At 36.9% G+C, this 144,179-nt stretch overlaps 1 protein-coding gene across 3 annotated transcripts; it reads left to right on the forward strand.

Moving 5' to 3' along the window:
* Positions 1 to 6,761: 6,761 nt before the first annotated feature.
* Positions 6,762 to 94,579, forward strand: LOC131072610 (TIP41-like protein). 3 transcript variants are annotated; one of them, XM_058008843.2, is made up of 9 exons: positions 6,762 to 7,062; positions 10,633 to 10,851; positions 55,790 to 55,975; positions 56,338 to 56,428; positions 92,203 to 92,319; positions 92,526 to 92,585; positions 92,743 to 92,784; positions 92,910 to 93,044; positions 93,291 to 94,579. In XM_058008843.2, exons 2-9 carry the CDS (start codon positions 10,784 to 10,786, stop codon positions 93,387 to 93,389), a joined length of 798 nt encoding a protein of 265 aa, XP_057864826.1. In that variant the 5' UTR covers positions 6,762 to 7,062; positions 10,633 to 10,783; the 3' UTR covers positions 93,390 to 94,579. The 3 variants fall into 3 exon arrangements, with proteins under 3 accessions (XP_057864826.1, XP_057864817.1, XP_057864834.1); XM_058008834.1 differs by lacking the exon at positions 10,633 to 10,851 and having other exon boundaries at positions 6,764 to 7,062; XM_058008851.1 differs by lacking the exons at positions 10,633 to 10,851; positions 92,910 to 93,044 and having other exon boundaries at positions 6,764 to 7,062.
* Positions 94,580 to 144,179: the final 49,600 nt, after the last annotated feature.

A 144,179-nucleotide genomic window follows, 5' to 3' on the forward strand; every position in this document is an offset into this window, starting at 1 on the left:
TATTAGTCCATTGATTTTTTTTTTTTTTTTCATTTATCATGGATCCAAATCATATTTCTCCCCTTACTCCTTTCAACTACTATAGTTAGAAAAAATAAATGGAGATTCATCTAAAGTACCAAGGGTCGTGCAAAGTGACCATGGGTACACAAGGTGAGCCTACAACTAATGCTGAGAAGATAAAGTGGTTCAATAGGTGTGATGAGGATTTTGGGACATTATGCATGTCTATTTCTCCATATCTTCGCTTTTATATTGAGTCTTGCATCACACCCAATCAAATTTGGACTACATTAGAGTCCCTGTTTGGGAAGCAAGATGCATTGTGAGGTTTTTAGTTGGAGAATGAGCTTATTGGATTGAATCCTAATGATTTTGATAGCATCCAAGACTTATTCACCAAACTCAAGTCTCTTGGATTATAGTTGAAGGAATGCAACCTTGAGAAGGAAGATTCTTAGTTGATTCTCTCCATCCTTGCCAAGCTTGGTCCCAATTATATAGTTTTGGTTTCTACATTTTAGGCAACCAAAGTTTCTCTTGGTACTCTTTACACCATGCCTTCACCTAATGAGTTTGTTTCTCAACTCACACAAGAGAAAACCATGTTGGTTCAAATGGGTTGATTGAAGTCTTTAAAATCACATGCTCTTGTTGCTTCATAGGGCCCTACATATTAGAAGGCTTCACATGGAAAATGAAAGAAACAAAAACACAAGGATTCGAAGTTACATGAGTAGCCCAAGGACACACAATCACACGATTCTTCAGATTCTTCTTCCTCTTCTAAGAGGTCATCAAAGAAGAAGGATAGCCTAAAGTGTGCATATGGCACTAAGCCAAGACCTGATGAGAATTGATGTTATGCAAAGAAGATTGATGAGATTACACATCTTCTCCAAAAACACAATATTCAACTACCTTCATGTAATACATATTCTTCTACCACCTCAAGACCTAAGAATTTTGAGTCATCTTCAATGAAATGTGGTGAAGATAAGATGAAGGGCCATGCTTTCTTTGAATTGACACATTCTCAGTCCTCTAGGTGACTCCTTGATTTGCGAGCCTCACATAATATGGCATAATCAATTTGCATGCTCTCTTCTTTTGAGCATTGTGCATTTCCACATATTTTAACGGGTAATTACACTTACATGAGTGCTGATGGGAGTGGTTTTATAGAGGTTGATGGTGACACATTCAATAATGATCTTTGTGTCCTTGCATTATCTCCCAATATCCTTTTAATTCACTAGATTACTCTCAGTGGTATAGGCAAGATAGTTAAGTTCATCCTGAATTCAGTGCTTATCAAAGATCGACATAGTAGCTCTTGTTGTAGTTGGTGGTGTACATCATGCATCTTGATTGTATGATTTATCTCATTTTTCTCCCATTGAGCATGACGTTCTATTAACTGGTCCTATCTCTCATGCATCAAAAGTGGATCAGAAATCTGAGGAGAGTTTTGGTCACTTGAACCTATATTTTCTCCAGTCATCAACAATGGTACCTGAGACTTGTGTTGCTCCTCCCCCATCTTCTGCTTATTTAGAGATCAATTTAGTTCAATAGGTTGATTGTTCCCTTCCAGTTTTAAGCAAGTTGGATGAGTGCTTTCCAGCTATTGCAAGGTTGTTTGATACATCACATACTCTAGACATTGGAAACATGATTAAGGATATTCTAGTCATCCTTGAAGGCAGTTTGAGCATTCAGGTCGTCCCATTTTCAATGCCTTCAAAGGTTGTTCATTACGTATCTTCACAGTTGTTTGGATTTGCATTAGTTGATATGGTACATCATTATTCAGATAGTTGGATAGTTGAGCCTAGTCTTCTATGGTACACATCATGAGACAATTCCTTCCACCTTCTTTTATGGAGTTGCTTGTGCATTAACCACTAATTTATTTCTTCCTTAGGGGAGGAACATGTATTGCCTCTCTTGGATCTTCATCAACATTAATCCCCAAGCCTTCATCTCCGACATTGGAGTTTCTTCATCATGGGGGGATACATCATCTCTTCTTTTCTCTCTTATGGCAAGAATCTCGATTGTACTTATGTGACCAAATTCAATACTTAGAGAGACATCTTGAGTCCTTCATGCTTGTCACATGTACTTTCTTTTTCATTTCTTTTTCTCTCTTTTTGGGAGGAGTTATTTTCCATGTGTTTTTCTCCTTTTCTCTGTTTGTGAGAGTTGCATTGGTTTGTACATGAGTACTCGATTAGGCCTTTGTTGTGTTGTCCCAATTTTTGGATTTTCAAAAATTTGACAACCCCTATGAATTTATGCTCAAAATGTGTCATTTTTGTCTTTAAATCATGTTTTACGAGGTGCAAAAACTCATATTTGTTAATGTTCGAACATGTGGGGGTGTTTTTGCCATTGTTGCCCAAGTTTTGGTTGATTTTTGCCTTCATTTTCCTAGCTTTATGTGCAATTTCGGGTTTCAGAGCAGTCACTGCATGTAGGAACTTTTTGCTTGAAATTTGTGATTTTAAGGCTCCAAGGCACACTTTCCAAGGTGTAAAGTCTATATTTCATGATGTTAAATCAATCACGAGCTTATCTTCCATCTCTATAAAAATTTTGGTCAGTTTTGGGCTTCATTTTGGCCATTTTCTATGCAATTTCGGGTTTTAGAGCAATCACTGCAAGTGGGGGTCTTGTTGATGTCATTGCAAGTAAAGTCACTGCAAGTGGGGGTCTTTTAGATGTCATTTCAAGTAAAGTCACCGAAGGTAGGGACTTTTTGATGCAATTACAAGTTTTAAATTTCACTTCATGTTTCTTTTTCCACTTTAAGTGTAAGTGGGGGTCCTTTTGAGGTGATTGCAAGTAATTGAAATTGGCCTTTAAGTCATTTTTTTCAAACTTGTAAAGTGACTTTTAAGACCTGAATTTGCCTTTAAGTCATATTTCAAACTTGAAAGTGATTTTAAAAGCTTTCATAACAAGTTATTTTCAAAAAGCAACTTGTAATGAACCAAAAATAATCCGATTTGCTTCAAGTAAAGGATTACAAGACATTTTAACTTGTAATGGGTAATGAAAAACCCGAAATGCTTGCAATGAGGAATTACAAGTTATTTTAAACTTGTAAAGAGTCTTTGCAAACCCGAAATCAGTTTTGCAACTGATTTTTACTTGCTCTTGCTCATTCAAATCCCCATTAGAGAGATTTTTGGCATGAAGAACACTTGGCAAGGTCTGCAACTTTATTGAATGCCCCATTTTTTCTCTACCATTGCCACATTTTTGCAGATTTGAGTTTGATGATGCGCTTCCTTCCTTGGTCAGATTTTTATGTTGCTGTAAGAACTTTTCACATAAAAGAACATTGCCTCCATTACAAGCAATTACCAATAATGCCTATTGTTGTTGCTTCCTCTTTATTATGCCCACATGTTTCATTTCGGGTCTCGAAAGGGTGATTGCAAGTTCATTATCCATGACTTTCATTACTTGTAGTCGGGTCTCTAAGACTCGATTACAAGTGATTTCAAAAGTTTTAAAAGATTGCTTGCCTCCATAAAATTCCCATAGATAGATTACGAAGGCTTTCCCACAAGATTGCAAGCTTATACCCAATCAAAATGCTTACTTGCAATTGGGTCTTCAAGACCCGATTACAAGTGTAAGTGCCAAGGTTTTTCCCTACATTGCACTTGCAGTCAACCTTTCAAAACTCTAAATTGGTCGAAAATGCTCTCAAAAAATACTTGTAAATGAGTCTCTAGGATCCAATTACAAGTGCAAACTTGTATTTTCCCATTGCACTAATGAAGTTGCATGTTTGTTCTCCACAATTGCAAGTCAATGCTCTTGTTTTTCCATACTTGTAGTCAACCTTCCAAGACCCAAAATTGAGCTTTGACCTCACTTTTGTAGCCCCTTTGTCTCATTCATGTCAGTCCTATTTGCACACATGACCTACCAAATCAACAAATTAAGGCATGGGCATTATTTTGCAAGTAGATTCTAAGATTGGAGTATGATACAAAGGAAGAACAACAACATGACGAAGCCATGTAAGGAGATGAATAAGTGATACGAATGATTGAGAGCGTAGAATGCTTTCAAGACACAGATAGGCTTCTTATCTCAGCCTTGCAAAGAACTTCCCTCCTGAAAAGCCAGTACTACCCCAAGCAAGAAGATAAGATTGAAGTTCGCTGGCGAAGAACATAAAGGCTATCAAGGGTGCAAATTCCCATTCCGGTTCGAGATGTCTTCACTAATCCTAAATAATTAAAGTTTTAGCCTCCTGAATCAACATGAAGATCATCATAGACAAAGGATGATGTAGTTAGAGTAGTGTATTCAGACACATAGAATAGTTTCAATTGTGTATTTGTAATTTTGTTTTGACAAGTTACATGTTAAAACAAGTTTTGTAATTTCATGTGTCACTTTTACTTGCATTTTTGTAAAATGCAATGACATGTAAAGCAACTACAAGTTGAGTTAAATTAGGACTGTAGTTAGAATAAGTCATGGTGGCTGAGAGAATTTCTCAAGTTAGTTGGGATCCTCTCACCTTTTTCTCAAGGCACCTCTCCTATAGATACTTAAGGGGGTCTATTGTAATCTATATCTTTTGGCAATACAACAAAATTATGTCAGTTTGTATGTACACTCTAAGACTTTGAGCTTAGTTGTAAATCAGATTGCAGTCAATTAAAATAGGCAAATTGCTTTCAAACTTTGTGTTGATTCAAGGTGTTATGTGACGACATTTTCTGAAAATTGATTGTGAATTTTGAGGTGTTATACAAGAGGAATTCAAGCTTAATCTTGCAGACTTTGAGCTGCTTGAGTTTTAGATTGGTTTTAAAATTTGATACTACAGACTTTGAGCCGCTTGTCACTTTAAAGCTAGTGTAGAAAGCTCTAGCAAAGGGGGTAACTTGCAGACTTTGTGCTTCTTTTATTTTCTATGTTTGTGCATAAGAGGTGCATCATGTAGTTAGACTTTGAGTTGCTGCATACTGTGCTTGGTTACCAGAAAATCATCTAGAAAGGTTGATAGGAGAGTAGATAGCTGAAGACTTTGAGCTTTCTTTTTGTTTTCCTGTCCCGGAGAAGCAACAGGGGACTTTGTGCCTTTATGGAAACTTTGCTTCTTTATTTGGTTTACTTCGTTAATCATTTATGCTTTCAGTTGTGATTCTTTTATGAAAGAAGAGAAAAGAATAAGCGTCTTTTATGAAAAAAGATAATAGGACAAAGTTTCACCCAGATTTAGAATAGTTTTAGAGTTAGATTTATTTCTGAATTGTTAAATCAGAAAGCAAAGGTGGAGCCTTCCCTAAATTAGGAGAGTTTTATACTCACACACTGTGGTTGAAACCACAATTTTGCACATCTTCCCAGGTGTACAAAATTTTCAATCAACATGTTACCAAGACTTAGTTTAGCTCTTTAGCTTATCCATAAGCTAATCTTAAGGGAGGGTATTGGAGTAATTAGGACACCTTATCTATTTATTAATTAGGTCCTTTAATTACTTTTTCACTTAAGCTAAACTTAGGTCCTTTTTGTTTTCTAGAGTTTGCTTTACTAGCTTTAGTTAGATTGTACTTGAGCTTAATTTAGCTCCTACTTTGCAATGCTTTAGTTTTCCTAATTTTAGCATTAGAGTTTTGCATTCATCCTTTATAAGTATTCATTCATTCATTTTAATTATATCTCCAATCTTGTGTGCAGTAATACAAATTCTTAGGTTGTTATAGAGCATACAATCTTTGCTTGATCTCTTTTGTGTTATAGGTATTTTGTTTGCAGATGATTCTTGGCTCCCGTGGTTGTATCATCGACTTCTACAATTATAATACTATTTCCCTAGGTACATAACAAACCTCAAGATTCAATTACAATGAATTTACAAGAACAATCAATGATTGGATCTTCAATTTCAATCTTTTGAGCTAATAGGTAACATATATTATAGTTGAATCTTTAATACATTTTATCTATTATCAAAATTTCATTAGTTAGCGATAGGATCCATCTCCTCTTCTCATATTTTAATAGCAAGGGCATGCAAGTGAGGTGTTATGCATTGACCAACAAAGTGGTACAATGCTCAATACATATGAAAACATGTAGAAGGGTCCATCTTGGATAAATATTTTAAGATGTAAGCATGGTAACTCAATGTGTTCCTATTCACGAACCTCCTTGGGACTAATCATCTTATGAATATATTGTCAAAAATTGATGCATGATCAAAATAGTTGTCAAACAACTTAATTAATCCCTCCTTAAGAAATTTGACAAGCCACATGACATTAAACAATGACAAAAACACTTAGAAATGATGTGTGCATGCTAGAATATGGTGTGTTGAATCTCTAATATCAAATGGGAGGCTCTAGGAAATGTGCTATCAAACCTATCTTTCTCGTCACATTTGCCAACAAGAATAAGATGACTATGAATTTATTTAAAAAATCATAAAACAATGATGAAATTAAATATTAAATTAGATGATACAATATTACTCTTACACACTAGATTCTCTTACATCATTTACTTCAATAATTTTATTTTACATCTAACAACACACATTCAACACACATTCATTAGTAACTATAACTTAATTATTGATTAAGTAGGTAGAAGATTGTTGAGTTTTTAATTTCTATAAACATAAGATAGGGAAATCATGGATCATTGTTTTGAAATAAAACTGCATCCTTAACTTGTAAAGAGTAAGAGTTTAATATATATGTTTCAAATAATTTTTTTTGCTATCCTCGTCTAAAATGACATTAAAAATCCTCATATGTTGGCAATTGTGAAGAGAAAGATAGGTTGGAAAAGGTTCATGACTGACAATTTGTGACTCTGTATGTGGGTTTGATTGTAAGTAGAAAGACACAGAAAATACACGATAAAGACGAGGGTTGGAGAGCAGGAGATGGAGGAGCATTTAGCAATTGCAAAAAGTGCAGGTGCGGAGCTTCTTCCTCACGGCCTGCGCATTTCTGGCTGGCAGATTCAGTCCAACAAGCATCCCATCCTCCAATCCCATGCCCGTGAACAGTATTTTATTTATAACCATTCTTTTTTTCCGATTTTAAATATCTCAAAGTGTAGTTGGGCAGAAAGTCAACTTTGTCTATTGATTTTTTAACTAACTGGCGGAATGTAAATTATTGTAATATTCTATGTACACTATCTAATTACTGTTGGTTATTGAAATGTTTCATGTAATTGAGTGGTTATATGTTTATTGTTTTCGCAGAGGGATGTTCTTGGGAAAATGATAGTTGGGGTATTTGTGCCTTTGGATTTAATAAGGGTTTTGTGGAAAATGTAACAAATTGTAGAAAAAAATTGCATTGTTTTGTAAGAGAACTTTTTGGCTTTTGTGTATTGCTCCATTGGCATCCTGGCAAATAGAGGCCAGCCTTCTTGTTTATTGTATTATGATTAATACTAAAGGAGATGTTGTCTTTTGGCTGCAACTACCTGCGGTTGTCTTCATTCCTTTTTGTTAGGATAATCAGGATACATAAATGAGGTTTCGATAGTTGCTTTTACCAGGAAAGTGTTTCGCATTGTTGCACCTTATATGGGTGATGAGCCAGCCCCCCCGGGTTCCTATTGAAAGGAAGCCTAAGCCTTGCAACCCCAGAATGCACAGAAGAAGCAATAGAGTGGAAAACAGTTTAGAGTAACGCATATATTTTCTTATTAATCTCAGATCAATCTAATATATTCGATTACAACGATTTTGACTTGGGAATATATGCACATGCAGACTGTTCCTTGCTCGCAGGATCCAATCAAAAGTCCTAATTATATTTTTTTTTTGCTCTTATTTATCCAATTTGCTTTGGGTGCGAAGATTGCATCTACTGCATTGAATGCAGCCCGATCCTAATTCAAGATCATCTACCTAGTAATCCTCAATGTCTCATTAAATGCTTGGATTGAAAATATTTTGCCAACTTTCCCAATGGCTAGCTCATTGACCTTTGATTTGTCCTTGCATTCATTTCGCACCACATTTAGTTGAGATTCATCCTCTTTGCTATGATGCTCCAACATCATTCTCCTTGGGTAAGAAAAACTGACCATGCTTCCTTGCTTATGCTCCAATTCCAACTGATCCTTTATTATTTTGCTGTACTAAGCAAACACTGGTGCACTTAGCCAGGCCATGTCTTACGTTTTTCTCCTTTTCCACTTAGATACTCCCTGTACTCCTTTTTGCGTGTCTTCTTAATTCTGGTCTCTAACACCTGCCATGTCTTTGCCCTTCAACATAAGGATACAAGTCAGCATTGTTGAAAATTGGTGATGAAATTTGCACAAAACTTTGTAGGGTGCCATCTTTTTCCACTTAACTTATTGTATGTGCCCCAAGGATTTCTATCCCTACATAGATGTGCCAAAACTAGGTCTCCGACTTCAACCTCTCATGTCCCTTTGCTTGTTCACTCCTTTATTGCATATTGGTGCTCACCAACTATTCCCATGGTTACTCATGGATGTTGCGACACATAATATGACCATTGCAATTATGTCACATTATGACATAATCCAAGGGGTGCAAATGTGTGTACATTTGCAACATTTGCAACACATAATGTTACCATTGTGATTGGTCTTCATGTTCAGGTCCTTCACGTCCTTCATATGGCCTAGAAATCCTCATCTTGTGCATACTACATTAAATCAAAATCTCTGACCCCTATGATCATTTCTTTAGTCAAAGCATATCTTCAACTTTGTTTGATTTATTGCTCATATGCTTGAGCACAAACAAATAATTCTACAAGCATTCAACCCACTTCATGTGCTGCTGGTTTAGTTTACCATGGCTGTTGATGAATTGTAGTACCTGATGGTCTGTGTACAATAGGAACTCCTCGGGTAATAGATAACACCTCCATTTCCTCAATGCTTGCAATATTGCATAGAACTTTGGGTTTGGGTTATAGATCTTTTCACTAAATTTTGTAGTTGGCCTTCCATCTTGATTTATTGTTGTGTCGGTGGCATCGAAATCCACTTGGAGAACTTTATTAAATTTTGGTAGTGCTAATATTGGTTGCTTCATTGCCTTTCTCTTTAGTGCCTAGAATTCTCGCTTTGAACCTTCCATCCAAACGAATTCCTTTTTGCCCCTCTTATAGTTTCTGTGGTTGATGCATATATTCCACCAAAGCACCAAGTAAAATTCCTTTAGAAGCTCAATAGCAATGGAGTTTTGGTGCTTTCGACATACTCTTTGGCATTGGTCACTCCATGATTGCCTTCACTTTTTTGGGATCCATTTCCAAACCCTGGCAATATAACTGGCATGTTACGTATAGAATTGGGGTAGGGAAGAGGGCCAATTATAGTTGCCACTTAGCGGCAAATGGTGGCCCAGAATTAGAGTTCCCGGGTTGGGTGGGCCCCTACTATTTTATGGGCTGTTGAATTGCCCCTGCATGCAGGTGGGGTCCTCCATTTTGTTACTGCGAACAAACCGGGATAATCGACTGGACCTATCGTGGTATGACCACATCAGTAAGTCACCCACGAGAGACCGGTCCTTAGGATTAGGAGGGCACTAGACTCCTCGAATTGAGGGTACTGACTAATGCGGGACGGATGAGCACGTAATAGTCGACGGAGCCGCAACCTCTAGCCGGTCTGTCTCTTCGCTTGTCAACCCCTTCCGCCAGAGATCTAGAACTGAGTGGAGTGGATGTGGCCTATTGATTAGCCACCTGTGTGTCCCAACTATGTGTTGATCCAAGAGAGGATAACAAAAACCCTAAGTATATGAGTATTGTCCTCATGAAACTAACTTCTTGGGGGTCACTAGTAGCTTCTCTTCATGCAACCATTGCAACACTTGTCTTATATGTGGTGGGTGTTCATCCTTGTTTTCTTTTTAAAGACCATAATATCTTCTAAATACACAATTACAAATCTTCTCATAAATGGTTTGAGTACCTCATTCATCAACCTTGAAGGTTGTTGGTGCATTTGTCAGTCCAAATGGCATTACTAACCACTCATATAACCCATCTTTTGTCTTGAAGGTTATATTCCTCTCATTGCCTTCCCAAATTCTAATTTGATGCTAGCTACTCTTCAAGTTAATCTTTGTGATATGAGAGATTTTTCTTTGGCCGAATAAGTGTTGGAATGTCAATTGGTCTTTCTCTAAATTGTCCAATTGTCTTAATTGTATTTGGACTAAGCCTAGGGACCCAAGAAGGCATGTTTTAGATGGCTTTTTACTTTGAAAAAACTTGCTGTTCATGTTGAACTGCAATCATTGGGAATTCCTGTTAAAACCTGCTGGTTATGTGGTTAGTCTGAATCTTTTGAGCATCTTTTTCTTGACAATCAGTTTGCATTTGCTATTTGGTTTTTATTTTTGGGAAACAAATTGGGGTGGGACATCAGAGATTGCCTTTCTTGGTTTGAATACTTTATGGTTATGTGCATTCTTTTAATGCCAAGCTTAAATTATTTTGGATGATATTGAATAATGAGATTTTATGGTTTATCTGGAAATAGAGGAATGAAGAGGTCTTCCAAGGAAAAAGAAGGAACCTTATTGAGTTTTCTAGTGAACTTACCTTTATCTATATTGTTTTGCAGGTCTCTGCTATCATGGAAATCCCTAATGACAGGTTTATGATTTAGCTTAATGAGGGCTTAATGGTGGTTTACAAGACAGATATAAAATGCTCATTTCTTCCCTAATGGAAGAGACAATCTCAACAAGGAGTTGAAGATATTGAAAGAATATATGGAGAAAAAGAATATTTCTAAGCCTATTGATCATGACAGTTTTGTACCTACTACCAAGAGATACAAGTACGAACCAGTTGTGAAAGATGTGGATACCGAGAATGAAATTTTTACATTTATTGGAACATGTGTGTAATTAGTGTGAGTCCAGCACCACTGTCAAAGGTTGCTGGGAGTAGTTGGTTTTATCTCTTGGCTTTTTGATGTCATTTTGATTTTCTATTTTATGTGTTATCCAATCAATAGTTGTTGGTGATGTATTGATGAACTTATTGGATCTCCAGCTCCTTATATTGTAAGTCTCTTTTTTGTAAACTATATGTAATATAAAAAAATTGATCTTTGTGAACTACTTTGTCCCACTTGAGCTGTTCATCAAGTCATCCTTGTGTGGTAATGGGAACTTGTATTTGATTGTTATCTTATTAGCTGCTTTGGAGTTGATGCACATTCTCCACTTCAGACCTTTCTTTTGTGCCAATGCTATAGTTATCATGCATGGGCTCATACTTTCTTGGATTAGCCCCTTCTCAAGCAATTCTTCCGTAGTTCCCACTTGCACCTTATCTCCTCTCCTACTATGTCATTCTATAGGCTGCCTCATCGGGTATACTTGATGTTGATATCAAGTCTATTACACAACTAATGCTGCAAATGGGTGGTTGGCCATTTGGTATATAATTCGACATGATGTCCTTATACTCTATCCTTATCTCCTGTATATTTTGTAGTTCCTCTTCTTTTGTGCCACCCACACCCTCTTTGCCTATAGCACTAATTTCTTGTGTGTGTTTTGGCATGAATACCATAAATATGTTGGAAGGTGTGCGCCCTTCGTCCCCTTGGTTGTTCAGCGCCGCCCTTGGGGATTTGTGACATGGCTTAACCGCCTCCTGTGGTTTGTTTATCTCTGGTGTTTGTATCGGATGTTTACAAGTCGATCTTTTGGCACAATGACAAACCTTGGCTTACAAATGGTATCAGAGCTCAGGTTATGGGTTTGAATTCTTTGATCGCACTAGGGGAGATTGTTGGAAGGTGTGCGCCCTTGGTTGTTCAACGCCGTCCTTGGGGATTCGTGACATGGTTTAACCACCTCCCATGGTTTGTTTATCTCTAGTGTTTGTATCGGACGTTAATGGGTCGATCTTTTGGCGCAACGACAAACCTTGGCTAACAAAATGTGTTCTTCACTGTTTTCAAAAATTGTGTACCAGACACCAACAACACCCTTGGATTGTTTTCTACTTTTTCACCTTAATATGAATGACACCAACTTATATTTCCTCTATCCTTTCTTTAGAGTATATGCGTTTGTGTGCCTATTATGTTGCGCCCTCTTATCATATTGCCATGGTTGTCCCATTAGGATGTGGTAGCAATCCATTTGCACGATGTTGCATGTGACTTTATCTTCATACTTGATTTTGAACTTGACCTTGCACTATTCATTTACCAATATTTGGTGCCCCTTCAACAACTATGACACCTTGTAAATTTTAGGATGTAGAGTCCTCTTCAATCCCAACTTTCCCTACCATTATGACCAGAATGAGATTGTTGATTTTGCTCTATCTATTATTATTTTTCAACACTTGTCTCTTGATTCACAAATGGCCCTTAAAAGGCTCATTCTTTGCATTGAGGTTGTCCTCATCTATATCTATAGTTTTAACAAGACTCATTGCATGACTTGTGCTTCTCCTCCTTTCAGAGTTTTTTGTGCCATTAAATGATGCATTACTTTTTGAACCTTAAGTCTTTCCTCCTATGCTACTTTGCCATGCTTGTCTACATTCAAATGTTTGATGACCCTTTTTTTCGGCATAAAAAGCATTCTTCGAAGAAACTTCTTCCTCATCCATTGCCTCTCCCTTGGAGGTATCCTTTTCTTCATGGTGCATTTTTGCCTCCCTATGATATGCTTGGATTGCTTGTGTGTGTTTGCATTGACTCTTCTTTGTCATTGCGCACTGTATGTTACTTGTGTGCATGAGATTCCCTCTACTTTTTGCGTTGCATCATTGCCTCCTAAACAACCTTTCTTTGGCATGTAAAGCATGTTGGGAAGGATCTTGCACAAACTTGGGCATTACCATGCTAAATTCATCTTGAATGCTAAGCATCAACCTTTTCATGTAATTGGTGACCTATTTTGCACCCTCTTCCATGTGTTCTACTCTAATCATTAGTTAGTAAAAACTCTTCTGTGCAATCCTTGACATTCATCTCCTTCTGCTTTAGGTTCTACAACTTTTTGAATAGGCTCATTTGATAATTTATTGGTAGGAATTCTGCCTTCAACATGGCAACCATCTTCTTTCATGTGTGGATCTTTTCCTTTCCCATTTGCTGCCCCATCCTTCTAGACATGATCGCACCATAATGATGCTTGTCCTTTAGTTAGTATAACTATAGGCAAATCTCACTCATCTTGGGTCATTGAGGGCTTCATATTCGAATTTTTTTTCCAATCATGCAATTGAGTCAACTTGCTCCTATAGACATAAGCGTTCAACATAACTTAGAGTATCTGCTTGTGAGCCACCAATCACTCTAGAGATAGCCCTAAACTATCTTCTCTTTGCCATATTCACATCACCCTCATCCATAAGTCTTCAAGTGCTTTATCGACATGCAAGTTTGCATCGAACTCTCTTTGTCGACATTTTCCATCTCCATCATTCTTGCCTAGAGGTACCTTATAAAATTTTCTAGTTTCACCACCAATCCAAACTCCAATCCAATAATTTATATTATTTCTTTCCAATGGTGATGGCAAGTGATAAGAACCCAGAACTGATTTACCTTCTAGTGATCTTCAGAACAGCAGCTAGGAGATAATAATGAGATCGCCCAGGTTTGCAACTGCACACAATGGTTTGAACTGGCCAATATAAGTGCCCAACAGGTGACCTAGGGGTCAGCTGCTAGGTAGACTTGATCAAATCCTTCAATCCAGCAACAACACTCACCTTGGTAGCTGCAACTAGGTTAAATCTGCAATTTTTATGATCATAAACAGCAAGGAAAAGAGAAGATTTAGCAAGAATCCAGGTTTTGTGTCCCAACAGACCGGCTGGTATAACCTCAAAATTCATGCCAAAATCTCCCTGTTCCTGGCACCTAGCAATCAAAATGAAATATATAGCTGTTTGGGGTTGGGTGCTAGGATCCAAAATGGACCGACTTGCAATTTAAACTTTTTTTTTTTTTTAATTTATTTATTAAAATATTGGTTGACCCAAAACTAGGTGCCAGATTCAAATTTGAAACATTTTAGTTTTTATTTATTTTTATTTTTTAGTGTTAAAAAACACCTTTTATAGTTGCTGGCCAACTAGCTAAGGGACATGAGTCATGACACTAAAGGGGAGGTAGGGTGGGGGGAAGTGTGTCAAACTGTGAGGGAAATGCCTTGCAAGGATGAGATGTCATAGAATGAGTAGCATAGCATGAGGGATCAAGATGCCTGTGAAAAGTGGTCATATTTATGAGTTTAGCATATGGAGAGTTTTAGTTTGATGTCATGGGTAAAAAATAATTTTACAAGGTGTAACAAGAAGACTTGAGGATGATGCAAATATTTGAGAATTAAATGCAAGATCGCATGATCAGTAGAAAAAAAAGATTGCATATACAGTCAATGGACCATACATTGAACGGTAGATATATTGGTTGGGTTCCAATAAGGATCTGCAAAACACAATATACTCAATAAAATTAGAAAATTGAATGTGATAATGGATTGATATTCCTAATCCTAATAACATGTAGGGTGAGTAAGCACTCAAGAGCCAACTATATTGATGCCAATCTTAAAGCAATTCTATTAGATTTCCACAATCCTTGATCATGATAAACAGCTTCTGGATTTGATTGTGTACAAGTTTTTTAATCATCAACGTTTCAGATCATGCTCCGTGATCCATCATCAGGATGAATGAGAGATCAAGGAGATGAAAAACTTGATCTCTCATTCATCTTGATGATGGATCACGGAGTGTGATCCGAAACGTTGATGATTAAAAAACTTGTACACAATCAAATCCAGAAGCTGTTTATCTCAATCTTAAAGCATTTTAAATATATTGGAAGTTTTATGGATCAGTTAGAATGTTTGCAACGCTAACTTCTGTCTCAAAAACATAGCTTAGAAGATCATAGTTTTGCAACTCTAAAACCTTTCCCTAAAACACAACTCTGAGGGCTTGAAGGAAGGTGGCATTTTCTTGGCATATGTTACCTTCAACATCTCCATGTGAAGAGGAATCATGGAATTTTTTATTTCAATTCTGTGTAAATGAAAGATGCCTAGTGCCCAGATTACAGTTCAACAGCAAATATGATAACAGCAAAATACTAATTTTCAGATATTAATTAAGAGTTTCTATTGACAGTTAGATTTCACAGAGAATTCTTACAGGAAACCATTAAACATTTGTCACGGAATGTTCACATGAAATATCTAAACTCAGAAATAATCTCTGATATTGACAGCACTTGCCAGGGAGCCATACTGGTATTGTTCTTTGATTGTTACAGCTTCCATCTGGTAACTACCACTTGCAAATGTGAACAGACTGTCTCCTTGTGCGTTTCTATGAAGGATAGCTTAATTTTGTCAGCAATACCTAAGCTCTCCAACCTGTATTGGTCAATGGATTTTGCACTCCTGACCCAGACTTGTTGTAGACTGGAGAAATCAATTAAGAATATATCAGCGTTGGGAGTCGCTGATAAATATATCTTCCACAATCGAATTTCTCAGTCAATGAGAGCTGCTGGAATGCAACAGTAATTTTCTGTATTATCTGTTATGAATGCTGTATCAATGAATAAAGGCTATCAATAAACCTCCTACAAGCACTCCTTCCCTTAGCCACGGTCTGAAGAATACCCTGTGCTGGGATCGATATAAGTCTCTGGATGAATCCTGTGATACTTTAACTGTTCAAACTCAATAATTTTCTGTTCACAGAGAGCCAAAACCACCGCAAATTCCGAAATCTCTGATTTGCTAAGAGTCACACCAAAATTGCACTAAGAGTTTTATGTCCCATGGATTCAGAAGGAACATACGCAAGGAAGAAGATCTCCGTGCCAGTGATGAAGTGCCGCTTCAATATTTGAAGGCCCTCACCAAAATTTGTGGTCCGCTGATACATACAGGCTTCCACAATTTATTTCAAATATTCAAATTAAATACTTTAGAATAGTCTCAAATGATTGTATTGCCGAAATAAGCCTATGCCCCCGTCTTATAACATTAGAATGATAGTCTAATTATTAAGTCGTGTGCTAGAATATAGTTCCCATCCCAAATATGTATAGTCTTTGGCAAAGATAATTTATCGCTTGACACAATAGAAGAAGAGGTCAAAGTTCACTTATCGCGTCTCCAGATATTAAAACATATTTGTGACTCACCACCGGAATAGCATTCACGACAAAGGTATATGGAAAGAGCACATTTTTTACGAACTACTAATACTCAGGATTCTTATTTTCCCAAATAAATATAAAAATACTTTAGATTTGCAAATACCATATTATTGCAAATTTGCTTTCTAAAGAAGACTTCTCAAATTTGGCGTAGCTGTGAACTGCATCTTGTATCCACTCCTAGGAAGTGTTGGGTTTTTGTCCAACCCTTCTATCAACTCCTGAAAGATTTTTCGTCTCTAGAAATCATAAATTGTTTATCAAATCCATAAATATGATCTACAACAACCCCAGTAACCTCCTTATAAAGACCTCCAGGAACTTTCTAGAAGATTAGGCCGACTTTATTATTTGTCATGATTGGAGAACTTTATTTAATAAAGTAACTTATCTTATAGTTTTATTATTTTCACTTTATTTTAATATTAAATTAATTACTTAAAGTCATCCGTTAGAAATAAAACGAATTTTTGGACAACTTAACCAATTAATTTAATTAAGCCACAATATAAAAAGTTTAGGGACATTAGACTAAGCAAAATAGTGGAAGGTGGCATCTACTTGTCAAAGCTTCCCACTAATGTTCCCTTTGAAAGAGGAGCTGTAACAAAAAATGTTGTAAAAAAGGTGATGTTTCACTAAATTCCTATTTGAGTAACGAATTTTTGAATCTAAAAGATGTTGATGAACTAAAATGTTGAAGTCAACTTTGATTGAAGCACATGTTAATCACAAAAGATTCTCATCTACAAGATGTCATCGAACCATTTTAACGATGAGGCCCAAACCTTACGTCCTCAAACTATCCATTCAAATATTTTTTGAGAGAATGATGGTAAAATGCTGAAGCTGAACTGACCACCAATTGACCATCAAATGCTCAGAGCCATTTGCATGAGTTACCAAACTTGCACAATTTGAAGATGCATGCCAAAAACCTGAAGCAAAGCACAAAATGTGCCATCCGTAAAATGATAATGATGGTCAAATTGCTGAAGCCAATGGTGAACCGATCATTGAGTCGATCACCAAATGCTGACAGCCATGTGCATAAGCTCCTAAGGCTTGCACAATCTATTCATCCATGCAAAGGAATTGAAGGAAAACACCAAGAAATGTTATCTGTAGGAGCCATACACATATAGAAATGGGTCTTTACAACCTTCAAAGCTTAACTAAGCGAACAAGCCATGATCCTATCCATAACTCACAAGGCCGCAAAAAGCCTCAAACGACAAATGGCAAACTGCAATAGCAATCACAAACTTTCAATGAACTAGTCCTCTCATACACAACTTGCAACAAAATATTGAAGTGATGTTCTTCTTTTCAGCAACATGATCTCCAACATTCTCCCAAACTATTTGTAGAAAGCAGAGATGAAATCAACTTTAATAATGTTGACTCAATGAGATGGCATATGCTCACAATGCCACCTATCTACAAAATGCAATAGAGAATCCAATGATGATGAGAGCCAAATGCAACCACATGGCACAAATACTATTGCAAAAGTAACTTTTTTTGTATTTTAAATTGTTTAATGTTAATAGTGGAATAAATTTTGGCAAGCAAAAGTGGACTATGCAGCATGATAGCGAGAGATTGCACATGAAAACAAATTTTTTTTGCAAGTTCGTTCTGCGGCTGCCTTATAAACTAGTACATCAAATGAGCACCCATCAAGAAACATGCCAAAGAAGACCAAAACATAAAAAGCTTGCAAATGTGGGCATAAAGGGATTGCACGGGAAGGTATGTGTAAGTAGGGATGTGATAGTAAATTTGTAGTTTTAAGGGTCTATGCTCAAGTTGGTGGTGGATTGGCCAACAATTTTTTATATTAATTGGGTTTCATTGGCTGCAACCCTACCAAACATTTTTACTTTCACACATTTTCTTCAAAATATATCTTGATGCTTGTAGTTGGTGATACCTTGACACTATCGAGTCTTTTTACTTTGTGGTCAAATGAGGGTTTACCCTTCTTGTTCAGAAATATTATGTCTCGAAAGAGGTGGTGACCTGCCTAAGTGGATTTGTTATCTTAATTTGATAGTGTATTCCTGGGAAAAATTGCAAAAATGTTGCTTGATTTGCTTGTTGATATATTGGCCCTTTTCCTTCTTGCCTTTTCATCCTGATTCTTCACATATTACCTTAGCGATTTTTGGTTTGCTCGTGTTGGGTTTGTCGTGAGCATTGCACCTGTCATGCTTTATCCTCTGTTTTTCTTTTCCCCTCCAAAAATGCCATTATCTTTTATTTTCATTGACTTTTTTGTTTCATTCCACTTGGTATTTTTCTAAGTATCTTTTATTGTGTCTATTGTGCCTCTCCTCCTTTTTCTCCCTTTTGCTTTCCTTCACTAACACTTGGCCAATTCAACAAGGTATTTGTAGCATTTGTCTTGACTATTGTGTTTTTTGTTTCTAATTGCTGACTTTGTTGAAAAGTTAAAAAAGGGTAAGGAGCATGCTTTGTTTGATTTTCTAAGCATTTTTGTCGTATTTAGTGCACATGAAATCTAGATTTTATAGCATGACAAGACCCTAAAATATTTGCAAACTGCAACTTTTCCTTCTAATAACTTGCTTTTAACAAATATCTTGTGCTTGTCACGCTCAAACCTTTAGAGTGCCCAAAGGTTAAAATGGCCTAAAACATTCAATTTGTGTAAAATTTCCACTTTTTTGGATTTTTGTAGAAGGATTCATCTTTTAACTTGCATGCATTAAGCCATTAATACATTGATTGGGGCCTTTATATTTGTAACCTGCGTTGCACTTTTCACAATTCACACTTAACAAACTTTCTTTTTCCCTTTGAGTGTGTTCAAGTATGTTTAAGCACAAGTTTTCGAGGAAAGACAAATAGGTGGAATTTGTCTCAATTAGGGTTTGCAAAGAATGGAAGAATTCTTTGGGTCATGTTCAATTGCAAAGGAAAGGAAAGGAAAGGAAATGAGTGTGTTCAAGTATGTTTAAGCACAAGTTTTCGAGGAAAGACAAATAGGTGGAATTTGTCTCAATTAGGGTTTGCAAAGAATGGAAGAATTCTTTGGGTCATGTTCAATTGCAAAGGAAAGGAAATGAATTCAAGCAGTACAGCTTGTAGTGTTTGGGTTTCAAAGGGAAAGAAGTTCAATAGAGATGTGTCCCTTGGGTATTTGCACCTCTCCTTGTATTGGGGACATTTCTAGGATGTGGTGATGGCTAGGAAATATCCTTTGAGCCATCCCATACAATTTTTTCATGAAATATTTCTGGTATTCCTCAGAAATGGGACAACTAGGGGATGCCTAGACATCCCCCAATTGTCCTTGGGATGGCTAGTTGTCTTCAATGACCAAGTTTGCAGAAAGTGCAATTTAAAAGGAAAAAAAACACACAAATGAGAAAAAAAGGGGATGTGGGGCTCACAAGGACCCGCACACCCTTTACAACAACACTAAACCTAAAACAAAAAAACTCCATCATATTGCCATTTTGTATATTGTGAGAAGAAGACATAGAATAGAAGTGAGAAAGAAGACAAAAGTGCATCAAGACTACATCATTTGATGTAAGTTTCGTATCCATTGTTCATTTACACAAAACCTTTTGATTTTTTTTTTGGTTTCTTTTATTGTTTCAATCTTTTAGGGAGTAATTATTTATTTTTATGTTTGCATTTGCACTTGTGTGTTTTCAAAAATAAAAAATAAAATAAGCAGCAATTAAGGTAGTGAAGGTGAATAGGTTGGGATTCAATAAAGAAGCCACAGAGGTATCAGGCGTTTTCTTTTAGTGTGGTAGTGTTGTAGGTATTGTGAGTTCAAATTACCCATTTGAATGCCCTTCAACTCTCGTAAAACCTTATGCAAAGGGCACATTCAGTATGTTTTCTTAGAGCTATTGGTTGTTTGAGGGAGTGGAAGGATGCACACTTCCAATTTTAGATTTTTAAGGATGCCATGGAGGAAGTTGGGGCCCCACATGTTGTATAGGTGGTCACCAATTTAGAACATCTTTGTAAACCATGATTGTGGAGGGTGCTTACAAGCACAATTTCTGGACCATATGTTGTGTTAATGCATTGAAAGACACTAAGAAGATATATTGGGTGAAGAAAGTGGTAGAAGTGAGAAATATACAAATGCTCATTTGCAACCATTACAGCTCATTGTCTTTGGGACTCTTTGGAGGAAGGAATTCCTTAACAACATACCAACTACTTTATTTAGTTAGAGAGGATGGTTGAGGTGTAGCGGCCTCTATTGTTAATGATGGTTAGTATAGAGTGGGGTAAATGGCTAGAGGTGATGCTTGGTGGTCCATAGTGAGTTAAGAAATTTCTGAGATTTTTAGTAAATTATTAATTTATTAATCTTTGTAACTTGTAAATTATTTTTGTTTTTTGTAATAACATTCACTTTGTCATTTCAATCTAACCTTTTTTATTTTCGTAGAGAAGTTTGCTCCATCTTAATTGTTGTGCAAGCCAGTAGATATGCTAATAAAAACTCTCCTAGTCATGGAGAGATTTATGAGGCATTTGACAACATGCTTGGGCATATGAAGCAAGTAATTCATAGTAGGAATCCTAATTTGAGATTATATGATGAGCATATTAGGCCCATTGTGACATAGTGGTGGAACACTATGACACCCCACTTAATATTGGCAGCCTATGGGCTAAATCCAAAATGGTATGGAAGGGTGCATGAAGGTCCTTTGGAAAGATAATATAGCAATGAGGAGGCAACTTTACTTTGAACTTAGTAGCTAGCCTTTATCAATCTTTGAAGGTCAACATTTATAAAACTAGAGGTGAGGACAGATAGGGCTATATTAGCTTAAATTGATCCTATTGGATGGTGGACATGACATGGCAATGATGCAATTGGTGTGAGCATGCTAGCCTTTCACTTGCTTTCATAGGCTGCTACTTCCTTTGTTGCTGAGGGGAATTGGTCTGTCAAGGAAGAGGCTTATCTTTTGATAAATAGAGATGTTGATGGCCATGTATATAGCCTTGCGACTTCATGATCAATAGACTCCTATTGCATGGTGGGATTTTGATTCAAAAAATGCCACACAAGAAGGATTGGTTGGGGTTTTATAGGATGAGGAAATCCCTCATATAAGTAGTGACTTAGATTTGAACTTTTATTTTGATTTAGGTGAAGATGAGGTAGAGGCATAGTAGCAGTATGTCTAGTTGTTTGCATTTTGCCATTTTGTAATTGTAGCCTTTCAGCCTTCTGATTTTGTTGTATCTGCACTTTGATAATGAAACCTCAAATGATTAGATGTTCCAATGTTGGTAATTTGTATGTTGAATCATGAATTCTCGATATAGTTCAAATGTTTCATAATATGATTATATAATGATATGGTGAATGCCTTATGATTTATCATATGAATATTTGAAATTTCCTAAATATTTTATTTTTTACTATTTTTATAATTGTTGTCCCTTGCTGTGCCCCCAATATGGCCTCTTATCCCAATCATTCTATAAATGTGCCCCCTTGTCCCCTGCCTTTCCTATCTCAAAAACTTGGTGGAACACAAGAAGTGCTTACAAAGCTAGTGTTTCTCCAAAATCTTGAAGATGGAAGTCATCAATTTCTTTGTTCTTCCCTCGCAACATTAGGATTTCTGGTTAAGATTTGGTTGTGCTCAAAGAATTCAACAAATGCATGCTTCAAGTTCCATTTCATTGAATACCTGAAAATTTTTCATCAATCATTCATTCCTTATTTTCAATTATATAAGAAAAGAACTTAGGGCAAGTGTATATTGCCAAACGTCTTTTGTACTCAACAAACATGAAATATTAGTATTAGGATTTTCAGCACCGTTCTAAATAACTAAGTATCCTATAATATTGGATGCCAAAATTAGGCATGTGGACTCGCAAAAGATTGATCTTTTGGGAGGAATCAAACAGGAGAATGTGATGGCATAAAGACTCCATGATAGTGGGATAATGCAAGCTACCATATTCACAATTTCAAACCAAAGCATGGAATTGCTGTTCACTTGTGCAGGATTTTATAATCTAGATTATAGATACAAGAGAGCAAAACACCCAATGGCCAATTTGTGGCCAAATTGGATGGTGTTTTTTCAGAAGGGACTTTTGGTCTAGAATTATTTTAGGTCATTGAAATTGATTTGGAGGAATGCAAGGGGGCATGGAAGGACAACCTTGACAATTACCTTGACTAAATTCATGGTCAATGGTTGATGGAGAATAAGAGTCCAAATTTTTTTTTAATGGTCTCAAGGAAAAATATTTGATGAAGACCTTAGTGACATGATCACTTTGTCAAACTGGGCAATGAGGTAGTTATAAGCATGATCTTTCAAGCCTTGGGTGTTCCACATTGTGAACCTCATTTTTGGAGACAAACGTCATATGGATTTGGCCTCAATTATAAGCAACTACATTTGAAAGCAGTTGTGTGAGTTGAATAACACCAGTGATAGCATAATTTAATTGAAAAAAGCAGTGAGAAAAAGGAGCATGTGAGAAGGCGAGAGGCAGAGCAAGCAGGAAGGAGACATGCACAAAGCAAACCCTAGGCAATGAAGATTCAGATGATGGCAACCCAAATTCTGAAGACCCTTGTGCAGGATTTGGGGTTTCTCCTATTGGGTTTTGTTAAATTTAAGCAATCAGATGTTAATTTAAGCAATTAGATTGTAATCAGACTGTGAATAAATAGTAACAGCAATAAAACACAAGACACAAGACACCAATACCTTGGGAAAACCTCCCTCTTGGAGGTGAAAAACCCAGCCTTTAAATATGATATGTATTATCTCAAATGTAGACAATTTACAAGGTAATGAATTATCTCAGATTGCTGTTCAAGATATCGGTGATGAATGCAGCCCTTCATTAACAGCAGATGATTAGGAGGAGCAGCAGATGTCTAGATCAGATTTGCACAAGAGACCTTATGAAGATCTTTGACAACTTCGCCACAATCAACCTTGAAGAGTTTGCACAATCGCCTTATACAAGTTCGCATGAGGAAGAATCGCTGCTAGGAGAGCAGATAGTATTTGATAATGATGATTGACTAATGGCTTCATTTGCTGTTATATTTATATCTATCTTAGCACCAACTCTCAAGTTGGCTTACATTGAGTTATTGTACCCTCAAGTCGGCTTGCATTGATTATTGAATTATATTATATTGTTATTGTAATTGCCTCCCATGTTACATTTGAGTCCAGCCCAATAACATATGTAATTGCCTTCCACGTTACATTTGGGTCCAACCCAATAACATATTTAATTGCCTTCCACGTTACATTTGGGTCCAACCCAATAACATATTTAATTGCCTTCCACGTTACATTTGGGTCCAGCCCAATAACACATTTAATTGAGATAATACATATGAATTTTAATTGTCATTGACAACATTAAAATTTGATAATCAGGTATTCGAACTAGCTAATATTTTCAACACTACCTCTTAGCTAGGGAGGATATTTGCCATTTGTCATGATCCATTCATGACTTTCATCTTGCATTGCCTGCAAGGATGAATGTATAAGCTCTATAGAGTATACCTGCAATAAAACACATAAATATCATGAACTCATTTCATGATGTCCATCTTGCATTGCTCACAGAGGGTGGAACAGGTCTTACACCTCAGCCTTCTCCCAGAGAAGGATACAATGCCACCTTGCATTGCCCACAGAGGGTGACTCCACCTTGCATTGCCCGCAGAGGGTGGAAAATGCAGACTGAATTGCATCACTAAGATTGAGACTCCCTCTCAATCAATGCTGTGTTCTCCACCATTCCAAGCTTCTCTTTGAAGTACTCAAACTTCACCCGAGCTAGAGGCTTGGTGAGAACATCAAAAACCTATTCATCAGTGCTGATATATTTCAGTTGGATGGCACCTCTTTGTGTTGTATCACGAATATAGTGATAATGAGTTTTCACGTTTTTGACCTGTCATGAAACGCGAGATCATTAGACATTTTAATACAACTCTGATTATCACAATAAATAACAGTGGATTCCCAAGGTTGTCCAAACAACCCAGCAAGAAGCTTGCGAAGCCAAACTGCTTCTCTAGTTGCCACACTTGAAGCAATGTATTCAGCTTCTACAATACTTAATGCAATTGAGGACTGTTTCCTACTGGCCCAAGAGATCATAGCGGAACCCAAGCTGAAACAGATTCCTGAAGTGCTTTTCCTGTCAGTAACACTTCCAACCCAATCAGAATCAGAGTAGCCTTCCAAATTGATTACTGTGTTGATTGGATACTTCAGCCCATAGCCAATTGTTCCACACAAGTATCTCAGGATGTGCTTGGCTGCCACCAAGTGAACATGCTTTGGCTGGTTCATGAATTGGCTAAGTGCACCCACTGCATAGCAAATATCTGCTTGTACTCTGAAGGATCTGCAAAATCAGAGTTAGCTACAAAAATACTCAACTTCTTCAAGTTAGTTTTCATAGGAGTAGACATAGGTTTACAGTCCATCATACCAAATCTTTTCAATATATCAATAGTATATTTACCTTGACTTAGAATAATTTCATTAGGTCTTTGCCACACTTCTAACCCTAGAAAGTAATGCATTAGACCTAGATCCTTCATTTTAAATTCAACAACTAATTCTTTCTTACACCTAATGATGAGACTATCTTCACCAGTTAGAAATAAATCATCAACATATAGAACCAGAATTAGCATTTCACCATTAAATACTTTAAAGTAAATGTTAGGGTCAGCATCATCCTTATAAAATCCTAGACTGACTAGCTACTTATCAATTCTTTCATACCAAGCTCCCGCAGAGAGCTTTTTTCAATCTGCACACATGAGATTCTCTATTATGAATCTCATAACCTTCAGGTTGTTCAATAGAGACTTCTTCCTCAATAACACCATTAAGGAAGCCAGTCTTTACATCCATTTGATGTAATTTCCAATCTTTGGCTGCAACAAGCTATAATAGTTCTAATGGAAGTATATCTAGCAACAAGAGCAAATGTTTCTTCATAATCTATGCCTTCCTTTTGAGAAAAACCATGAGCTACAAATCTAGCTTTATATTTCTTTATACTACCATCAACAACATGTTTAATTTTAAACAACCATTTGGAAGAAACAACAGACTTACCTTTAGGTCTAGGCACAATATCCCAGACATCATTCTTGATGACGGATTCATACTCTTCGTCCATAGCTAACTTCCATGCTTGCTGGTTCATAGCTTCTTCTATGCCGGATGGTTCAGCCTCAATGATGTTGCACATCATTGCAACATAGTTGGAGAGCTTCTGAGGTCTCTTACTCTCTTTGAAAGTGCCACTAGGAGCTGCAAACTTTTCTGCATCTTGAATTGTGCTTCTAACCGAAAGTGGTCTTTTCTTGCTAACTGCAATGTCTCTAGGTCTATCAGTTGGAACCAGAGGCTCAGAAGGATCATTGTGCTCAATAGGTTCAGGAGGTTTAATAGACTCCCTCTGAATCTCAGGGTTAGTATCAATATCCATATCATTGACTTCTTTATCAATCTCAATAAGAGAACCTTTAGATTTCTTGAAAGCAAATATTTTCTTCAAAGGTGACATCCCTACTTGCCTCAATGTACCTTTGACTAGGAATATAGATGCGAAATGCCTTGGAAGATTCACTATATCCAACAAGGATACCCTTCTTCTCAGAAGGCTCTAACTTAGTCCTCTTTTCCTTTGGCACATGAACATAGACATGACTTCCAAAGATCCTTAGGTGGCTGATATCTGGTTTGACTCCTGTGAAGGCTTCTTTTGTATTTATGTTCTTCAGGGCACGGTGAGGACATCTATTCTGAATGTACACAACAGTCTTGGATGCTTCAGTCCATAAGAAGGTCTGCAAGTCCTGATCGTGAATCATAGCTTTGGCAGCTTCAACAATGGCTCTATTCTTTCGTTCAACTATACCATTTTGCTGAGGATTGTAGGGAACGCAAAACTCCCTCTTAATTCTTGTTTCTACACAAAAGTCATTGAAGCTACTTGAGGTGTATTCACCTCCATTGTTAGATCTTAACACTTTAATCCTTTTACCAGACATATTTTCAGCTAGAGCTTTAAATTCTTTAAACCTACTTAACACCTCATCAGATTCTTTAGATTTTAGAAAATAAATCCAAGTCTTTCTAGAAAAATCATCTATAAATGTAACATAGTATAGAAATCTGCTAGGTGAAGGAACAAACATGGGTCCACATAGATCAGAATGAACAAGTGCTACTTTCTCCTTAGCTCTACTTTCACTTTTATGAAATGGACTTCTAGTGTATTTACCTAATGCACAACCTTTGCAAGCATCATCATGAGATTGATTAAGTTTAGGCATACCTTTAACCATCTTTTCAAGTGAAGGAAGTGCTTGATAGTGAAGATGACCGAGCCTTCTATGCCATAGCTCGCTAGATTCAGGAGCTTCATGAATGAGTGCTTGAATGGGGTTAGCTGAAAGCTTATACAAACTATCATATCTATTTCCAATAACACGAGTAGATTTAATACTAGATTTCTTAGGCCATGCAAGTACTTTACCCTCAGAAAATGCTATTTGATAACCTTTATCTTCTAGAGCAGAAATAGAAATTAAATTCCTCTTAATTCCAGGGACAAATAAGATATCACTAAGATGCAAGGACATGCCAGATTCTAAATTTAAAGAAGTGCTACCAAAACCTCTTACTGAATACTGAGCATCATCACCAATTACCACATGAATGCTGGACTCTTTCTCCATCAAGTCTGAGAGATGCTCTCGATATCCCGTGATGTGTCTAGATGCACCACTGCTATCTGTTGGCACATTGCTGGACAAGGCAGAAATGAAGAGGTAGTCTTCATTCTCTTCTGAGTTTGCGACTTCATTCAGGTTGGCCTCTCTTTGCATGGGCGGGTTCTGACATTCTTTAGCATAATGTCCAAACTTGGCGCATATGAAACAACAGACACGTGAAAGATCCCTTGGCTTCTTCCTTGAATCGTAAGCAGGAGGTCTAAATTCTCTATCTCTTTTGAAGTTGTTCTTCTTCCAATGGCCTCCCTTTCTTCTAACATGTTGAGATGCAAGCACATGTTGATCTCCTCCATATGAGAGCCTTTATGCATTTCTTTGGCAGCAAGGCGTGACTCCTCTTGAATGCAATCTGACCGGAGGCGATCGAAGGAAGGGAATTTAACTCTTCCACTTATGCTTTGAATAAAAGGATCCCAAGAGTCAGGAAGACCATTCAAAGCAATCGTGACGATATCCTTGTCCACAACCTCGCTTCCAAGGGTGCTGAGTTGGTCCTTCAATTCTGAAATCTTCATGAAGAAGGACATGACTGAATCTCCTTTGCTCATTTTGACTTGAAGAAGTTGCTGCCTCAATGTAAGTGTCCGACTGATGTTGTTGATCTCATATATCCCTTCTAGGTGTTTAAACATCTCTCGAGCTGTCTTCAATTTGGAGATGACTGGAACAAGATGATCCTTTACGGAATCAATAAGGAACTTCTTTGCTTTGAGAGCATTCTTCTTGAATTGCTTTAGCTCTTCCGGATCCGAAGGTTTAGTCAGATCCATATCTTCCACAAACTGTAACAGCTCTAATTCTTCAAGAGCAAGGAGGACACGAACCTTCCATGATGTAAAATTGAGGGCACCTTCATGTCTATCCTCTACTTTCAGACCTGTAACCATCTTGCGAAACTAAAAACAGCAAACTGAAAGTGAAGGGCAACTAATAATCTGATTATTTGAATGAACCTAAAGCTCTGATACCATGTTAAATTTAAGCAATCAGATGTTAATTTAAGCAATTAGATTGTAATCAGACTGTGAATAAATAGTAACAGCAATAAAACACAAGACACAAGACACCAATACCTTGGGAAAACCTCTCTCTTGGAGGTGAAAAACCCAGCCTTTAAATATGATATGTATTATCTCAAATGTAGACAATTTACAAGGCAATGACTTATCTCAGATTGCTGTCCAAGATATCAGTCACGAATGCAGCCCTTCATTAACAACAGATGATTAGGAGGAGCAGCAGATGTCTAGATCAGATTCGCACAAGAGACCTTATGAAGATCTTTGACAACTTCGCCACAATCAACCTTGAAGAGTTTGCACAATCACCTTATACAAGTTCGCATGAGGAAGAATCGTTGCTAGGAGAGTAGATAGCATTTGATAATGATGATTGACTAATGGCTTCATTTGCTGTTATATTTATATCTATCTTAGCGCCAACTCTCAAGTTGGCTTACATTGATTTATTGTACCCTCAAGTCGGCTTGCATTGATTATTGAATTATATTATATTGTTATTGTAATTGCCTCCCATGTTACATTTGGGTCCAGCCCAAATGTAACATATTTAATTGCCTTCCACGTTACATTTGGGTCCAGCCCAATAACACATTTAATTGAGATAATACATATGAATTTTAATTGTCATTGACAACATTAAAATTCGATAATTAGGTATCCGAACTAGCTAATATTTTCAACAGGTCTAACAAGAAACTTTGCCGTGTTCCATTTGGATCTATTATCAATGAATGCTCATTTGGTGTTGTTTTGACAGTGTTGAAGCTTGTGAGGGTTCTGATCTTGTGGAGACTCCCCTGCTGGATTGTTCTCAAGGACCTCTCATTTTGTGGCAAGGGCTTGTTCCAGTTTTGATGGATTTGATGTTGAGGATGGGGTTTTGTGGGAAGAGGAAAATGTGTTTCCTTCTTACCCGTCATCTTTCAATTTCTCTCCTTTTGATGGAGAAGACCTAGATGATGCAGGTTTGCTCCTCATGAATATGTTTTTGAAGGCCCGTTCAAAAGCTAACAAGATGGTTGAGGTGCCGGTGATGGAGGCCAAGGATGGTGACCAGATTTTTGGTCTGAGAAGAGGGTTTCTTTCCCCTTCTCCTAGGCCTTTGTTTTCCTTGTTGAATCAAAATGTTATTGATCTACCAAAAACCTTTAATCCTTTTTAGGTTGTTAAGGGTTTTTCTCCTATTGAGATGGAGGAAAATGGTGATGAAAAGGATACGGAGGAGACTAGTGCGGATGATAAGGGTTCAGAAAATGTTCTGTCTCCTAATGAGAAGGTGGGAAATTGTATCGATAAGTCTGAGGAGGATATTCCTTTGGAGAGTTTGAAGTCTGTTTCAAGATTTGTTGTTTTAGAAGCTGCTGCTTTGGTTGCTGATTTTGAGGTTACGGTTGCTATTCTTGACCCTTCCCCTGCAAGCTCTCTTGATGAGGCTATAGTTGGTTGTTCTGATCGAGGCAACAAACCTGTGGATATGGTGGATGCTTAGTTCTACTTTGATGTTCTTGACTCCCTTCTTGCTGATTCGATTGCTTGGCTCAGGAGTTCTCTTGTTGGGAGGCTCTATGGGAATTGCCCCAATATTGATACTGTTAGAAGATGGATCCATTGAGTTCGGAATTTTTTTGGCAAGGTAAAGGTTTCTGCTATGCTAAATAGTTTTGAGGACTATTCGAGGATTCTCATTGAAGGCCCTTGGTTTTTGGGTTCAAATGGTCTTAGTCTTCAAACTTGGTCTCTTGGTTTCAACTTGTGGAAGGAAAAAATGTTGTTTCCTGTTTGGGTTCGGTCGGTTGGGCTGCCATTAGAATCTTGGAATGAAAATGTTTTCAAGATAATTGCCAATTCTTTTGGGAAGTATAGTGCTACGGATAAGATTACAAAGTTTAAGAAGCATTTATTATTTGCTAGATTTTGTGTGCTTGTGGAGAAAAATCAGGCTCTCCCTACCTAGATTACCCTATCCTCTAAATTTGGGGATTGGGTGCAGCAGTTTGAGTATGAAGACTCTCCGGTTATTTGTTGTGCATGCAATAGGGTGGGTCATGGCTACAATTCTTGCTTAAAAAATCTAAAACAATGCTTTGTTTGGAAAAAGAAGGATCAAATGCCGACAAATAAGGATGAGACATGTTAGAGAAGGTAGGGAAATTTGACATGTTAAAGTATTATTTTCAAGAATCATCCTCAACTGTAGTATTAAGCAATCATTGACAGATTTTTAAGAGAGTGAACGATTCTTTTGCATTTGATATCAATTGTTCTTTAGAAGGGAATATGCATTGAGATTTCCCAAGAAGTGATGTCCATCATTTCTGAAGGGGATGATCGGTCCATCCAATTTTCTATATATCCTATATTTGAGTGGGCAGATTCAAATGTTGGCCTTACAAGCTTCCAAGATATTATTTGATATAAATAATGTTAAGACATAATTTTACTGTTACACTACACTTTATACATAGGCATTTATTGCTTATGTTAATAATTTACTAGCACCACATTAGTTGTCTAAAAAGTAACTTTCAATGTCAGTTACAGACACCATGTAACTTCCCCATTCAATAATAAACACAAGCATACATACATTGAAGTGTGTGCCATTGAATTCTGTCAAAATCAGTGCTTTCATTTTTTCCATCATTTGGTATCAAAGTGAGTAAGCCCTAGAAATGGCATACTGATTTAGAGTGAGGAGGCCCTTGGAGAAGGCACCCTAAATTAGAGCAAGAAGTCCTAGGAGAGTGTATGGTAATCCAATTCATTTGGAAGGGGGAGATTTCACTGCAGGAGAAGAAACCATTGTGTGAGGGACTGCGAATTGCTGGAGAATGTAGAAACTGCTGTCAAGTCACTAATGGCAAAATGTTAGAATAATTGCAGGAAGAAATCAGAAATCAGTGTAGGTGCAGGCAGGCAAAAACAAGAAGACATGGCTGTATAACATTTGTACTGTAGGGATGAACATTGATTCCTGTATAGGATGGATAAACAATGAGGGTTATATGGAATTTGTAGGATACAGATGAGCAATGAGGGCTATACGGAATTTGTAGGATACAAATGAACAATGAGGGCTGTACATATATTTTTAGTTAGGATGAATTGTGATACAAAAATTGGGTGCATTTTTAATTTTTTTTTTCAAATCTATACCCAATATTCTGCAATTTTTTAATGAAAACCTGCATTATATTATTTTGCAATTGCTTATTTTTTCTCAAAGTTTGGATTTTTTTCTTGTAAGTTGTAATGTCCCCTTTTTGGGACATTAGGAAATCCATTAAATAATTAAGTTTAAGTTGTTTAACTTTAAACATATTAACTTAAAAGACAACTTATTATAATTATTTATTTAAGCAGACTAAAGTGACTTTTTATGTCAAACATCAAATTATAAAGTTAAGTCACTTTATTAATAGAAGGGAATTCCAAGAAACAGGCAGTGGGTGAACGAAGAGTCACAAGGTTGAGCTATTTAATAACTTGGAGAGGCTCATTTTGGATATGTTGGGTTTATGTTTGGAAATTGTTTCTCTTGGAGAGTTTCTGGGAAGCTCTAGTTTTTCAGCAGGTTGAGGACGCAAACCCTCGAGCTTGGAGGTAGTGGATGGAAACCCATTGGTAGTTGGAGTTATCATTCAGGTGGCTCACTTTGTGCTTCAGGTTTAATTTGCTGGTTGTCCAATCTGACTGTAAATGCTATGGCTGGGATTGGTAATATCTGCTGTTGTTTTACAGAGGATTTTAATGCAATGTTGATTTCTAGTTTCAGAACTATTATTTCAGTTTAATTGGATGGTGTATTGAAACAATTGCATGCAAATTGTTGTTTAAATTTTCTGTGGATCATTTGATAAAAATCTGGAACAAATATCCTAGGGGGATATTTCAGTGGTATTAGAGCTGGTTTTCTTGCCAAGGTTTCTTGATTGGCAGAATAGTGTATACTTTGATATGATAAACTCTTGGTGATTTTTGGAGTTGGATCAATAGCTTGTCTCAAAAAAAAGAGATTGACAAATTTTTGCTGTGCGGAAATAAAATTATTGGAATGTCATAAGATTTGCAGTTTGAGTGTATGTCGGTGAGATATAATAACCCTCTGTTTGAGTTTAGCATGAATAATCTTTGATTTTAATATTGGAGATTTATATTGTAAAGTTGGCCGTGAATGAAGTCATATGAATTATTAATTTAATCGCACTTTCCATAATAGTGATTAATATTATGCAATTTAATCAATTGGCTAGAGATACAATGGTCACAAACTTAAGTTTGGTGAAATATTTTTGAGTGGGCCTAATCCCTATTTGGGCTAATGTACTAAACTTTGCGGACATATGCTTATTAAGGCCGGGGTATAGCTGGGAAAAAAATTATCTCAAATATTTCATAGAGACTATAGTCAGGCATTGGCATTGATAATTTTTGGCTATAGTTCTGTGCGGCTCCAATCCATTAAGAGCAGAACATGAGATCTGTGAGCAAGTCGTGGTTACCTTCTGGGCATAGTGGAAGCAAATTCAGGAAAGGCATTGTTGATATCAATAAATAGTGGTGGCCCTAAGGAAGAATTGCAGGTTTTGGAGTGCAAATAATATATATTCCTACAACGCTGAAGTTGTTTTCTGGACTGTGTGTTTTGAAAGGGGTAAATCATATTCGATCCAAACACCAATAGTGCCGAGAATGCTCGTAAAACACACAGGGGGTCCTCTTTTCTGCAGTTAATGGGGTAGATGACTTGTGTTGGAAAATAAGTAACCTTGGGCGGCTGCACTTTCATCTTTAGTCATCAATTTGCTGTGACGTTTCATCTTCTGTTGGCGTGATATTAATAACATAAGGCATTCCAAATTGAGTCATTGCCGTTACAAGATTCCTCTTTCAATTGCTAATATTTGCCGTGGGTGCCTGGACGAAGCATTGAAGGAGTGGTTTGAGCTATAATTGCCTGTCCATTACCGAGCCCGTTATGAAATTATTCTGAGCCTTACTCTCTTTCCTTGGAGTGAGCTCTAAAAACGACACAATTGTCTGTTCACCAAACCATTTATCGGGGAGCAGTTCTGAAGACACCGATCAGGCTTCTATTTTTTGTAACGTAGCTCCTTCATTACGGAGGATATAGTTGCTGAGCGCTCTTTCATTAATTCATCGGGTTCTTTCTTGCCTTTCATCTGCCATCGAGCTCATTGTGTGACAAATATTTTTAAGAAGGAAACCATCATTTAGAACTCAACATTTAAGGAGGAGGTTGAATTATTCATCGTGGCACTGCTCTAAGAAAAGGATGCGCATCAAATGTAAGTGTTGATGGTTAAGTGGAACGGCTGGTTAAGGCATACGAACTTCATTATTTCTGCAACGAATTCCATCTAAACTGTGTATGCTCAGAGTATTGCATTGCTGCTGGAGATTACAGCGAACTAGTGGCAGACCGAACTGAAGCTACAGGTTATTGGGAACAACTATTTTGTTTGCTGTTGGTTGTGGCTGAAGGGAACATTGGTAATGGTGAAATTACTGCTGTTTGGTACAGTTTGTGGTGGTCTGGTAAGAGCTTAGTCCCTGCGATTGCGAATGTTAACTTAATTCAGTTGCTGAGAGTCAAAGAATCAACATTACACGAACTGTAGTATGTTGGATGAAGAACGAGCCAGGAGTGTAGCGCCTAAGTCATGTCAGTCATGCCACGAGTATTGTGTGAGCTTTGGGGTTCGTAGCTGATTGCATTCAGGGATATTTATTATCGCAGAAATCATACACGCAGGAAGGTGACTTGAGCTCCATAATCTTATTGCAACCCGTCACCTAGACTGCACGATTCATATCTTGCACTCTGTTCACAGTAGCTCTGCTTGAGGGTATATAATGTGGGCCAGCTTTCTTGCAGAATACCTGGGTGTGGTCAGTTACGCCTTGCAACAGCATTAGCAACATCTGCTGGGCAGGTTACATGAATCGTTGAAGTTGGCAAGTAGCTGTGACATTGGCAAAGAATGGCATGTTGGTTTCAAGTGTAGGCGTGTTGGCACTCTATGCTGGTAAATACTGTTACATGCTGTCATGGCAGATTAGTTGAAGCTTGGGAAAAAAACCAAGCTGTACTCCTTTCCTGGAACGTGCTTATACATAATGCAGCCAATTTGTAAAGCGTTGGAGTCTGGAATTAGCCACCGGTACCTGTGACAATTGGTGAAGGGTGAATTACTAAGTTCTTATGTTCTGAACATCATTCTGTGTTATTTATTTGGGAAGGGAAAAACGTGTATTACCTACAGGCATACATATTTGAAGTGTTATAATATAGCCAGCTGGAAATGAGTTTTCAGACATTCAATGAAGAAATTCTCAGTTTGATGTTTGCAAAAATCTGATCGTTGGATATGGTTTTTAATTGTCATTTGATGCTTTAAGTTATGAAATGCTATAAAGTTTAAAAAACTATGAACCCAAAACGCACCAGGTTTCACACAAACAGCAAACGATACTATTTTAAAAAAAAAATTTTTAGTACCCAAGTGAATCACAGGACAACTGTTTTACAAATTCCACAAGTCTGTCTTAGTGAGAGTTTGAAGGGAATAGGGACAGCTTGTTACATCAGTAATCTATTATAGTGGTGAATGCGAAACAACTGTTTGACAAAATCCCTTAAATTCATTCTGGGAAGAAAATTGCGGCAGATAGGGGCAGCCTAGTACAGCATAACACAGGGGCAGCCTATTTGGGTAGTTCAGGAAGCTTGATTTCAGTACAAACTATGGCAGTAGAGGACATTAAACAATTGGCCAGAACACTTTATATAGCAGGCAGCAAGCTCAGTGAACCTTCTCAGTCAAGGGATGATGTTTTGAACACTTTGAATAAGGTAGAGGAATGTTTAATTCATGTGGACCAGTCATCACAGGATTCTTTACAGTTGGCTATGTCTCCTGTAGTGGATGCCTTGAAGCAACACAAGTGGTTTAGACATCCAGATGAAGACATCAACTTGTTGATGGCTACCTACTTATCTGAGATTATGAGGATTACAACACCTGTAGTTCTTTATAAGGATGATACTATGAGAGGTTTTACAACTGATTGTGGATAGTTTTCATGGGTTACGTAATGTCAAAGCTCTCAATTTTGGTAAGAGGGCTAAAATTTTAGATATTACGGTGTGGACTAGATCATTTGTCCTTATGTTGGATCTCCAATGTGATGAGGTGATTCTTCAAATGTTCAATTGTTTCATTGCTGAAATCAGAAAACGCCATTCAGATAAGGTGAAGACAAATATGCACGACATATTGTCCATGATCCTAGATGAGGATGATGATATCTGCAGGCAGTTGCAATCAAATTTGTTAGCTGTTTGGATAGAGGAGCTGGTAGTTTCACCTTGTGCTTATTAGTTCTCCAAAGGGTTGATTGAGGGGAAAATCGAGAGGTTCAGGGAACAAATGACTGAAAAGGAACTAATCTCCATGGGTTTGCAGGTTTTAAGATCTCCAAAAAAGAGCAGGAACCAAATGAGAAGAGAGCAGATTTGTTTCAAATGTCAGATGGCTTGGACACTTGATCATATTTGTGAAATTAATAAGGAAGAGGATGCATTGCAGCCAAGTGTTAATAAGGGCAGAATTACAGATGAGAGTGCTTCCACGTCTCATGAGGAGCAAGCTAAAGTTACAGCCTTGAATACATCTCTTATTGGGCATGATGAAAGCAAAAAGGATAATGGTTTTCAATTAGCTAAGGTGGATAATTTGAAGGAAGAAACAATTGCTTCAGGTGAGGGGTTTTCCAAACTCTTCATTGGAGATTTACAAGTCATTATTGATAAAGGAGAAGATGAAAACTTCTTTAATAGACCCATTCATGATCACGTTGCTGCCCCAGTTGAACTTCATGAGGAGTGCATGCCATGCTCTAGTGAGCTAGCTGAATCTGAAAATGTTTCTACAATTGATAACCAATCAAAAAATTTGATATGTGACAGCTCATTTACTATAGATGAATTTGAACCAAAGTCCTTAGCATTGCAAGATTTGAAGGACAGATTACTAGTCACAGAGGAAAGGGTTATACAAGTCCTAGTTAGGGCTGATGAATCTCACAAGTACATTGCGGATCTCATTTGGGAAACACAAGTTGAGGAGAGATTATTTGCAGCTGCTTATGGACAAGGATTTTGCTATTAAGTTTGCAGAAGATAAGGAGAAGGAGGTGGATGAGCTTTGTGTATAGTTGAGTATGATGCATTATAAATTGGTAAATCAAACTTCTACTACAACAACTCTTAAGGAAGAAGCAGCTAATCTTAAGAGTATGGACATGATGCAAATCATTGAGGGGATCAATACTATTGGTAGGGACGAAACAATTCACAATGCTCCTACCATTTGTTACACAAATGATAACAATGAAGAGTAGAAGGACCAGCAAGGAAACAAACCCATAAATTTTGATGATGAAAAAACAATTTGCAGCAATGAAATCGCTGTAACAATAGGGTGTGCAAGCAGATTTCAGAGTAGTTTCAGTCATGGGACAGCAGTTACTGATGAGCTTCCAAAATTGGAAGAAGTCATGCTTCTGGGTGATAATAAACAAGACTTCACTAGCTCTGAAATTTCACTTAATGGTGATCAATCCATGGGTGAAGAAGTTGATTTTATTGATGATACTTGCATTGAATCAGACTTTCAAGGGATATCAGTGTTGGGCAGTGAAGGCATACACACCTCATTCTTGAGACTGTCATCCATTTCCCTTGATTGGGCAGCGGTATATTTGTTGCTTGGCGACTTCATACTCTTTGATTTCTTTTGGACTAGTGGCTGCCCTAGTTGGAATCATATAGCACTTCTTCATTTTACATTGAATACATTAGCGATTCAGTGGTATGGGAGTGTTGAAGGATGCTTCTCTTGGATACGTATGGAATGTGGGAAGTTTTTCTTTAATTCGCGTTGGGTTGGTGACATGTTTGAAATCATCTATGTTGCTGATCAGAGTTATGACAGCGAGTTTTGGTATTCCTTCATGTTGGTTTATTGGCATGAGGAGGTTCATCTCCATTTCTACATGCATGGTCAGTTACCTCAAGGTGATTGGTTGACAGACTCTTTCATTACTTATAGCAGGTTCTACAGATTGATTTGGGATCCAGGTAGTGATATGTTTGGTGCATTGACTCTTGTGGACCAAGTTATGTTGGTACACCGTGGGTATGCCGATGACTTAATCAGTGTGGCGCAGCGGATTTGTAGAACAATGTTCTTGAGGATGGTCTGGGATCTTGGTATTGGTATGCAAATTGATGATTGCTTGAGGACAAGCAATCTTTAAGGAGGGAGGAGTGTAATGTCCCATTTAAGGAGGGAGGATTGTAATGTCCCCTTTTTGGGACATTAGGAAATCCATTAAATAATTAAGTTTAAGTTGTCTAAACATAATAACTTAAAAGACAACTTATGATAATTATTTATTTAAGCAGACTAAAGTGACTTTTTATGCCAAATATCAAATTATAAAGTTAAATCACTTTATTAATAGAAGGGAATTCCAAGAGGTAGGCAGTGGGTGAACGAAGAGTCACAGGGTTGAGCTATTTAATAACTTGGAGAGGCTCATTTTGGATATGCTGGGTTTATGTTTGGAAATTGTTTCTCTTGGAGGGTTTCTGGGAAGCTCTAGTTTTTCAGATGAGGAGGCAAACCCTCGAGCTTGGAGGTAGTGGACGAAAACCCATTGTCAGTTGGAGTTATCATTTAGGTGGCTCACTTTGTGCTTTAGGTTTAATTTGCTGGTTGTCCAATCCGACTATAAATGCTGTGGCTGGGATTGGTAATTTCTGCTGTTGTTTTACTGAGGATTTTAATGCAATGTTGATTTCTAATTTCAAAACTAATATTTTAGTCTGAAAATTAATGAATTCCAGTTTAATTGGATGGTGTATTGAAAATAATTGCATGCAAATTGTTGTTTAAATTTTCTGTGGATCATTTGATAAAAATTTGGAACAAATATCCTAGGGGGATATTTCATAAGTTGAAACCTTATCATGATCAACATTCAAAGACTCATTCTGCTCAAAGCCAAAAAATTGACAGGTCCAAACTTTAATGTTTGGAGTCAGAAAATAGAACTAGAATGGCTTCAAATCTTGTAGATTTTGATAACCTTCATAGCAAGGCCTTGTTACAATTATCTAGTTCAGACGACTTGACCTTAGATGTTTAGAATGCCACTTCAGGTAGTGATCTATGGGAGAGTTTGAAAAACAACTATCATAATTTTGAAAAAGGTAAGAGTTCTATTTAAAAAAATTGTTGTTTTCTACATAATTAGGTCAAGGTGGGTCATTAGTAGAGCGTCTTTGAGGGGGGAAGGTCTAATTTATAGAACATCTAATCTGATCCTAAGAAATGATCCTATTGGCCGTATTATATTATTCTTGATTTTGAATGCCCAGATTACATGGTTTATTCTACTTGGCTTTCTCTAACAACTTTTTCTAATTTCGTAATAACTTAAAATAGGTTAAAAATTGCAATATTCTAACTTAAGATAAAATTCACGAAGTAAACTTCAAATAAACTAGCGTTTGCATGACAACCAACAAAAGTCTTGTAAATTGTAGAAATATGTATATCTTTTTTCAATAAAGAAAGACTCCCATAAAAATAAAGGAAATATTTGATCTCACATACTGCACTTTTATTGTTAACACGAGAAAAACGGACACCATTTGATCAATTCAGTAAGGAAATAATCAATGACCATCCACCTTGTCATCTTACCAATTTCTCCCTAGCTACCATTTTTGAGCACCCACACTATCGTCAAATTATCACTTTCATGTGCATTATTATTATCAAGAGCCAGCACTATCACTATCTAGCATCAATCCTTCATACTATCATGATGATATCAAAGTTATGCTACAAAATGTGAGAGCAAATCTACATCAATCATTCAAGCCAAAGTTTGAAAACTAGGACTCGTTGCTGTTTGGCAGCCCAAAATAGGACTTGGCAAAAAACTCAGCTAGGACTTGGCAAAGAAGAAAACCGTAGTTTTACCAAAAAGCAAAAAGAAATTAATGTATTTAGAAAACATAAGAGCCATAATTCAAACATCACACGTCTTATGATTTTCAAACACTCAATATTTTAAATTTCATCATTCATGAATCATTATTAATGATCATACTCGTAGTTTCAAACTTTCAAATGCATAACAACATCACGAGTCTATAAATGTCTACATGTAATGATATGTCAAAATGAGAAAAACAACCAAATAAAATCTACATCCTCCACTTTCCTCTCTTAATGTAATTCAATTTTTGAGGCCTCGAACTAGAAGGTGCTACGGGATGAGTTGTTTCTTGTTCTTCAAAACCAAAACTGTCTTCGTCCTCCTCCATTGCATCCAATTTTTGTTGCTCCTCTCTCCAATTCTACAAGATCTTCTTCAGTAAGGAGGACATGATCATTATTTTGTCATTGACAGTCCTTTCACCATATGGATCAATATCATCCAAGTCGATGGACTCATGTGAAACGCCCTGCATCTTTCTAGTTCAGAGGTGAAGGTTGTATCGGACGAAGACAAGATCATTGAGGTGCTGTTGGGTCAACCTATTTCTCTTCTTTATGTGAATGTTCTCAAAAAAAAATCCAATTGCATTCACACTAAGAAGCACTACATGGTTGGAACAAAATACGAATGACTATCTTTTGAAGATTAGGCGTGCCAGCATCATAATTCTCCCACCATAAATCTACAAAAAATCATTTAGAAATATAAGAATTAAGTAAAAAAATATAAGAATCAAGTTTCTAGTTTTTTCTTTGTAGTATTGAACTATATCTTTTACTTGGCTGTTTTTCTCTCCTATCAATTGCTTGAACTGAAGAAAAGAGTCTCCCTTCTACATCGTTGTAGAACTTGAATAGATAAAAATTAAAATTAAATCAAATACGGATGTTTCTAGATAGTCAACATTGCCAAATTCATAAATAAGACATAGAAATTCTCACCTCCAACTCATCAAGAACCTTGTCTAAAACTCATGATTAGGTGCCATCTTATCAATGCATGCAATAACACCTGCCATGACCTCATCAACCTTAAATGTATCAAAGAAGTAGAATTTTGGGTTCAAGAAGTAGGCCAAGACATGTATTAGCTGGTGGAGTTGGTTTGTCCATCTACAATCAATGATGCGCCAAATGGTTTCATATTTTCTCTTGTTTTCGCCATAGTAATGTGTAATGGCCTCTTTGGCCCTATCCATGGCCTCCTAAATGAAACCCATTGGCATGCCTTCTCCATCCACCATACTGTTGTGACCATTTCACACATTGACCTATCACAAATGGGGACCTGTTGTGACCTTTTCACACATCGCCCCATTGCAAATGGGAACCCCCCTCTTTCCTGCTTTCTGCGTCTTGTTAGTTTAGGGTTTTGGCAGTAACCGACAATTTTGAGCTTCCAGCGTCCGAGTCTTGAGTTTTGAAATGTTATCATGCCTAATTGCTATTAGGGTTTTGAGATTTCAATAGGATCAAGTGTGTAAAATGTTAAATGTTTAGGTGATCCTAAATTTTGTCTAAGTGTAGGCCCATTTGAGCGTGAACGAGTTTTAAATGCCCAAGTCAGTGATATTTTGGTGCCTAAGTGTTAAAAGGTCCTTCAGGGGTTGTTTTCTTGCTCCTGGGAGGCTATTCTAGTTAGATTTGCACTTTATCCCGATGGAATTTCTTTTGTTTTGCTCAAAGTTTGGTGAATTTGGCTAAGTCCCGATGCGTTTTATTGGAAATTTAAAGTGTTCAGTTGATTTTGAGTGGAAAAATCATTAAAATCCTGATGAAAATCCATGTTCTAGTGGTCAAAAAGTCAAAATTCTTGAATGGAGGTGTTTTTCCGCCCCACTCAAAATCCTGATGGGAGGTGATTTATTACCAAATTTTCGATGGACCATATTATTCCCCCATTCAAGTTCTTGATGGAGGGCTAGTTTCCATCAGAAGGGTAAATTTTGACTAAGTATTGGAAAATTGTCCTAATGACCTATGTTTTTCCCCTGGGAGTGCAGATGACTTTGATGCGGATAAAATTGATGTTCTTGATGAAGGCGATTTTCCACCATGACAATTTATGATCAAATTTAATGGAATTTTTGTGTGGATGATTGTCCTGATGATCGCTGAATTTCCCCAAGTGCGAGTTATGACAAATTTTGATTTGGATTTTTGTCTAGATAGGGGGCGATTTTCCACCAAGGTTTTTTTTTGAACTTCATGGTGAAAATGAAGTGGATTTTTGACTCCAGACAAATCGATTTTCCCTTGAGGTGTTTTTGGGCAAACTTAATAATTTTTTGATTGGGATTTTTATCCCAATAAAGGGCGATTTTCCCCCAAAGGTAATTTTTGACGTTTAAAATAAAGTTAATTTAGATTTTTTAATCCAAATATGGGGCGATTTTCCCCAGGAGCCCAAATTTGATTAAATTTTTGAAATTTTTTAAAAGTAAATGGGCCCAAATTTAATTGTTTTTGCATTTGATGACGATTATTTAATTTTCAAAAACAATTATTTAATGATTTGCAATGATCATTTAATAATTAATTATTTTCGAAGTGCAAATCGATTTTCCTAGGCAAGCTATAAAAGTGATGTTTTATCCCACATTGCTTGTGTGGTGAAACTACAAGGTGAAAACAAGTTTAAAAGTGCTTGCCCAACAATATAATATTATTATATTTGCTGATTGTGACAGCTGAGTGGAAGGTTGAAAACATTTTAATGGCTGTTTGAAGATTTTCCAGCCAGGCAATTTTAGTAAAGTGTCATATTTGACACCATTTTTGGCTGGGAGTTGTAGATTGAAGAGTATTTTCTGCCCAGTCAGACCTAGACGCCATTTTTGGAGGCCATTGGAGCAAGCTTGAGGGGCGATTTTCTAGACTTAGGCGACTTTGCTAGGTGGTGCCATCGTTGGGGTTGGGCGATTTTGTTTGGAGGTTGAATTCCTCCATTTTTGAGGTGATTTCTTCATGCTTGTTGATCGCCATTGAGTGCATAGAGGCTGCCATTATTTTTAGACATTGCTGGGCGCCATTGCTGGAGGTTACCTTGATATTTTAGTTGTCTGGAAACTCAGTTTTCAGTCCTGATGTTACACCCACACTTCACACTCGGACGATTTTGCTTGGAGGTCATTTTGGGGACATTTCAAGGTGGTTTGGAGGCATTTTCTGAGTACACCATTGCTGGTGTAAAGTCTGAAACCTCATTTTCAGGGTGTCTTCAGACTTACCCTTCATTTCCAACCACCTCTTCATTTGGAGAATTCCATTTTATGGACATTTTCTGAGCATTCGGTAGAGTTTTCATTGCTGGCCTAAGTCTGAAACCTTCATTTTCAAATTTGTCCTCAGACTTAGACATTTTACCAGCTCATTATTTGTGCTCAGATTTGACAACTTTGACTTGGGAGGTAAAATTCCATCGATTGCAAGTGTTTATACATGGCTGCAACCTTGTTATGAGACCGATTTTAAGTGTTGCAGGTGGTCTTTAGACCTATTGGCAGCCATTGTTAGATTTGGAAAGGTGTCTTTAGACATTTGAAACTGAAAATCAGAACTTTATTCACCTTTTCCAAGCAAAATTTGACCCTTGGCATAGTCCCATGACCTTAACTTTGATGAATTTTTTGAGTATACTAAGTATTTTCAGACTTAGTTAAGTCTGAAAATGATGATTTTTAAAGGTTTTATGAGGGTTTTAGACCCTATTCTTATCAATTTACATTCTATTTTCAGAATTCGTTAAGAGTATGGATTGAATTTCTGATTTCCATTCCTAAAACTAGTCTAAATCTTTAGAAATCAGAACTACTTCAATTCTGAAAATAGTTATCAGGATGATTTTTCCGAAGTTATTGACTTCCAGCTTCGTATAGGTACCATGTCTAAATCCAGAATTGGAGTTTGGAAGCAGTTGAAGATTGTTTAGGAGGGATTGTAATCGCAATCCAAATTATCATCCCGATGGTAAGATATCACTGACATGCACTTCCTGAATATGGAGTGGATGCGGCAAAGGATGTTCGGAACAAGGAACCAGATTCCCTCTCCTATCTATGCAAACATCATGACTGTATTTATCATGCCGCCGGATTTCCACAATCCATACAATGTAGCGAGTTGGTTCTGGAATGCGCAAGACGCTATGATCCTCTCTCCGGAATGATCCAGACTCCCAAAGGGGTAACCATTGCCTACCTTGCTGAGGATACGATTGCTGAAGTGTTTGGAATTCCCCCACAGTGCAGACATGAAGGATAGAACAAGGGAAGAGTATGAGGCGAAATCGAAGTCAAAGGCGAATGCATGCAAGACCATAGTGAACAAGGAGTGAATGAGTGAACCAAGGCCTCATCATTCCAAGGCTCCCAAGAGACTCATGTGCATAGATTTGAAAGAGGAATATAGCGATTTGGTATTCCTACTTAATCCAGTGATGGGGATGCCACATGGCGCATTATTTGAAGGATGGATGTTTTATTTTATCCAGGTGTAGACACCTAAAAATGGTCAACGCTTGCGAGGTCATACTTTAACATTTGCGCATTGCCTCATTTTAGGTTTTTGCGTCGCATTAACATTTCTCCTATGTCACGCACTTGGTTTTTATCATTTGCGAGCATCGAGTCATTCTTCTACATTCTTCATTCTGTCTCGCTTTCAAATTTGGTCTTGTTGACAACACTATCCAATCATGATTTTAATCGATCTTATCCTATTGCATCAATGTGTATGATTATTTGTCATCATTTTGGACATCGTCAATCCTAATTAGGGTTTTGTCCTCCTGTCAATCTTGCGATCAATTTGTCATCGATCATTGTCCTCTTATCAATCTTGTCATCTGGCGATCGATTTATCATCAATCCTTCAATCTTTGTCCTCTTATCGATTTGTCATCAATCTTTATCATTTTCAATCTTGTCATTTTGCGATCGATTTGTCATCAGTCGTTGTCATGTTCGATCTTGTCATTTTGTGATCAATTTGTCATCGATCATGGTCATTTTCAATCTTGTCATCTTGCAATCTATTTTGTCATCAATCCTTGTCCTCTTGTCAATTTTGTCATTTTGCGATCATTTCGCTATCGATCATTGTCTGTCTCAATTATGTCAATTTGGATCAATTTGTCATTGTTCCTCGTCAATTGGCGCATTTATCAATCAAATCATTTATCACATTGGTCCTTTGTTAAATCAAAATCATGATCGACATTAATTATCTTCAATCAAGACCTAATTGTCATCCTCGCATTGCTAATTCACCTTCTAGGGTTTCGTGATTTAGTCATTTAACCTTGCTTATCATTTTCTTCCTTTAGGATAAATTACTTATTTATCCTAAGTCTTCTCATTACAATTAAATCTTCATTTAATTGGCTAATTATTCCTCTTTGTGAATTAATTAATAAATGAAAGATTATTAATTAATTTACCTAATTTCAAATTCCTAATTTTCATCAATTTCAATTTTCTAATTTTCTAATTTTCTTAATTCCTAATTTCAAATTCTTCCTATTTCTCTCCTAAATTCATGGAAATGACATAGAAATTTGTCATAATTTGTCATAATTGACAATCAATCAATTTTGACATAGAAGTTGTCATAATTTGTCATAAATCATCAATCAACAAATTTTGCATAGAAGGTGCATAATTTGTCATAAAATTGTCATAATTGACATAATTGATTTGCAATTTCCATTTGAATTGAATCATGCTAATTTGATCATTTTCTCCAATTTGTCTATAAATTGGATGAATTTCTTCAATCAAACCCCTTAATTCTTAATTGGTAATCAGACTATCGAATTTCTAGTACTCTTGATCAATAATCTTGTCTACTTGCTTTCAATCATGTATGTGCACTTGTAGGTGAGATCCACAACCAAACCATTTGAAGAGGAAAGAAGAACAATGGAGCCGCATGAAGGAGCATTCAAATCACATCTTTGGTTTGCATAATCTTTGCTTTTGAATGTTTTATTTCATGTCTCTATTGAGTGTTGTTTAGGATAGATCATTGCAATGAATGCTTTTGAGCTAATGAGCTATTACGTTTATCTTGCTTGTGATGATTTCCTATTTCCTAACGTACACCAGGATTATATAAGAGGAATGACGATCAATTGGTCAAAAATCATCAGTGACAATCTGGATTTTCAGTTGAGAAATGTGGAAAGAACCAAGTCATTCACCATGACTTCTTACCTTGTGTATATACAGAGGTGAAGTTGAGAATGGACAAGGACAGTATAGAAGCTATGAGTGTTATCCACAACTAGACATGCATAGAGTTGAAAGATTACAGGAGGGTGAATGAGTCATTCACTATATATATTACGAGGATGTTGCAAGGCAAAATCCACAAGAGGTTGTCTAAGGAGGCAACGAAATTGATTGAACAATATGGATTGTGGTACATACAGTTTCCCACTTTCACATACCTATGGATTCAAGGATTCCAATCTGAACCATACAAGCTTCCTAGGTATCCTACATGCAGAATGATTCTACTTGAGGTGGTGAGATAATTTCTGGAATACGATTTCATTCAGAAGGAGAAGCATAGAACATGAATGACCTTTCCTATTGCCATAGCAAAAATGTTGGAAGTGTGCCAATCCGCTGCTGCAGCTAGTACAGTGATTGATGAGCTTGCATTCTATTGCCTTGGAACATATAAGAAAAGAGACAAATTTGATCCGCATAAAAATGTTGAAAGGACCAGAGGAGATAGATTCATACACAAGGTGGACATTGAAGATTATTAGGCTAACCTAATGGACGAGCAAGCAGTGAAGAGGAGAATGTGGTCCAGAATGTCTGTGGATTTTATGAGAAAATGTGAACTCTTTCTCATTCCTGATCAGATATTGGATGATAGTGATCATACTCATCCGCAATATGAAAGTGAAATGAAGAAGTCTATCCTATTGCCTAGTTGGTTAGAGCAGGAGGTGACAATTAAATATACTTATGAGGGACGTCATGGATTTCTCCAGAGAATGGGTAGACAAGGAAATGAATAGATTGATAGATATGGGCGTTGTCTTCACATATGAGAAAATGAAACAGGTGGAATCCTCTCTTGAGGATGATCAGAGGGTAGTTAGCGATTTGAGGATTCATGCAGATGAGGAGAGCCAAGCTCCTAAACGTAAGAAGAATACACTTGGAGAATCCAAGACGAAGGGGAAGGAGATAGTCAGGATAAGAAGAAGAAGAAGAAGCAAAAAGTTAGCGCTCCTTTGTCTCCCCTTAGTTTCTCGTCAATCAAGGAGATTGACATGCAAGAGCAGAACAAAGAATTTGAACAGTGTTCCAACATCGTGATTTTACCAGATAGTACTCAGGAGTTGCATGCCACAGCTTAATCCGCACTACCAAATGAAGATGATGAACAACCGGGATCTCCTACTGTCCTTTTGGAGGTTAGTTTGAGAAATAATGTTTATGATTTGACTAAGGACAAGGAGGATGATGATGATGTTATCTCGGCATTGAAGGAACTTAGTCAAGAAATGTGTTTTGATGATGGAATGGAAATGTCTACCATTCCTGATTAGTTGATGAAGAGCATGGAGAAGAGTAAGAGGGTAGTAGAGGCCCAACCTATTGATGATATTGATGACATTGATGATTACTTAGCCAGGAGCAATCAAGAGAAAGAACCTAAGAAGGCTAAGATATTTTTGAATATAGCTAGAGATGAGACAGGAATGCGGATTGCACAGGTGGCTGTCCCAATTGGTGATGTGACTATGGATGCGGCTACTCCTAAGGATTTCCAGATCACTTCGGTCACCCTTGGACAGACTACAAAAGAGCAAGAGTTCCAAGAACTTGGTGATACTATCAGGGTGATCAATGTGAGGTTAGACAGGGAAATTGAGAAGAAAGAGATTTACAGAGAAGAGAGTATCAAATTAAGAATATATTGCAGGGATGAGGCGTGAGAATCCCGCCTTTGTTTCCCCTATTACAGTTGATTGTGGACTACATATTGATCATGAGGCAACACGAAATACACTTGTAGAGTTGGGAAAATGGATTGAAGATGTAAAGAGGCAAGTGGATGATTTCCTTACTCAAGTTGTCTTGGAATTTGACAAGACAATGGTGCTCACATTCAGGATACAGTATTTGGAGGGAGTTTGGGATGAATTCCAGCCTATTCAGGAGAGGACTATTCCCCGTCTCAGAGTTTTGAAGAGAATTCCTATGTCCACATTGATTAAGGAGAGAGTTGTGCATGATGGAGACAAATACGATTTCCATGGTTGGTATTGTTCATTGGCCATGCGGAAATCCACTTATGAGCATGCATGAAAGGATTGTGCAGAGATGGAAGGAATGATCCAGGAGATACAATCGAGGATCCTTACATCTATTGAGGAATTATTGGGAGTAGATGTCAGTGTTGCCAGCGGTCTACACTTAGAAGAACTGAGAGATAAGATGAAGTTCATGTACTTTAGTCAGTTGGATTCTTTGAAGAAGAATCAGATAGATGATTTGGTTTCCTTGCTGATTCATGTCCATAATTCGTAGAAGCTTATGCGAAATTGGGAGAACACTTTGGATGCTTGTTCCGATGCGTTGGATGTGATTGATGTGCAACAGGATACTTTGCCCAACATTACCACTGAAGAATTAGATTCTGTATTGGCTAGATTCCTGGAATATGTTGTGAGAGAGAGGGATGCAGGCCGAAATCTTCTAGAAGATTCCCTACTTGATGATTAGGCGTCATTCCATTGGGTCATATGTTGGTGGCTCCATTTTTGATGTAAACCCTAATTAGGGCAACTTTAGGGCAGTGTTGGCATGATCTTGGCCCTTGATTCAAAATGAAGCTTGGCCATTCATTTCTTTTGAGGCTCTATATAAACCCCATCGCCTCTCATTTGTAAGAGAGATTTTTTCAAGACCAAATATGAATCTATATGGTGCATAATTGATCGGAGGTGGAACCGACAACTCCACCAATATATTCATGTTGTTGCCTACTATTTGAACCCCGAGTTTTTTTTCTCCCCTACTTTCAAAGCAGTCGTAGAGGTTCAAGTTGGCCTCGACACATGTATTTAGCAGAGTTCCCAAACTTGCTGCGAGTCAGGCGAGTTCGCCGAGTCGGCGAATCGAGCCAAGCTCGGCGAGTTTTGCTGACTCGGGACTCGGACTCGGCGAGTTTTGACCATAACTCGCTTGACTCGCGAGCCAGGCGAGTTATGGCCAAACTCGCCGAGTCCCAGCTCCAAGACTCGGCCACGACAGGGCAATGTTTTGACTTGTTTGACAAGTTAGTCTCTCCATTAGGATTCATATATGGAATATAACATTTAAGTATAAGTGACATTTCCTTATTTCTTTTCTCTTTCTTATACTTTAAGTTATATTCCATATATATTGTCAAGATGTTTGAGAGTGGTTTCGGACCTCCATGAGTTATAATGCAAAATCTAGTTTATGGAGGATCCTTCAAATTTCCAAACTTAGTCAAATTTCAGGCCATTTCAGGATCAGGATGACATTCCAGACTTTTAAGGCGAGTTCACTCTGACCTTAATGTAAGGGACGGGACCTAGGAGGACACTATGCATTCAACCAAGGTTTGATTTAGCAACTTGAAGCGTGACCAGATAGTACACAAAAACCCTAGGAATGATCTAAATAACCCCTAATCACTCAACTGACCTAACCTCCTTCACTCCACCTTGAGGAGATCCACCTGATTTGATGACCTTTGAGAAACTCAATCCCTTCAATGCAAAGGCTAAGACACTAAAACAACCAACAACAAAACTAAAAGAGCTAACCCTCGAAAGCAAAAAGTGGGGGTCTTCATTTGCAATGGGGCGATGTTTGAGTACTTCACAACAGGGATGTTTCTTAAAATTTTGAAAAAAGGGGGTGAGTTGGGGACATTTCCTACCTGTTCCCACATCCCAAAAAATCCCCCCATGGGACACAAGGTTATTTTTGGCAAGGGACATGTCTCTGAGGAGCATATTTTCAAACCCTTCTGGCCTCACAATTCCCCCTTCCATCCAACATATATATAGCCTAAAAACTAAGAGGTCCAAGAAAGAGCAAGGTCAACTATAGTCCCAAGGTAAAACCTAAGTTCAACAAGCACACTATTTAATGCTACCATACACAAGCACTCCTTATAGTTTCCAAGTGAAGATATTCATGATGTCTCATGTTGGTGCTCCCAAAATTTCAATTTGGCCAAAGAAAATACTAAACATAAGCCCCAAACAAGTAGATACTCTACCAACATGCCTTTCATGGCATAACAAGCTAGCACACATTATAATTGGGCTATATTCAATAATGGGTGCATGAAACAAGTTTTAAATTGTTAAAAATCTCTTAATTTCAAGGGTTTTTTAATTTTGCCGAGTCATTGCCGAGTCGTTGCCGAGTCATAGCCGAGTCCGAGCCGAGTCCGAGTTTGGGAACTTTGGTATTTAGAGGTTAGTTGTTGATAAAAGAATTGAAGACCTCATACTTGATGAGTTACAAAGTTATAAGAAGGAAGAAGGGTCATTGTTTTCTTCAACTATTTTTGTTCGTAAGAGAGACACCCTGCTGCCAGGTAAAATTTTTTTTCTCCTAAATTTATTTTACCATTTATTTCAATCTTTAAGTTTATAAAAATCTTTACCAAGTTAATGCCAATTTGTATCCTTGCAAATCTATGGTGGGAAAAAATTTGCTCCTAAATTTATTTTACCATTTATTTCAATCTTTACCAAGTTAATGCCAATTTGTATCCTTGCAGATCTATGGTGGGAAGATTATGTTGCCACAATGCCTAATCTTCAAAGACTAGCAATCCGCATATCATCTCAGCTTTGTAGTGCTTTTGGTTGTGAGCACAATTGGAGTCTTTGAGGCCATTAACACAAAAAGCGCAATAGGTTGACTCAAAAGCGCTTGAGTGACCTTGTATATGTGTGGTACAACCTTCGATTGTATGAAAAGAGGGTACAAGGGCACAATTCACATGAAGCACTTGACCTAGATAAGATTGATCCATATTCAACGGATTGGATTGTTGAACCTGATGGTGTTATTGCTGATGTTGATGTGGAACCATTTTTCACTAATGATCACTTAGCTAAGTTGGAGAGGGAGGCAATTGAATGGGTGGCAGAAGTGGCATAACGTGAGGAGGTAGAAGATGAGTTTGCTGATCCAGCAGAGGCAGTTTTCTCACCTGTTGAGGATATTGCAGCAGTAGCACCATCTACTTCAGCACCCACTCAACGACAACAGAGTTTTTGGAGCTTTAGTTGTAGACGAAATCTATGATTTCTAATTTTCATTGATACGAAAGCTTGAACTTTAATATGCACTGACTTCAGAGATTGTATTTGTTGTTTTGTGATTTAGACTCTACGATATGTATTTGACTTATTTAGAAGTTGCACTTGTTTTTTGGTATATGATATGTATTTGACTCAAACTATGATTTATATATGATGGAAACTAGTAATATGTTCTATAAATTTAGTGTATATATGTGTTTTTTTAAGAATATTTTAAGCAATTATATATTTTCAAATGTTCGATAAATTTGCCGATTTTTTCCCAATTTTTTTCCGAGTCTCGATTTTTTTAAATTTTGGGCCAAAAGATTTATTGCCAAGTAAGAGTTTTTCATCTTTGGCTGAGATCATACTTGAGAAGGAGATGAATGAAGGAATCCACATATATACTGATCAACTAACTGAAAGAGTGAAGATCATATTCTTTGGAACAAACGAATCACCTTCTGAGAGACAGTTGGATGATATACACACATTCATGGTACTTACCAGCAAGACTAAAGATTATGGCCCAGGATAGGAGAAAACCTTTGGTTGCCTCTGCCTTAGACGAAGTAAAGCTTCCTAGAAGAACAGCTGAAGAACCTACCTGTTGCTCCAATTATTGAGATTGAATTCATGACGTCCAGATTCGTTGAATTTGCAACAAAAGAAAAGGATAAGGGAAACAAGATTCTAGAAGATAGTTTGTTATGGTCCCATGTGGTGTCAATTTTTCTTATTGGAGGATTTTTCCTTGATGTTTGTGCCAAATGGATGTCACATTCCCATTGGCTGATATTTAATAATTTTCAACAAGGTTAGGTTTTGATGTAACAAACCCTAATTAGGGTATAGGTGGCATTATCTTGGCCCTTGATTCTGATTTAGTCTTGGCCATTCATTGTAATAGGGAGCACTATATAAGCCCCACTCATTTCATTTGTAAAGGATCAATTAGAAGAATTTTGAAGAATTGTTGCTTGATGTTGTAGAATTAATAAAATCATTGAAGTGTTGGTGACTTATTGAGTTTTGGAGCATTTGCTTGTTTCTTCATCCTTCTATGAGAGAACTTAATATTTGAAAAGAAAAAAAAATAGAATAGAATTTGCTTTAAGTATTTTAGATAAATGGAAGATGCATGTGCATGAATGATAGTGAAGCTCTCATTGTTCATACACACTAGTATTTCATTGATGGTGAAGTATCTTGCGTAGTCAACTGAACCAATTCTTAGCTAAAGCTTAACTTCAATTACGATTTTATCGTTGTTTATGCTTCATCTTGAAGGTATCTATGCTTCTTGTAGTGATTTGACAATCATCAAGCTACCCTTATAAGATTGCACTACCGTTGTGGAGATGTTCATGGCATGTCGAAGCAAAAGCCTAGTTGAGCTCACTTGAAGTTATCCATTGTCTCACATTCTTAGCTTTAGCGTAGCATTCCTAAACCTTGCTCCTTTTCCACTTTTTTTTTTTATCAAAGATCATTAGTAGTAGGAAAGAGCGATATGGCAACATCATTCGAAGAATAATATTCATTTATATTGAATTGATAAGAACAATTGTGTAAGTCCCCTTGGAGGTACAACAAACATATCACACCATTGAAGCTATCCAACACGTCAAGACGTGACATTGTGAACCTTGGAGTCATCTCAAGTGATCCTTTTCCATATTCAGCATTTGAGAAGTCTTTGTTCAAGAGAGGATAGAGTATTCAATACTTTATTCGGTGTTCAATCGTGCATAAAAACACCATCAACACATATGAAGAACCCTTACCAAAGGTTCCATCACCTAAAAAAATGAAAACAATCTTTAAATTATTACAAAATTAACCCCTAAAAAAAGCAGCAAATAGATTATCTTGTATAAAGTTCATGTTTGTGTTTGTTACATACCACGATTAACTCCTACATTTTTGCTGAATGTGTCATAAAAAACAGCACTTACAATCTTCTTTGCTTTAGTTTTTTTTGGAAAATGCAGACTCCAACCAAGCATCAGACACAAACATTTGCTTGAGATGAGGAATGGCACCAAGAATGCTTTGCAATGTGAGGATGTGGCTAGCAAATCATGCCATTTTTGGTCACACAATGTCCTTGCCATTTGTGTGTTTTCTCATCGAATAAAGGACCTAAGTATGGTTGTAGATAAATTTGGTAACACTTTTAGCATCTTCAACCACACTTTTCACCCATCCAATATTCTCAATGTCTTCCAACAACAAGTCCAAGCAATGTGCAACACAAGAACTCCATGAAATTGTAGGATGCCTCTCCATAAGCATTCTACCTGCAACTACATAAGTAGTTGCGTTGTCCGTGATAATTTGGACAACATTCTCAATGCCAACCTCTTGGATCACCCCATCTAATAAATTGCACAAATTCTCTGCATTTTTTATTTCATTGGAGACATCTATAGACTTGAGGAACACCAATGCACCATTAGAAGCCACTAAGAAGTTCAAGAGAGTTCTATTTCGTCCATTTGTCCATCCATTGGATAAAATGCTGCATCCTTTTCTCCTCCAATTTTGTTTTTGCTCATCAACCACAAGCTGTTTATTTTTTATGACTTCCTCTAGTGATGGCCCACTCAAATCTTTAGCTATTGGGGTCTTAAATCCCTTGCTTGCAATTATCAATGCCTTCACCAAACCTTCCCAATATGGGGTGTTCGCCACATTGAAAGGTAAATTATTGTAGTATCAAAAAATTGCTGGTACTTTCAAGTGAAGGTTGTGCTTCTGGAACATTGCATGGAATAAAGTAATTTGGTCTTGATGAAAAAGGAATTTGGTCAGCAGTAGAAAAAGAACCCTCAGGATTCTCACCAAAAGATGAATGTGGTTGACAGATGCTTGGACTTGGGCCACCAAGGGGATCCAATGGCGTAGGAGTGGATACATTTTGAGTCATCGCTGCTACTATGGGTTCCTTTTTTTTTTGCCTTTCTTCTTTTCTCAACTCAAAACTAGCAAGAAGGGTCTTCATCTCTCTAACCATCTCCGAAGTTGATGCAGGTAATATGTCCACATTTTGTCATGGTTTTTTTGCAATGTGGTATATTAATCTATTGATTTCCCCTGTCATCCATTTACCGCATTCAATACAAGTGACCTCACCCTTTTTATTCACTAGTATCCCATACTTCCATGTTGGGTCTTTTCTAGATGGCCTTGCCTTTGAATTTGACATTGCTGTTTTAACATGAAAATATAAAAAAATCAGCAAAAGTATGATAATCAATCATTTGAAAAAAATAAAACTCAGAAACGAGCTAAAAATACTAGGAAATAGGTTATGAAGGGAAATGATTTTTTTTTTGCCAGCATTTCCCCTTAATTTTCAATATTTTTTTGAATTTCAATTGAAGAAAACAAAAATAAAGAGAATAAAAATCACTTACCTGGCTCTATTTTGATCTCGTATGCTCGTCTTCTCCTCTTCTTCAAACCCTACTTCAGAATGCAGACCTGTTTTGGGCACCAAACAGCAGAATGAAGTGAAAAAAAAAACAAAAAAAATGTGTTTTTAAGTGGCTAGGCGTTTCTAGACAGGCACAGGAGTCTTAAGATCGGGACTTTCGAGTTTGACCATAGGATTCGCTCGAGTCACAGTCTAAAGCTCAGCCGTTTTGAGGGAGGACTCGGCTGGACGTGGCTTGTGAATCCGTGCCGAGTTGACTCAGCAAGCCAACAGACTCGTGAGTCTCACGAGTTTTCAAACTTTGATTTAAGCTAATCTAAAGTAACATTGGAGCAATCTAAGGTTTTTGCTATGGTATTATTGTTTATCATGTGATTTTATGAGTAGATCTTAGGCTTTATTGAGTGATTTTGTGAATATGGGTTTTTGGATTTTGCATTGTATTGTTTCCATCTTATTTAGATACACATTTTCATCTTTCACAGGAAGCATTTAGCAGTATCAAACTAAACTATGCATTGTTTGAAAGGGAATATTCAAGAAAAGGTCTCTACACTGTATGCATAATGACCTCTTCATGCAGCAATTCTTTCATTTACAATTCATGATGTAATGAAATAGGACATGAATAATCCAGGTTTCCTTGTTACTTTAAAATGTAGTCAATACTAGACATCATGAATGGCGTATTTCTATCTGTGGGAAGTAGAGCACTGCTACTCTTTTGCTATAATTAAATGAACAACTGAGGAGTCTATAAATATTACACTTGAATATTTTTTTGAGTAGGAATAAGAATAATTAGTAGAATATGCAACTATATATTGGGCTTATACAAATTAGAGAGCACTGCTACCCTTTTACTCTAATTAAATGAACAACCAAGGAATCTATAAATATTACACTTGAGTTTTTCTCTGAGTAGGAATAAGAATAATTAGTTATACCATTATTGCTAGTCTATAACTTATTATTAGCTTTGTCTATAACTTATGATCTGGTGCAAGAACATGCCTACTGTAGGTTTTGACTGTTATTCTTAAAGTAGGTCCAGCTGGGGAATTATGGTTACTATTTCTTAGGATATTCCTTCTCCTTGAACTAAAACTCCATGAAACTTCTTATTTGGGATAATTATGTATAATATTCATGAGATCAAAACTCGCAATCATGTATGTCTTTTGTAGAAAAGATTACAGTAAAACTCTAGCAATATTAGAAAAATAGGTCATGGCTAAAACATAAATGAACAGTATTATTTTTGAGAACATGAGAGCTATCAATGTTTACTTCTGTTTGGGTGCAATTTGTAATTTAAGTTCATAAATAATTGACTTATTGCTCTCAACTAAGCAACCAAGGTAGGTAAATATTGACCCATAGAGGCTATGATTCACGAGTTTGGACAGGTACTATTTGGTTTAATGTTAATCAGCAGATGTGCAAATGTGCAGTGGTTGCAGTAAGGGAGTGGCAATATTGTTTTCTTGATATAATGCTCTAGGGATATTTCTTTTGTAGTTACTAGTGTCATAAGTTGCTCATTTATTGCATTTTAATTTTTATAGAATACTTGATAACAAATATGTTTTACCTCTTGCAATTCATGTACTTCAGGATGGGTATATATATCCAGTGACAGGACATTCCTGTAAATTGATGTCTTTCCTCAATATTTTGACACTCATCTGTAGAATAGAATTTATCTGACATGGATTTATTAGATTGAATATTTGTTGGAAGGACAAGTCTCATTTAGAACAGATCATATTGTTACTTGACAAGACACTCTTTAGTATATATATTACCTTGATCTTGCAGATGGGAGAAAAAGATTGACACGGCACACTTACCAGAAATGGTCTTTGGAGAAAGTTGGCTTGATCTTATTCACGAGGAAACTGGAATTAGAATCCACTTTAATGCATTTGATGCACTACTTGGATGGAAGGAGGAAGCTTTACCACCTGTTGAAGTCCCAGCTGCAGCTCAATGGAAATTTAGAAGGTTTGAATTTTTACTAGCTTCACTATGGTACGGGAATAGTTATCTAGCATTATGCATACGTGTATTTGTTTCTATTTTTTCAATTTATTGTGATATGTGAGTCCCACGAGTCCCTCATCCATGGAATCAGGGACTTGGATTTTATGCCAGGTATTAAGTGAAACAAGTCAGTTTTTTCTATTTCCTTCAACTTGTTTTCCTGGTTGTATTTGAATTCTCATGGATTGGAGACATTATTTTTTATGGCAATGTTAGTAACTTAGTACATTTTTTCTTCTTTCTAAAATTTAGTTTCATGCTGAGGTGTCAAAGGCTTTTAGTTCCACCACGTGCTGTTTACTGTTGTTTATTTGGCTATACAGTAAGCCGAGTCAGCAGGTAATACTGGATTATGATTATACATTCACAACACCATATGCTGGGAGTGAAGTACTTGAACCAAGCAGAACCCAGGTTTGCATTCTTGCCCTTTTATGGATTGGCTATCCAGGGATTTTTAAAGGTACTTGTTTTTACTTTTTAATTTAAAAATAATAAGTATAGTTGTGTTGGGGAAAAGATGAAAAATATTTGGATAAAAATGTTTGATAGTAGGAATATAGAGTAAAATATTGGTTTATTGTGGGCCAACTTGGATAAATACATTCGTTAACTTTTATGTTTGATATTTTTGTGCTTGGTGATTTACATGTCCTGTAATATTCATGTTTGAGTTGATTATGATTGAATTTTTGCCTGGAGAAATTGAAATACCGATTAAAGCTTGTTTAAGTTTCTTTCAACAATCAAACATGTATCATTAAGAAATGAAGGGTGGCCGTGACATAGCCAGGGGAATATTTTTGTTATTCAGAAATTTGAATGGGAAACATAAACAGACTACATGAATATGGAACTATCCTCATAAATATGGGAATGGATGGCATAGTGAAGCCGCAGGAGAATAATTTTATCATTTACAAGCTTCTGTAATTAGTTTGACAGAAAAACATATATGATTATATCAATCAGTGAAGTCGCACTAGCAGTACATGAACAGAGTAAAGGAATGTGGGATTGTATTCATGAATAATGGAATGTGGGATTGTATTCATGAATAATGGAATGAATGGTATCATAAAATAATGGTCTTGATGCAGCTAGGCACATAATGTGGAGATTAGAATCAAGCACACATGGTTTAAGATTCGTTTTTCTTTTCAGTATATCTTCCCTCTTGTGATACTAACATTGGTTTGGCTTACCTGCAGTTTGTTATGCTAGAATAATGTTATATGAAGATCATAGTAGACTTTTTTTTTCTTGGGTTAGGCCTGGCAAATCAATAGATTAATTATAATTCAATCAATTGGGAAAAAAATGAGAATTTGAAACTGCTGAAAAATTCATAAAAATAGGGGAAAAAAATACTGTTTTTATTAATTTCAAGCCAAATAAAGGAAAAAAAAATGTTGCTTTTCCATCTGGCACAGCTCAAATCAATTTTAAGTCTTTGAGCTTTTTCAAAGCAGAGCAGGGGTCTTGTGGCTGCTGGATCATAGGACAGGGGTCTTGTGGCTGCTGGATCTTAGGACAGGGCCCTGGCCATCATGCCCAAATTAAGACCTTTGAGGCCACATGGGTCTCCATGGCATGTGCCATTTTCATAATTTTATTGCTTTTAACCAAGCTCTAAGCACTTCAAAAATTGCCCGTCAAGGCCATTAAGCAATAATTAGGCTGTAACTGAATGGGAATGGAATGGATATTTGCTGAAGAATGAGTGTGCTCAAATTTGCCCAAGGCCCAAATAGATCCAATATTTGGTTACTTAAGCAAAATTCAAATCTGCAATATAAGAATAATGTTTTGATTGAAAATCAAGAAATGTGTATTTTGTTTGCAAAATGAAAAATTCAGATGAAAATACCGCAGTTTATTTTTGCAATTAAACTGGTCTTGTGAATTGTGCCAGCATTTAGAGGAAAAACTGGCAGCCTTGGTAATTTTGCCAGTGATCCGTGAAATTTTTTAGCAATCTATAGTAATTGAATTGTTGACCTGGCTGAGCAGTGATTTACCATGATAAATTGCGATTAATTAAAGATTGTTTATGTATGCGCCAAGAATACCAATTCCAAAGGAATTGACATGATATGATAGACCAGTATTTTTCACATTCTTGCAATCACATGAAAACTGTTTGTTAACCCATAAAGCATTGCTTGCAAAGTCATTAGGAAAATGATTTGTTGCTATATCATATGTATGTTGGAAGAACTTTTCATTAGGTTTTTGCTTTAAACTGCAAGGTTCACTTTGAAATAACTTCACTGTTAGTGTTTTCATAATATACTGTGCAACTAAAAAGTAAGAACTACATTCAATGGAAGATACATAGCATTTGAAACGACCTCACTGAAAATTCCTTAGAATATGTAATGTTTTTTTCATGGATATCTCTTTTTGATGAAGAAAATATATCTTGATATCCAAAAATATTTGAAGTTAGCAAATTCCTTGAGAAACTTTCAGCTTATGAGGGAAGATATGAAGCCTGAGAACAGTGATACACCATTTTACTATAAAGTGTTAAGAACAATCACAGAAACCTAGAAATCCATGCCATTGAGATAAGGAGTACAATATATATATAGTTTCAGATTTATACAAAAGTGAGCATAGAAAACTCCTTTGATTACCCAATAGTCCCATTAACGATTCATTAACACTTATTGTTTGGGCTGCAAAGGAAGGCATCCTTTCACTTTCCATGCCCATTCCATTGCAACTTCAGTTGGGATGTACAAATGAGCATTCCACATTTTTTATTTGACTTTCACTTTCAGGCATGTTGGTGTACGTTTTATCATATACCGAACATTAGAATAAAATATCCAAGGTTACTCTATCCTCTCATGAACAAAATCACTACTTGTGCCAAGATTGCGAGAAAGACCACAAGGGGACTCCAAGGTCTATATGTGCAAACGGGCAACTTTATGTGGATAGCTTCTTGGGTAGTGTGTGCTGAAATACAAGGGGGACTTACACTTGACAACTAGTATCATTCACAAGCTGGACTTAGTCGAATTTATCAATAAATGCTCTTTGTTTTTGGATTTAAAAAAAGAATAAAAAAGATAAGGGTTTAGGGATTCTAACTACTGCTAAGAACTTAAGAGACGGTGTAGATTGGGTGAAACCGGTAACGACACTTTGTTTCCCCACACTTGGACAACTATGCAAAGCGGGTGCAATCTTCTAGGGTTGTGCTTAAGATTTCCACACTTATGAATAATACTAACAATTGAACAATATTACTCAAAGTAGAAGTTAGGCATCCACATCAAAAGCTCAGACTAACTTTACACATTGAATGAAAATCATCCATCCAACAAAAGTATGAGCAAAAGTTTCACCAATCTAAATTATCAATCCTTCATTCATCTAACAACTTCAAAGCAAATTACTTAAAGCAAATCTATTCCAAGTGTTGAAGAAAATATGCAGCCATGCAACCACTTGATAACAATAAGACTTCAAAACAATACTGATAATGAACTTTTTATTATCCAAGTAGCTCTACGCAACAATTTCATAAATCTCTCCACACTGAATGAAATGAGAATGAGTTTATATAGAGTTTCTGAAAACAAATGAATGGTTGAGATCAATCTAAGATCAACGATCGAGATTAAGACAACCTAACCCTAATTAGGGTTTCCCGAAATAAAATTAATATCCAGTGCATGTAACAAGATAAATGGCACAAGGTGCTATTTTTTAGGATTGCACCCCCTTCTCCTGCTGAGAGGCAGAAAATTCAATGAACTTGGACACAATCTGATCAACCTCTTCCATCGTGACATGTGGCAGCACACTGACTCTGAATTCTAATCCTTCCAAATCATCTGCACATACAACAAAAGTGATTTCCCAATCTAATTCCTGTTTTTGGAAAGCATCTCTAATGGACAGGAGGTTCGATGCCTTAGCCAGATTTTGCTTCAGGATTGGTCCAGTGGAGAAGATTTCTTGTGCCTTGGTCTTTAGATTTTCCAACTTCATATCCTTCTCTCAGATAGTTTCCTTTTCAAGTACCTCTGCAGCTACAAGTCAAACCTTGTCTTGAATTTCTTTTATCTGTTCCTCAGCCCTATCAACATCTGCCTTCACTTTCTCCAAGACTTCACTGCGTGCAACCAATGTCCAGTGCCAACTGTTGAAGTCATATGCAGCTCCTGCTTCTATTACATTTCCATCAAATAGTTCTTGCTTCGAAACTCCTTTCAATTCTCCAAGGCATTGAATAATTCTTTCTTGGATGTCTTGAAGGTCGGCCCATGCTTTTTCCATGCTTGCAATCCTGGAGAGTAAAGAAAAGGTTTGTCCATATGTCAATGCTAACCTTTCCACAAATATGGCTGCCTCTTTACTTCTTCATGCCTTGGTCTCTCTGGGTGTCACCGCTTCTTCCTCATAACTTCTGACTGTTTCTTGTGGATTCAAGAGTGGAGGAGCTTCTAGATTGGCTTGGTTAAGTGGCTTAGTCAAGTGCTGAATGTATTCCCTCAGGCGCTCAACTTCTTTCTTGTATCCCTTCTTCTTTTCTGCTTCCTTGTCCATTCTAGCCTTCATGGAAGCAACTGAATTATCCAAGTCTTCAGCTTCCCGCTTCTTGGTAGTTGGTCCTAAACTGATTGCATTGACTTCACATTCATCGGGACCAATATCTCCCTTTGCCTTATCCACTTTTGCTACAACAATTTGCACTATCCTGCAGCCGGCTTCATCTCTCTGGATGGTGGAAAACCTTCTGGCTAACTTTTTTGTGGCAACCTGTTCTAATTTGGCCTAGAGATCTGCCATATCATCGTCTTCTTGAACTTATATTTTTTGTGTTTTTACTTTCAATCTTTCCTTCAACCAATCAGGAACAGTGGTCTGCTCAATGCCTTCCATTTCCTGGTTGCCTTCTTCACACATGATACCTCGAAGGGTGGAAATCATTCCTTCTTGAAATTCACCTTCCCCAACATCCATTTCATTGTCCGACTCTAATACTTCTATGCCGGTAGGAGATGGAGGTTGCTCATCTTCTTGATGGATTGACTCTACATTTTTTTCATGAACTGGGGAAGGAATTTCCATCTCTGCCAATGACTTCATCAATGGCCAATATGTCTCTTATGTTTGTTGATGTGGGAGAACGAGATGGTTCTAGCCTTTGTTTCTCTGAGAAGGTCCATTCACAACTGCCTACCCTTTCCTTTTAGCACTTTCGATTGGCCTGACACTTTGAGATGCCTCAACATTTGAAGAACATTCTTCTGCTTCACCCATCAGGTCATAAGTCAAGGTTATATTTCTCCATCTTAATCTATGATTTTGTTGATCGACCCCCACCACTTGGAATATTTCACAACTGGCCGCATCAAGGTGGTCAAGTTTGCATGCTCTGGTTCTGACCATTTGATAGGAGAAAGAGGTGCATGCTCATTAAAGCTAGGCTGAGTATATTTTGCACTATCTTCCAGCTGGTCTGGCACAAGGAAAGGTTCAGTCGTTCTGATCAAGCTTACTGGCAGTCTAAAACATAGTCTTTTCCTGATGTCAAATTCATCTGCAACATTTGCCCAAAAATCCTCTATGTCCACTCTATGTCTGATCCTTTCTCCATTCCCTGATCCAATATTGTTGTAAGGATCGTAATTAGCTTTGGATTGGTAGAATGTAAAGGGATACCATTGCATTTCCAGCCTGACACTTTTTGCTGCCTGTGCTGTCGGACAAGACTCCTCCATATTTCCAATAAAGAATGGAAAGGTAATTGCTGCTTTCTGTCTTATTCTTTTGAAACTCTGATATGTTTCCAGTTGTCTGAGAACTTCAACTAGGACCATCCTCTTGGTTGGATAGATCGGAAGTCGGGAAGGACGACCTTCAAAACCTTGAATTCTTGCTGATTAGACTTTTAGCTTCAGGAGATAGCCTCTGGTGAGTTCCTCCTTTTAGTGTCCTTGTGATGTACATTAGGAATGTATCATTCACTCGCTTGAAACAGCTCTTCTCCTTAAGTTGTAGCTGAGGATAACAGTCATAAGACTTGAATTCATTTTCTCCATTGCCAACTACACCTCTGTAGATCAGTCCGGAACATCTAAATTTTTTGGCCAATGAGTAGATAATGTAGGAGCTCATGTAGAGTGACTTTGTCTTCTCCAAATTTATCAACTGTTCATGAAGATTGTTGCTGATTATGCGGGACCAATTGAACATCTTGACTCCTGAGGTAATTTCATCAATGAAATAGTACATCCATGTCTCGAATGGTGCATCTTGAGGGCTGCCCATTACTCTATTCAGTAGTAGGATGATATCACCATATTCTTCTTTGAAGTATGGGCGCAACAAATTCTTTGGCACTTTCCCTTGGGGTCTTTTCTTTTCCAACCATGACTTGTTAATATTTGCCGCACTGAGTTCAGACTGGTTATTATAGATCCTCTTGGTATCTTCTTTGGTCTTGTAGGAGGTTTTATTGTAGTTTGGAATTCCAAACGTCTCCTGAATGGCTAACTTTGAAAGATTAGCTAAAACCCTTCCATCAGGTGCAATGATCTCTCTTGATTGTGCATTGTAGTGTATAGCACACTCAACTATTAGCTCAACACATTTCTTAGCCGGAGGAAATCCAACTGCTTGGATGATGCCATTTCTTATCATCCGGCAAGCAATGGGTGTCGACAGGTATCCATCAATCCCATACATTCTCTTTTTGAATTCTTCCAAATCCACATGTCCAAGGTCAGTGTCTGTGACATTCTTCCATTTAGATTTGATCTTTGATTATGGCTGCACTCCTTTACTAGCAAACTTCATTGGTGCTTTTCTGGAAGGTGCTCCTTTGGTGGTCATTAACCTGCATAACACATGAAAAATCAAAATTATTTTCAAGACAACTTGCTGATTTTAATTCTGATTTTCAGACCCTTTTACTTGAAAATTTCACTTTCAGCTTGTCAAAAGCTAAATTTCTGCAAAAAAGCAGACTAAAAGTGAAGAATTTGATGAAAAATAAGACAAAATAATAGAAGAATTTAGTCAAATTCAGATTTTGGATAATTGAAATTGCTCTTTGTGATTGAAATTCACATTTAATTCTGAAAATTGTCTCAAAATCAGAAAAAAACACTTTATTTTTGTGTTTCAGACTTTCAACACTTAGAAAATTTTACTCCTTCAAAATTCCTCTTCAAAAATCAATTTTCACAAAAATCTGAGAGAGAAAACTTCTTCTCAATTGCTCTCCAAATTTCCAACTTGAATAATGAATTTGAAAGTGACTGGTTGAAAATATATAGAGTTTAAGGATTTTAAACTTAGAAGCTTCAGCTTTGTGGTTTTTTGTTTTTTCTAATTTTTTATTATTTTTTTGTGTTCTAATGTTTCAAATCTTTCCAAAATGGAAAATTTAATTTCTCTCAAAATTCTATCCTTAGCTAAGGAATCTTCTAGAACTTTCTTTCAATTTCTAAAATTCTTGATTTTTTTCGAAAATATTTTGAAGTGTTGAAATTATTTTCCTTCCTTTTGAAAATAATTTTTCTGGAAAATAATTAAAAATATTCACATGTCAAGTTTATTTTCCAACCCGTTTGTTGATTGACCCTTGATTTCATGTGCAGTTTTTCTTAAATTTGTATTTCTTTTAGCCATTTTTTGTCTTTCGCCATGGTAAGTTGATTGTCTTCATGTCCAGGCCATGAGCGAATTTTTTTATGCCTTGCTCAGGTATCTTCACATATTCCATTTATGCCTAGGCAAATTTGGAATGTCTAAGTCTTGCCAACTTATGTTTGATCAAATTTTGTTTTCATGTTCAAAATTTTTCACATGCCATGGTTGGACTTGAATGTTTCTTAGACATGCTGAGAAGAGGGCGGACTTCAAGTACACTTGGACATACTAACTTTCACCTTGCTTCCTTGTCAAAATTGTTATTCCTCTTATCCATTTTTCTCTTCTTCATAGCGAACTTGACCATATATATTATATTCCACCTAGGCGGACTTGGAGAGTCTTTAGACAAGGCGGACTTTAATTTGTTTGTGCCATCCTTGGGTGGGGCGGAGTTTGAAGATGCTTTGCCATCTTGTTTTGATCATGCTTTATTTTGCTTTTATCCTTCTCCTAGAGGGCGGACTTGAGTAGCTTTATGCCAAGTCTTGCTTCCTTAGCCTTATTTGTTTTCTTCCAACTTGGGCAGAGTTAGGAGTTTGTTTGCCCATCTTCACATGTGCCTATGCGGACTTTGATGAAGTCTTGCCATGGGCGGAGTTTAGACTTCTTTTGCATATATCCTTCATGCCTAGGCAGACTTTAGATAGTCTTTTTCATTCCTTATACATGCCTAGCAGGCTTTGGAGAAGTTTGGACATCCATCAAAAGGGCGGACTTGGAGAGAGTTGTGCCAAGGCGGACTTGGCATGTGCTTGGCCAAGGTAGGGTGGAGTTGGAAGCTTCTTTGCCAACTTTGTTTGTGCATGGGTGGACTTTGAAGGTCTTATGACATTCTATCTGTTGGGCGGGTTCACCTTTTATTTTTGCCATGTTCAACTTGTGCCTTGGGCAGACTTGGCACTTCATTGGCCATGTCTCGTCTTTCATGCTTGCGCGGACTTTGAAGTAGGCCAACCATCTTTCCTCTTTAGACATGGCTGACTTTGGAGAGCTTGGACATAGGTCAGCCATCTTCCAACCACGACTTGATTTCCATCTATCTTGATCTTCCATGCTGCTGTTATAACCTGCTATGTCAAACTTGGATCTGCCATATCAATGCTGGATTTTCTGGAACAAAACCCTAATTAGGGTTTCCACCTGCTTTTTGCACTTAAAAGACATAATTTTTCAATTATGAGGACATGGGCACTGACGATATGGAACAAAACCCTAATTAGGGTTTCCACTTGCTTTTTACACTTAAGAGACCAAATTTTTCGATTCTGAGAACATGGGCAGTAATGATATGCCCTGAGAATCAAAACCCTAATTCCACAATAAGCAAAAAAAGCATAACCTTGCTTTTTGTACTTAAGAGGCAAAATATTTTGAATCTGAAGACATGGGCACTGACCAAATGACCTGAGGAACAAAACCCACGTTCTACTTTCAAAAAAGCAAAAACAAGCAAAAAGTGAAAAAAGCAAAAAGCAAGCCAAAAAAGCTGCTTCTTGGATTTTGCCCAAAGTGCCAAAAACAAAACTTTCTATTTTTAGAAGAGCAAAAAGCAAAATTCCTAAAAATAGAAAGTTGTTAGAAATGACTCAAAGCAATTGCGATCCTCGTCCTTCAGACCTTCTAAGCACTTTGACAATGTTCAAACACAATTCTGAGCAAGATTTCACTACTTGGCTCAGGATGACTTCAAAACTCTAACTCGAAATTCTCAAAGAAAATGGATTTATGAATTTGCAGAGCTAGGACAACCCTAAAAAGCAAAAACAGGGGGTCCCCATCTGCGATGGGGCGATGTGTGAAATAGGTCACAACAAGGCAACATTTAAATTCCTTGAAATTTGGGACGTCTCAGGTTTATTTTGTTGCTGGAAATGTCGTGCAGGAGCATCTTCTTCTCATCAATGATTTTAGTGTTAAGAATCCTCTCTATGGCTTGTGTACTATTTAGATCACTTGGATGGCAATGTCTGAGTTTAGTGGCCCCTCTTTCTGTTTAGTAAGGCAGCCAACAATGGGCATCTGACTGTCTTTGAGAACCTACACATTGCTTAGAAGCAGTTTGAAAGCTGAAAAGTATGTGCCTACTCAGCAGTTTGGAGTTCAATAGCTTTGAGTAGGCCACTGAGAGTTTCATTGATGTTGGCTAACACTGTGGATAAAGGAGTCTGTAGTTGTAGAATGCCGAGTAGGAGGTGCTGTATTATCATCAGCAGATTGGATTGGGGTTGCCTCTTTCATTCATGTTTTGTGGTTTGTGTGTGAGAAGTGGCTGTACTCCAACACTAGGGGGTGTTGGATGGTAAAGATGGGGCATGCTGTCAAGGGACAAGGAAATACTAAATAGGGATACAGGGGGCAGTTTTGGAAGATGGGATTGGAGAAAGGTACCCAGATCATGAACAACTCAGTAGAGGAAGAGATTTTGGGAGGATAGACAGGGTTGGTGATAAGATTGGTTTCAACTGGAGAGAACGCAGAAATGGTTTGGAACATACAAGGAATAAGACTACTTTTAAATAAAGATTAAAAATAGACACCTGTGAACTTTCTTGCAATTCACTGCTTCTATGTTGTCTGAATCATGGTCTTGACTCTTTATAGGTTGAAATTGTTATCATTTGCAAGTTTAATGCCATATGACATAAGCAGTGGTTTGTTTTGGACACCTAACTATTGTTTGTAGATTTCTGGTAGATCATCTTTGAGGATGGTGTGATTAAACAAAATAAAATCAAATATGCTATGAAACTTAGGTAGATCAAGCACGGTTGATGCAGTGTCTCATCTACCACTTAAAATATTCATTCAGCGACTCTTAAATCCTTTATCCATCAATATTTTAGTAGGAAAGAAAGAATTTCTTAAGCAGCCTACATGCATTCTTGGATGAGAACCTGATTTGCTTTAATTTTCTGCTACGAGCTTAGATCTGAACTGGTGAATGACTGGTAAATGCAACAACAAACTGAGCCTTAAATACTAGTGTTATGATCTTTTTCCAAAATTCTACCAATATAAAGAATTGGCCAGCCTGAACTGGATAACCTAAAAGTGATCCAGGAGTCGGACAGAATCTTAATGAAAATTTGTAAAAGAAAAGTTGGATTTATTCTGGTCAACTGTTGATGGTGCTGAACGAAGTTATCAATTTTGGTTTGGGTTAATTGGTTTGGTTTGCAGATTTGGTGCAAAAATAATGGGGCTGGATTAGTCAATACAAAAACATGTAAAAATCATAAATATATAACATATTTGCAGCCTAAAAATAGGAATATTAAAGCAATATACATATTTCCTAATGGTTTTAATTCATGAATATTTATGAGCCTTATACAGTATTAATAAAGTTAATATAATATAATAATAAATTATGAATAAAATTAATATTATATTATATTAAGTTTAAAAAGTAATTAGCATTACTTATTCATATCATTTTCCATATTAATAATTGAAATTTTTTTGCACTAATGTTTCAGGCATAATGTTGAGAACATTACTAGTATCAAAACCTAAGATACCGGAATTGTGGCCTAGGGTTAGGGTGTGGGGCTGGGTTCAAGACGGGTTTGGGTCCGGGTCCGTTCTGGCCTTGGGTGCATCTTGGGTCCAAACTCTTTGTGCTAGTTGCTGAAAATTTTTGTGCCCTTCAATCTCCTTTTCTGGTCATGCCCTTTCCTCTTCTGTTTTTGATCGTGCCCTTTCCTCTTCCGTTTATGATATTTCCATTTCTATTTGCGATGACATTTTTCTTTGTTACGGGTTTGCGATTACATTTTCTTTGTCTTTGTTTAGGCATACGGGTTTGTTTATATTTAGAGTTTATATTCACGACTATAGTAATATAGGTTTTTTGCTTATTTATTAATTTTAATTTTTTTAATCATATATATAATATTATAATATACATTATAATATTATTACATTTTATTTATGAAAGATCCCCACTCCAAATTTTACCCAATCTGACCCAAATTAGGATGTTATGTGCAGTGTTTATTTGCTGATAAATCTTTGGTCAGTGTATATTTGGATGGGGTTTGACTGGTTTTTGTTTTTGTTTGAGTGGTTTTGAAGTTCTTTATGCAAGATTCTTGAATATAACATGAAGAGATTGCTGTTTTAAACTAATACATTGCATAACATACAAGGGAGGTAAATAAGTAACTTTCATTTGCTTAAAAGTTCAGCATACATACTGTAACTAGGAAAATTGGGGAAAATGATTCATAACATAAATTAGTTAACCACAAAACTAACAAGCTATGAGAATATTCCTAATTCAATCAATAGAAGAATGAAAGACAAAACATCAAAAGAAAGTGCAAACCAAAATGCAGATGTTGCCTCCATTGACCTCCATTGTTCTTCTTTCTCCTTCAAATGTGTTGTGGCTATCACCTACAAAGCAAGTGTATTGAAAGCAATTGATGGAAAGATGATAGAAATGATTTAGGAAGCATAAAGATACCCGAAGCGTGGTTGAAAATCAATGAGAAAAGGGTTCAATTTATAGAAAAATTGAGATTGATTGGATGGCTAAGATTGAAAAGATTTTTTGTTAGATGGACGAACTTGATTGAGTGCACGGTAGAGCTGCCATTCAGGGAAAGATGAACATAGAAGAAAGCAAATGGGAAGATATTATGAAAATAAAAAAATATCTTTAATTATCTTCTCATAAATACCAAATGTGATGTAGGAAGTAGGCATAAGCATCAAAGCACAATAGTTAGGGAACTACAAACCTAACAATGCAATGAAAATAAAGTCCTATCACACTCAATAGAAGAATTGAAGACAAGATGTAAATTAAAAATGCAAACCAACAAAAGCATCTCCTTCAATTGACCTCCAATGTTTCTCTTTCTCCTTCAAATATGTTGTGGATCTCACCTACAAAAAGCACAATTGCAAGTGAAAGCAAGATTTGCAAGCGAAATTGACAACGCAAGGATACTCGAAAAATGTGGTTCAAAGTATGAAAAAATTGATGAATTTATAGAAGATTGAAGACAAGATTGGAGAATCAAGATGGATTAAAAAAGATGGCATAAAGCGGCTTTTGACTGGTCATATCTCCTTTTTCGAATTTTAAATTGAGATTAAAGAGATTTTCCAAGAAGATAAATCAAGAAAATCAAAAGCTAACTGGTTACTTCGATTTTCAATTTTTAGGGAGATATGATAATGATTTTTGAAAATCATATAAAGAATATGATGACATACTTTCCATTTTTGAAAATTGGGAGAATATGAGAAAATAATTGATTTAAATTGGATAATGATTTATTTTAATTTTTAAAATCATTTTCTCGATTTATTGCCATTTTTGAATTTGGATGAGGATAATTAGAAATTAAATTAATTAAATAAAAACAAATAAAGATTTGTTTCCATTCTTGATTTTTGGAAGAAGATAATTAAGATTTTATTAAATAAATAAAAATTTATTTAATTATGATGAAATAATTAGCTAATTAAATAATTTAAAGAAATTATTCAATTATGAGAAAAATGAAATTGAATTTAATTAAATAATAAATTAAAGTGGGATCAAACTAATCAAATAATAAAGATTATTCAATTAATGTTAGGAAATGAATGATTGATGATGACATGATTTAAATGATTAGGAAAATATAAAATTTGAATTAGAAGAATGACACTTGATCAATTAATCGATTAAGGCATAAATGTTAGTAAGTTAGTGTGTGCAAGCATGGTGCAATTTTTGGGTGTCTACACATACCATTAACATGAAATCGTAAGTCTGACACAAGTTTCCAGCCCATAGAAAAATGGAAATCAGCTCCAAATAATGTCAAAACCCTAAGTACATGCTAGGGTTTGAAACCCTTCTACCCAAAATAGAGCGGCAAGCTGAAATAGAGCTGGGAAAAGATGGAAATGACCTCTAAAAGGTCAGCCGTGCAACTGATTGAAGAAACCCGGCCTTCTAATTGATAAATCTGCGTAAAGATTCCCAAAAGAGGCTGCCATATGCACACTCAAGCTGTATTATGATGGAAACTGACACTCGGGGAAATGGGTTTTTCGTCCAAATCCCTCAATTCTTCCAAGAGTTGGCAGTCCTGGAAGCCCAAGCTGCTGAAGTTCTCATGCAAGCTGCTGATCTGAAAAATGGAGAGGTAAGAATAAGCCCAAATGTTATGAAATTCACTTTTTATAACTCTCCAAGAAGTTTGATCCACAAGGGGTTCTTTTTGGCCTCGTAGATTCCCAAAAGAGGCTGCCATATGCACACTCAAGTTGTATTATGATGGAAACTGACACTCGGTGAAATGGGTTTTTCGTCCAAATCCCTCAATTCTTCCAAGAGTTGGCAGTCCTGGAAGCCCAAGCTGCTGAAGTTCTCATGCAAGCTGCTGATCTGAAAAATGGAGAGGTAAGAATAAGCCCAAATGTTATGAAATTCACTTTTTATAACTCTCCAAGAAGTTCGATCCACGAGGGGTTCTTTTTGGCCTTAAAAACTTAAAATTGAGTTTGAGGGTCTATTTCTCATTGACAAAATGGCCCCCTTTTAAGAACAACTTGAGTTACTAGGTAGGGGGGTCACTTTTCACTATTCGTCCTTATGTTTCTCTGATACTATTAACCTTTTACTATTCACATAATGCCAACTTTAATATTTCAATTTTAACCATAGAAATAACTCCCCACAACCAACTGGAAGACCTGCGAAGCTCCCAAACTGGATTCCACAACCCCGGGTTGGGTCCCAAACCACCCTGTTGACCTATGGGACCCCAATAGTAGGTTGACCTCCACCAAAAATCTGAGAGGACTAAAGAGGGGACATTACAGTCCTCCCTTCCCGGAATTGCTTGCCCTCAAGCAATTGCAGAGCTGGATGCTGAAGTATCCTCTCACTTTCCCATGTGGCATCCTCTAAAGTCAATTCCTTCCATCGTACTAAATATTTCATGATGACTCTGTTCCTTAGCCGCCTCTCTCTCATGTCAAGAATCTTTGTAGGAATTAGTATCAACCTTCTTCATCCAAGGGAGGCAAATCTGGTGATGAAGTAACATGCTGTCCCAGAGCCTTCTTCAAACAAGACACATGGAAAACGTTATGTATCTTGCTCTTTGAAGGTAGCTCAAGCTCATAAGCGACCTCTCCAATCCTCTAGAGAACTTTTATGGTCCATAAAATTTGGGCTTGAGCTTTTTAGCCCCACTCCTCTCAAGTGTACTTTGCCTGTAGGGTTGTAGATGCAGGAAAACCATATCTCCTACCTCAAAGGTCCTCTCTGTTCGGTGCCAATCAACATAGAGCTTCTGTTGATTCTGTGCCTGTTGAATGTTATCCTTAAGTGCCTTAAGGATATTCTGACTGTCCTGAAGCCACTCACGAGCTCTAGGCGCTCTTCTATCACCCAGTGCCAGATCCACAAATGACAGGGCATCATAATTGTATAATGCTTGGAAGGGAGTCATGCCAATAGACATATGATGCGTAGTATTATAACAAATACTCGCCCAAGAATAACCATCGCACCCATGCTCTCTGCTGGCTCGACACATAGTTATGCAAGTATCCCTCAACCCACTTGTTGACAATCTCTGTCTGCCCATCAGTCTGAGGGTGGTAACTAGCACTGGGGGTCAAGTCGGTACCTGTAAGTCGGAATAGTTCCTACCAGAATATACTCATAAATCTGCTATCCCGATCATTGACAATGGTCCTCGGAAGTCCATGGAGACGAAATACCTCACGAAAGAATAACTCTGCCACCTGTGAGGTTGTGAAGTCTGCTGCAATAGGAAAAAAGTGTGCATATTTTGTCAACCTTCCAACAACGACACATATGCAGTCCTTCCCTTGAACCCTCGGAAGACCTGTAATAAAATCCATTGATTTACCTTCTCACTTCTATTCTGGAATAGGCAATGGCTATAGAAGTCCAACTGGGAAAGTATGCTCTGACTTGTTCTGCTGACAAGTCACACACTCGCGAACATAGCGTAGGACATCATCCTTGAGTCCTTTCCATGAAAATCTCTTGTAAACCTGCCCGTAAGTTTTCAAGTACCCAAGATGTCCTGCTAGTGGAGTATCATGAATGGCACGTAGAATCTTTTCCTTCAACTTTGATCCAGGAACTAAGTAGATTCTATTCTTATAGTATATCACATCATCAATCACCGTATACCTGTCATCCTGGACCTGCCCATCTATAATCTCACATGCAAATTGATTTTTGGATTACTTAATTGAAAGTTGAGACTTCCAATCAGCTGAAATCTTACTTATGGAACAAAGGGCAGCAACTAAAGGCCCCCTGGAAAGTGCATCAGCAACAACATTTTTCTTCCCTTTGACAAACTCAATGTCGAAATCATATGCTTGAATTTTGCTGACCCATTTCTGTTGGCACTCATTGAGTTTAGTCTGTTCCAGGAAGTATTTCAAACTGTTGTGGTCGGTTCTCACCACAAACTTCCCACCCACTAAATACTGTCGAAACTTCGCCAAAGCATGCATGATGGCGAGCATCTCCTTCTCGTAGGTGGAGGACAATCTCTCATTGCCCCTCAATTTCCTGCTCTCGTATGCAATGGGATGGCGGTTTTGCTTAAGTACCACCCCTATACCACCTCCTAAAGCGTCACACTCTAGGACAAAGGGCTGAGAAAAATTTGGAAGAGCTAGGATGGGACATGTGCTCATAACCTGCTTAAGCCTGTCAAATACACTCTGAGCCTCATCTGTCCAACAAAAAGCACCCTTCCGTGTAAGATCCGTGAAAGGGGCTGCTAGCTGTGAATACCCCTTCACAAACCTCCTGTAGTATGCACATAATCCAAGGAAACCCCGCAACTCTGAAACATTCCTAGGTGGCGGCCAATCTAGCATTGCTTGTATCTTTTCTTGGTGAACCTTCACTCCATCTGCACCAATCACGTGACCCAAGTATAATATCTCTGTAAGTCCAAATTCACATTTGGACTTTTTGGCAAACAAAGACTGAGCCTCCATAATACCAAGAACCTCGTCCAAATGTCTCATGTGCTCCTCCTAGGTTCTACTGTATATCAGGATGTCATCAAAGAATACAAGCACAAACTTACGCAATTACTTATAGAATACATGATTCATGCATGACTGAAATGTAGTAGGTGCGTTATTGAGAGTCGAGACTGATTGGCATTACTATAAACTCATAATGTCCATAGTGGCATCTGAATGCGGTCTTATGGATGTCCTCCTCACAAATACGGATCTGATGGTATCCTGATCGAAGATCAATCTTCGAAAAATACATTGCCCCATAGAGCTCATCTAGTAACTTATCTATGCGCTGGATTAGATACTTGGTCTAAATTGTTTTCTTATTGAGTGCACGGTAATCAATGCACATGTGCATGGTGCCATCCTTCTTCACCAACACCACAAAATAAGCAAAGGGGATAGAACTAGGCCTGATGAATCCCATGTCCAGTAATTCCTGGATGGTCTTCTCTATTTCATCCTTAAATGCCTTAGATGACGATAAGGGACGGTAATCTCAGGCTTGGTGCCCTCCTCTAACTCTATCACATGCTCAAACCCACGGTCAGGTGGTCTACCCGAAGGAAGGTCTCCAAACACTATGCTATGTCTGTCTAATATCATCTGAAAATCCCCATGCACTGCTGGTCTATCATCTGAAGAAGGTGACTTGGACGAGATGAAACACTATGTCGCTCAAGCAACATCCCCATGCTTGAAAATAGACTCCATCCTGTGTGCTGAAACTACAATAGGTCCACCATCAGAGAGAGCCTTCAACACAACCTTCTTGCCATCCGCCACAAACTCCAACTCCATCCGCCTAAAATCCTGAACATATCTACCTAGTGACTGAAGCCACAGGATACCAAGCACTGTGTCAATCTCCCCCAACATAGAAGTCATCGGTCAAAGTGTAGTCACCCATCTGATTACAGAACTGTGGAACTCTCGTAGTAGTGCAACGCATAGAAAATCCATTTGCCATTGTCACACTAAATCCCGACAAATCCTCTGCCTGTAGCCCACGCTTAGCAACCAACCCCTCGTCAACAAAATTATGAGTGGCACCACTATCCACGAGGCAAATCACACGTTGTCCCTTAATCACTCCTTTCAAACGAAAGGGATGGATCCTAGGGACTCCTAAAAGGGTGGCAATAGTGACCTTGGATGTATCAAAGCCTCATCCTCTCCAATCTCAACCTGTGGAACCTTCTGCTCATCCTCACTATGGCTGCCCTCGGATGCTGTGTCCTATGCATGCTCATCATCCACATCTGAATAAACCTCTATGAGATGTGCTTTGCTTTTCCCAAGGTTCCTTACTAGAGAAGCAAAGCTTCTTCCTCCTCAACTCATTCCGCGTCTCCTGATCCATCCTAGGGGGAGGTGGAGCACCTCTATGCTGAGAAGAAGACTGCTGAGTAGGCTGAGAGCCTTTGGAAAACTTTCTATCCGAGTGATGAGAAGTGGGTGGTGGTGTGGTGTCTGGGTCTAGGGTGATCTGTATAGCCCCTTGAAGGGTGCTCGGCTTAAGAGCCTTGACTAATCCCCATAGTCTGTCATGTAATCCCTCCACAAATAACATCACCACACGTCTAACTGGCATCTCAGAAACCATCACTGCAATATGTTGAAACTCATTGATGTAGGTTTCAACATGGCCCGTCTGTCTCAATAGTGCTAGATTCCTGTAATATAACTCCACATCCTTGCGGTCAAATCTAGAAATCAGCCGCTCGGTAAACTTAGTATAGGAGTGTATAAGTCCATGGTTTTGGGTGACCAAACCATGGTGCCACTAATCATAGGCCACACCCTCAAGATGCAACGCTGCTAACTGTATGGCCTCGTCCTCGGGCATAGGCTTGAGTGGCAAGTATATATCCAACTTGTGCACCCAAGCTTGTGCACTCATCGTCCCACTGCCATCAAAGGTAGATAAAGAGAGCTTGTTGATAGCCCTTTGTAGGTCACCATTACCTTGTTGACGAGGACGTCTATCATCCCTCCTCATGCTGTCTCTGCACTGTGAACAATACTGGGGAAGAGGGAATGCCTCTCTCACATGAGTAGGTAGGCGGGTCCACTCATCACTGGCCGCCATCACCATATCTTGAAATGCAATGCCCTCCTGTGGGTCATCTGGAAGTGGCTCATGTCTAGGAGGGAACTGAGGTTGTAGGGATCTATCTACTGTCCGAGTGTGAGCCCTCTCATGTCTATGTGAATCACGTGCACTGTCAAATGATGATGTGGCTCTACTGCTGCCATGGTTGCTAGCCGCAGATATCGATTTGTCATGCCTGCCACGCCTATCCCTATGGTGCCCCAAGTCCAATGTGTCCAATGTGTCTTGTAACCTGTCAAGTGTTTGCACAATCCTAGGCTGAGACTTGGCAAGAGTTCTAAGCAGCGCATTGAGGTCTGGACGATTCTGTTTGTGATTAGGGCTCCTACTACCCTCCTGATGATCACCCATGTCTGTACTTGCTGGGACACTAAAATTAATGGCCAAATGACGGGGTCCTCTCTTGCGGGTGTAGTATCTGTAAGAACCAAACTGTTTATGATGCATATAAGAAGCCACAAGACCCTCAGGCTGGCAGGGTCATGGCTTTGATACCACTGAAAGATCCCCACTCCAAATTTTACCCAATCTGACCCAAATTAGGATGTTATGTGCAGTGTTTATTTGCTGATAAATCTTTGGCCAGTGTATATTCAAATGGGGTTTGATTGGTTTTTGTTTTTGTTTGAGTGGTTTTGAAGTTTTTTATGCAAGATTCTTGAATATAACATAAAGAGATTGCTGATTTAAACTAATACATTGCATAACATACAAGGGAGGTAAATAAGTAACTGTCATTTGCTTAAAAGTTCATCATACATACCATTAACATGAAATCATAAGTCTGATGCAAGTTTCCAGCCCATAGAAAAATGGAAATCAGCTCCAAATAATGTCAAAACCCTTAGTACATGCTAGGGTTTGAAACCCTTCTACCCAAAATAGAGCGGCAAGCTGAAATTGAGCTCGGAAAAGATGGAAATGACCTCTATAAGGTCAGCCGTGCAACTGATTGAAGAAACCCTGCCTTTTAACTGATAAATCTGCTTAAAGATTCCCAAAAGAGGCTGCCATATGCACACTAAAGCTGTATTATGATAGAAACCGACACCCGTAGAAATGGGTTTTCATCCATATCCCTCAATTCTTCCAAGAGTTGGCGTTCCTGGAAGCCCAAGTTGCTGAAGTTCTCATGCAAGCTGCTGATCTGAAAAATGGAGAGGTAAGAATGAGCCCAAATGTTATGAAATTCACTTTTTATAACTCTCCAAGAAGGTCGATCCATGAGAGGGGTTCTTTTTGGCCTTAAAAACTTAAAATTGAGTTTGAGGGTCTATTTTTCATTGACAAAATGGCCCCCTTTAAAAAACAACTTGAGTTACTAGGTAGGGGGGTCACTTTTCACTATTCATCCTTATGTTTCTCTGTTACTATTCACCTTTTTACTATTCACATAAGGCCAACTTTAATATTTCAATTTTAACCATAGAAATAACTCCCCACAACCAACTGGACGACCTACGAAGCTCCCAAACTAGATTCCACAACCTCGGGCTGGGTCCCAAACCACCCTGTTGACCTGGGGGACCCCAATAGTAGGTCGACCTCCACCAAAAATCTGAGAGGACTAAGGAGGGGACATTACAATTTATATATTATATTATAATGTATATATGTACAGAAGTACCCTTACTTTTAACCAAGGAAATTTGAACTTGTACGCGTACCTGTATCGGTACCCGAATAGGTAACTTAGACCAAAACTAATAATTTGTCAATACTAATATTTAAAATTTTAAACATATAAGCAAAAATCAACATTAAATTGGTTGACTCAACCCAAATCTCATTTTTTTATAAAAGTTGTGCCAAATGAGTTTCTTCCAAAGTTTTCACGATCAGTCCCAATTTTATCTCCTAAAAGTTGTAAAAATTGTTTTTTTCCAGAATATTTGAAATTCTTATCATTGTTTGGCTAATTTTACGTGGTCGTCATTTTTTTCAGTTAAATATAGTTTTGTGGTTGTTTCTATTTGCAGGCTATTCTTTGGTAGGTAAGACCTATTTTTCGAGCAGATTTTCAAAGCCATGAGGCAAATTGATAGAGAAACTCGCTATTAAAACATAAATATTCTGGATCAGACATTGCTGAAAGTCGTTTCTTTTAAAAATGGAACACTTATTTATTTGTTACTAGGTTAAACAAATTTGTAAGGCTAAGATTTGGAGATAAGCAGAATATAAATAAACTTCAAGTAAATTGTAGGCTCTGAGAAATCCCTTCAGGTTCGAAGTAGGTTTACATGGATTCATCCAGTTGAAACCCAAAGGGGAAAAGCAGGTTCCTGGTCATATCCCATGCTGCATCGAACTATGATCCAAACTGGGAGTGGATTGTACCGATATCCAGAGGTTTGAGGTGAAGAACTGGTAAAAACTTGCTGAAATCTGTCTTTGAGATAAGAAAAAATGAAATATGATTTTTTTACTAACTGCAACATGAACCAAATGCTAAACTTAGAACAATATGAGTAATTACACTAGAATTTTATTAATCTCAATAACTTTACCCATCTTTTATGTGAGTTTGCAACATTTCTTGGCAGTAGGTGTGGTAGGAGGATTCTTTCTATAGAAGGTATAGATGCCAACATAGGCTATATAATCTCCAAAGGAGCTTGATTGCTGAATTCGGTCAAGAGTTAGTCTGCCCTTGACTGCACATATAAAAGTATGCCATTGACTGCACAGTAAAATCATAAACATAACCGCTACCCTAGGACCTGAGGGCATAGTTGTTGCTACTTTCTTCCTTAGTGAATAACAATCTTGCATGCAGGATAATCAAATTTTGGTTTTTTTGTGGAGGAAAACTGAAAATCACTTCCTCCCTTACAATTAAAAACCATTAACATGAGGAGAGGTACTTAAAATAATGAACCTTTGCTTAGTCAACCAATTTTCTCTTATATCATGGTTTTTTGTTTTGTTAATGATGATCAAGGTTAAGGATTGTAGACCCAAAAAACAGGAATGTTGACAGGCTGCCAAGACATAGATGGTATTTGATTAGATCAAATCAAAAGATAGGAACCTTAAACTTTATAGTATTCACTATTTAATTTAAATACTGAACCATGATATCTAGCCAAAAAGCATGAGAGGATGTACCGTGCTAACGGACTTTTTTCTCAAACTTTTTATCATTAACGAATCGAATTTCTTTTAAAATATGTTCATCTTTTTAGTCCTTATCTATTTTTTGTATGATCCCATCCCTTAAGATCTATAATTTATATTGATCTTAAATGTCTACCTAGTCCTTGATGAATCAGAAATGGTGTAGTTACTTACTCTACAAGACGAGGATTGGAAAGGATTTCTCCCTGCATGCTAAATTGAAGAACAAACTAACTTTTGACAGTGCACACTACACATACTCTCTACCATCTTCCATCAAAAAATTTACAAGCATTGAGACAATTTCTTGGCTAACATAGAAAAGTGAGATGTAACATTTTGATTTTTCTCAAACAAGGTCATCACATAGAGATCACTTGGACATAGGAGACATCTCAAGTATGGGAGATGGGAATTGAGATGGGATACAATTTTTTTAAAAACAAGGTGTGGGGATACTCTTGTTGCTTTAGATTGGTACACCCCTTTGGAGCTTATGGATGTGCTAGAAATTAGCAAGTTCGAGGAGAAGTTCTCATGAGAATGAAATAGATTGAGAATTTTTGCTCATAGACAAGTGAGAGTTGACAATTTTCCTGGGCATGTGAATGAAATCCTCAACACCACTTACGATATCCAGTGGAAACATGTGCTTGTGGATTTGTTGGTTACAAGAAACCCCAACAATATGGAAACAAACCCACACACTTAATAGTTTTCACAAACTGTGCAGGAATCTAAGGAGAAGACTATTCCTATTCTAATCTACCGCTTATAAAGCTATCCTATTGTAGAAAAGAAGCTAGTCTAGTGGCTAATCTACTCTAAATTATCATGAAAGTGAAAAGGGCTAGAAGAAGGTAAAAGGATGGAAAGGGTTAAGGTTGCAAAGAAAATAAAAATGTGGCAATGCTCCAAAGATTAGCAATTAGTTGACTCAATCTTTACTATTCAGTCACCCTATCAAACATGAAGAGAACCAAGGTTTGTGGATTGGATTGGCTTAACTTATATTTGTGAATTCGCTTAATGCATAGAATTCCAAAGAAAATTATCATGGCTTAAGGCTTTTAGATATGTATAATCAACTCACTTCCATTTTGGGGCCATAAGAAGGAAAAATACAAAGCAGAGCACACTCTTCGGGTTGAGATATGAAGAACAAAGTGAAAACTAGGACTTTCAGTCATCTAAGAGTTAGAAGGTATTTACAAGATTCAAACACCCATATTTATACATCCCATGAGATATCGCATTTTGCAATGGCATAAAGGGAACTGTAATGTCTCCTATTTATAGACTGTAAATTCCCAAAGGTAAACATACATTACTACCTACCATGTTACAGTAATTACAATTTAATAACTAGCGTTGCTCATATTACAGTTAGCATTGTCCTTATTCAGGCCTAGTCTTAATCCCCTTCTAATTTCTAATCTTGGATGGGAGACTTGCTTGTCTAGGGCGCGATGATACCATCTCCCTAATGCAGCCCAGATTATCGGAACCTCAGTCCATTCACCCTTGGGGCCTGCAGCTCAGATTTCAGGATCTTGAGTTCTTTCACCCTTGGGGCTTATCTATCATGATATGGTTTTACTCCGCCTCTCCCTAACAGCATCACACCACTCCTCAGGAAAAATGAATTAGAACTGATTAAGAGCTTGGGACTGTAAATATGTTAATATCCTTTTGTACCATGAATTTATATGAAATTAAGTATGACTGTCATACATATTGCAGTCTATATTAATACTAGTATTAAATTCTGCATAAGAACAATATCAGGCTTCATATATTAAGCATACATTGTAAGCAAATCCCTATTCATACCATCAATAACAAGGATATTACTGCGTGTAACTTAATAACAGTTCTGATCTGGTCTGATCGATGGTTCTATCACTAGAGGCGTTTGATTCCTTTCCTTTATATCTCTCAATGTGAGGGAGAGGTCACACCTCTTCATCATGTATGCCCTTTGGCAAGAGACACACCCTTTCACCATTAGCACCCTTTGAAAGAGTGCACCTCTTCATTATTTCTGCCCTTTGAAAGGGACTCAACCTTTCATAATCAGATCTGCATTTCTTATTTAAATCAGATCTGCTCTTCTGATTCCCAAATTATCCCCCCTTCAAATGAATTCTCCTCTCCCTTTTATACCTCATATTTGGGGGAGTCACAGCGTATCATTTCATGCCTTTTGACCATTCATTAACTTTAATAAAAAATTAACTATATTTAATTATATTCTTTTATATTTTAATTTAATTTTAATTTTTATTCTTTTGTATTTTAATTTTATTATTATTATTCATTATTAAATTTTATATTTCAAGTGGGGACATTATAGGAACCTTGGAAAATTATACACAAAAGAGGAGATGATAGATGTTACAAGGTTTGGGGCTTTTGGTTGATGATTTGTTGAAGATGTTAGATTTGTGGTTGAGATGATGCACGTGGGTAGTAAGAAGTTTGGCCACTACATTCAAAAGCATGATGTTCTCTGTGATATGTTTAGGTCCATTGGTGAAGATCATGCAGGCACAAGAGGGAGTTTTTGCAATGGTAGCTGTTGGGGCTAGTAATTTGCATATTGAACATAGGTAGGGAGACTAATTGGATCTAGAGGAACTTAGTGGAGGTGGAAATGTGCTCATGTTAGAGGAAACTCAAAAACCTTCATGGACAAATACATTCTGTTGGAGAAACTAAATGTAGGCCTAGATTGATGTGTCTTGAATTTCCTAAGAGGAAGGCCATCAAATCTGCTAGATCAACAATTGGCATGAAACAAAAACGCCAGCTTGGAAAAGACTTGCGAAAACTTCCCTTGAAGGTAAAGTGGATAAGTCAAAAAGTGGGGTGGATCAAGGCATGCAACACTGCTTTGAGGGAGGATCTATTTACATTGTTAAATCTAACAATGAATGGTTGTTGGCAACATAATGTTGAGTTAGTAGGATGGCCCACAAAGTTCTTCTAAACGAAAGAAATGTTACCCACCTTTGCATTGCAAATGACAAGCAAGGAGTTTTGTGATTACTAAAAGGATTTACTGAAGCTTTGGGAGAAAAATTGTTGGAGGGAGAGAATTGGAAATTCATCAAAGGATAAAGATGGACTGTCCAAACTAATTGGAAGGAGAAAACCACCTTGGAGAAAACATGCTATATGTTTGATGGCTTGTAGGGAAATCTTGAAAGATGAAGATCTTGACAAACGCATATCCATTAGACTTAAGTCACACCTACTAAGAGAAACTTAATGTTGGAACAAGATGCACAAATGTAACCTTTGCAGTAAGCTTTCTGAAAAGTATAGGATTTAATATTTTTTGTGTAGTTTTGATAGTTATTTTTTGTTTTCTAATCAACATAGGCTTTTTACCAAACATAAAGACCTTTGTTTGACATGTGGGAAATTAGCAAACAATTCAGAAAAATATGTTTTCCTTCCATATTAATGTTTTTTTTTAAATAAATGAATTAATTTTGGTGTATATAGACAAAGTTATACCTTTGGAGAAATGTGTCTAAATTATAATCAATCTGAATTAAAAAATAGTAACTAAAATATGCAACAAAAGATTACAAATATATCCGCATGCCCTAAACTTCAATTTTGACTATGTATATTTTAAGAAACTATGAAAAGATCTTATTTCTATCTTTTCTAGATCAAGTTATGCGCTATGGAGAAAGTAACTAAAATATGCAACAAAAGATTACAAATATATCTGCATGCCCTAAACTTCAATTTTGACGATGTATATTTTAAGAAACTATGAAAAGATCTTATTTCTAGATCAAGTTATTTGCTATGGAGAAAAATTACTCATTAAAACTAATTTATTGGTTTGGGTATGGGTATCGGGAACCGTTACGGCCATAAGGAGTTTTTTTCCCTTGGGTATGGGAATATATATGACAGCTTCTCTATAAAATTATAAAGCGTTTGCAATGTTGTCCAACAGATAAGAATGATAAAGCGTTTGCAATGTTGTCCAACAGAGAAGAATGATAAAACTGAATAAGATTCAACTAAAAAACCACATGGTTTAACAGCTCAAGTTGTTTTACATTTGAGTTGGTTTCTTCTTCTTTCTTGGATATATGTAGCAATTGGATATATGTAGCAATGCAACCATGATGAAAACATATTATTAATACATTGCTCCTTTTATCCATGTTTAAGCCTTCAAGTGGTCATTGCCATTGCAGAAGGGAGTTTCATGTTTCCCTTGCAAAGCAGCTCACTATTGATGAGATCAAGGTGCTTAGCCAACACTTCATCGTTTATGTTATACATTGGCTCTTTTAACACATACGAAGCAAGGATGACTTATGCAAATGCAAGATAGTAAAATTGGACATTCACGTGACCCAAGGGTATTCACACACAAGTTTGGAAGGTGCCTCTACGGGTTAGAAATGGTATTGCATTTTATTTTCTATTTTGGTAAGAGTCTTTCTCTTGTCTTTATGCTTTGACTACTTGCTGTCCCTGCTTTATTGGATCAACACACATCTTTCTTGGACCAAAACAGTGCTCCCTTTTAATGAATTTTCACAATGGAATTCCAATTGTTTTGTCCTTAAGAACTACTGTTTGGAATTTTCACAATTAAACTCCAAATATGCTGAGAAAGAAATGAAGCCCTCACTGTTTGCTCTGTTTTTTTACTGCAAACTACCATTGTTCACAATGTAATCTCTAATGTTTGAACGATATGAATTGAATCCTTTGAAAAGATGAGACTCCCTGTTTTAAGAAGATGAAACCTGCTATGATTTTGTCACATCCCTACAAACAACGTGTAGAAGTGAATTAGGGGTTGTTGGAAATGCCATAAAGAGGCATGGTGTCCATACTTAGGAAGGAACATGAGCCTCAAAATAATTAATTTTGATTGACTTGTGTTCAGTGGAGCACGTTGAGTAAAGGCATGGTCATCCATCAAAGCATACTAAATAATAGAAAATCGTTGGGAAAAGGGATGGTGCCAGTATGGGCACCACGTCTTTGTATGGGACTCCACAACTTTTGTTAGCATTCCTCCAGCTTGTGCCATAAGGAGAGCTTTTGAACAAATTATGGATTGCCATACAAGCAAAAAAGAGGAAGGGGATGTAAAATATGGAAAAAGGTAGAACATGAGCAGTAAAGGAGATGAAGGGAGGAAAAAGGAGGAGTCATGTAGAAGAAGGAAGGAGAATCTACACAGAAGAGGGCAGATCCATTCCAAGTATGGAAGCGACAACTAGTGATGATTGTGTGAAGAAAATCATAGTCTTTTGGAGAAAGTAAAAAAAAACGTAAACAATAGAGGCCAGTGGGAGAAGACAAGTGTAGGAGAAAGAGCGAGGGCAGAGTGTGGTTGTTTGGAGACGCAAATGAGAGATTTGTGTGATAGTTGAGAAAAGTTTTTACAGGTATGATGGATGTCACTCAAAGCATAAGGAAGAGAGGGATTTTGCCAAATGTTGTAGTTACAACCATAGTTGGACTACTCGCGACTTGGCTCGAGTCGCCAAGCCCCTGAGAAAAAAACTCGGGAAAAACTCTGGAAAAACTCGGAAAAACTCGGCGAAAAACTCGGCAACGTAAAAAAACGCTTAATTTTAATAAAAAATGCATTTTTTTTGGAAAATTTAATGAGAAGATGCATCCAATGAGTCAATAAATGATAACACAAAAGAAACAAGCTGATTCTAGATATATTTAAATGCAAAGTGTCTACAAAATCGCATCCTCATGAGGAATGCTGATGGCTGGAGCAAAATAGTAAATAGTTTTTGTAAAACCAAAAGTAAATACATCATTACAAATTACAATTACAACTTCCTCTTCCCAGCTCTAGCTAAAACTAGAGGAGAGGTAAAACTAGAGGGTCTAGTCCTATAAGTCTGCAGTGGGCGTGACTGTGCCTCCTCGCTCGGTATGGCTAGCTCTTCCTCCATCCTGGATGAAGCTTGTCTCCACTTGCTTGTGGCACTGGCAATGACTCCTCATCCTCATCCTCTTCCTCAATGTCATCCAGCGTGAAACCAAACCCACCCCCCTCTTCCTCCATAGCTTGCCTCTCCAAATCAGTGTTGTCATCCTCAGAAAACAATGGAGGCTGCTCTTATGATGTTCAATCACTGTAAGGATCTATATCATCCAAGTCAAGTGGACCACCTGCTACTTCCTCTACCTTCCTTATGCGCAATCGAAGATTATATTGCACAAAGACAAGGTCATTGAGGTGTTTTTGAGCTAGCTTGCTCCTCTTCTTCGTGTCGATGGCTTCAAACACGCTCTAATTGTGCTCACAACTAGATGAACTACAAGGTTGACATAAGATTCTAAGGGCAAATTTTTTGAGATTTGGGGTATTTCCACCCCAACTTTGCCACCAAGCATCTGCAAATTAAAATTAGGTTGAAAGTAGCACCCCTCGCTGGGGTCTGAGGGTGAGAAAAAAAGGGGTAGAGAGATAGGTCTAGATCTTGGTGGAGATCTACAAACACGCAATATTTGAAATTTCATCATTCATACTCATAGTTTCAAACTTTCAACTCTAAAATGTATAATACCAAGATTTCTTCAATGCTAATTATGTTGTTATATGGAGCCTAATCAGACTTGGAGGTTAAATTTTCCCTACTTCCATCAGCACAGTTTCCCCCTATATTTTTCGACAGGGGTTTGGGGGCAGCGCCCCCAAGTTGGGGTCAAGGGGCATCGCCCCTTGCAGGGTCAAGGGGCAGCGCCAAAAATACTTATTATTTTATAAAGGTGTTGGGTGTTATAAAGTATAAGAAAGGAAAAAGACATATTGAAATGCCACTTATACTTAAATGTTATATTTCATGTGTATATTCTGATGAAGAGAATGAAACTGACCTGAAAAAACAAAAATTGATAATTTTTTGACATGTTTGGGTCTCTTTTTTAAGTCTAGCCGAGTTTTTTAAAGAAAATCGTCGAAAAAAGTCGGCGAGTTTTTGCTGCGAGTTAAAGTCATAAAAACTCGCAGAGCTCAAAAACTCGGCGAGTTTTTGAATCTCGCCAAGTACTCTGCGAGTGTCCCATCTATGGTTACAACTGTTTTGGTACACATTCATACAAAATTGCAAGCATAGACAACGCATGAGAATTGTTTGACATAATACCTGAAAGAGATTTGGTCTTACGGAATGCAATACTCTTGGGACATGTGCGACTTGGATTTGTTGAAAAGGCATATTTGGGAGGTAGATCAAATGAAGATTATGATGTGAGGAAGAGAGAGCAAAGCAGAAATTGGAGAGGACAAAATTGGAATAAAGGGCAAGATATGAAAAAAAACAGTGGCAAACAGAGATGGATAAGAGAAATCTTTGGCCTGGATGTGGTGGGCTTCATGGCACCCTGTGTGGTGGTGATAGAGACAATGTGGACAAAGTTTATGGAGGAGTATTGTCATATCAAGTGGCAGATTTAATTCTGCATTATTGAATGCAATAATTGAAATAAATTTGACATAGTTTCTGTGAGATATAAAGTTTAAAAGAAAAGCAAATTTCAACTTACAGTTCTAGTTTACAGCCAATTTCAATGCTAATTATGGACTTTTCTACAGGGAGAGGTATGAGATTTAAATGTAAATTACTAAGTTACCAGTTTGGGTTCGGGTTTAGATTTGGGTTCACAAACCTGGTTTGTTAGTACAAAAACAATGTAAAAATCATATATATATATTAAAAAATTTGCTGGGTTCACAAACCTGGTTTGCCGGTTTAGCAAATTTTTTAAAGGGTTTTGGTTTGTTAGTACAAAAACAATGTAAAAGTCATATATATATATATATTAAAATTTCTATAAAATATCTTTAACCAAAGCAAATTAATAATTATTAACCATGGAGGGAAATTTAGACAATATGAACCTGGAGATCAAATCAATACTTATTAACTAAATTATTAATAATAATTATGGTTATTTAAGTTTGTCAAATAAAAATTTCCATTGTCTCAAGGCGGCAAACCCAACCCTGGATCAGGTGCTGACTCAGACCCAAACCTGGAGCGGACCCAAACTTGCATCCGGTGTCCCAGGGCTGAACCCGGTAAAGGTAAATTACAAATGAGTAGTAATCATTTATTGAAATTTTGTTTCTAGATGGCGTTAGTAATCCATTAATGATATCATTCTTGTCAATAATGTGAATAAAGATATTATGAAGTTCTAGATTTTATCTCACGAAAGTAGCAGTAAATGTTTAGCTTATATTTTTGTAATTATCATTATATAAATATAAAAACATCAGTCATGTCCCTATCTAGGAAGCAATTGGAAGGACGTTATTCAGCATTTATGATCTCTTAATTGAATATTTGTGGTAGCAATAATGTTTTTAGGATGTTAAACTCCACACATACTTAGTCATGACTGCAAAAAAATAAAAGAATGACTCTCGTGGGTGGTTACTTTAGTGAAAATCAATATGCTTAATTTGATCTCAAATGATATTAGATCACATTTTTTGTTGTAGCTTAGATCAAGGAAAATAAAAAGAAAAGAAAGAAAGATCTTCAATATTAACATGGATTATGTGCCAGGCGAAGAAGTTGAGATTATGAAGGATTTTATAAACTAATAAATTACTATATTCAAGATATAATTATTCAAATAACTTTATGTTTGAACATTAAGGGAAATAAGTATAGTGGATGAGTTTTAAGCACGAGTTTCCCTATATTTTATAATCATACCAAAGAACACATTATGACGTGGGGGTATCTGTAATTACAAGAAGCATTTAGTTATTAAGTGTCAAGTGTAAAAGAAGTTATCTATTGCGAGAACCGAGCTTAGTACAAGAATAATGGGTTACATAATAAGGATATGAAACTAGAATGCTAAGAATATTATTGCAATTGATACTAGGAAAGATATATCTTTACATGAATATATAATGAGCATAATGTTGCTAGTTGTTGCAAGACTGTAGGACTAAAATATTGGTCATGCTTAATGAAAGTTTTTAAACATTGATAGATGTCTTTTGAGGTTTGTTGGTAAACATATTTGTCATTGCAGTTATTCCTCTAACTCAAATTTCATCTCGTGTGGGAAGATAAATAGCTAGAAAGCATGCTTGAACCCCACCCAGAGGCATGGTCCTTCATAGTAACAAAGGATGGGGTTGCCGATTGATAAAGGTAGTTGTTGAATTCCTTTCGGATAGAAATGAAGGATCTTGCCTCTCACCTTCGGGCTGATCGGATCTATGGATCGAGAAGAGCTCCAACCACCTACTGGATTGAATCCTCGCCTGGTGGGAGTTAGGCTGGATTGAATCATTTGGAATATAGATGAGAAAGGGAATCAACGTTAGACAGGTCAGTTGGGTCCTAACTAAAGCTATAAGGATGAGTGAACTATATGTGATGGCAGCTACTTCCGGGCCATCCAGATTAAGAAAGCCACTTCCGGTAGGGAGCAATAGACCTTCCAACAAGATAAATAAAGCTACTGTTGTTCCATCAATTTGTTAACTTCTGCCTCCCAACCGGGGGTGTAGGCGGTGGGATTAATTAGCGGCTGGGTAATTCTCCTCGTTGAGTTCTATCGAGCACTCCCACTGTCCATCTTGAACTTCCATCGAAATAACCATCCTCACTTTCTATTCCTCCCACCTGATCCATCCTTCACCTCCGGTTGGCTGTCCTAAATCACTTGATACCGGTTGGCCTAACTCACTATAGTGAATGGGCTGGCCGATTAGAGAAAGTAGGGCCCCCACTGGGCGGGCACTCCCTAACCTTATAGTAGGAGGATGGTAAGACCTTCCTTCCAAACAATCCATATTTCCCGGGGCTCCAACCTTTGGAGAACAATCCAATGAAGCCGGCAATGAAGGAGATGGATCGAGGTAAACAATCAATGAGGGGGTGAAGCAAGGTTGGCGATTAGAAATTAGAAATCATGCTTGCTAGTTCGGTTGAATCTTCCCTAAAACTGCAATCTGGGGGTGAACTACTTGGGGGTGAATGGATGGGCATCCTATGGTATTGAATCTCGTTCATTCTCCCATCCTTCCAACCTTCCGGGGGAGTTAACACCTTCTGGTATTGACTAGCTTCCTCCGGTTCTCCTTGCCCTCACCCACTTTCGCAACTACATTATCCATCCTTCACCCCCAACTCCACCTGCCGATCAGGATAGGGCTCTCTCTGTGTGCTCGGAGCCAACACTTTGTTCTATCCTGCCATCCTTTTTCACCCAACTATCTCTGCTCCATTGGGTGGGGGTGCCACTTGAGGGCAAGGAATCTACTTTCTTGCCAACCGGGGGTGAAGCATTAATGCAGGAAACAACCGGGGGTGCTCCAAGAAAGAATGTTAGGCCATCCAGCCACCACCTAGTTAACGAGAAAGAAGGAAGTGCTCCATCCCATCCAACCGGAGGTGAATGTCCGGGGGGGTTCAGGCTCCGGTAGCAGGTTTGGAAGAACAATCGGGTAACCGTTTGAACTAGTCACTTACAGCATATTCTATTACCTTTCTTCCAAAACTATACTTCTATTGCCTAGTTCTTTCCTGAGGAAGACCTTTCTTTATAGTATAGGCCCTTCCTTCCTTCCGACCTTCCTGCTGATTGAACAGGTTGAACAATTGGAATTGCCTATAGAATGGTAGGGGCTGGTCGGGTAACCGGTTGAACGCCCTCCTTATTCTAGTTGTTGACTTCCGTTTAGAGCATCCGATCGTGGGTGGGAGGCAAGACAAAGTTACTTTCATCCGGGGAGGCATAGGAAGGGTAGCAGTGACAATTGTTCCAACAGTTTGAGAAATAACAAAACTAAATGAAGATGAACAAAAGAAACCCCAATGGCAGACATACGAGTACCAAGTGAGAGTCCACAAATGAAGACAGATCATGAGAGGGTTTTAGGACAGAATATGGTCAAGTCTGTAATTACTAATGATTGTGAAAGAAGAATAACAAACCTTGACATACAGAGAGATAGGTTATACAAGCACATCCAAATCAAGGTACCAGGAGATGAGTGTGTTTCATCACATCAATTACACAGATAATCAATGTTTAACACATGTGCATAAAAAGGTTACCAACTTAACATACGAGAAACTAGCATTGACAACATAGGAACACATTTAGAACACATGAACTAAACTGCTTTCTTCATTATCTTTGAAATTATACAGTTCCAAAATCCTTTTTGTACATAGTGTAAACATAAAAGCTTTTCAAAATATCTCTGAAAATTTCTCCAGAGTTTCCCCCTTGCAAAAAGTCCCCCCTTTTTACAATGTGAATTCTAATATATATAGACTTCTCCTAATAGCTCCCTAATAACCAATTTGTAACTACCTTTTATAACTACTTTCTCACTTAGAGAAATTACAATGAATTTTACGTAGTTGTTTATTTTTGTAAAATAACCACTTGCTACCTAGTTACCCAAAAAGGTAGAAAAATCACAAAAGTAAAAAGTAAATATAAAAAGTAACTTTTGTGACTTCACCCAATTACATAGATAAAATGACATAGTAAAATGTGTCAGTCAAAGTCAAGTAGACTTTTCGGTGTTAGCTTCGTTGTGGCCTGAAGAAATCATTGATGTTGCACTCTGCCCTTGCTGATGTGATGATCTTGCTCTGTACGTCTAGAAGGCTTCAACAACCTGCACTATGAATTTGTTTCTCGACAGTATCATATTTGCCATTCAAGGTCGCCACATAACATAATCCTTCAGAACTCGTTCCAGAACATGCCCACAAAACACCATAGGTTTAACTGGCATCTCAAAGATAAAGTATGCAGGCAGAAATAGATGTTGGCAAAGATTTTGGAATCTTGAGTTTTGCATTGCCAATACATTTGTAGCAACATTCATTCTTCTATAATGTTATGTTAAACATCTACACCTTGTTTCCATCGCTCATCAATAAAAACATTATCTGCAATGAGATAACATCTCTTTGAGGAATTCTATTAAACAATTTGGTGCATTGGCTGTGATTCCACACTTTGCATACATGTCTGCAAGAATAATTGCAACTACAACATCAGCATATTGCATTTGTTTGAAAATTTCTAATGCCTTTTTAGTATGTCTATCCTGTGCGCACCTTGCAATCATTGCACCCTTTGAGATGATATTCCTTTGCAGCATCCTATTCAAGGGCTCACGCGTTCTGTCTTTGCTTAAAACTTCTACTCGCTGCATGAAGGCTTCCAAAACTCTTCCACAAATCTATTTGTGTATATGCTGTGATAAGACCACATTTCTTTGAGGAATTTTATCAAACAGTTCATATGCATGATCTACAATTGCACATTTTGCATGCATGTCTTTTAAGGTATTTGCGACTACGGGATTAGGTGGAAGCACTCTCTCCTTTATGCTTCAAATGGATGGCTGTATCCTGTTCTGGAGCTCCTATTTTTTCTTGCGTAGGGAAGACGGTTACGAATTCTTGAAATAATCTTGAAAAACCCAAATAAGGTTCAAAAGTTCGAAATTTGGAGCAATGGACGCAAAAGTTAGAAAGTTCAACTTTTAGATGCCTGAATGCAGAAGTTAGAAAGTCAGACTTTTCAAGCATTTGGATGTAAAAAATGTTCAACTTTTGGGGTGACTGAGCACGAAAGTATTGATTGAAAAAGATCGTAGCAAGAATAATGATTAAATAAATAAAAAGATTTTAAAATATTAAAATAATATTTAAAAAACCATTATTTCCCACTACTTCCCCTAAAGGTTCAATACACCGAAACTGCCATAACTTTTGATTGACAAAGAATTCGACCTCGAAATTTCAACCGGTGACAAATGGGGATATAATGAGCAGAACCCAAATATCTTTTCTCATGATGCAAACCCGAGAACAATATTTTGACATTTTCCAGATAGGGGGTGGCAAAAATTGAAGCATTAAAATCTGACAAATAGTGAAGTGGGTTGTCATGAAACTTTGCCACATTGCTCAGAATGGCACCAAGAACATGCTGGTAAGATGGTTCCCCTTGACGCTTTATAGTTCTCAATATTTGATTGTTTTTGCATTTTGGCCAGTACATGACAGGACTCGGAGATGATGTCCTTGAACTAAAACTACATAATTACATATCCTGAAAACTCTCGAAATTACACATCGTTTATGCTTGTGGGAAAGATTCACAAAAAATTGGGTATAATTGGATTTTTTTGAAGATTTTTGTTTGTGTGTGTCAAACATTGCATTTGCTTTATTTGTGCTTCCACACTTTGCACACTTTTGAACCAAGGCAGTTTGCACTGTCACATATGATAGAATCCTCAATCTTTTATGTTTTGATGAATGCATGTGCCATCCAAAAATGCCATTGGCATAGGCTGGAAGTATGTTGGCAATGTGAATCAAACAGATTCCTTAAGCATTCGGCATTTTGTCTTTTTTGGTTATAACTTTTAAGTTATACATTGGAACACTATGTTATAACCCATGATCATCAACAAGCAATAACTCAAGCTCCGCTTTACTTGCATCTTCTCTTTTTGTTTCACTCAGTACAGCTTTTGATTTTTAATGTTTTTTAGGAGCCTTCTTTACCTTGGACCTATAGCTCTGTTCTAGATGATGAAATTTCCGAACTGTAGTTAAGGAAGCCTTGTGAATCATTTAACAAAAAATGATATCCCCCTCCTTAGGGACAAATGGTCATTATACAGGTAAAAAAGTGATTATAACAAAAATTGCTGATTTAGATTAGTCTTCTAGTATTTACTACTCATACGATGGAGTTACATGTCACTATTGTGAACTCATAGGGTACTTTAAAACTTATACCTAGTTATTGACTTGAAGATTAATGCATACACTGGGAAGTTGTTTCTTTTTCACCTTGAGATGTTATTTTAGTTTTGAAAGTAGGAGACATAAATTTATGGACTTCTCACCTGTATGAATCCGATGCTGATCTATATTTTTTAACATTGCATTTCCCAACCTATTCATTGATAAAGAATACCTTAGTTGCTTTGCTTGCAGATGGCATCATATTCTTTTTTGTTCAATGTGAAGTATCAGACATGTAAACACACACTACACATATTGCTCATAAACTATGACTATATTTCCTTGGATCTTGTATTGCATTATTTATACTAAGCAAATATTATGTGATATTGTCTTATTAAGTAGTCTCTGTGCTAAATCTTAATAAAAATGAAAATGAACAGGTAGAGATGGAGGTAACACCAAAAGAAACAAATCAAACTCTGAGGTGGGTAGAGTGTGAAGATTGTATAAATTTGGTAGCACTACAATCAAAGGATCCAATACTGTTTTATGACGAGGTAATTGCAACTTAATGTTGCTTAAGGTCTAATAACTTCTGTGCAATGTATTATTACATGCCAATTTTGAATTTTCCTTTTGCATTGAATGATCTGGCTCTAATTTCAACTACTTAATTGTAACAGAAGGAAAGATCTTTTCAGCTATCTGATATTCATCTGAATTATCTTCACAGTGCTAATTTTTCTTATTTGTGGCATAACAGGTAGTATTGTATGAAGATGAATTGGCTGACAATGGTGTTTCACTCTTAACTGTAAAAATTGTAAGTTGGGAGTTTAGTCATTTTAAAATTACAATACATGCGAATGCTAGACAGTCTTCTTGACTATCAAAATCTTCCACTTAGAAATTTTTTCATGTTTGCTTCCTATTGCTGAAATTTAAAGGTTATGTATCTAATAAGTAACTCTTCCTTGTAGAGAGTCATGCCAACTTGCTGGTTTCTTCTTCTTCGTTTCTGGGTAAGATTACTTTTCTCACTATGTTTTAAAAGTTGCATAGCGTTGAAAGCTTAGAGCACTTTATGTGCACATGTTCTCTTTGACCATGTAAAACAATTATAAGTGGGTTTTACTTGCTTTGGCAGCTAAGAGTTGATGGTGTACTCATGAGATTAAGAGACACTCGCATGTACTGTACTTTTGAAAGTGATCCCAAAAGAATGCCTTTAGTCATTCGAGAGCGCATTCGAAGGGAAGACACATTCAAAGCTTTAGCTGCAGTAAGATGAAAAGGCCAAATAAAAACTGGATTGGAGTTTTAAGGCCTAATTATTAGCAACTAAATACTTTTTTCAGTCGAGCAAGAAAATTTGGCTGGAAGTAGCTCATAGTATTTTTGGAATTAAAAGCACACAACGTTGTTTCTTGATATCTGGCAATGATGGAGCAGCTATTCGTTATGTACTATGCTATTTTTTCCAATCCTGACCAAGACTGATATTTCCCTTTTCAATGTTCTTTTGCAGAGGGGATTCCCATCAGATTCTTCTGCTTACGGTGATCCTAACTTGATAGCTGAAAGGTTGCAAATAACTTGGAAAGTCAATGAAAAGCTTAGTTACTGAAGCTGATATCCCAATTGGTGTGAAGTGAGAAGCAGCGTTAATTCAATCCATTTACTTACAGTATGCCTAAACTGCAATATATCAATTTCGAGATTAGAGTGGATACAATGGACTGAATTGTGCCATTCTTTGTGGTACAGTTCGAGTTTTAGAGCAGGGTTCTTTTGGCATGCATTTGCCTCTTGTTTTTGAGGTAAATTTGTTGCTGGTCACTGTATGGAAAGACAGCCAAAGTGACTGGAACTCGTTCTTTAAGTACACTAAATCTGGTCAAATACATAAATGATCAATTGCTTCTCAGTTGGATTACAAAGTTTCAGAAGCCTTCATCCACTTTTCAAGGAGTATTGATTGAGATGCATATTGATTTCTGAGCATTTGGTTCTAAATATAGTTTTGCTGCTGATTGACATAAATTTTAAAGAGTGACATTTCTTTAACTGACGGTGTCACTATTACATGGGCATTGTAAATAGTTTTGGGTATAGTTACAATGGCCATATGCCTGAGTATGAGATGTGGGGAATTTGTCCACCTTTATGTTGAATAATTGAATGCATAAGGTGTGGCTCTACCACTATCGCTATTTATCATAACTGCCATTATAGAAGAGTATTAGATGCAGATTTTAGGTTTTTAAAATGTAATAGCATTAGGTTTCTGCATCATAGTTTTATTTAAGTGAACATTACATTACCGATTTTATGATAGAGACAGGAGGGACGGTGATGAAAGAGGCATTTGACCAGAAGACATAGTGCCATTTCTTTTACATTGTTTCACGTTGCAATATAGAAGTGGAAAATCCAACTTAGGTGAAAAGAATCATTAGAGTATTGCAGGTGCTATATCCAATAATGTCAATGCTTATCAATGGTGCCTCCATGAAGGAGCAATGGTAGAACTTTCACTGTTCAAGGCCACAAGCCTAATGTGTGAGTTAAAGATAAAATGTTTGAATTTGAGGACTATTGGAAGAGAGCTTTTAAAGTTTAGGGTCTGCTATTCCCATCACACAAAGAGGCATTATATCAAGGATCTTTTTTCCCTATATTTTAATGCGTGGAAAATCTCTATTATCTATAATCATTCCATCAAAGGATCAAAACTATATGTGTAAGACTTGTTGAGGAAGTCATCACTATTTTCAATGCAAATATATTCTAATAGATGAGTATTTACTTGCTATATATTGGGAGGCTTTCCATGGGTATTGGTCCATGATCCATTGGGATAGAAAAGAGGTAGATTGACTTACATCATAATGGTGAACTTTCGTTGGGTTTCATTTACCATTTAGATGTGGTTAAATGTAAATTACTTTTGGTGTAGATCCCCTTGCTTGTGAGTTGTTTATGAGCATTCATGCATTGCATGTAGGCATCCAATTTGGACTTGACGAGTGCATGTACCTAGGGATTTAGAATGCATGAGCATGTTGCTTTTGCTCTCGCTGCCCATCATTGATAACCAATTTGAGATCTTTCCCAATTGGCCCCTTTGGAAGATCATACTTTGTGTCATGTTCCATGCTCTAAGCCTTTGTCGTGTGCCTAAGTGTCAATATTTTCTAATTTGGAAGCTTTTGGGTCAAATGGGGGTATAAATAGAACTTTGGAAAATTGTGCAATTTTGCAAGCTTTGCAAATTGTGTTCTCACCCCTGTTGCTTACCAAGTTTATACTACAGACCTTACAGACTCTCACAGTAGCATGTAAATGTTGCAAAGTGCAGCCATATTCTTGTGCTCCACATTGATTGGTGAACTTTCCTTGCTCGCTTGCAATTTGCTTCTTTGCCTTGCTTTTTTATTTCCATTCCTGATAAGTTTCATCCTTCATAGACTCGTGGACTCTTTTACAGATGAGCATTTTTTGCAAATTGCTTGCCAAGCACATTCCATCTGTAACTTTTTGCAGTGTTCACAATTGCCTGTTGACCTTTGATCTATGTGCACCTTTCCTTGTGGACTTTTTCCCCATTACTATTGTATTTAGCTTTGGCTTTCTTTCTCTAATTCTTTGTCTTCATCTTGCTCTGAGATTTTAGAGTCCTCATGATCTTGCAATAATTGCACGTTGTCTTTGCTTTTGCACCTTACAGATTGCCAAAGCTTTGTTGCAGACTTTGTTGTCCAAATAGAGACTCACACTTGCTTCCATGCATGTACATGAATACCATTAATGGTTTAATTGGGATGTGATTTGATTCATGTAGACTTTGATATGTTCGTATGTATTTATGTACCCCTCTAGGGCATGGTTTTAAGTACAAGGGACATAGTTATTGATGCAAGAGGTTTGGTTTCAAGTTCAAAGTGATGTGAACATAATGCAACTTGTACGGGTCACCTACAAGCTTGTAAATCACTCCTTGGAATCTGCTCTGTTTGCCAAAAATAAGATGTGATGCTATGTATACATGTTATGAAAATAAAAAAGGTTGATGAATTACATTCATAATAGAGAGAAATGTTTTAAGGTAGAGGTGCTCTTCATTTTGTAACTGTCTTAGGGCTTGCTTGTAGTATTGTAAATTTGAGTGTCAACTCCATTTTGTAACTGCATCTTTGTAATCCATTAAAGAAATCTATTGATGTTTGATTAGGATTGTGAATGTCTTCGCAAATTTTGGATATTTTTATGTGAATGCCAACTATGTCCTGGATCACATTTGCGAATATGAATAGTGTTTGATCAGTTTATCATTATAAAATGTTAGTAATTTTTTTTTGAAGTTTTCACAAAGTCTTTTCAACAATAATACAAAAAGTTTATTAGTTTATTCATGGATCATTGAAGAATGTTATATTCTTGATGCTATAATTTCACGGTGATGTGCCTTATATGCAGAGTCTAGTTCTTGTATGTGAATCAATACTAGGTTTCTATTATAATCATTCTTTGTATGATATAGTTTTAAATTGTGCAAGCTTTATTCTTTGGTTTTGAGATTCAATTCTTACCCATATATGATCGACACACCAATATATTCATGCATTTTCATCATGAAATATATATATAAAAACAAACCATAAATCATTTAGAATCTATTTAGTATCTTGTATAACCAATAGTTTTTATCAATATTAGATCTTTGGAAAAGTATATGTGAAATCTTTAAAAGGTTATGCTTCATTGTAATGGTTGGAGTCATGCGAAAAGTATACTCTTAGATCGAATAGATTATGGGGGATACTATCTAGTATATCTTTGGACTCATACTTAACTAGTCTTTTTTGCTTAAAGTCTTAATTAAAATCTAGCACATTGAAGCTCTAGTGCATGGAAGCAACTACTCTCCACACAAATAGCACGCAGGTACAAAATATCATACATCGACATACATACGTGACTACATGTGGCATACGAAGTTTGTCTGCAACGTAAGCATTGGGGACAATGTGAGGTGATGGAGAGCAGACGAAGATCATCGTGGCAGGGCCCATTGACCATTGGGAAAAGGTAAGCCGACAACCATTTGCAAACATCGATGTGAAGCCAACGAAGCGACAAACTGTACAGCCGTCTGAAAAATGAGAATCGGTGGGAAGTTTTCATTGCCAGCAAGCTGTGGGGAAAACATCATGGGTTTTAAAGTAGGCGGGTGCGAATTTGCCTAAAACACATGGCGTTTGAAGCGCTGCAACGCTAGAAAGAAAACAAATTGGGTTTTTGTTATTTGTTGTTTGTTGGTGAACGTGTGACAGCGCGAAAGAGAAAGCATCAATTGGAGGGTGGATAATAAAGAATTGCAACTATAAAAAACAATGAGTAAATAACTTTAAAAAAAAATAAAAATTTAGTTGCAAATGGTATTTTTTTTGTTTTAAATGGGTTTTACGTTGAATCTGTTGTAGTAAGCTGCCTTTGTTAGCACTGTTGTGTCCATAACTGACAGAACTTGTTGAAAATTGCAGTGGTTCGACATTCATAGATGCAATTCAAATGGGTTTAGTACTAAACACGATGGGTTTAGTACAGATGGTTTTGGTTTTGGTATATGTCATGCCGGTTTCCACCCTTACCGGTCAGTGGTTTTTTCCCTGGGTGTTAGTAAAATGTAAAACATTGTTTTAAATGGGTAATTTTTGAGGTTATTTTTGGGCTGTTAGTAAAATGTCAAATGAGTTTATTGATATATTCTCCATAACGAGGGTTTTGTACAGAAGGGGTTTATTTCTGGGCTGTTAGGAAACTGTGGAATTAATGGAACCCAAACTAAAATAATTATCCAAAGTAGGTATTTAGAATAATATTCAGGAAATAGATCAATTATATTTTCTCTATGTCAAAATCCCTATTTTCTGAACAATCAGTAAAAACATGGTGGTTTTGTACGGATTGATTTATTTCGGGGCTGTAAGCAAACTGCAATGAATGAAACCTCGAAAATAATAAACATGGATAACAAATGGCAACATTTAATTAACCTCACAAATTTACAAATCTATAGTTTATATTGAAGTATCCAAACATGCCATTTTCACATGCCATTTTCACATTGAAGTATAAGAGTCTATGTGGGCATTGATGTTTAATATTAATACCGTCTTTTGTAACGTTGAATGAGAATAGAAGCCTCGAGGGTATGCACAAACCAAGTTTTATGTTCATATGATGTCTTGTCCATCTTTTGTATGTTATAAGACATCATTGGATTTTTATTAAATATTGAAATGGTGTATGTGGGCATTGATGCTCAATAGTCAGATTGGCTTCTTGTTAAGGTGAATGTGAATAGATGTTGTAGGTAGGAAAATACACTGTGTTTTAAAACCCATAAAGACCAAGTTTTTTAGTGTGTATGATGTCTTATTTCTTCTAATTCCACATCACTTGTTTGGATATAACAGTGTACGAAATTTTATACTCAATATTAACACACTTTCATAACGTTCAATATGAATAGAAGCCATTTTTCCTATGAAGACTTTGTTCTGTTTATCTCACATTACTCCTTGGAATATCCAATAATTTTTTCTTATCTACTATAAGAGTTTATGTAGGCATTGATGTTTAATACTCATATTGTTTGTTGGTTGAAAATTTTGCAAACTAGGTGAGTTTACAAAATTGTGGTTTCAACCACAGCGTGTGAGATTGAATCTCTCTTAATTTCTAAGGGAAGGCCCCCCCTTTAATTTACTACTCTATCTTTCTAAAATAAGACAACTTTTCAATTTCTAATCTAGACTTGGGTGGTGCATCATCCTATCCTCTTTTTAAGAATAGATGTTATTATTTCCTCTTTCTTTAGGAAAGAATTTACAATATCGAGTGGCAATAATCCATACAATTTCAATGTTACAAATTAACCCAAAATAAGGAATGATCAAAATACACATAAGTAAAGAAGCAATTCTATAAAGGCCCAAAGACCTCCATTGCTTCTTTGGGACGAGAAAGATTGCTTACGTTCAAAGCCTTAAGAATCACTAATGTCCTATCAACCTTTCTTCAAATGATTTCTTATGTAACCCACGGTATCAAATTGAGATATTCAAAGTAAAACACTGTCTTTATTTTAATATCATGTTACAAGTTTAGACAATATTTTTCAAAATGATAAAATGAAGTTCAAAGTCTTCAAATTAAGATTCATTTTCCAAGATGGCACAATAAAGCACAAAGTCTTCCAGGTGCTATCTTACTATATTTCAGCTAACTTTAATATTGAAAATACCAATTTGAAGCCCAAAGTCTTCAAATTAAGATTTCTTTTCCAAGATGGCACAATAAAGCACAGTCTTCGAGGTGCTATCTTACTGTATTTCAAATAACTTTAATCTTGAAAATACCGGTTTGGAGCTCAAAGTCTTCAAAATGATATCACATTCGCTAATTCCTAATTCTATTAACAAGAGTTGAAATGACATAAAGTCCACAAATCAAATATTGTTTCTATTCTTCAACAATGCTTCCTCAACAATGCTTTAGTTGAGCAAAATAAGTATCTACAACAAGAACGACATGAGAACACTCATCGTAAATCACAATGAATCCAACACAAAGTCTGAATGCCAAAGCTTTCTTCTTATTTGATCAAGTTTGCAAAATAACAATAGGAACACAGTTTCGCTTTTGCTCTTCACTTCGGCAAAGTTTTGTTGCATATAGATTAAAGATTCTAGATAGAAATTACAATAAGAAACCTCATATATATAGGTGAGGTGCATTGAGAAAATCTAGGAAAAACTATGACTAAATCAAAGAAAAGTATTATTTGACTTAGGACTCGTGCACTTCCTAGATGTCAAAACTTGGATGCAAAATGACACTTGAAGTGTCAAATTCTTATTCAAAAAATGCATCTACAACTTCTAAACTATAGATAATATTAAGTGTCGTCAGACACTCCATTTTGATCTTGTTTCATGAATTCCTCGAACTTCTGCAAAACTGCTTTTATCTGTTCTTGATCAGGTCCTTTGGTGTGACTTGTGATGACCTTGACCCAAATTATAGTCTTTGAGGCTTATTAAACATTTTTCATGCTTTTTCAAAAGAGAGGCTAGATTATCCAAATTTACTTGGATATCTATTAACTTGTCTATTGAAGACAATGAGAATACTTGTTTATCAACCTCTTCACCAACAAGCAGATTGAATTCCTTAATGATGACATCTTCGTGAAGGGGTTTTTGATTTTCATCTAGAAAAGTGCAAGGAAACACTAATATCTTATCAATGATGTCCTTTCCCTTATCATTGCATTCTTTGTGAGCTTTCCTCATATCTTTGACAAGTGCCTCCAAGGTGTTCATTTGGTATTCTAGTACTTCCCTTTGTTCAATATACATATCCCTTGGAAGGGAGCACTTCATCGTCAACTAGAACATCCAACTGGAAATCTTCTAACTTCAACCAAGAGTCGAAGTCCTCCTCATATGTGTCCAATTCTTGTGAGAAAAGATCCGAAGTTTTGTCAACTTTAGACTTAACACCTTCTAAATTGTTTATTAAAGTAACACCATAACTTATCAATTGAGTTCCTTGACTTAAAAGCCTATCCATCCATTCACCAATTGATTTTCCATGTGAATTGACTTGTTTAGCTTTTTTGATGAGCTATCCATCTACAGATGAAGTGTCTGGTTCGATTATCTCTGATGACTTGGTTATCTTGATCAAGACCTCAGTGAGATGATCAACCTGTTTCTTCAACCTGTCCTTCTTGACCTTCGCTTCATTGTGCATTGCTACAAGATACTGAAAAGATGTTTGAGCATCCTCCATTGTACCTTCATGTGTTTGCTTACCACTTAGTTTAATTCTCTTAATGACATAATTAGAGGGCTGAACTTTATCCAAATCTATGTTTGGGGAAGGAATTGCCATCTCTAGATATTTATTCTTTGATTTGTCCACCTTCACCCTGGATAGAGTTTTGGCTTTCTTCATACCCTTGGGCTTAACAAGCACCAACTAACTGAAATCAAAGTCATATGGGGAGATGACTTGTTTCTTTCTTGTAAGAGTGTTAGATACTAGCCAAGGTGGCAAAGGTGTATCATCATCCACTCCAATAGTCAATACTTGTGATGCCAACTCCTGAGACTGAATACTAGTAGTAACAATAGGTGGAGTAGAGGTAACAATACCAGGTGTATTTTGAGCAATAGAAACCCTAGGAGGAATTTGGGGTTCTGACATAAACTTATCAAAATATTCAAACATGTAAGAAGTAACCTCAGACAGATTGGGAAGGAAAACAATATCAAGGTTGTTATGAGGTGTGTCAAGGGTAGATTCACTAGTGGATGTGGAAGGAATAACATGGATTTCAGGAGCTTGAAATGAAAATGAGACAGTGGAATCCAAAGGAATAGTATCAGAAATTGAAACTAAAATGGCACCTATAACATCACATGATGCAGGAGGAATACCTTCTTGTGTCTCTTGAGACTGGGAAGTGCTTGGGATTTCAGGTAATCTCTCCTCATCAAATTCTCCTTCCACTTGTTCATGTTCCTTTTTAGGTTCATCATCTTCTTCTTTCTCACCCTCATTATCTTCATCTTCTTCATCATCCTCTTCATGAGTTTGAGTCTCTTGAGCAGAAGACTCTCCTTGGCTCTTGCCTTTACTAACTGTGAATTTGAATCTCGAGCTCTTTGGAGTGGCCAAGTCCTGTTTGTTCTTTGTCCTCAACTTAGAAGTCTTTCCCACAGGGTCTATGGTGTCATCCTCATATCCGCTCTAGAAAGGCTTCAATTGAACACTGCACAGAGTTAACCAAACATTGGTATTAGCAAGGATGTTTTGGAACCTGGTCCTTATTGAAATATTTTCCTTTTGGGACCACTAGATAAGAGGCAAAGGTGATCCAACAACTTTATTATTCTCATACATAGGATCTAGGATGTCTCCATCCTCTCCAAGATCCTCAGGAATATCAACAAGATCCAAATTCTCAATTTGCTCTACTGTCAGACGACAATAGTCAAGCCTTTTGATGTCTTCACTTCTGCAATCAATCTAGACATCCTTTGTCTGGTGCACATGAGTATAGCCTTTCTTGATTTTATTCTTCATGCCCTTGTAGTCAAAATTTTTCCTGGCCTTGAAGAATTTCATTGTCATTCTTCCCATTTCCTCTTCCATGGCTCAAGTGTTGTATATAGTATTGATAGAATACCTCCCAATGATGAAGGAGAACTTGAGACTAGCCTTATAAGCCCCAGATTGATGCTCATGGATAGATATCATCCAATGAGCGATTTCCATGAGAATGATTTTGTCTGACGAATACCTTGGAAGCATGAAAGGTTCTTGTTGATTGTGTCTTGATGCACTATTGAACAAAGAATAAAGTATTGAATACTCTATCCTCTCTTGGGTAAAGACTCAAAAATGCTAAAGATTCGCATAAGGATCACTTGAGATGACTTCAAGGTTCTTTTATGTTAGGTCTTGACTTGTTAGATAGCTTCAGTTGTATTGATGTGATTTGTTGTACTTTCGAGGGGACTTATGTTGTATATGAATGCTTGAATGATGCTGGAACATGGGATTTCACTTGACTTGATTAAAAAAAAGAAAACAATAAGGGTTGAGAGAGATCTAATCTAACTCTAGGAATGTAGGAGTAATGGACGGACGATCTTTGATGAAACTCTAACTAAGTCTTACTTCAACATGCTATGAACATCTCCACAAGGCTAGTGCAATCTTCTAAGGGTAGCTTTATGATTTTCAAATCATCACTACAAGCACAAACACCATCTAGTTGATGCATATCAATGAAGAAGCAATTATTAAAGTTAATCTTTAGCTGAATGATTCTAGTTGCCTACGCAAGACACTTTACCATCGACAAAGTGTTAGTATTATGGATATACAAATTTCACCATTGATCATACAAAGTTCTTCCATTCATCTAATTATCAATATCTAAAATGAAAATCAAACAAGAAACCATGCAATTGTAGAAGAAACAACACATTCCACCATATCTCCAATGAAGAAGAAGTTTATTTACAACTTTGGCAACAATTTCTGCCTTCTCTTCCTATTCTACTCTAAAATGCTTTCTATTCTTGAACTACTATTATTGACTACTTGCTATTGACTGTTAACTATCAACTTTACAAATGAAGAAGTTAGGCCTTTTATAGTGCTCTCATTACATTTCTGTGGCTCAGATCGACTTGAGATCAATGACCAAGATTACAAGATAGAAACCCTATTAAAATGCTTGACCAATAATACAATTACACGACCTACCAGCTGGTGGAGCTGGCCCCCAAATGATGTGATTGAATGTAATGATGACTGGACGCCACTTCAGCTCACTCTTTGTAACTCATCCCAAATTGTTGTTGCGAATGAATGAGACATATCTCTTGATACTCAACATATCAAAGTGCTTGTTGTGATGATGACTTCGCTATGTTGATCTTCTAACTTTGATTAACTCTTCTGGAACTTGCCTTGATGTTGTTGTATTCGGTGTAGACCTTGTCTCGCCTATGCTTGACCCTCCTTGTGCCTTGAAGTGCATTAAACCTATTCCTCCTTGCGTGATCTCGCGACTTGACGATGCAATGTCATTGCCTTAGACAAATTGTACCATTGTCTAGGACGTCTGTAGTGACTCCTTGTATACTTCTTTGAGGTGCATGACTCACATTCTGCCTTATGTGCGCATGTGACTTGACGATTCTAACAGTTGCCTTGTAGAAACTTGAAGCGTGATGTCCTCCTTGATGTGAATTTGTTGCGATCCTGTTATCACGCACCTGCGAGATTTGTTCAAGTTAGTATCACGGAGATTTACTTGTAAATAAATAATCAATTACTTAAGATAAATAAAAACCCTCGTAAAGAAAATCAAATCAGTTACAGCATGAGGCCTGATTCCTCACAACATGAAAAACTTCTTAGATTTGTCATGTAGTTCCGAAGCAAACTCATATGATAACATTTTTGCATTGTGATCATATACAAATATCTAAATGGCTGATCGCTTGATCATATGCAAACCTTCAAAATAAGGTGACTTCGACCTTGGATATCACAGTGACAACTTTACTTTCAGAAATGCACAAAACCACTTCAGTTCGCACAAATAAATGATGGCGCTACCTCCACTATGCCCTCGGTTTCAAATGAATTTGCTATCTTGACACTAATCAATGGCATATGAATGAGGACAGAAATCGTCAATCAATGAATTTGGTCAAAATCGCCCCCTTTGCTTACATGAATTGTTGATTATAACCAGCTGATGAATTTGTTGTAATCGGGTCAAAGTGAAATCAGCACATGTGTAAGTGAATCCACTATGACAAGATTGAACTTGCTAGTTGGTTGCACTATGATGTCCTTTTAGTCGCTGTTCAAATACAATTCCTTGATCATCAAATTCAAGCTTGTGGCTTTGTCGATGTTACTTCACCAATGCCACGACTTAGCAAAGCTGCCACCCTATTACTCGCTTTCCAAATGTTTGCCTGCACACACAAATTAAGATCCTCTTCAACTATAACTGATTGCAAATGATGAAAATCGCAGTTGTTTACTCGCGCAAATAAGGCAACGTCTTTTGAAATCGATCAAATGAAATGATCGATTTCAAGCTTATATTTGCTTTGGGGAGGAGATCGATATTGATTGCTCTGGTCTGGAATGGAGTCGCAGCAGCTAAATAAGGCAGTTTCGTTTGACAATTGATCAAGTATAATGACCGATTTCATGCCTTTACCCATGTAAATGGATTGATCACCCTTCACAAACCGTGAGCAATATCTTTAAATGAAATGCAATCATTTGACATAGATTGGGAAATATGAGTGCTCCATATTTATTAGCTGGTTGCAATGTTACCATTTCTTGGCCGAAGTTATTCTGGCTCCAAAATAGATCTTTCATACAGCGTGATAGCGATGTGTTAGTCAATCGCAGCCATTTACTGCAAAATCGACGGTGTAAAACGCGCGACTAACACGCGCGTTAGTCAATCTGTATAGATGCGTCCGTAAATGCTTATCATTTATCGCCTGCACTCTCCAAGGCTTGATACCTCATCTTAAGTATTTGACGTGTTGATTTAATTCGAGTGCAATAGAATGAACTTCTAGATCGTCCCACGGATCCACACTTAATGCCATCGTTCTGATCCCCTCATGCCACCTTGATTAAATAAATCATCACACATTCGTGGCTCTCACACTCAATTGATTTGACACTTTATTGTTTCAATCATTTAATATTGTTCAATTGACAGAGAAGATGCATTGAACTTGCTTTGCTCATTGTACAATTGAATATTGAAATCATTTTGAGCAACTTGCATCATTAGAAGCGGCGATGAGCAATGTACAAAAAGTGGAATGCTTTCGAGGAGCAATGCTTAAATAAAGCAATGCCATTGAAAGGCAATGCTTAAAAGTAGTAACAATATTAATGAGGACTGCTTAAAAAATAGTAATGACATTGAGAAGCGCTGCTTAAAAAGCAGTAGTGACACTAGGAGGCACTGCTTGAAAAGCAAAAGTGACATCAAGAGATAGTGCTTAAAAAACATTAATGCTCTTGGGAGACATTGCTTAAAAAGTAGTAATGGCATCAAGAGGCACTGCTTGAAAAGCAACAATGACATCAAGAGGCACTGCTTAAAAAACAATAATGCTCTTGGGAGGCACTGCTTATTTTCCATGCCTTAGCCAAATTTTCACCATTTTTTTTTTTGTATTTTTTATTTTAAAAGACAAACTTTAAACTATACTAAACTAAGACACCTATTCTATGACAACTATGCGTAAAAAAAAAAGTGGGGGTTGCCATTTGCGATGGGGTGAGGTGTGAATATGTCACAACAATTCTCCATCAAAGCATCCAATCCTGAGATATGTGAATTGGGGGAACTGCAAGAAGATACAACCATATTGACTTACTACATTCCAGGCCTCATCTGACACTATCTTGTTCTGAATATCTTTATCAAACATGCATATGTAATGGGCGAAGAAAGCATCATTGACTCTCCTGAAATGATGTCAACTCTCCTTGAGAGTTAACTGTGTGAAGTACTGGTAAACAAAAATTTGACTCATGCCACCTGTGGTGGATAAACCTTGAAAATGCCTCATTGAGGTAGCTGTATAGATAAGATATGAAGTCATGTATAACTTCAAAGTGGTAGGTACTTTGGTCAATTGCTCGCACAATGCATTTGCAATCTGCTTGCCCCAGTAAATTTGCTTCTTATTTTACCTAATGATGTGAATGTACTGATACATCCATTAGTGATAAGTGTTAGAAACTGAGAACCTTTCACTCTACTTAGAAGAGTCATGAGATCATTAACCTCCTCGATGAAATCACTCTAAGGAATAGTTTCAGACCACCTTACAATTGTAGGCCTAGGAGTCTTCAACCAATTCTCATTGATGTTTTTCCTGCACTTATCTAAATTGTTATCATAGTAGGCCGCTACTAATTGCATATCAATATTGGCATATTGATCTATATGCGGGCACTTGAAAATTGTGTCAAAGAAGTCATCGTCAAGCTTGATGAGAGTCTTCTTTCCCTTTGCATCCTTCATTGATCTAGTCATAGGATCATACCTGTTAGCTAGGGCTAACACAAATTCCAGGTTCTATGCTGACATGGGAAAGGCCACCACTAGATGAATTCCACTATTGATGGTGGGCTCCATTTTGTAGGACACTGGGGACTCTCTGACTCTTTTCAAGAATTCTTTAAGATCTACATGCCAATTTTTCGTATCTATGATATTGTCAATGTTTGATGATACAGAGGAAGGAGGAAAAACTGGATGAAGCTCTTGCTTTTTGAACTTCATTGTTCTTTTGCTCGGTGATGGTTCCATCATTGAAGATAAATGTACTGCAACATTGAAAAGATCATCACCGTATTTGGGCTTATTAGCCTTCATACGTGGATATAAGAATCCCATTTTGGTAGAACAAAAACCTTCGATTGATCACAAATTGACTAAAAATTCTCAATTTGTAAGTGTGTGCATCAAGTGCAAATCGGACTTATAAGTCCAATTAGCACCTATGGGAAAGTCCAGAATCACAAAGGAAGTGTATATCGGACTTATCAGACTTCTAAGTCCGATATACACTTAGGAAAAAATTCAAAACAAAGAGGTGCATATCGAGTTTACAACCTCGATATGCACTTGGGAAGAGAAAAATATGAAGGTGCATATCGAGGTTGTAAACCTGATATGCACTTTATATTATAAAAATACAAGTCAAAACAAAGTGGTGCTAGTCAGGTTTATAACTCCGAATCGCACTTGGAAAGATTATTTTGATGTGAGTCGTAGATACAACTTTGACATGCATGATGGGGCATCACTTACAAAAATAAAGGCAATGTAGTGTGTAAGTTGGGGTGGTAGCCCCGACATGCACAACATAGAACACACTCTGGTGCATGGCGGGGTTATGACCTCGCCATCCACCATTTTGGAAGGCATCACAAACTCATAAAACAAAATAATAATGTGAGTTGGGTTGAATCCTGACACACATTAGAGCCAAGACATTGGTCTATGCCAAGTTCCGAATCCGGTCTCACAACACACACCATTGACTAGGGTTTGATAAAATCAATTAAAAATGATAATACAAGTTTTAACATTAACAATATGCATCGAAGTAAAATCTTCAATGTATGTTGTTCATGTTAAAATCCATCAGTGACAAATCATAGATTCACTGAAAGAAAATCACGGGGGTAAGGAAAAATTACATACCATAGGTAAGATAAATCCAACTACATGCAAAAAGAGTTTCGATGCCTTATGAATCTCCACATGAATAATGAAAAGAAATGAGGACTCAAATTGATAATAAAGGAAAGAAAGAAACCTGAAAAGAATCGGACTCTCAAAACATTAAATGCAAATACGTGATTCATAATGGTGTGAATTAGACTTGTAAGTCCAATTTGCACCATTATGCCATAATAGGTGTAAATCAGACTTAAGAGGTGTAAATCGGACTTATAAGTCCAATGTACACCTAAAAAGGACTACCAAGTGCAATTTAGAGTTTAGAATCCGATTTTGCACCTAAGGACTCAAAGTGGTGTAAAGTCAGACTTTAAACCTGATTTTGCACCAAAACAAGAAAAAATCACTTTTAAGTTAAAATTTGAATTCTAACCAAAAAGACGAGATTTTCAAGATTGAACACTAAGTATTCAAGGACAAGTGAGGCGGTGAAAAATCCTCAGAAACTTAACTCAAAGAAAAGAGGATGAATTTTAGGAAAAAAATCGTAGGGCGTTAGGAGGCTATCTTGTTTTCTCGAAAACAAGGATAACACTATCTTCTATTAAGTTGAATGTGAATAGAAGCCTCAAGGCTGAAAAACACATGTATTGGAACCTGCACAAAGCAAGTTTTATTTTCATATGATGTCTTGTCCATCTTTGATAAGTTATGAGACATCGTAGGATTTTTATTGTATACTAAAATGGTGTATGTGGGAATTGATGTTCAATAGTCAGATTGGCTTCTTGTTAAGTTGAATATGAATAGAATGTTGTAGGTAGGAAAACACACTATGTTTTTCAACCCGCAAAAACCAAGTCTATGAAGTCTTTGTTGTGTTAATTCCATGTCATTCCTTTGAATATCCAAGGAATATTTCTTGTCTACTATAAGTTTCTATATGGGCATTGATGTTTAATACTCGTACAATCTTTTGTAATGTTGAAAATGAATAGAAGCCTTGAGGTTGAAAAATACATGTATCAAAACCCGCACAAACCAAGTTTTATGTGCATATGATGTCTTGTCCATCTTTGGTAAGTTATAAGACATCATAGGATTTTATTATATACTGAAATAGTGTACACGGGCATTGATGTTGAATAGTTAGATTGGCTTCTTGTTAAGATAAATATGAATAGAATGTTGTAGGTAGGAAAACACACTGTGTTTTTCAACTTGTGGAAACCAAGTCTATAAAGTCTTTTTTTTGTTCATTCCACATGGCTCCTTTGAATATCCAAGGAATTTTTCTTATCTACTATAAGAGTCTACGTGGGCATTAATGTTTAATACTCATACTGTCTTTTGTAACATTGAATATGAATGGAAGCCTCGAGATTGAAAAATACGTGTATTGGAACTGTTACCTATTTTTTTTACTCACAGGGCAAAAATAAGGCTCACAAACTATTCTAGGTATTCATGGTTAAATGTTTTAATAGTTTCAAATATGGGAATAGGTGAGATATTAAATCAAATATTTTTTGATTTAATAAAAATAGGTTCAAACCTTTAAATCTTCCCCTTTTGTTGAGTTAGACTTTTCAAAGTCTTTCTTTTAACATGAGTGGAGCCAAAAGAGAGATCATGGATTTAAAGAGCTTCTTTTATTTTATTTTATTTTAAAGCTCCAAAAGCTTTAATGCAAACTCCCCACGTTAAAAAGAAAACTCATGCATGTATTGAAAGAAATTGAGTCTTTGAAGGTAAAGGAGTTTTTTTTCCAAAAAGCTTGATATGTAAAAAGGCAACACCTTATGTGACATATTTTGGAAAAATAAAACTTCTCCTCTTACTAAGTTTAACATAAAGATTAGGGTTTAAAATCAAGAATCAATAGTTTGTTTGGATGGATCACTTCATTTAGGATTGTTTCAAGCTGTAGCAGGTCTTTACTGACGATATCAAGTAGATTTAACCTCTTCATCCGCTGCATTGTAACTGATGGATGTTGCATAAAAAAAGGGATATTGACAATTATAAGCACGTGGTAACTCTTTTTGAACTCATATCCAAAATCATGCAAAGATTCATGTTGAAAAAGGAGATCACAGAGGTTCAAGAGTAGTTAGAGTGGCAAGAAAGAGGAGTTATCAGTCAAAGTTCACATAGAGGTATGGTCTTAAGATCAACATTTTATATTACAAAGGAATGCAAAATTCCTTGTATCTTTTAAGATCTTTGTGTAATCATTCCAGGGTTTGGTATTCATGAAATCCTTTTAGTTGGTAAAAATAAGCGCATGATTACTTGCATAGATGAGCTTTCATTCACCTACTTATGGGAGATGTTCATGGCACTCATTGTGTGGGTATAGTGAGAATAATAATGCTTTCATGTTTAGGGCTTTTGTCTTATCATGGTTGTATTAGAAATCATACTAATATTTGAAGATTTGTACGAGGTAGATAGAATAGTACAATAGAGTGACAATAATGTTCTCTAGAACAACATGGCATCTAATGATTTGTAGCATAAGAACAATCAAGCCTAATCATGCATCACAAAGCAGTGATCCTTCAGTGCAGTCATTCATTAAAAAAGCCTTGTCAGGGTCCAAGTGAGTTAATCTTTTACAAATATCAAAGCCAAGGAAATGTCTTAGAGAAGTAGTGAAGGGTAAAAGAACATTGGCCTTCATCAATGGTAAAAAGACAACGTTAGGAGATAAATACAATTCAAACTTTATCACAATAAGAAAGGAGCAACAATCATCATTAAGGACAAATCAATAAGATTGTGAAAACAATAATTGATCCAACCCTTGAATGATAGTGAAGCTAATGACAGACTAAGAGGGTTGGAGCAGTCGATTGCAACTGAGATAAGGAACAATCCAATGAATAATCACATTCACATCTCTATAGGGACAGTCTCAGATTAGGCCCCAAGGAGATATTTCATGCAAACTAAGGCATCTGTTAAGATTATCAAGCAGTTACAAGTCGGAGTTCATCTCAAAGCTTCTTTCAGTGAAAGATGCAACTTCTTCTCTATAAGACTTGTTCTTCTCTCTTTTTAGGAGTTAGTTCTTTTCTCTTTCCATCTTGCATTGTAGCTTTGACAAAGCTCTTTCAAGTTGAACGACAACATTGTAACTCAATTTTTTTGAGTTTTGTAACAACAAGCTCTTTTATTTTTCAATAAAATAGTAGAATTTTCCTTCTTAGCACTTCTTGTACTTTGTTATGGAAGAATGATTTGATGTTATTATTGTGATTTGTACTTAAATCCTTTAAATAAGTCTCATTCAAATATGATTGGTGTGAGTAGTTACATGATAGGTGCAGGATATATATCGTGCTACCTGATTTTAGTAGTTTGTAGCTGTGAAAACACATTGTTTTCCTTTAGGAAAGCCCTAAATTCAATGCTTTCTATGAAATATTGATGCATCACATGTTTAGTTGAGCTATGAGTGATTGAGGTCTACTAGTTGAAGGAATTTTTTTTCCAGGTTGCTTGTCTCTGAATAAAACGTTTGGTGCATTACCTCCTAGGATAAGTTTTAATTTATGTTATCCTTCTATCCTTTTACCCGGAAAGTTAGTTTTAGGTTTTTCATCAAAGAGAATTGTCTCTCTTTGGAGACTGATCCTCAATATTAGGCAACCCATAGGCCTGAGGATCATTCCATGTTTCACAGGATTGGAGAGTTTCATACTTAGCATTCAAGCACAATCCTTTGTGACAATAGGAACCCCCACAAACCAAGTTTTATGTTCATATGATGTCTTGTCCATCTTTTGTATGTTATAAGACATCATGAGATTTTTATTATATATGTTCAATAGTTAGATTGGCTTCTTGTTAAGTTGAGTATGAATATAATGTTGCAAGTAGGAAAACACACCGTGTTTTTCAACCCACGAAAACTAAGTTTTTAGTTTGTACGATGTCTAAACTCAGTTTCAATTCCTGCTAATAGAGATGGGCTGAAGCTATTGTTTATATAAGTTAGACCAAACACACAAATAAGGTTTGGTACTTATTGGAAATGCATTTTTTGTAGTTTCATTTTTCAAAGTGCCCGTGTATTCTCATTTCTAGACCTCCTATCTAAACTACCATTTGTTGCTACTACTACTCAAATCTTTAGTTCGGTAGTACACTCTCATATTATTGTTTTGAAAATTCTTCTATGATTTGTCTATTGTCTTCTCCTCTTTGGGCTCACTATACAAAATTAAATACATAACTGATAACATATGTTACGACTGATTGTTTAATGTTCATTACAACATGCACAACTTCTAGTCACATTTCCTATGCATCACATTTTTATGCTTTCCATATTTATTTCTATTACTGATTGACCTTTCTCTGTATAGATGTAAACAATGTACTTTATGTTTGAGGTTGGTGGCAGTGATGAACGTATCTAGGTTTTGGTGTACTTGCCTCTCATCCTTTCCATGTAATATTTTTAATGTGAAATACAATAAAATTCTCTTCTTATATGCTCTACCATTTTGTTCGTCATCTACATGGTATGCCATTTCATACTGTATGTTCTTAAAATAATTCATGATAGAGGCTTGTAGGTTGAATATCACACTGTGTTTTACAATATCAACAAGTTAACTTCATGGATGATATGAGCTGCACTTGATGGTCTTCATGCCACATTTCTTAAGTGATTCACATGATTTGAGAAAATATGTCCTTAGGTAAATGAGGTTTGTGCACCCCTTAATTTTTTTTTTGTTTCTATGCAGTTAGCTTATATGGATACAATGTTGGATTCATTGAATACGTAAACCTAAAGTTATTAGTCATTGGGAAAATGAAATTTGGTAGCCCCATTAAATAATATATCATACGATTTATGAAATGATACGATGAATATCATCAATTTTTCTTATTGAATAGACAATACATATTGTGAATACAATGAAATTAATTGTACTAAAGTTTTTCATACTTTGTTGATGATTGGAAGCAATGCATTTTAATCAATATTCTGCCTTCTTAAATGTTGTTTCTTTGTGTGAAAAAATAATGATAGATGAATTTTTCTATGTTCATCATGCATAGCTTTTATTTGTTGTCTCATTATGGCACGCATGATTAGAATATGCAATGCAAATTATAAGATGTGAAATGAATGTGCACATAGTTATTAGTTGTGAAAATAATGTTTTTCCTTCAAGATTAAGCTGTAATAGTAAACAACATATTGATCAATGAATATGTCCACCTAAAATTAGAGAAATTTAACATTCAATATATCAATAAAATAACAGTAGCCATATAGTTTCTATAAACATAAATTAGAGTATTGTAGGACACAAAAAAAGGCATGAGATATGATGTAGGAGCATCCCTAGTTCATGGCAATCTTGCATCAACCAAAAAAAATTTCTTTTAGTTTGTTCCTGTTTTGTAGTTTCAACGTTTCATTATGCATTTCTTTGCATTTTCTCACCAGATCTTGTGGAGCTGTATTTTGATTATGGACATGCTCATTTGCCTTATCCTAAGTCCGTGAGATGTTTGGATATTTTTTCGGTAAGTTATCACTTCCAGAATCCGAGACAGTTTTCTGGCTTAGAACACCAAAACCACTTGGACCTATTTGGCTATTGGTGAATCATTCCTGTAGCTTGCGAAGGTTCTGTTCATTGCTTCCAACATTCCTTGGCATGTGACCGACCTTCCCTTAGGTCTGCACTTCATCCTATAGATTTTTACGGATTGATCTCTTTGGTGGAGGTCGACCTTTTTGTTTTACACATTTCATCTTGTTCATCAGTGATTGTTCCACCTTAGGTCGACGTGGATCACCCTTGATCATATAAATCAATGCAATTAAGCATTTAGAATCAAGTTTTTAAAGATAGAAGATTGATTTGAAGGTTAGGAGGTCCGGAGTTAGCTCACATTCTTGCTTAAGTCAAATGTTGTATAACGCACATGTTTTGTACTCGGGCTTGTGAGCTGAATTTTGTGAGCTCGCATGTTGTCGACAGATTGTACCTGAATTTTCATGAAATAATATAGTTTTTTTATGCAAATAGAGTATGCAGACATCATTTTAGGTAATGCACCTGATGGATTACTCCTTGTGAGAAGTTTCAGTCATTGCATGGACCTGATTCCTGGAGCTAGTTTGCCTAATAAAGCAGCACACTAGATGACACCGACAGAGAATGAGGAGCTGAATAGACAAGTGTAGGAATTATTGAGGAAAGGTTTGATCAGAGAAAGTTTAAGGCCTTGTGCAGTTCCAACAATGTTAGCACCTAAGAAGAATGGAGAATTGAGGATGTGTATTGATTCTAGAGCAATAAACAAGATCACAGTGAAGTACCGATTTCCTTTTCCTAGAATGGATGACATAATGGATTGTTTAAGTGGAGTCAAATATTGCACAAAGGTAGACTTGAAGAGTGGATACCATCAGATCAGAATTAGAGAAGGAGATGAGTGGAAGACAACATTCAAGACAAATGAAGGACTATACGAATCGTTGATGATGCCTTTTGGATTGACTAATGCGCCGAGTATTTTTATGAGGTTGATTAATGAGGTATTGAAGAAACTCTTGGGTAAGTTTGTGATTGTGTATTTGGATGACATTTTGATTTTCAGTAAGAGGAAGGAGGAACATATGTTGCATTTGAGACAAGTTTTGTAGAGTTTGAGAGAAGAGAAGTTGTTGATAAACATTAAGAAGTGCAGTTTCATGAAGGAAGAGTTATTCTATTTGGGGTTTGTAATATTTGTGGATGGATTGAAGATGGATCCTGAGAAGGAAAGAGCAATTGGTGAATGGCCTACATCAAAAATAATTGGAGAGGTAAGATCATTTCATGGATTGGCTAGTTTCTACCAGAAGTTTATAAAAAAATTCAGTTCAATTTGTAGCCCTATGACTAAGACAATGAGAGGAGATAGAAAGGATTTCAAGTGGACAACCAAAGAAAACAAGAGCTTTGAATTGTTGAAGCAGAAGGTGAAAGAGCAACCTGTGCTAGCTTTACTAGATTTTAGTAAAGTATTTCAAGTAGACTGTGATGCAAGTCAAAATGCAATTGGAGTTGTGTTGAGTTAGGAAGGAAGACCTGTAACTTATTTCAGTGAGAAGCTGAATGATGCAAGGAGGAGATATTCAATGTATGATCAAGAATTCTATGCTATATTCAAGCATTGAAGAAGTGGAGACATTACTTGTTGCCTAAGGAGTTTGTGTTGTATATTGATCATCAATCTTTGTAGTATTTGAATAGTCAGAGTAAGTTGAATCAGAGACACATGAGATGGGTGAAGTTCTTGTAGAGTTATACCTTTGTTTTGAAGCATAGAAGTTGAAAGTCAAATAGAGTTGTTGATGCATTGAGTAGAAGGAGGAATCTGCTGATAGAGATGAGAGTGGAGGTATTAGGTTTTAAGGAATTGAAAAACTTGTATGAGGATGACCCATATTTTGTAGAACCTTGGAAAGCTTGTAAGGAACCAATTATGGTAGATAGAAGTAAGTGGTTGGAATATTTCATTCAGGATGAGATGTTGTTTAGAGGAGTTCAGATGTGTATACCTAGAAGTTCTATGAGAGAAAGTTTGATGAAGGAAAAGCATAATGGAGGATTAGTCAGACACTTTGGAGTTGATAAGATAGTGGCACTAAGTAGTGAGAATTACTTTTGGCCTCAGATTCATAAGTATGTCAGAATGTTGGACTATATAAGCCTTTGACAGTTTCAAAGAGACCTTGGGAGGACATAAGCATGGATTTTATACTTGGATTACCTAAGACATAGAGAGGAAATGATTCTATATTTGTGGTGGTAGATAGATTCTCAAAGATGACACATTTCATTCCTTGTAGGAAGACAACACATGTAGTCCATTTTGCTGACCTACTTTTCAAGGAAGTGGTGAGATTACATGGATTACCTATGAGCCTATTTTTAGATAGAGACACTAAGCTTGTTGGATATTTTTGGAGGACACTTTGGAAGAAGATGAAGACAAATTTGAAGTTTAGTTCTACTTTTCACCCACATACTGATGGAAAAACATAGGTAGTGAATAGGAGCTTGGAAAATTTGTTGAGATGCTTAGTAGGAGAGAAAACTTGAAGTTGGGACTTGATTCTTACAGAAGAAGAATTTGCCTACAATAATTCAGTGAATAGGAGTACCTGAAGAACACATTTTAAGATTGTCACTGGAGCACACCCTATAGGCATATCAGAATTGAGAGATAACAACAATGAATACAAGAGGAGTGCAGAAGCAGAAGAGTTTGCAGAGCATATGAAGACAATGCATATTAAGGTTAAACAACATTTAGAGGACATGAACAAATAGTATAAGGAGAAAGTATATGTCAAGAGGAGACATAAGGAATTTGAAGTTGGGGAAGAAGTGATGGTGTATCTAAGGAAAGAGAGATTTCCAGTTGGAGCCTATAATGAGTTGTAGATGAGGAAGTTTGGACTTTGTAAGATCTTGAAGAAATTTAGTTCCAGAAATGCATATGAAGTGGAGTTACCAGATAGTTTGGGTATTTCACCTATATTCAACATTGCAGATCTACATTAGTATCATGAGACAATTAAGTGAGGATAGTGTAGCGGACCTAGAGAAGCAGATACCCCAAAAGGAATCATATCAGATTGAAGATATTTTAGATAGTAGGATTGGGCGTAGCACCCAGAGCAACCAGTACAGAGAGTATCTTGTGAAGTGGAAAGGCAAACCAGTTGAAGATTCATCATGGATTTCTCAGGTAGAGGTAGACCGTCTTGGTTTTCCTCTGACCCCAACAAAGTGAGGGAATCACTTTTTCAATAACCCCGGATGTCTGATGTAGGAGAATCCTTGGTTCATGGCAATCTTGCATCAACCAAAAACATTTTCTTTCAGTTTGTTCTTGTTTTGTAGTTTCAACATTTCATTCTATGTTTCTTTGCATTTGCTCACCGGATCTTGTGGAGTTGGATTTTGATTGTGGACATGTTCATTTGCCTTATCTTAAGTCCATGGGATAGTTGGATCTTTTTCCGGCAAGTTATCGCTTCCAGAATCTGAGACAATTTTTTGGATTAGAACACCGGAACCACTTGGACCTATTTGGCTATTGGTGGATCTTGTAGATCATTTCCGTAGCTCGTGGAGCTTCTGTTTGTTGTTTCCAACATTCCTTGGCATACGGCCAACCTTCCCTTAGGTCTTCACTTCATCCTATGTATTTTTACGGATTGATCTCTTTGGTGGAGGTCGACCTTGTTGTTTTACACATTTCATATTGTTCATTGGCGATTGTTCCACCTTGGGCCGACCTTGATCACACTTGATCATATAAGTCCATATAATTAAGAATTTAGAATCAAGTTTTTAAAGATAGAAGATTGATCTAATGGTTAGGGGTTCTAGAGTTAGCTTGCATTGTTGCTTAAGCTAAATGTTGCATAACACACATGTTTTCTACTCAAGCCTGTGAGCCGAATTTTGTGAGCCCACATGTTGCTGACATTTTGTAACTGATTTTTCATGAAATAAAATAGTTTGTTTTTGCATAGCCTCCATCACATTGAGTTGTTTCTGCTGTGTAACTCTTGCGACACGATCCAGACTGTTCTCTTTGATGACCCTCCCACCGTGACTACACCAAGATATCAATGTTTACATAGAACAAGACATGACATAAATTCTACTATTGTAACACAAAATAAAACATGACATATCAATGTTAAACCCAATATGAATAGTACCATATGTCTCAAAATATGAAATGGAAGACTATCAATTTAATGAAGACATGTTCGATGCCCTTGTTGATGTCCTCCAAAAGCGTTGTTGTCTACATGAGTAGTATGATGCCATGAAAATGTTCATGTACTCTAGAATCAATCAGTTCATAGGAAATGTTCTTGTGATATCTTCTATTACATGATTAGGATTTGTATTGACTACTACAACAATGTCTAATTTCCATGTAAAAGTGCAAGACACCATGATTCGTGGATAGCAATTAGGATAGAAAAGGAGTTAGCCTACCAACTTGTGTTGCCCATCACTGTCGAAGATATTTCAAAACCATGACTATGCATCCACTTGGATATCCATGTTAATGGTATGTAAATAGGTAGGAAAGACACCAATTCACCATCCCAACCACCATGCGTCAGTAGTTAATGTCATAATAACTATTTGTTATAAATATATAGGCAAATTGAAAAATGCTTTGATTGCTTCACCTCTTGATGACGAGTACACCAACCTACAATATAAAGGAAGAAATTTCTACTTGTCCATTACTACACTTGTAAAAAAATCAAAAGAAATAGTAGTTGGAGCTAAACTGAAAATGTGACACAATATATTAGTTTACCTTGTGCACTTCTTTTCTGTCAAGTACCATATGGCTTTTGTCCTTCAATGCTCTTCTCCTTACCCTATATAATTATTGAAAGACAAGCCACGATAAATGAACAAAAAAGAATTAGTATTGACATTCATTTAAATTTGTGTTGTGATGATTCCTGAATAACACTATATCCAATATACTTAAACAACATAGAGGTTTTTATGAGAGGACACATAAATTAGTTATTACTTTTTACAATAAGTTTGGCATTGATGGCGAATGTTATGTCCTTATGGGTCATAAAACACATCTTATTGATACTATTATACTTATTGTTGTATTTATTCAATGCTTGAATAACTACTATTAAACTTTATTGATTATATGATTACAACAAAAAATAGCTTGTTAAACATGTTATATTTCCTTTTGTCTTAGTTAGAGGATATGGCAAGTGACTTGTATCAATCATGCACTACTACATTTGTGTGGATTTTATTCATTTACCAATATTAATAATGACATATGAACAATAGTATGTGATTGTATTACTTAGCAACTTGAATGCAATGCTCAAATATGATAACACATTGTTTTGTTGAACATTTTGACAATGCACCCCATCGTGTTATCAAACATTTAGACATCACACCCTTATGTGGTTTATGCCATGTTGAATTGAAAATCATATCACTGTCAATGTATTGAGACTGTTCTGTTTGTGTTTAAGAGTGGAACACACATTTTTGTACAACTGTGATGCATTATAAGGCCAAACATTGTTTGTCCCCTTATGTATAGTATAGAAAGTGAGACTTTCAACATGTAGTAGTGCATAGATATAAAGTGTGCATTCAAGGGACAACAAAAAATTTGCACTAAATCATTATGTACATAAGTTAGTTTTTTTAGTCTTCTTAATGAAAGGATCCAACTTATAGTTTACAAAATACATATAAAAAATCACTTTTGTTCAGTCTCCACTTTTCAGTGACAATGAGCTAAAGGCATATAGAGTGCCTAGTTGTACAATCTATTCCTCGATTCTATGGAACATTCAATTATGACAAACATAGCATCAAACTTTGCTGAAATATATCCTCACATATTCTTCTTGTCTTGGCTTGCTACTTGCTGAAAAGTATCCATCACTTGGTGTCCATGTAATTGGACCTCTAATATCACAATCAAATTAATCACCTCAATGAGCACTATATTCAATTCACAATATGTCTAGTCCATTTCAGTCAACCCAAACTTTGATAGTCCATTATTTGATTTATTCCCCTCTCAAGTGCAAGGCGAGGTTGCATTATGGGTAAAAGTACATATCTGTGTCACCCTTTGGGCCAACTAAATAGATCCAGCCAGAACCCTTCCAGTCGAAACACCGACACTATATAAGGTCGGAAAGAGGTTTTACCCCTCATTTTGCACTGACCAACTAAGGGATAAGAAAACTGGGAGGAGAAAGGGGCTAACGGATTTGATCGAAAACGTTTCCATGTAGGTTTTTTTTTAAATTTTTTTTTTATAGTTGACTTTAATATATTAATGTTTTAATTTTTTTATATAGTTTTTAATAATGTATTAGTTTTTAAATTTTTTAAATGTTTAATAATGTATTAGTTTTTAAAAATTTTAATGGATAATAATTTATTAGTTTTCATAATATTTTAATGGGTAATAATGAATTTAAAGTATAAAATATTTTCTACACAAATAAACAAAAACCTTTTTAGACAACCACATGAAATATATAACATAAAATAACAACACATATTTGATGTCAAGACACCTAGGACCCCTTAGTACATCCTAGGACCTCTTAAGACACCCAAGGCCCCTTAAGACACTTAGGACCCCTTAGTATATCCTAGGACCTATTAAGATATCATAGGACCCCTTAGTACATGCTAGAACATTTTTTGGCACCTTAAGACACCTAAGACCCCAAAGTACTATAGTGGGTGAGAAATTAGGGTTTCCACCATTAGATGTATGAAAATTGCTAATTTTTACTTAGGAATCATTACATTAAAGAGAAAGGTAAATCTAAAGGATCTATCCACAAACTAGTAAGGATAAGGGCTGAGAGTTCTATTAGATTTACCAGGGATTTGATTAAATTACCCTTTTAAGTTGAATTGTGAAAATGTTAAAACTAGGCTAAATGTGTTGGAAATTGACATAAAAATACATAAATAGTGAGCTACAGTCATCAGATTGAGCCATGAACCTGGACCTAAGGATTGTAAGAGGATTCAGATTTGTTCCCAAAAGGAGCTCCTGATTTATCAAGACCGGTGTAGTGGTCGCCCTGGTCCTCCGCACTTTTTGTACTCCAATGGGGGATCGATTCATCTCAGTAAATAAAGATTATCCTGAAGATCACAACTCCACACCTTCTTGCTAAACATAGAAAGAAGGGGAAATAGAAATGAAATCTGATTGAAATGCAGTAAAGGAAATATTCTCCTTTTGAGGGAGATGCTGAATAATGACTCAAACACAAATGTTATACCTCCTTGTGAAGTTTTATTTGTGTCCACATGGAATTAGGGTTTCATGAAGTCTTCAATAACATAGAACATGACTATCAAATCCAATGCTTTAATCTTGACAAACAATTATCAAACAATTTATTCAATCTCTTAAGAACACCATATTCCTTAATACTTCTTAACAATTTATCAAGAGAAGTAGGTTTGTTTATCAGTTTCTCCACATATTTGACAGTGGAGGTTCCAACAACCTTAGATTTATTACGACTGGCCCTTAGGATTTTCTTCTCTTTCTTAGATTCAGTGTATTCATCACCTGCATCTGCTGGTGCTGGTTTCTGTGCTTGTTGCTTCTTTCTTTTACCATTTTTAACTGGTGCAGTTGGAGGATCAAAAACCTTTCCTCTTTTCTGGAATTGAATCTTTGATGATTTTTCTACTAGTTTCCCTTTCTTAACATCTGCTGGTTTCTCTTTTTCTACAACTTTCCCTTTTCCAGCTCTTGTTTGCATAACAGTGGAGGTGCCAGTTGGAACACTTGATGTTCCGACCTATTTAGCAACATACTTTATCTTGCTTCAACAGTAGCTTCCTTTGTGAATCCTGTTTTCTCGGCAAAGGCTTCAACTTCCTTTCTAACCTTCTTTGCAATTATCGGTTGGTTAAGTTCTGAGTGCACTTGAAGGGATTTCTCCTTGTAGGTGCCAAAATGTTTTGTTGTTGTATCTACTGGTTGGGCAAGAAAATGATCACCATATGCAACCAAAAGATATTTATCTTTATATTTATCCCATGGGCATCACCCATGTAGTCCGGGGCTCAACTGCCTCCATCATGCAAGTATCTATATCAATCATAAAACAAATTGTGTTTTCATACCAGTTAACTACCTCTGCTGGTATCCTTTCTCTTACATGCATTTTCTTCGGAAAATCCTTAAAGTATCCCCATGCAATCTTATCAAAATCATTACCAAGCATCCTAATGCTATTCTTCATTTGCATCAAAGAAGGTGTACCTCCAATCCATTGAATATCACCAATACCAGGAAAAGAATTTTGAAAATAAAAGAATAGACCAAGAATGAGTTGACCAAATTTGAACCTCAATCTTTTGTCCTTCTTAATGGCCTCCAGGTTCAACATCAAGTGAATTCTCAATGCTTTAGATAGATCATAATCAACATATTCTTTGATCATCTAGTAAGTAGTATGAATAGCAGCTACCGATACACTGTTCATCCTGCTTGAGTAGTATATGATAACTCAATGATGAATAGTGAGCACCGAACCGATACTGAGAGGGGGGGGTGAATCAATACAGGCACAAAAATGTTTCCTAAACTGGTTTGATTGCAGACTGTAAACTACTGGCAATCCCTAACACCAGTCCGAACCAGATTACTACCGGTTAAACACAGTGCAACTGTGAAAGAAATGAACTGGTCAATCTTCTTAGCTTTCCATACAACCTACTCCCTCATTTCCACTTTGTCCTTATGCATAAACATATAACCTATCATCAGAGATACAATGGTTTACCACTAAACAAGAAATAACAAAACATCACATGAAAGAGGCATCACACTTGACACACATATTTTTTCACGTGCAAACCCAACTGGGAAAAACCACGGTGGGGATGAATACCCACAAGCTATTTTTGAACTCTTTAGAATTCCGCTCTGTTAGGAGCTAGGTCTGGTTAAAAACTGTTACATTAGGTTCTGTTAGGAATCGATCTTGTTAGGGATCACCTGGTTAAGGGATGGCTAGAATACTCGGTTAAGGGTTAAACCCTGTTAGAGGTTACCTTGTTAGAGGATTTTATGAACTCAATGGCTTTGAGTCACCCTATTAAAGGATTTACAACAAGCTGGTTAAAGCTACCCTGTTAAGGGATTTTCCAACTGTTGAAGTAGTTAGAGATCAACAGGTATCACAATGATCTTGTAATAGCACTCAATGCCAATGCAGATCTGCTTTAGTTCCTTCCTTCTGCACACACACTATGCAGGTATCAATCCTCTCAACTGGTTTGGCAAGAATCACGTATCTTTGCACATAGATACACACACAACATTTGCCAACAACCTCAGCATGAAACACCACATCGACCTTATAAGAAATAGATAGGTCGATAGCATAAACCCTAAACCCTAAACACTTAGGTTGAGAAATTTAGTCGGTTCAATCCTGACCATTGAACACTTTGCATTTGAATACAATGGTCTTAAACAGAACTCAAGACATTCTCCATCGTTCGTTCTTCACTGCTTCTTGGAGGCGATAACCCATCACGCGTTCTCCACCGTTTGCAGAGACTTTGCACATTCCCGAGGTAGATAGGATCAATCTCCTTCATGCAAGATCCTTCACGTGCACAAGGCTGACATGGCGACATGATCTGACTTCCATTACAATGCTCACTTCAATTGGAAATGCTGAGACTAAGACTACCAACTGGTAGTCATGCCATATGAACCCTTGATACAAAAAATTCCATATACCGGTTCTCATTGCGACATACCGGTTCTGGTTCACAACATCATACTGGTTCTCTTGTTCTCTTTGCGACATACCGGTTCACTTGGACAAGCATACCGCTTCACTTTTTTACATATGCTGGTTCACAACATCATACCAATTCTCTTTGTCAGTTGCTTAACTTCAATATATCGGTTCACTCAGCATATTGACATCAATGACAACATACAATATTAACATGTCATCATGCTCTGTACATATGCCAACAATCTCCCCCTTTGGCATTGATGGCAATATACAAAGATATCTCTCTTTCTGCATCACATCTTCTCCCTATTGTTGCAGATATCTTCTCTGCTTCACATCTTCTCCCCCTTTGACAACAATACCAAAGTGGAGGTACAAGCTGCCTTGTTCCACTATGTTGCTCCCCCTGAGGAGTAGCATCCTGCAACACATCAATCCTGAAATGATATATCAATGGAAGACCTGACTAATGTGGAGCATAGACTTTTAATTTGCCTCTTGAAGGGGCAACAACCCTAATTCACCTCTCAGATAGGTAAAGGTAACCTTCGGTAGAGGCTTGGTGAATATGTTTGCTAACTGCTCCTTACTAGAAACATGTTCCAATACCACCTCTTTGTTTTGAACCTTTTCCCTTAAGAAATGATACTTGAGTTCAAAGTGCTTGGTTCTAGCATGTAAAACCAGATTCTTGGAAATGTTAATTTCACTTGTATTGTCACAAAATATACTTACCGGTTCAGATACATAAACTTTGAAACCATTCAATACATGCTTCATCCAAATAGTCTGGGTGCAGTTCATAAAAGCTGCAACATACTTCGCTTCTGCTGTAGACTGAGAGATACAACTCTGCTTTTTACTCATCCATGAGACCAGTCTACCACTGAGAAAGAATGCACCACCGATTGTGCTCTTCCAGTCATCTACATTACCAGCCCAATCAACATCTGTGAACACTTTCAGGTTGAAATCATTATTATATGGATACCATAATCCATAGTCAATAGTTCCCTTTAGATATCTAAGAATCCACTTGACTACTACCAGGTGAGATTCTCTTGGGCTTTTCTGAAACCGAGCAGTAATACCCACTGCATGTGCAATGTCCGGTCTACTATGCACTACATAATGCAACTTACCAATCATTTATCGGTATTCCTTCTCATTTACCAATGCCGAGTCATCTTCTTTTGATAGTTTACAACTGGTCACCATTGGTGTACCAATCGGTTTACTATGTTCCATGCCAAAGGTCTTCAACACCTCTTTGACATACTTGGACTGAGTAATAAAGATTCCATTTTTCATTTGCTGAATCTGTAGTCCGATGAAGAACTTAATCTCCCCTATGAGTGACATTTCAAACTCCCTTTTCATCTTATCTGAAAAGTAATGACACATCTTGTCATCTCCACCAAAGATTATGTCATCAACAAATACTTCACAGATCAGAATCTGATCTCCTTTTGATTTCAAGTAGATATTGCTATCTTCACTTTTTCTTTCAAATCCAATCTTCACAAGATGGGAATGCAAGCGTTCATACCATGCTCTTGGTGCCTGCTTTAGTCCATATAAGACTTTATGTAGCCTACACACCATGTCACTGTCTTCTGATAGGGCAAACCCATCTGGTTTCTCTATATACACCTCCTCTTCAAGTATTCCATTTAAAAATGTAGATTTTACATCCATTTGGTATACCTTGAATCCTTTAAAAGTTGCATATGCAAGAAACATATGAACTCCTTCCAATATTGCTACTGGAGCAAAGGTTTCTCCATAGTCTTCTCCTTCTTCTTGGGCATATCCTTTACATACTAGTCTGGCTTTGTTCCTTACCACTGTGCCATCCTCATTTAGCTTGTTTCTGAAAACCCTTTTGGTTCCAATGACATTTTTATGCTCCGATCTGGGTACCAAGGACCATGTACCATTCTTTTCTATCTGGTCAAGTTCCTCCATTGCCTTGATCCAGTCTTCATCTTTATGTGCCTCTTTGAATGATTTAGGCTCAAATTCAAAGATCATACATGAGCTTTCTCTGACCTTTATTCTTGTAAGAATTCCTGCATCTTTGTCTCCTATGATCTGCTTTGGATCATGATTGAGTTTGACATACCTAGGTATGTTCTTAACAACTTCCTCTTGCTTTTCTTCATCATCCTCATCTTCATAAGCATCAACATCTACTGGTGTAGGAGCACAATTACTGGTACTAGGCTGATTTGCAACCGGTTCCCAGAAAGTTACTATTGGTTCATCTCCTACTTGCTTACTACCGATTCCCTCTGATTTCTTAGAGTTTTCATCAACCCTAACATTGATGCTTTCAATGATTCTCTGAGTCCTATTATTGAAACATTTGAGAGCTTTACTTTTTGTGGAATATCCTAGGAATATTCCTTCATCACATTTTGCATCGAACTTGCTCTGATGTTCACTCCTCTTGATATAGAATTTGCTACCAAATACTCTAAAGTAACTTACCACAGGTGTCTTACCAGTCCAATACTCATAAGGAGTCTTATCCTTTCCTTTCTTGATGAGTACCCGGTTCATTGTGTAGACTGCAGTGCTCACCGCTTCTCTCCAAAAGGTGTGAGCGACCTTTCCTTGGATCAACATAGTTCTAGCCGCTTCAACCATAGTCTGGTTGTTTCTCTTTGCTAGGCCATTCTGCTGTGGAGTCTGGGGGGCAAACAGTTGCCTCTTGATGCCATTTTCTTCACAATATTTGTTGAATTCACCAGAAGTGAATTCTCCTCCTTGATCAGTTCTAAGACATTTGATTCTTCTACCACTTTCCTTTTCTACCAGTGCTATGAAAGCTTTGAACTTTCCAAAGGCTTCAAACTTGTCCTTCAAGAATGTGACCCACATCATTCTTGAGCAATCATCTGTAAGAATCATAAAATACCTATCTCCCTGCACACTCCTAGTTTTCATAGGACCACACAAATTAGTATGCACAAGATCAAGTAAGTTGTCAGCAGTGAAAGATTTACCTTTGGAGGTTCAGGAAGACATTTTCCCTAGTTGACATTCTCTGCACAAAGGATTTTCCAGTTTTCTCAGCATCAACAGTCCTCTAATTGCCTTGATCTTACTGGCCTTTACTATGTTATCAAAGTTTACATGGCAGAGTCTCCTATGCCATATCTAGCTATCAACAAACTTAGTCATAAGACATGTACTTATATTTGCATTCAGCTGAAATAAGTTACCTTTGGTTTGCATACCGGTGGCCATCAGTTCACCATTCTTTCCTTTGATTTTGCACACTCCATTTTTGAATTCCAAAGTGAGTCCACTATCATTCAGCTAGGCAACACTCAATAGATTGTGTTTGAGACCTTCCACCCAATACACATTGTCAGCACTGGTCTTTCCATTTAGAGAGTTGGACCCTCTACCTTTGACCATACATGGTGTATCATTACCAAAATGAACCACACCACCATCATACTCTTCTAGATATATAAACTTGCTCCGGTCTCCAGTCATATGGTGAGAACAAACACTATCAATAATCCACTCATTGAAATTATCAAAGTGGGAGACAAGAGCCTTCTTGTCTGACACATCCTCCTTGACTGCAACAAACACAATATCTTCATTTTCTTCATCTTCTGATTCCTCATCTGTGACACCTTCATCAACTGCTACAAAACAGTTTCTCCGGTTTCCTCCTTTGAATTTCTTGAACCTTTTCGGTTTGTCCTTGTTGTCACCATTAGGATAGTTTATAGCGATGTGTCCTATCTAGTTACACGAGAAGCATTTCAAAGGAAGCTTACCTATGTATTTGTCAGTTCCCTTAGGAAGTCTCTTGGCAAGAAGAGCTTCAAATTCCATCAGAATCTCCTCATCATCTATTTCTCTGCTCTATCTTGGTTCACCGCTGGTGCTTGCTTCTTTTCCTTTTCTGGATGGTGCAACAGATGCTCTAAAAGATGATTCAGTCTTTTGAACACTGCCATCAAAACTATTTAGCTCATAGGCTGTTAATTTTGCAATGATGGAGTCTAGGGATACCTTAGTCTTGTCTATTGATCTCAACTCCTGAATAGCAGCAACCCTTATTGCATAGACCGGTAATAAGGACCTCAAGACTTTACTAATAACAGTAGAATCTTCCATTTTCCCTCCTGCACTCTTGATGTCTCCAACAATAGTCTTGATTCTTATTCCATATTATTGAATGGTCTCACCTTCAACCATCCGCATGTCTTCAAACTTCCCTCTAAGGCTTTCTTCCTTAGCTTGTTTTACATGCTCATCACCACCATAAATATTATCAAGAGTATCCCATACTTCTTTGGGATTTTCTTTATCCTGGACATCGATAAACTCAATGTCACATAAGCTACTGGTTAGGGCTTCCATGACTTTCCCATTCTCCTGGATCTCTCTCTTTTGATCATCGGTGAGAGTACCGGTGGGAATAGCATAGGCATTTTCAACATAGATCCAGTGCTGAGCACCCATGCTTCTGATGTATATCTTCATTCTATCTTTCCATATTTTAAAATTGTCTCTGTTGAACTTTGGACCTTCCCTCTTCATCATTACAATAGGATCTTTCCCTCAAGCGGTTAAGCTTACAACACAGAGGACCTGGAGGGTGCTATGATGCCAATTGATAACTTAATGATGAACAGTGAGTACCAAACCAGTACTAAGAGGGGGGGGGGTGAATTAGTATAGGCACAAAAACTTTTCCTGAATCGGTTTTATTGCAGACTGTAAACTACTGGAAATCCCTAACACCGGTCTGAACCAGATTACTACCGGTTAAACACAGTGCAACTATGAAAGACATGAATTGGTTAATCTTCTTAGCTTTCCATACAACCTACTCCCTCATTTCCACTGTGTCCTTATGCATAAATAGATAATCTATCATCAGAGATACAATGATTTACCACTAAACACGAAATAACAAAACATCACATGAAAGAGGCATCGCACTTGACACATATTTTTTCACATGGAAACCCAACTGGGAAAAACCACGGTGGGGATGAATACCCACAAGCTATTTTTGAACTCTTTAGAAGTCCCCTTTGTTAGGAGCCAGGTCCGGTTAAAGACAGTTACATCGGGTTCTGTTAGGAACCGATCCTGTTAGGGATCACCCGGTTAAGGGATGGCTAGAATACCTGGTTAAGGGTTAAACCCTGTTAGAGGTTACCTTGTTAGAGTATTTTATGAACTCAATGGCTTTGAGTCACCCTGTTAAAGGATTTACATCAAGCTGGTTAAAGCTACCCTGTTAAGGGATTTTCCAACTGTTGAAGTGGTTAGAGATCAACAGGTATCACAATGATCTGGTAATAGCACTCAATGCCAATGCAGATCCACTTTAGTTCCTTCCTTCTGCACACACACTATGTAGGTATCAATCCTCTCAACTAGTCTGGCAAGAATCACGTATCTCTGCACATAGATACACACACAACATTTGCCAACAACCTCAGCATGAAACCCCACATCGACCTTATAGGAAACAGATAGGTCGGTAGCATAAACCCTAAACCCTAAATACTTAGGTTGAGAAATTTTATTCGGTTCAATCCTGGCCATTGAACACTTTGCATTTGAATACAACAGTCTTGAACAGATCTTAAGACATTATCTATTGTTCGTTCTTCACTGCTTCTTGGAGGTGATAACCCATCACACATTCTCCACCATTTGCAGAGACTTCACACATTCCCGAGGTAGATAGGATCAATCTCCTTCATGCAAGATCCTTCACGTGCACAAGGTTGATGTGGTGACACAATCTGACTTCCATTATAATGCTCACTTCAATCGAAAACGCTGAGATTGAGACTACCAACCAGTAGTCATGCCATATGAATCCTTGATACAAAACATTCTATATACCGGTTCTCATTCTGACGTACCAGTTCCAATTCACAACATCATATTGGTTCTCTTTTTCTCTTTGTGACATATCGGTTCACTTGGACAAGCATACCACTTCAGTTTTTCACATATGCTGGTTCACAACATCATACCAGTTCTCTTTGTCAGTTGCTTAACTTCAATATACCGGTTCACTTAAGATATTGACATCAATGACAACATCAGTATTAACATGTCATCATGCTCTGTACATATGCCAACAATATATCCTATAACCAATCACCATTGAAACATATTTCACTGCTAGATCATTGATATTGTTCACTGTCATTTCTCTACCATCCCATTTGGATCCTATTAATTTTTCTATATCATTCTTTGGAACACATCTGAGTAAGGGGACCTCACCGATGACACAAAGTCCGGTGACTGTGTGAATGACTTCCTTAGAAATTTTATGTGGCTGGTCGAGCCACATAAACTGATCATGTATCCTCCTAAGCACATACCTAACATGTTCATCTACAAAATCATCAATGAAATTAAGTGCATGATGAAACCCTTTTTCAATAACCTTCTTGTATTGATCCTTTAAAATACCATTCTCATCACTAAGTGCTCTATATTGATTAAAAATAGCAACCGTACCCAAATATTATAGTTTGTAATGGTAAAATGATCTAACATCTTTAACATGTAATACACCACAGGGAACTTTAGATAGGGCTCCGAGAGGATCAATTTCTTTAGATTTAAATGGATGTCTTTTGAATTCAGGTCGTGGCCTATCGGTAACATCAACTAGATGTGGTGTATCCATTTTCAACAAATCAAACTTCAGAAATAGATAACAAGATTCCTGATAAATACCTTTTCCCGCTTCTGCACTAGGGTTTCAAACACCGATAAGCTCTCTAAACCGATTGTCGATCACAAATCACACTATATCACTTTGAATCTCTGTCAAATATGTTAGATGCTGCAAACACAAGTTCTACTGATCTCTATTCGTTCTCCAAGTGCTCATACAAATGCAATGTGACAAATAAAATTTAAAAAGTTCCTTTTATTTTCCCATTATCTACCGCATTAAATGCCATTATCGACAAAACCCTAAAATGTCTTATAACACAATACAGGTTCATATAACACATCAAACCTATCGGTTTGATCGCATAATCACTTCTTAACATCATATTACATCAAAGTATGTAGATTTAACATACCTCATGGTCCTTCAGGGGGTTATGAAATGGATCTAACATTAAGTTACCCCTAAGCTTTTAAACAACTTAGTTTTCCAGTGAAGGGTTCTCCACACTAGGTGAAGAAATAGGATCTTCAAATGGTTTGACTTCAATTATCTCATCATCCTTCTTTTTCCATATTTTTTTCATTTTAGCTCTGGTCTCCTCCATATCAACTTTCATCTTCCCTTCCGGTCAGTAGATTGATTCATCTTTGCTTTGCAAAACTTTGGAATATGTCATAGTTTATGACAATGATAACAAGCCATACCAGATTCTCTCCAAGGTCCAACATTGCCTCTACCAATCTTTCTTTTGCAGTTTATAGCTACATGACCAAAGTTATGATAGATTGTGAAAACTACATTCATCCTCTTTTCCATCTCATAGGGACTAGACCGGTTAGCATAGGGTCTCTGCCAGTTAGGACTTCTCCGGTCATCAAAGGTTCTTTGCCAACCACCACCAGACCTATGACTTATGTGAGGAGTAGGATTATTTGCTCCATACTTGCACTCAACAAATCTATGTCCATGCATGTTGTAAGTGAAACAATAACCATTAAAGGTTCTAGGCTTATATCCTTGATTAGTATTGGGTCTATAACCGTTAGCAACATCAGATCCGTTTCTACAAACATTAGTAGTATGTCCTGGCTTATGACAGTTGAAACACACATGCTTATAGGATTTCTTATCTGTGGGTTTCTGAATCTTAGGCACAGGTTTACCTTCATGCAGGTTGTTCTTTGTACTGGGAGGCTCACCTTTCTCAAATGTATTGTAACCCAATCTAGTTGTATCACCGTTCATCCTTTGAGATTGGATCTGTTCATGAAGCATGGTAGAAATTTTGTTAAACTTTGCAAGCTTCTCATTTGCATCAACAAGTTCTTTTGTAAGATCTTCATTCCCTTTCATGAGAGTCTCTCTAAGAGACATTTCCATATCCAGTTCTGCCTTTATCTCTTCTTTTTCTTCTTTTTCCTCTTTCCAGTGTGCATATAGAGTGCCATTTTCTTGATTTATCTTGAAAATCTCATGTTCTTTCTCTGTGATTTTGTCTTCTTCTGCCCTCCTTGCTTCAAGTTCTTGACTCATCTAGATAGTCAAGGCTTCAAGCTCTCTCCTCAAGTTAGTTTTCTCACCATTCAGCTTCTCCACTTCATCAACCAATGCATCTATGTTTTCCTCATTAGAAGAACTTCTTTTAGAGACTTCCAACAGTTTTTGAGTAAGCTCTTTCATTTTAGCAAGTGAAGATTTATACTTGCCTCTCAAAGTTTCTAAGGGTTCCTCAGTTTCAACAAGTTTATGAGACATCTCTTTATAACTCATATCCCCTTGTCTTCCTTAGGGATCCTTCCCAAGCAGTTAAGCCTCAAAGAAGGTTGGCTCTGATACCAATTGATGAACTTATAAGGCACTGAGAGGGGGGAGGTTGAATCAGTGCAAGCAAAAACAATATAAATATGATCACCAACTTTAACAACTTAAAACTTATCAAGCATATAAGAAATATCACCACATAAGCTAATGCCCAATAAAAAAAAATTCCATATAACATAAGAGATTTATACATGGAAAACCCAAAAGGGAAAAACCATGTTGAGAGTTGGTACCCACAAGATTTACTATCTGCAGAATAGAAATCTTGACCGGTTAAGGTCTTACAACAATGCCCTGTTAGGAATAGACCCAGTTAAGAGTCACTTAGTTAATGGATTTGAATGATAAGCCCTAATAGGAGAAATGACCTATTAGGATGAACCTCGCAAGAGGATTTGAGACTCTGATTCAGAGCTACCCTGTTAGGGGATTTATAGATTAAGGCTTGTTAGGACCTACCCGGTTAAGGGATTTTGCTGCTGCAAACTGTTAGGAAAACAACAGTGAAAAGATCTTCAAGTAACACCTTTTGTGTTTGATAAGATCCACTTTCAATCCTTAAAAATTCAACAAAACTTCATTACAAAACTTCCCTAATCACCGCACAATCTCATTCACAATATTCGCTCATGAATTCTCTGTTTACATACATACTGACTTTATACCTCATCACACTTTTTATAAACATTTACATTTAGTCGCCTACAACATTGGAACAATTTCCTAGGTTCAATGAATCTAGACAAACTTAAATTGCACGCTTTACATATGTTGACCATCGACATAACAAATTAAAACCTGTGCTGTTTTACCGATTTAAGTGAGTTTATCACTACGGGTTAAGTGTTCTACCAGTTTGTCTGCTCTGTACATTAAATATTGCTCATATAGTTGAATCTGCCAATGCGGTTGAGAACATAGCTCCAAATATTTGTCACCAACATCACTGTAAAACCGCATCATCCAACTCTTCATGAATCGGCTGTACCGGTTATCAAAATGCAACTCTGTCTCAATTTACTGGTTGAGATCTTGATTACCTGTTCTCTGTAAAAGTGTCATCTGTACCGGTTATACTTTACCAATTGGCTTCTAAGACTTATATGACTACAAAAACATTATTGCCATCAATGACAACACGAGACTTAGTCATCAAACATGAATCTCAATCTCTTCATCACATTCATAAATCAATCATATACAAGTTACATATCAACAACAATCTTTTATGGTTCAGTCAAATGCCAACATAGGTGCCAGTCACGATCAGTTTCATTGACAACCTTCTTGAGGATATATAGAAATTTTTTGTTGGTTTCCTTAGCTTGGTCAATACCTTGGGAGTAATATGGAGGGGATCAATGGTGCTGGATATGGAATGTGAAACAAAGATCACATATGTGTTGGTTTTTGAAGGGTGTTTCATTATTAGTCATGATGGTGGAGGGGACCCCACTGCGGAAAATGATGTGGTACAAGATGAATTTAGACACTTGGACACCAATGGTAAGGGTGAGAGGGATAGCCTCAATCACTTGGTAAAGTACTTAGTAGTTGCAATGATAAACTTGTGTCTATATAAAGGAGGGTGGATCTTACCAATGAGATCAAGGTCCCATGTAGAAAAAAGGCCATGGTGTTGTAATCAACTACAAATCTTGTGATGGAACATGGATCAAATACCTATGCTGTTGATAAGGCACACACTTCTTGATGAATTCAGAATAGTCATGTTCCATGGTGGGCCAGTAGTATCCCACTCTTAAGAGCTATTTAGCAATAACATATCCACTTGTATGAGCACTACAAGTTATTACGTGCACTTCTTTGATTGAAATATTAGCTCTTTCAAATCTAAACATTTAGAGAGGATGTCATGTTAGCTATGACAATATAGATTATCTCCTCTAAGGGTGAATTGGGCTCAATAGTGGATGAGGTTTTGACATTCATTTTGGGATATGTTAGGTGGAATGGTATCATCTATAAGGTAAGTATAAATGTCATGGTACCAGGGTGATTGGGGAAAAATGATGTTGCGCACCATTTCTATGTGAAATGTTTTGAATGTTGGTTGGAGAAGCTGTTCAACCAAGAAATTGTATTTAGGGCTATTCGAGTCTATTGTGAGAAGAGAACCAATTGTGGCCATTGCATCAACTAGCTTGTTTTGAGCTCTAGGGATCTAATCAAATATGATGCTCTAAAAAATTCTACTTGAGGTCATCAACCATTCTTTTTTAAGGCATGAGTTTATTAGTCTTTAGTTTGGTAATCACCATTCACCTGTCTAATAACTAGCTACAAATTTTCATAGAAACTGAATAATTGTCTTTAGACCAATGATGAGCCCTTCATATTTGGTATTATTTTTAGTGCATGGGAAAGACAACTTGAATAACTTCAGAATGAGACCCCATTGAGGAGTAATAAATAGGAAACTTGCCCTTAATCCTTTCTATGTATGAGAACCATTAAAATAGAGTTTCCAGGGGGGCTGTGTTGCGATTGTGCAGGCATATTCATCTGGGAATTCTATGACAAATGGATAAGCGTCAACCATGGGTGTTTCTACCAATTAGTCTACAATGACCTATCCTTTGATGTCCTTTCTATCTACACATTAGATATCAAATTCACTAAGCAACATGACCCACTTATCCATACAACCGGTAACGGTTGTCTTAGATAACAAGTAATTCAGAGGATCAATCTTATAAATGAGCTTGATGATGTGACTTAACATGTAGTGTCAAATCTTTTGTGAACAAAAGATGACAACTAGACAATGCCTTTTTCATATGAGAGTAATTAAGCTCCTATCCCACTAAGGTCCAACTATTGTAGTAAATTTCCCATTCTTTCCCTTGATCATCATGTTGGATGAGAAGTTCCCCCAATACCTTTGGAGTGACTAAAATATATAGATGCAATGCTGGTTGACTTGGGATGGGTGGCATTAATATTGGGGGATGAGTCATATATTCCTTTATCTTGTCAAATTCTTGCTGGCATTGGGTATCCCACTTAAATTCTACACCTTTTCTGAGAAAATGAGTGAATGGCTAGCATTTATCCGCAAGTTGACCAATGAAGCACCTGATAGATTGTAATTTTCCTTGGAGACTTCATAGCTTCTTTATTTTTCTTTGGGGAGGATGAATCTCTAAGATTTCTTTGACTTTCTTGGGGTCAACCTTGATGTCATGCCTGAAAATAATGAACCTTAGGAGCTTACCTGATGTAACTCCAAACACACACTTTTTAGGGTTTAAGATCAAATTATATTTAGCTAGGCATTCAAATATCTATTCAATGATAGCCAAATGCTTTTCTCTTGTCTTTGGTTCACCCAATATGTCATCTACATAATCTTCTAGTATCTTATGCATAAGGTCATGGAAAGTCACTGTCATGGCACGTTGATAGTTGGTGCCTGCATTCTTGAGACCAAAGGGCATAACCTAATAACAAAAGGTTCCCTAAGGAGTGGTGAACACTGTCTTATGTTGATCTTCTTTTATGATATTTATTTGATTAATTCCCATAAAATTCATCCATGAGAGAAAGCATTTCATGTCCTGCTATCAAAGCGATAAGGATGTCTATTTTAGGAAGTGGAAACTCATCTTTGGGACATACTTTATTGAGATATATGAAGTCTGTACATACTTTGATGGAAGCACAAGGTTTAGGAACATGTACCGTATTGGAGATCCATTTTGAGTAATCAATTGTTTGGATGAACTTGAATTCTAACAATTTTTCCAACTCTTCTTTGACCAGAAGTGCAATTCAAGGATGCATCTTCTAGAGTTTCTATTTAACCGGTTTGGCATTTGGATAAACCACCAAGTGATGTACTACCAATTCAAGATGGGGCACAAGCATGTCTGGATAGGACCATATGAAGTTGATAGGCCACTTATGGAGGATATTGAAGAAAACCTAAAATTCATCGTCAGAGAGGGAAGTAACCACATGAGTGACATATGAGCTATGTTTACCCAAATTTATCTATCTGGTCTCATATATGAGAATTGTTGATCTATCAGAAACATGCATTTCAATGAGGGGAAGAGGGGAGTCCTCATCCCATGGCCCCTTAGAGAGGTTTTCACTAGAAGATACACCCTTTGTTTTTACTATTTTATATTCTATAAGTGCCTTAGAATGGTTTTCACTAGTAGGCTCTTGATCGTTTAATTATTTTTCACTTTTATAGTTAAGGATCCCTTCTTCCCCAAAGTAGCTTTGAGGATCTATCTTGTACACTATTTTTCTCTGGATGATAGTTTGGTATACACTCAGTTTCCCCTAAGAATTGAAGGAGCATTGTGTCATTTTGGAATGTGTCAATGTGTGCAATTTCTTGGCCCCAATCGACGAGTTCATGGTAGAAAAGTGGAAGGTCAATTAGGAGCACATATGAGTCAAAGAGGGTGGATGTGCTAAAGGTCAATGAATTATCCATATCATCATACACTTGTTTGAAAACCTCCACAAGCATGTATTTGATATTAAAAGAAGCATTTTCATTGTTTTTAGAAGTGCATGTCAAAGTTCAGGCGCTATGGGAGGGATTTCCAAAACCAAGCCCTTGATGGTGAACATTGGGGGCTAGATCAATAGGCCTCTTGATTCCATTTTCTTCTCATCCTAGTCCTCCATCTTGGTAATCCCATTCCTTAGTAGCCAATTTGTGATCTATGGGATATTTCTCTTTGAATTGATTGAGGCAGGTATCATTATCTATGGAGACATCTCTGAAAATCCATTAGTTAATATCTCCTTTTATGACCTTGTGATTGAGTTCACCATGAGATTGGAATGTGGTGGAGCCACACTTTTTGACCATCAATTCTTTCTTTTTCCATTCCTTGGTGGGTTTCCCACAAGCATGAGAATATAGGGGTAGAGCACCCATTGTGAAGGTTCCTTGTAAGGTGTATTCACCACAACTAGCATCGTTGATGTTGAGTTGGGAGAAGTTAGATGAGATGGAAGTTTTCTTTTTAGTAACGACGAGTATGGAATCAGGGTCAACATATAAGTATGATGAGGTGACATGAGAGGTTCTAATGTTGGTACCTGGGAAATGGTGCGAGTATGGGGAGGAAGCCTTGAGAGCATGATAATACTCAAATGGTTGAGCATCACCGCAAATAGTGATTTTGTAGCCTTGATATGGAAACTTAAGGTACTGGTGGAAAGTGGAGGGGATGACCTACATGGTATGGATCTATGGAGGACAAAGGAGGATGTTGAATGGAAAATCAAGATCAACGATGTGATGCAATATGCTTTATGTTACTAGGCCGACTTGAATAGGGTGGTTTATCATCCCTATTGAGCTTCTCTTAGCATTGTCATATGCCTTAATGGTGATACATTGATTATTCATATCCGCGACAATATAGCCCACTTGAGAAACAAACTTCAATGTATAGAGATTTAGGGCAAAACCATTATCTATAAGGACTCACTTTACCTTAGAGAATTTAATAATGACTTGAATATTGAGCGGGTGGATATGATTGGGATCGGGAACCATGGCATTAGATTGCATGAAGCTAAGATTGTATGTGGATGATAAGTGCGCAACCATAGTCTAGAATTGTTTAGGGTCTATATTGCTAGGAACATGAGCTTCTCACAATGTTTGGGTGAGAATTTACTAATGAGTAGGTGAAGATTTAAAAAAATATAGGATGGAGATTTGTGTGGGGGTTTTTCCTATATTCTCAAGAATATTATATTTCATCAACATAGATACTAAGGGTGTGGTAGGAGCTGGGTCTTTGAGGACTATTATACGAGCCCTTCTAGTGGTTGTCACACACTATGTGTCAGCTCTTTTGATGCAAATCATGTTGACATGATCCTCCACCTAATTAATGAAACCTATTGTATTACCATTAATCAAATGACACTTTATTGTAGTTAATATTGTTGGTAGTACAAGACTGACCAGTGTTGGATATGCTAGCTTCTCCCTGATGCTTGGGGAGAGAATCCTTATACATGCCTAGGTTAGCGTTGGGCAACATTCCTATAGTGGGGTTGACATGAATTTTTCCTTGATCAATGAGATCGTGGACTAGGTGCTTGAGCTTCATGTATTTGTTTGTGGTGTGACCCTTGATGTGATGATAGGCACAATATTGATTATCCTTATAAAAATTAGGCTTAGGCTTGTACTCATCAAATAGTTGTGTTTGTAGATACACAACCATATTATGTTACTCCATGTGTTTGAAGATTACCTCTAAGGGTTTCCCCATAGGAGTAAACTAATGCCTTAGGTTATTGTGACCCATTTGAAAATGAGGAGCTTGAGTGATAGTGATTGCATTTATCCGATTAGTCTGTGTATTTTGTGCTTTCACTTGAGGGTGATGATAAGCTTGAGGTGGAAGATTGACATGGATTATTAGGGAAGGATTGTTGTATGATTGTTGTGGGGTATTGGTATACATTTGCAGGGGTGGTTGCTTGGTAGACATGATCATTTGTGTTGTCTTAGAATCAGTGACCGCATCGCCTATAGCATTCTTATTTTTGTTCCAATACCTTTATTTTTTGTTGTTAGGCTTATCAGAATACTCCTTGAAGAGTTTGATGATTCCTTCATCAATCAAAGCCTTTTTATCGATGGTCCCTTAGACACGATATCTTTGAATGTGCTTGTGCTATCTAATCATATATAATATGTAATCTTCAAGTGAAGATTACTAATGAATACTGAGACCAATTGAGTGTCAGGAACTACACAAGGGTGGAAGCCGATGATGAATCTCCATCTTTGAATGTATTCTAAGAGGCCTTCAACTCCTTTCTATTTGGTCAAACATAGGTCAAACATGGAAATGTCATTCTCCACATTATAATAGTAGTGAGCCACAAACATCTCAAATAAATCGGTGAATGTTGTGATAGTGCCAAATGAAAACTTGGAAAACCTTTCTAAAAATGGTCCACTAAGACTTTTGGAAAACAACCGTAGGAGATAGTTATCACACCATACCACCACTTGGAAAGCCATATAAAATTTCTTGATGTGATGACATAGGCCACCTTCCCCTTGTATTTATCAAATTTAAGTATTTTAAAGTGTTTAAGGAAGGAAATTATCATTATTGACTTGTTGAATGGGCAAGGGAAAAGTGCATTGAATTTGAAAACTCACTTGGAATTGCTATCTTTCAAGATTTTGAGACTTGACTTCTTTTTTTCCCATGTATTGACCAAAAACAAATTGGGAGACAACGTAGCAGATTGATAGTGTAGTACTTGGTATGCCACTTGATTTGAATGAATATAATTTGATTGTTGTGGTAAGTTTTGATATCTTGTCATATTTTGATAGATAGGAACACATTTTTGGACAAGCGATGGTTGTTGATATTGGGGTGGCTGTGAGTATGTCGTAACATTCTATTGTGGAGCAATTTATTGTTGGTGATACTACACATTTGGAAGTTGTTGGACTTGAGGAGTACTACCCAAAGGATAACTACCCCTAGTATAGTTAGGATGAGGTACATTGGATTGAGCATTATACAATGGGGGATTTAGATTAGTGCCGTCTGACAATTGATGAGTGTTAGTAACAACATAGGATAAAGGTGGTGCTTGCAAGTAACTAAATCATGATTGTGATATGACAAGTTGTGAAGTCACTTGCGGTTGATACTGAGGGGTACTAACAAATTGTGGTATGGATTTCATGAGTCGGGGTACAGATGATCTTGGCACTCCACAACTCATGCCCCTAGTCATAACCTATGTGACATGTTGTGGTGGATAGCCAATCATTCCTATAGTCCAAGATGGTACTTACATGGAGAGCACATTTATAGTTTGCATGACCAGATTAACAAAAGGGGTCACCTACATCATACTAGAAGTGATGGAAATTCGGACCAACATGGGAATTGACATAATATGCTGCATAGATGATGAATTAATTGGTGCATTATAGATACCTCCCTCGAAGATGGAGGTGGTGCAAGTCCTGATAATTTGGCTTAAAAAGGTTGATAATGGCCTCCAAGAGTACCCATAGGTGGTAATCTAATTGATGTGAGTTGGGTACTCTGTTGTGGTGTCACCATTGATGGTTGAACTTGTTGTTGAATTGAAAATTCTAATGACAGGGTTTCTAGGGAGGTACTTGTTATTGATGAGGTTCCTATGGACTAGAAATCAAAAGTGTATCAAGCGATGCAACAGTCATACCTTGGGAAACCATATTTGTGAAGATGAGGATTTTGCAACTCTCAATTATTTTGTCAACCATTTGGGTATTATTCGGATTCGAGATGAATTTTTCAACAAGATTGACTTGGACATCTATCTCGTTAGGTTGATTAACCATACTCTCATTAGATCTAGTTAGATTGAGAAGATCATAACTAATAGGAATGTTTCCTGATATGATGGGGCAAATGCCCAATTCAAGATTTCATTGTGAGTTAGAAAGTCCTGCTCCAAACTGAGAAGGTTGGTGTTCCATTTCTTATCAAGATTGAGACCGAGTAGTGATAGGTATGAATCGTGAGATGAAAAGATGCAATGCTAAAGTCAAGGTTTGGACAAATTGATTGATTCAATCAAATTGATGAAATGAGTGATGAGATGAGAGCAGTAATTGAGCCAAAGATGGACTGATCAGGGGGTTGGTACTGCAATTGTAATTGGATGAAGTCCAAATAAAGTGATGCGACACTAAAGTTACTCAAGAGGATGCATGCAAGCAACGAGATAGACCAATGCAAACCACAACCTCTAGCTCAAGGTAATAAGGCCACAATGGTACCAAATATTAAACTCTAGACACAATATACTCAAAGAGCTACTCAAAGATGTCACACAAAATGGTGCAAACTATATTACAACAATGGGATATGAGACCAAAAGGGATTTTGATTTTTTTTTATTGATCTAATTGATGGATTGGCTGATGACTTGAATGGAAGGGTGGAATAATTGATCAAAAGAGGATAAATGATTTAGCAAGATAGCCAGTCGAAAGGGATGGAGATGAAAGAATAAACAAATCAATTTAGTTATATTAAGATGCCAACTCAAGACTTAATTGATATCGGGTAATTCAATTGACAACACAATTGAGTGGATAAAACACCACTTTTATTAAAGGATTAATCCTCAACTTACGAAAGATGAAATTATGACGAAGGTATGAATATGTGAGATGATGATAATGATGATGCAAACTCAAAAATGACAACCAATATTGAGTCGACAACCCGAATGACCAATATCGTGATGCACATTGAGACCTTCGTAGGCAATAATGACAACACTAGAACATACCCAAAATTGTGCTTGGGTGAACTAACATCCAATGGACCAAGGTACAAACCCACTGAGACAAAATTTTGACAATGTGACGAGATCAAAAGCCACAAACCCATTGAAGAATAGGGAAAATCCGTTGAACCAAGGTGCAAACCCGCTAAGACAAAATTTTAATAACATAACGAGACCAAAACCCACAAACCCGCTGAAGAGTTAGGAAAACTTGCTGGACTTGATTATGAACCCGCTAGATAGCGATAGACTAAAGTAAGCTAGACCAACAAAGAAAAGATGTCATTTCTTGAAGCAAACCTATTGGTTCTGAAAGTGAATTTGCAAGAACTAAAATAACAATGACTATGATAAGTATGCCATTATGGCCCAAAGTAAAGGTGTTCCCATTGTAGTAATTAACGAACCTGATAAAGAACAATTGTGACAAATTGGACTAATTGTTGGACCAGTTTTGGTAAAAGATCATTTTGAGACACAAAAGCACAACAACCAATACCAACATAATGACTGACTCAACTAGAAAATGGGGGCCTAGATTAGCCCATAATGATTGGTATGAACAAAGTGGAACACAATTGTAAGCATGTACTTCCTAGGTTGGAAATGTGATACTACTTGCTGAATCCCCACTTGGATTTATCGAGATACTTAAACAAGGTAGACAAAAAGAGATTTTAGTGGCACTGACTCTCCCACCATGACACACACTTCTTAGGTACATTTATATCACATACCTCAAACATCCAAAGATCTTATGAACTGAGGGACATCTTCCTTGACAATGCAAAGTATGAATTGGGCCAGCTTCAGAGGTCTGAGCTCTTGCACCAACAAGAAAAAAGGTTTTTGGGTTACTAAAACATTGGTTCATAGTGAGGAACTTTTGAGATAATCTGGTGGCTATACATGCAACATATAATGCCCGCCAAAATACCCTAGAGAAATACACTAACTAACATGCGAATAGAGATGATTTTTTCTAAAACATCCACTAAGGAAACTAACACAAATAACAAATCATGTGCAATGAACATCCATTAACCAAATAACACCTTATGCCAACATTAACATAATCACCAAATATTATACACAAGTGGAAATAAAACACAATATAACACCAACCATTCCCTAGGGCATCTCAACATCATCACCTAATTTATCCAAAAGAAATAACATACCATCATAAATATGATAACACAATTACTACCATGATCCAATAGCATACTGACTCCAATATTAATTATTCTTTCTATGCATAAATGATCATTCACTATCCTATAACATGAATACGTCCAACTACTAAGCATACATATACCATCCCTTTTTAAGTTCATTTTTTAGCACCAATAATAAATGTTCCCAATCCCATTCATTTGATCATAATCTAACATTACAAACTAATCCCAAGATGATCTATCACATTTCCATTATTCCTCATGATACAAAATGCATATCCATAAATCCATATCCATTACTCTATTAATAAACCAATATCACATGATACACCATTAAGTTCTCCTAGTATACAATCTACCTAACATCCAATGCAATCACATGAATGCCATTATCAAATAACATGATATCATTAATTAACCTCAATTTCCTATAATATATTCATTCCATTTTCTTAAGGTCCTTTCTCATATGAAACTACTTCTAGGTAATATCCATGGAATCAAAACTAATGCAATAATAACATGAATCCATTCTACTTCAAGTGTAATTCCATTACAACATATAAGTACATGAAAATCATCTACTTTAATTATACAATATCATCACCATACATCTAATAGTCTCATCTTAACAAATCATGTCATAATCCTAAATACCAACTACAATACAATTACAATCATATGATTAATATATCATGAATACAACCCATTTCCAACACATGTCTCCATCGACTATTACAAGGTATTACATTAGATGTTTCAAGATATCTATTACATAAATTTTCTACAAGAAAATACATAAGATTCTACAATAAGAAGAATCCACATCCCCACATGAAGAAACCAAAAGGACATCCCAAGGGTTGAAAAGCACCAACCACCCGGCCATGTGAAACCAAAGGAACCACCCCCCATGCTAGGAAATGAGACAAGATCCCACTCATACTCTAGATCTAGGTTGACACATAACAACCAAAGGAAGACCAACAACCCCAAGAAACAAGAAAGAAAATTCATAAAAACCAATAAGAACTCCTACATAAACCTCCAGAGGTGACACATCAAAAAGGCTCAAGGCACTAGGAGTCGGTGTACCAATAGAAAAGGGGGGAGAGAGAGCTTGTAGTATACCAGATGTCAAGACCCTTTGCCATTGTTGTCAAAGGGGGAGAAAGAATCTATAGTATACTAGATACTACATATGTTGACATCAATGCCAAAGGGGGATTTTTTTGGCATTGTGTTGTCATTGATATCAACTGGTATAGGATGGCAACCAATATGGGAGATTGATGAGAAATGTTGTCATTGATGCATATCAAAAATGGTGTCATTGATGTCAAATAGCATAGAAGGTCACCGGTAAGGAAGAAAATGTCATCTAGCATAATGATCATTGGAGTCATTGGTACACAAGTTAGTGTTGGCTTGTGTTGAAGACATAAGGACTGCAGACCGGTATTGGATAACAATCGGTAAGTGATATGTTGGCAGTGCATTGTTGCCAACCAAAAAGTGATCAAGTAGGGTGAGCTAATGAATAAGTCGCAACCGGTATGTTGTTGGATATTTGGGTGTGAAACAATAGGACTCCCACCGGATAAATATGCAGTCATTGGATGAAGACGATATCAAAGGATGAAGAGAAGATAGACAGTGAGGGTGCCCAACTGGATCACATGTGCCTGATTGAGAAGTATATGCTCAATGTCAACTAAGGTATATCACTGCAATGACGGATACAAAATGAGATGACAAGGATCCACTCCCACTGGTAAGTGAACTTATCCCCTAACATGCATGAAATGCATTACATCTCTCTAAGATAGGTTGCCAAGAGTTAAAGGCAGGTGATTGAAGGTTCACACCGGATGAACTAGTGAAACACTATGTTGCCTTAGGTGCATGAAATCAGATATGTGCACTAGATCAACAAGGGTAGACATGATGAGTTGCCGATACTAAGAAGGAAGGATAGGTTTGTGACTTTGACAAACCAGTTGATAGGATAACCGGTCTATTGATGAAGAAGGCAAAGTTGAAGCAGTTGCAAACTGAGAGTGCAACTTGATTGAAGATGGAGACCTTTGAAGATTGATGACATGGTGTCATCAACCGGTAAGTATGTCCACCGATAAAGATGACAATGTGTAGAAGTGAAA

The sequence above is a fragment of the Cryptomeria japonica genome, chromosome 9, assembly GCF_030272615.1.
Source record: "Cryptomeria japonica chromosome 9, Sugi_1.0, whole genome shotgun sequence".
NCBI lineage: Eukaryota > Viridiplantae > Streptophyta > Pinopsida > Cupressales > Cupressaceae > Cryptomeria > Cryptomeria japonica.

Bases quoted from the DNA above. Each gene is read 5' to 3' on its own strand.
- LOC131072610 (XM_058008834.1), top strand. From the start codon at position 6,938: ATGGAGGAGCATTTAGCAATTGCAAAAAGTGCAGGTGCGGAGCTTCTT. The intron at 92,785-92,909 runs GTAAGATTACTT...TTGCTTTGGCAG, and splicing joins TTCTTCTTCTTCGTTTCTGG to CTAAGAGTTGATGGTGTACT. The intron at 93,045-93,290 runs GTAAGATGAAAA...GTTCTTTTGCAG, and splicing joins CATTCAAAGCTTTAGCTGCA to AGGGGATTCCCATCAGATTC.